This window comes from Sturnus vulgaris, chromosome 21, assembly GCF_052056855.1.
Source record: "Sturnus vulgaris isolate bStuVul1 chromosome 21, bStuVul1.hap1, whole genome shotgun sequence".
Classification (NCBI taxonomy): Eukaryota; Metazoa; Chordata; class Aves; order Passeriformes; family Sturnidae; genus Sturnus; species Sturnus vulgaris.
In genome coordinates, this window is record NC_142263.1 from 5350757 (window position 1) to 5485274 (window position 134518).

A 134518-nucleotide genomic window follows, 5' to 3' on the forward strand; every position below is an offset into this window, starting at 1 on the left:
AGCACCAAATTTCTCCTGCTAAGATTATTCTGCCCTTTATCCAGGCCAAGTGCATTTCTGAAGCACAAGAGACAAAGAGAAGAAATCAGGGCCCTTTGTAGCAAATCGCTTCCAGTAAAAAGTAACTGCAAGGGAAGCACACAAGACAAGAGTTCACAACTAAGGATCAGATTTGCAAGGTCGTGCACAAAGTGTGGCTGCAAATTCTCCCAGAGCCCAAACTCCAGCTCCTATGTGCACACAAACAAGGACTGCAGACAGCACTGCTGAAAATCTGGCCCTAAACATTTTTACTAAATAAACTGAATCAACAGACTATGCCCACACAAACAAGCACAAGACACAGTGAAGTTAAGTCAACACCAATACTTTCAGCTGATGGGGCTTTTTTTTCCTCTTTTCTTTTTTTTCCCCCAGAAATTGGACCAAGTGCTCATGGATTAGATTTGTCTCCATGGCTGCTTGCTCTGAGCTGGGCAGCACATGTTCACCTCCTCCTTGGGTGAAAAGAAGATGCCTTCAGTGTAGATCACAGGAATGCATCGAAATAAAATCTATACAACACATTAAACACTGCTACTGCCTCAAGGCTTGGCAGAGAACAAAGCCAAGCCTTGAGGGACCAATTCAACATCATTCATTCCCCTTAATATCAAAGTGGAAGGCATTTGAGAGACAGAACTAAACATCAAGACAAGCTTTAACTATACTCTGGTCAATACAAAACTCATTTAATGAATTGTTGGCTAAAACTGTCAGACGAGGGACAAGTCATTTAGTGTTACATGCAACAGATGTTACTCACACCACAGAACTCTGTACACAAAAGCAGTTTCCACCTCCACCCTTGGTACAAACCAGAATTACTTCAGTAATAATTTAAATATAAATTTTGTGAATTCAATCTCCCAAACTTGTTTTGCTCTATGGAAACACTGCTCGTTTCACAGTAGCTTATCCTTAGTGTTTAAAATTCACTTACAATGGAAGTGTCTCTCTGACATTCATGTTTGAGAATGAAAATGCTAAAAGGAATTAAATTAGTTCTTTAAATAAATGGTATGCAGTTGGAATTCTTCACATTTCGAACTGACAAGGGCAAAAAGCAGCACAGCACCAATTACAGAAAGTAGCTGAACCCACACATTTTGGTGTCACACAGTCTGAAACACAAGTATTTCACTTTTCCAAATCACATCAACCTTTGAAATTAAACTGAAAACAATACTGCTACCACTTCTCAGTCTAAAAACTAAAAACAGATCTCTTAATACTCTTCTATCCCCAGCAAGTTTGTTGGGAATTTTGTTTGTTCATTTTTAAAGCAAGGACACTTCTGCCTGCCAAGTTCAACACAAAGTATTTGGTTTAAGATTTGAAGACAGAAGGCACTTTTAACATTCAGCCTTAGAATACTGAGTGCAGAAACAACGTGTACAATTTTGTTCCTTTGTTTAAATCTGCAGTTTAATATTTTTTTCCCCAATTAGTTCTTAGAAAGAGCAATGATAGCACTATATCACATTTCATTTTCAGGAGCACATTGAACTTACTTATCCTATTAAACAGGCTGCCCTTCCAAGAGATCTTCTCTGTGTGTGTTTGTCAGGCCTAAAGTTCATTTCCCAATATAGCACAAACCAAAGATCCTGACCAAGATCAATTAAGGAACTGCTTTTTCAGTGCACTGCTTGGTTATCCTGCTCACTCAGTGGTTTCCACTGCAAATTGCAATTCTATACTGCAGCATTCATAGAACATCAAACATTAGTAACACTGGCTGGCTGAGCACAGCTTCCAATGAAACAGCTCTGCTTGGAAATGGAGTCCTTTCAAAGAACACTTCATCCAACCCCCAATCTGCAAATCAGCTTTTCATTGACCACATGAAGCTATTTTTGTTCTGTACAGAAATTAATGAGGTTGTCGTTTAATCAACATACTTCAGGTTTCAGCTTTAATTCCATTTTTGTTACTGGAGACAAAAAAAAAAAAAAAAAAGGAAAAAAAAAAAGAAAAAAATGGAACCAACCCCAAGCATCATTCTTGTGAAAGCACAACAGTGAGAGCAGCAACTCCATGTTCTTTAGAGGTCACTTCTTCCATCGTGTCAGTCGACTCTGAGCTGAACCCTCTGACAGCTCCTAACCAAACCCATGGGACAGTGAGTTCTCCAGGGATGAAACCAAGAGTTCTAATTTTATTTACAGTATAAGTCCTAGTCAAATCTAAGTCCATCAGCTAAAAAAAAAAAAAAAAAAGAAAAAAAAAGAAAAAAAGAAAAAAAATACACATACTGTAAACATGGCAACATTAAATATGGTGATGCTAGTCTAGAATATTTCATGTCATGATCACATCTTGTTATACCTGAATTTATATACAGGATATTTTATAGCAAGTGTTACCCACTTCACAAGTGGAGGGGGAAGAGAGAGAGTCTAGGTTTTGCTGTGGCTAAAACTCCATCAAAGTAAAGTTAAAGCTTGTCTTTGATTGTTATAGAGCTTTCTTTCATAACCACATTGGAACTGAAGATTAGCACAGAGAAATTATCTGGGGCCCCTTGAAATTTAGAACTCAAAATTTCCATTATGATTCTCGGGGAGGGAAGGGGCGGGGAAAAAAAGTGTCTGATATGGAGAATAAAAAAATTACTGCAAAATAAACTTAATGGAAGTTGGGTCTTCAGACTGTCAGTCAAAAGTTCCACCAGGGGTTATTCCTGTTTGGGTTGGAGTTGCCTCTTCCAGGCCTCGTTCAAATAAACTAGTCGTTTGTAGTTGATGATAAAGAGAATGAAGTTCAGCAAATATGTGAGCACGCAGACAATGCAAAATTCCTTCAGCACGAAGTACAGAATGTATGCCAAGTACAGGGAGCCTACTACAGACACTATGGAGGATGTCATGAGGATTAGAGCTGCTACTGCACTTGCTGTCATACCTGCAACAAGAGAGACAAAGTTACTCACCCTTCCCCACACGGAGCAAAAGTGAATTCAAGCTCAGCCACTCAGCAACAGTTACACAAAATTCTGGTTAAAATATCACCCTTGAGAAGTGGGTATTTGGAGGGGAGTATTTAAGGCTCTGTCTGACAGCCCTGTGGTAAGGAGTGTGAGTAGGATTAACCATCCTCATATTCCTGACTTAGAGGAAAATCAGTGGTCAAGTTATTTCTGTCAGGAGGAACAGCTTTATAGCAAACCACAGAGTTACCAAGAAATAGATACAATTATATTTTATGCACTTTTTTGCCTGCTCTCTCCATTACTCCTGCAAAACTTGCCCATTCCATTTTTATTTCCTCTCCTTTTCCACCATGCAATCCAATGCCAAGTATACTGGAGTGAAAATACCAGCACAGAAACTGTCTTCACACTTGGATTATTAATAGCATATCAGGAGAAAAATGCAATTACTCTTGTTATCAGTTGGGTTTTTAAGCCCTTTGGACAGATGTATCATTAGAGTGGTGCTAAAAAAACCCCAAGATACAAAAATCAGAAGCATTTATCTGGTTTCCTGCAGATAGTGCAATGGATATGGCTCTCCTCCTTCATCCCCACAGCCCTGCTTTATACTTGAGGCTCTGAAGTGAATAAATACTTACCAAGTAGCATTTGTAGTATATAAAACACCAGGCCAAAAACACTGTTTGACTGATTTATTGCACTGTCCTTTCCAAAGATGGAACCCAAGAGACCGAATCCTCGACCCCATCTGTAAAACAGGGAAACTAATTAACTCTTAATTGGCCACCTACTGCTTTCCAGCAGCATTTTCAGTTCAGGGCTGTTGGAGAAAGAAAAGGACACATATTCTGCCATGACTGATGTGGAATTCTCCTGGAAAACCAAGCAGCAACAGGGGGAGCACTGGGCACAGTTTTATCCCACACCTTGCTGATAAAAGCTGTTTGCCACAGCAGGAAGGGCTGAGCTCACCCAGCTCTAAGTTCCCTGGACACCACCTCTGCTTCCAGGGCTGCAGTTTGGAGCTGTGGTGTCACATCAACACTTCCTTCCCCCAGTGACAGCTCCAGCAGCTCTCTGCACCACAGTAAACTGGACACAAGGTCACCACAAAGCTGAGGCAAGGATTTGTTCCACTCACTTCTGTGCACCAGAGCAGCAGAATCAGGGCATAAATCTGCAGCTCAGCTGCTCCCCAGGCTAAGAGCTCAGGAGGAACCCAAATCTGTCAAGCACACGAGCTGAGGATGGCACCAGCACAAAATCCTCAGCCCTCCTTGGTTGGAGCTCTTGCACAGTGTGACACTTTGAAAAAACACCTGAAATCCCTACAGAGAGACTTCCAACTTCCCAGTGATAAGGCAGAAAGAAAGCAGCACAAGCCCTACAAAACTCCTCCCCCTTCCTGCAGCAGCAAAGATTAAATTAGCAAATGTGTTTGTGCCAGAAACCATTAATTCCATGCCCTAAGGCAGATCACACCATTATTTGTAAGAGCAAAGTGAGGACCCGATTTATTAGTGTCACTTGAAAATATGAAGTTATTTTGCTACTCCGAGGTAATCTAACTCACAAGAGCACATTGGGATATTTGCCAGAAGATTTTTGGAGCATCAAGCCAAAGCACTACACAAATGTAAGGTTTCCTTCACATTACCAGCTCAAGTGAGCAAGGTAAAAAGTGCCATTCCTCATCCTGCTGCAGCAGGAAGCTCCAAGGAAAATGCAGTTTTCAGGAAGTTCCTTGTCCTAGAGGCAATGGCCCTGCTGAACCAGGACACAGCTCAGATTTGTCCCTGCACAAAGCAGGAATGTCGTGATGTCACTCACCTGGGACCTGCCATCACCACATCACAAACAGTTCTCTCCCAGGAAGAGGCACCACAATAAGGATAATTTAAAAACATCTCCAAAACACTTTCTAGTCTCACAGCCATCTGTGCAAAACTCATTTAAACTCATCATTTTAATTGCAGACTAAGTTTGAATTCACTATTAATACTCTTGTGCTCTTCTTTCTGCCCAAGAAACCCAGCAGATCCCAATTCTTAGAAAGCAGATTTACTGTATAAACAGTCAAAAATTAAACACATTTTCAGCTAGTTTGGACTCAAATCTTTTAAAAGTGAAACTTGAGTGCCAATATTAAGCTCCAAGGCAGCACAGACAGTGCTTTTCCAGGGGACAGAGCCTCAGCATCTCAGAGGTGCCAGACATGGAGCTGCAGGGAAAAGCAGAGCAGAACTGCCTGGCTCTCTGCTCTCATCCCACGGCAACTCTGGGGCTGTGGAAATGACAAAGAATGACAAAGAATCTCGGTTATGGTGAGATTTCCTCCCTCACCTCAAATGTTATCTGGATTTTAAGTGAGAACTGCTAATTTTTTAGCCTTCATTTGATAAGATGATCACAGCACATGTAACAATTGTCTTGTGTTGTCCAAATTCCAAAGGCTGAATTAAAGAGCCAAGCAAATATATTAAAGGAATTATCATTTTTACATTTAAAAATTGATACTTATTTTTCTGTATCACCACATTTACAGATGCTTCAGCCTGCCATCCACAGGTTCAGTTTGTTGTTCTGGTCTCCAAGTGAGAATTCTTTGCAGGGTGACATTAAAATGATCTGAACACGCTCAGGTTTTCCTGCACAACCCAAAGTGGGCCAAGGTTCAGCATCAGCCTAACCCCAAATAACTGCAGGATGCTGAATCCATCCCTACCTGAGTGCCTGACAGCAAACTCCAGCTTAGAACATCAGAAATGTCATTTTATAGAACCTGACCCTGCAGTTGTTCTGCAAGAGAATAAAATGTTGCCAGTGGAAGGATAATGAGCTCCAGCCCTTCCTGAGAGTCACTCCTGCAGTGATCTGTGCAGAGCTGCAAGGTCAGAGCACAGGGAAAGCTTTTCCCACATGCAGGAGTTCATTAAGTGTCTTGTTGGCCTTGTAGCAGCTTTGAGGACATCAAGTATTACATTTCAGCCCATGGAGTCCAGGCCTAATCTCACATTTTATTCCAGCTCAGCAGCCTGGGCTTTAACACAGAACACTTTTCCCAGCCTTATAAGGTTTGGATTGGGAGCAAAGTGGTCTGCAGCAAACTGAAAACAAAGTATTTAGACTTTATATCTTTACTTTGTATACTCCATTTCCCATCTCATCTCCCTACTGAAAAGTCTAAACCGTCTCCTAATTTTATTAAGGTTGTAAAACCCACAATGAACCAGGAGCTTCTGCCAGAAAGTGGAGGAAGGATAAAAACTGAGCAGATAATGTTCCTTTTCACACCAAACTCAGGTGTGAATTTCCAGACTGATGATAACTTTGAAACTCGAAAAAAACAGGGCAAACAAATAGCAAGAAGAAAATGCTAATAGCAAGATAAGCTGCAAAAAATAAACTCAGAAGTCTTTCATGTAGCCTGCATTTTACAAAAAAATACAATTTAGAAGAAGTATTATTCATTTGCATCATTTTTTTTTGGATACAGAATGCCAAGCAAAATGACCTGCAGTAACCACAGAGCTGCTTGCACAACAAGATAAAAGCAGAGCCTGATTTCACCAAGTTTTTCCTGGTTGTGACTGGTGGCTCCCATCCCTGAGGATCAGGAGTTCCGTGCTGAGATCCAGGTCGCAGTCACCCGAGGTGACTCAGAGCACTCTGACAAACATGTGCCAAACCCATTTTCACCACACCCGAGTTTCAATGCCATTCAGAAATAAAAAGCAATGTGATCTAACTGCAAGGAGCAAACCTTTAAGACATCTTTGTAACTCGGTCTCCCTCCCTATCTGCATGTACCAGTCTGAATGTTCTTTACAAAGTAAGATAGTGGTTCAAGAAATCTAAATTAAAGTGATTCATCTACTGTCCCAACATCTACAATTGAACACTGCAGTGATTTTCAGTCCAATGTGCACTGTCTTTTATCAAAAGGACGTTTTGAAAGTTATTATTCACCCTCTAAACAATGTCCCTTTTGGTTTGAGGTACTTCACAAAGCTCAGCAATGTTGCATTTTCAGACGTTTAAAGCACTACTTGTGTGCAATTGTTACTTCTTCATAGGAAGACAAAAAGAACTGAGGTCACTGTGCTGCACAAGTGATGTACCTCCAATAAAATCTTACACTTTTAAATCACTAAAATCATTTAAATCTCTTTTGTACATATATGAACATCAACAGCGTATTAGGGAACACACTTGAAACTGTTTATCACAATTTAGCAGAGAAAATGCTAAAAGGGAACACAAGAACCTTATGCAGTCCATCAGTATCTCAAGTATTTTAGAGGACAAGCAAACAACCTTCCAGTTTAACAAGTTACAAGCTCTGAGTTATCAGCATTAACTCCAAAAGCAGCAGAATTCCAAGCCTGCCAAACACACCAAGTCAAACAAACCAACCAAAAAGTGTTTATTTAGCCAGGAGTTGGATTAGTGTCCCCTGCAGCCCCTGGAAGAAATGCTGGAGGTGTTTTCATAGCCAAGCCCCAGCTGTGACAGTGCCTGCAGTTGGTTTGAACAGTTTTGTCACAGATCATTCCCCAGGGTGCTTTCCTTGGCCTCCACCGTCCTTAAGGGTCAGCTGAAACTTCTGATCTGGGGTTTCACCTGCACCAACATTTCTCAGCCTCCCCTGAAGCCTCCCTGCATGTCCCAGATGCTTTCTGAGCACTTCTGAGCTCCACAACCAGCCCTGGTGATGAGCAGGATCACATCCTCTCCATTTCACCCCTTCATTTTTATGTGCAGAACTGAACCAACCCAAATATTTTCATTTTAACATGGAAAGAACCATACTGGGGGCAGGGCAGGTCCAGCAGCAGATGCCTTGAACAAAGCACACAATTCCCAGGTCACATCCCAGTGTCCCCAAGGACTGCTTGGAAATGCAATCAAATCCTTCAGGGGACCAGAATATTCAAAGGCATGTCTGATCCCAAATCTCTGCATTTGTGCAGCAGCAGCTCTGCCAACACCATTCTCTCTCAGTTGTTGGGTTTGGTGCAATAAAAAGGGCAAACAATAAAAAAGATCCTGTACTCACACTGCAAGAAAAGAACTCAAGTTTGGGTGGTTTTTGGGTAGTAGGAGTTTACTCAAAGCCTCTCATTTCAGGATTATTTATCATCCTATGAGCATTATTTTGTTATCAACAGCAAGTATCCCTTACCACTTCGTAACCCTGAGGAAACAAAAAAATCAGATTTTCTAAAAAAAAGAAAACAAAAAAGAAATTTAAAAAGGCTACACTTGATAAGTGATGTGAACATTTCCTTAATTTTTTGTCCAGAGTTTAAGTTCTCAGAGGGGAGCAGGGCTCACCCTCTGCCTTCAGGGAAAAGCTCATATAAAGGTCAAAGGATCTGCAGCATGTTAAGAAACTTTGGTAGCAACTTTTTTCCAGCTTCACCCAGAGGATTTTGGATTAAACCTAATTCATGGTTTCAAGGCCACTCTAACAGTTTTAATAAATTAAGTAAAAGCCTTCAATTAGAAGCCACAATAAAGGAGATTAAAAATTTCCATTTGTAAACTTGCCAGCAGTGCTCAAAAATGTCAATACATCTAATTTCACGTTTAAATCTATTAGCAGCAGTTAGCATAACCAAATGAAGTTTTCTTCTATATATCCTCCAGCTCTACTTCAGAAAGTCTGTAAAAACTCTCAGTTTCTAGATCAGCAAAATATATTAAGCAGACAGTGGATTATTATTTTATAGCAGCCTTTACAGAAGCACTGGCTATTCAAGATACAAGCCAACAGCAGTGATTCCTTCCACAAAATCTTTTATATTAAGATACCACAAATGAAGCCTAAGTCTGAATTATAAGCACTTTGTTAAATTTACTTTACACCAGGCAAAATAATTCTTAGCTCTATTACAAATTCCAGTCAAGCTGGAAATGATGTATTTATGAAAAGCAAAAATTAATGTGTTTGTGTGAGCACTGTAAGGATGGAAAATAAAAGATTCCCACAGCAGGGGTACAGCTGTGTTTTATAAAAGATGTGCCTCAGTCAATAAGTGTTGTACCAGTATTAAACCATCCATTTTCTACTAGAAAGATGGGGAAAAAAAACCCCAAAGCACTTGAGTAATCAGTTTCTGCAGTTTTAGAGCAACTTTACAACTCCAGGCTGGTTTCTACCAGCATTCCTGGAACACCTCCCCTGTCCAGCACATGGAACAAGCTCTGGATCCTCCCAGCTGAGCCCCCAGCACAGAGAACCCTGGCTCCCAGGGCAGGGGTTCCCTTCAGCAGGAGTGACTGTGGCTTTCCCTCCCTTCCCCTGTGTCACTGAATTTGGCTCCTCCAATTTCTCCCTGCCCAATTCCAAACCAGAGATTTTCCCTCAGGCAGCAAACCCAGTGAATCCCTGAAGAAGCTCTGTTACACCAATCTCTAACACTCACAGCTGAAAACCTCAAACATATCTGGATATTTGCTTGCAGGTACAGCAATGAAAAAATAAATTCCTGGAGTATCATTAATTTATTATTATAAATATGAATGATAATTATGCTACATAATGTTCTTCACTTAGAATTAAGCAAACTTGACAGACAAGTTTCCAGGAACTGCCCCACAACAGAGCTCAGTGGCTGTTTAAACATCAGCTTAGGGAGATCTGGGAAGTTTTCTCCACATTTCCTTGGACAATGGGGGGGTTGTTGTCACTTTGATCCCTGTAAAGATGCACGGGAACAGTTCTAGCAAGGTGTGCTCTGCTGAGGAACCAGCACGGGGCAGTTCCACCTGCAGTTCTTGGAACAATTCACACCCACTCTGCAGAGGAACAGCACAACCAACCAAACACAACAACACGGGTGGAAATTCAGTGTTTAAAGTCATTTATGAACCATACAATAATACTACAGCTGTCACAGGACTCCCTTCCACACACCCCAAATTTAAAGGCATTTTCAGGAGCTACCAGGTGGGTATTTTGGTGCACCCCTCCAGAAAACACAAGGTGGATGTGCAGCCTGCTCTGGAGGAAGGTGTTCCTGCCCATGGCACGGGGCTGGAACAGGATGAACCTGAAGGTCCCTTCCAACCCAAACCATTCTGCCGTGTCAGACTTTTTCAGAACTTTTCAAACTGCCTCAAACACAAGACACCAATCCAAGACTTTGCCCATGAACAGAATAGGGAATTGCTAAAATATCAATGCCACGAGATTCTCCAAATGCTATTTTGACTCTAGAACTCCTTCAGCAAGCAGGCAAAGATCAATATTGACTATTGCCAAACCTCTTGACTGACGCAGCTGCAAATATTGCTAAAGATATACACGACATGTGCCCTTTGCTCATCTGTGCTGCTGTCTTGAGGCTCTCCTACACAGGGTACAGCATTAATTCATGCATGCCAGGCTACAAAAGTCATTCAAAACCACTAATTTATCCTGCACGAATCTCCAATTTATCAAGACAAAAAGCAGAAATGTATTAGAAGACCCCAGAATCTCTCAGGGCGTGCAAGAGACAAAAGCCAAAGGCTCTGGGTCTCTGCATTACCACTTAAAGGTCACATTTTATTTCAAGCTGGAGCATGACCTGTATGACTTGAAAAGTGTTTTATTACTTTAATTCCCTCTGTGATACTACAGCAAGACCAAAAATATTTTTCAGGAACTGCTATTAGCCCGTTTCATTATAAACAAAGCCATTCTTGACACTTAATTATTTTCAGTTATAAGACAGCAATTAATTTAAAAGAAATTCAGCAATGCCAATGGAGATGTGAGGTATTGCTCTAATACCTGCCCTTATTAGCCACTCCTTAGCAGTTTTTATTTTTAAACTATTTCATGAACTTTCCCCTTGATAAAAACTTGAAATATGCTGACCATTCATGTTTTGGGTAAGGGATACTGGGAAGGGATCTCTCCAACATAATGTTCTGCATGAGTCAGGCTCTGATAGGAGATTTTCTGTGCTCCTCCCTCTGCATGCTGGCAGTCTTTACATTTCTGGTCTTGTTGTTGTGCCAATGCCAGATCTGGCTTAAAAGCAAGACTTGGAAATACCAACAGCTGGTGAAAAAAACTCTGCCCCAAATACCAGAAAGTCAGCTCAGGAAAGAATAAACTAATTTATTCTAGTTATTCTATGCATTTAAAGTGGATCCTAACAGCATTAAGTGCTTTTTAAAGTTCAGCCCACTCTTGGAGTCAAAACTCAAGATGTGAAGATTGCAACATTCCAAGTTCCATCAGCAAATCCAGCTTAAATAAAAAGTCCCATAACCCAATGAACCATCTAAAAGCCTAAGCAGGAACAGAAGTTTTTCATCCAGTTTACTCTGCAGAGTTAACTCTAATAATTAGCTAATCAATTAATTTCTGACTGTCAGTGTAACAGATTTATGAGAAAAGAAATGGGACAGTTAAATCTGAATTACCTGTGAAAAAGCTGGAATACAAAATTGAAACTCTACAACCCCAGCAAAATGTAAAGTGTGGTTAAAAATTCCTTTTAGAAATGAAGTTTCTGAGAAACTTTGGTGATGCAGGAACAAGGAACACTCAGCTGGAGAGAGTGAGAGACAGGGATGGATGGGGAGCTGTGGCAACACGGAAAATAAGATTAATTTCTTTCCAACTTTAATGCCCTGCCCTCCTTTACTTTTAAAGCAGAACTCCCCCTCTGTGTCCTGCACAGGCTGGAAAGCAAATTCTTCTCCAAATATGGTTGGAGTGAACAGAACTTGCACGTTCCTTTTGCACAAACTCCTTTTACCACCTGCTCCGACGATCACGAGCTCTCCTGGCATTTGCAATGCTTCACTCCATAGCAACTGCTGGGAGAGCTGAGTGCATTTTATCCCTAACTCTTCACATTATCATATAGAATTCCTACAGCAAAGGATTTCCAGGTCTTACTCAACGTGTCAGCTGCAGCATTGCTAATGAAAGCTGTAATTACCGAGCTTGATTCCATAATTAGAAATAATTCTGATTATATCTTCAGGTAATTTCCTTCACCCGAGTGTTCAGTAAACAGCATCAAAACTGTGACATCCAATTCCCTGTCACAACAGCAGCATTTGCTGCAACAACAAAAAGCTGTTGGAGGAGCAATTCTATTCAAGAAGAGGCTACTTAATGCTTAAATCTCTTGTTATTCTCTTTTTACCCCTGTATGTGTGATCAAAGTTAAATTACTGATGAGACTCACGTGGTTTAATCTCAGTAGCCTAAGAATAATTTAATTTATATTATTTGATTTTATCTGCTGAGTTTATTGAAGTGTCCTCCCTAGTTAGATCCAAACTTCTCATTTCAGGACACTTTCCAAGAAGAGACATGAACAAGCACCTTCACAAACTAAAGATGACCTGAGGCAGACAGAAAAGCAGAGTTAAAGCCTTCACTCAATGACAATATCAGGTGGCCAGAGATACAGATCTCTGTCACACAATCTCATTTCTGTCACCACAGAAGAGGTTTTAGGAAAAAGAGCTCCCTGGATGTTTTGCCTAAATAATCTCCCATCTTGACAGAGGATGGGAATATTCCCTCAAACTGGCTTGTTATGATGATACAGCAAGTACCTCTATAAAAACTGTGACAGCTTTTGCACAGGTTACTCTGAGAAGGGGAAAAGTAAATCTCAAGTACTCATTCAGCTGAAGGCATTAACACAATAATAACAAAATTCTCATTAAAATAAAGAGGAAAGATTTAATACACAGATTTGCTCAAGAAGCAGATTTATACAATGACTCTCCTAACAGATATAAGAGCCCTTGGCCTTAAGGAAACAACTGCTAAACTGGCTGGACGTCTGACAACCAGTCTGGATTTGGACTGGGTTTGTGCTGCAGAGGCATCCAAGTCTCCTTTGAATGAAGCATTTCTTCTGTGTCACCAAAGCATCTCCTGTGCTGCCAGGAGACGTCCCAATGAAAACGCAATACAGATACTGCAATTAAAACTAACAAAGCAAACCACCTGCAATTGTACTTGTTTATGCTCTCCTTAACCACTACTCACAGCTACAGCACTTCACTCTGACGAGCTTTTACCACTAAAACGCCTGTCACTCCACCTAATTGCCATTGATTACAACACAGCCATTGCGGGTGCCTCACCCTCCAGGCCGTACGATCCCGAAAATCCCCGCTCGCACAGCGGCCCTCCAGCGCTGGGGCTGCCCCACACCGGGATCGCTGACCCCTCCCGGGCTGCCCCGGCCCCTCCGTGTCCCCGTCCGGCCCGCAGCCCCTCCGAGCACCGCCCCGGCCCCTCAGCACCCCCCGAAGCACCGGAGGCAGCGCTCCGGGACCCGTCCCCAGCGCTCCCGCAGCCCTCAGCCCCTTCCCCCCGCGGGGGCGGCGGCGGGTCCCACCCGCGCCTCACCTGGAGGTGATGGCGGCGGAGCAGCGCACCCGCTCGCTGAGGTCGCACAGGGCCTGGTAGTGGCTGTCGTGGCCCTTCTCGCGCTCCAGGTGGCAGGCGTACAGGGACAGCAGGATGCCGGCGGCGCACACGGCGGACCGCGCCACCCGCTCCCAGCGCGGCACCGACACCCGCAGCAGGACGGGCGCCGCCATCTTGGCCCCGTCCCTCCGCCTCAGCCCGCGACGCGCGCCCAGCGCCGCCCCGCCCCGCGCACGCGCGCGCTCCTCATTGGCCCGCCGCGCACGCGCGCTCGCCTCTCATTGGCCGGGCGGGCGGGCTCGCCACAACCCCCTCCCCCCCTCCCGCGCTGGCCCCGCCCCTCTCCGCTCGCGCCGGACGTGGCGCCTCGCGACGACGTCACGTCAGGCCTGGGCGGGGAGGGGGGGGGGGGAAACGTGGCACAGCGCCCCCTGGCGGCCGCCGGGAGTCCGTGAGGGCAGAGTCCCCTGACGCCCCCGCCCCGGCTGATGGCAGAAGGAAAATCGGATTTTGCTCGCGTTTTCCAGGTCTGGGACGCGGGGGAAACTGGGAAGTTCTGAAAAACGCGAAAAAAGTCTTCACGGCTGACCTGACCCTCAGGGATGATGTGTCACTTCACCGGAGCTGAGGTGGCGTGAGCCTCAGCCCCGTTCTCCAGGTGTTTTTCCATGTTTTTGGGCAGAATGCGCCAAACCCCCGCATCCTGCAGGCGCACGGAGCCCATCTGGTGTGCAGAGGGCCTGTTACACTCCCAAAGTCCACCACGAGGTTGTCTGGGATGTGTAATTTGGACAGACGATAGAAGAAATCTATTAAAAGTTTGATTTTCCAAGTGCACACCACAGCCTTGTGCTCACTTGGCTCGGGAGCAGCTGCTGATGGATTCCCCCAGGGCTCGCTCAGCCTTGCACTGAAGCGATGGCATTTCATCACTTATTTCCCAAATCTGGGATCGCATTTTGCCAGACTGCCTCACAAACACACGGACACAACCCAAAATCAGGGCCGGATCTTCTTTCTTTCACACGTTTCTATCAAAAGCAGCATCAACACCTGGCTGGTGGTTAAAGAACCACTCAATCCCTGTGGTGTAGCCACACAAAAGTCACGGCAGCTGAAAATAAACAACCTTTGCTCGCCGTAAACATCACCAAAAACACCATTATTGCTGATTTTTGGGATGGCTACTCGTTCTCGTGCCCTTTTCCCAAATCCTTGCTCGCTGTGGGCATCAGCAGATGCGAGGGTGAGCTGGAACAAAAGGGAGCTCTGGAGTTTTCCCAAGGAAAGCAGGAGGACAAAGCACAATGGCAGCATTCATCCCGCCATCCTGCCCTCATTGTCCTGCAAAACAAAACAAATCCAAGAGGGACGCGGTCACAAAGTGACTTCAAGCGTCAAGAATCCCTCTGCCAGCAAAAAAAAAAAAAAAAAAAAAAAAAAGGAAAATTGAAAACTATTAATTAAAAAGCATTGAGAAACCACTCGTTAAGAAACTAATTGCTTGAAGTCTAGAAAAGCAAAATGATAACTCCTCCTGCTTTCTATGCAGTGATTTGCTCTCAGAGATGGAGAGAGGCCAAGAGCCAGGGAGAAGAAGCTCTCAGGGATGAGCTCTTGCAGCAATAACACCAGTGGTCTGAGCTTCTGCAGATGTCCCTGTTCTGAACGTGTTTTATCTTTTATATTTATCTCCTGATAATTCTCTAGTCGGCAACTGCTTTTCTCAACTGTACTTCTGCTCTATAAACTCACAATGTTAGCACTTCTTTCATCAGGCAACAGTTACATCCCCTGATGTAAAAGATGTTGAAATGCCTGGTATTTCACCTCCTTTATAAGTGAAGAAACTGAACTAGCAATTTTTTTGTCATGAATTATCATAACTGTTGACTGTGGTATCCCTTATCGTTGCTGCTGTGTACAGAAACAGCTTAATTAATACAACAGTTAATAAATTCATTTAAAAATTAATTTCTCCAAGTAGACAGTGTTTCTAAAGCAAAGACACTCAGCTCCTGGGTGGGGATGAGGAGGCAGGAGGGAGCCTCGCTTCTTTTTTGGGATGAAAATCACAGAATCACAGAATGGTTGGGGTTGGAAGGGGCTTCTGGAGATCATCCAAGGCAGGGTTACCTGGAGCAGGTGACACAGGAACACATCCAGGTGGGCTTGGAATGTCTCCAGAGAGGGACACTGCAGATTCAGAGCTCTGCCACCCTCAATGTAAAGAAATTCTTTCTGATTCTTGTTGTATTTTAGTTTAGGCTGTAGCTGGGCAACACCAAAAAGAATCTGGGATCATCCTCTGGCACCCCTTGGAGATGTTTCTATCGATGGATGGGATCTCCTCTCTGCTCCAGACTGAAATCCTAAATCTGGAACTCTACTGAAGGGCTGAATTCGGAGAGGCTTTTGGAGGCTCCTTTTCCACCGAGAACGATTCCCTGAAGGCTGGAACACTTTTCATCGTGATTTAGGTGTTTATTGTGACTGAAGGTGCCACGGGTGCAGGTTTATTGTAGTTTAGGTGTTTATTGTGACCGATGGTCCCGCACAGACGCGGATTTATCGCTATTTACGTGTTCATTGTGGCTGAGGATCCTACAAGAGCGGATTTATTGCTATTTAGGTGTTCATCGTGGCTGAAAGTCCCACAAAGACGGAGTTTTATCACTATTTAGGTGTTCATTGTGGCTGAGGGTCCTACAAAGGCGGGTTTATCACGATTTAGTTATTTATTGTGACCAAAGACCCTGCACGCACCTATTTACCAAAATTCAGGCGCCTATTTTGGCTGAAGGTCTCGCAGACGCAGGTTTATCGCTGTTTAAACCTTTATTGTGACTGACGCTCCGCAAGCACGGGTTTAACCGCATTATAGGTGTTCATTTATCTCCCGGGCCGGCCGCCCCGCCGTTATCCCGGCCGCTCCCGCGCGCCGCCTCAGGCGGGCGAAAGGGGCGTGGCCTCCACACAAGCCCCGCCCCGCCCCCGCGCGGCGTTCCGGAAGTGACGTAGCACGCGGTGACCTTCAGAGGCGGTGGAACGAGTGTCGGGTCGGGCCGTACCGTTCGGGCTTTCCTGCGCTTTCCTTCCTTCCGTGCCGCTCCGTTCCGCTCCCCGCCGCCATGCCCAGGGGCAGCCGCAGCCGCACGTCCCGTGTGGCGCCCCCCGCCAGGTGAGGGCTGCCGGGGACCCCTCTCCTTCTCTCCTCTCCCTCGTGCAGGCCGCAGTGGCCTGGCCGCCATTGTGAGGGCCGGTGACGCACCGGGGTGGTGGCAGCGCCCGGCTGGTTTGAGCTGGGCTGGCTCTGGGTTAGCGGAGCGCGCTTAGGCGCTTTGGGGGATGGAAATGGGTCTGCTCGGCCGCAGGGCCTGGACACCAGCACCGTGGTAGTCATCCGCTTTTGGGTCATATTGTATTTCTTCTCAAAACAGCACAGCTCTGTGATCTGGGGAATAACCAGGCAGAAAAAAACCTGCAATCCTGACCATGTCTTGCATAAGACGCTTACCCGAACACTGAGTTCATTCCTTCAGCGTGTAACAGGGGTTTGTGTAATCCCAGCGTGATCCTTGGCGCTCCTGTGCAGCGCCACGAGTCGCACTCGGCGGTCCCTGTGTGTCCCTTCCAGCTCGGGACATTCTCTGCCTCACAAGAGGAACGGTGCATTCCTGGCCCTGCAGCCACGCGGCCCGGCATGATTTGGGATGATGATGATGAAGTGACGTTTCTCTTTGTGTCCCTGCAGCCGGGCACCCCCGATGAGAGCCGCATCTCCCGCACCGGCTCCTCGGGCCTCTGTCCCCGCAGCGGCTCCGCCTTCCGCCGTGGCGACCCCAGCTCCGAAACAGCCAGGGCTGATGGCCCAGATGGCCACAACTGCTGCCGGGGTGGCCGTGGGCTCGGCTGTGGGACACACCATTGGCCACGCCATCACTGGAGGATTTAGTGGAGGGGGCAGCTCTGAGGCTGCCAGGCCTGATATCACTTACCAGGTGAGGGGAAGCACAGCTGGACACCGGCTATGGCAGCTCAGCCCCACGTGGGCTGAGGGAGTTGCTGGAGCCTTAAATACCACATGAGTCTATAGACTATATAAAACCACATACAGTCTGTAGCTACAGACTGAATCTCCAAGGTAACTCACCATGAGTCATCTTAAAAGGAGTTCAGAGGGATGCAGGAGTGATGTGTGGCAAGGTCTTGGTGTTATTTTCTCCTGTATTATTCCTCTGATTCAGGCAGGACTTCCATGTTCCAGGTCTGATTTGCTTAGGTGCCATCCAGAGTCACCTGAGTTGCCTCAAGTGTTTGTAATTTTAAAAACTCCTCTGAATGTGGCATTCCACTACTGGAAAAATTGTTTTGTACTTCAGCCCTTTATTTGTTTTCCATTAAAAAAAATTAGGATTTTGACTGAAATGCAGGGAGGAACACTCAGCAAGAAGTGTGAGGGTGGTTTGACTTCGTTGGAAGAGTCCTTACAGTGCTATTTGGTGTTTCAGGAGCCCCAGGCTGCTCAGGCTGCCCAGCAGCAGCAGTTTGGTCCTTGCCAGTATGAGATTAAACAATTCCTGGAGTGTGCCCAGAACCAGACTGACCTCAAGCTGTGCGAGGGCTTCAGTGAGGTGCTCAAGCAGTGCAGGGTTGCCAATGGTAAGTACACAGTGCTGGCAGGCAGCTGTTAAATGGGATAATGAGTAAAAGTATGGTGGGAATGATGTCCTGAGGGTTTGATCCAGCTGGTGGAGTGATGAAGGTGCTCTGAAATCAGGTAAAGCAGGTGTTGTTCTGTTGGGCTTCAAGCTTGGGTCCTGTACATGTAGCTGGGGTGGAGAGAGGTGAATTCCTGATGCTTTGTGCAGGTGCATGGATTGAAGATGACTGGAAATGTAGCAGCAGCACATTTGGGGAATTAGCAGAGCTCTAAAGATGGTAAAACCATCCTGTGCTGGCAGGAAGGAGGCAGCTGTGCACCAGAGCTGTATCTGCAGCTCAGCATATCCCAGCAAATGCATGAGGGAAGGGGGAGCACCCTGACAAATCTGCCTTAGGGCAAGGAAAACACCTTCTATTCAGGGATCCAAAACTCACTGCCATAACTCCTCCCTTTCAGGTTTGGCCTAAACCTGCACAAGGAAGCTGCTGAAGATCATCTTGCAAGAACTGACCTATGAATGAAAACAAAAAAAAGCTTCAGTAATAAAGTTTAAAGCTGTTTTGGTATCTTGTTATAGTCCATATATTCACACTTTCATCCCTGTGGCTTCTGCCGTAGCTGCCTCTGATGTGATCCAACTTCACAGCCGCAATTTAATTTAGCACAAAATGGAAGAGTGAATAATAAAGCAGAATGAGCTAACATGGGTTTAACTGGTTTTGCTGATTGTTGTGTTGAATGTATGTAATGTGGTCTATAAATAAACTTCTCTCTTTAGAAGTTTCTTGCTTTAGTTGAGTTTGAGTGCTGGAGTTGAAGGGTGAGCAGGTGAGAATTGATTTTTGGTAAGGTGTTCTGCAGGTGTTTCTTTCATGCTGTGGTAGGGCTGAACCATGAGAGGATGATTCTATGGCTTTCCCTCCTGCCTGGCTCAGGCAAGTGACAAAGCCACTGCTGCTACAGAAAATAATAGTAATTTTTAAAGTATTTACTGATGAGAAGTGCAAACCCTCCTTTATCCATCGGAGGGAGCAGCCACATCATGCCTTGCTCAAATCCTTGGGGCTGATAAAGTAAACACCTTCCTGTATATCACTGGATAAGCTGTGCTCCTACCAGGAAGTGTGGGGAATAACCCTGTTCTGAAAAGTGCAATTTTTGTTAAAAATACTTTCCCTGGCGTGACCGGTTTTCCCTGTTACACTGTTGGATGTTTGCCCGTTCCTAAAGCACTTCGCCTCTCACCTGCAATTCCTGGAAGCGAAAATAGATTAAATCAATGTTCAAAAGAGACAGGAGTCACCTCACACAGGGGGAATGGGGGCAGAACTGCCTGTCCTGGTGCCAGGAGCAGCTTCACCTCTGCTGATCAAAATCCCATCTCATTTATGGGTTGTTTCACCGACCTGGTGAAACCGAAATAAAACCAGTGAGTGGTGACAAGAGGAAATGGCCTTAAGCTGATACATAGGTTAGATATTAGGGGGGAAAAAACTTGTTGGGGTGGTCAGGCAGTGGAACAGTTTCCCGGAGAAGCTGCGCAGTCACCATCCGTGGAGGTGTGCGGGAGGCGCTGGGTGACGATGGAGCGGCTCACAGTCACGCTGGCAGTGCTGGGACCGGCCGCCCTTAAAGCTCCCTCCCACCTTCCCCTATCCCCCGGCCCCGCTCTCCCCGCCCGTCCCGCAGCCCGTCCCGGCCGAGCCTCCCCGCTCTCCGGGGACAGCCCCAGCTCCCGGCGGCCTCACGGCAACACCCCCGGGGAGGAGGAGCCGGGGCCGCGCCGGGGCTCGGCGGCGGAAGGGTTAAACCGGGGAAGTGCCGCAGCTCCGGGGCGGCCCCCGGCCCCCCCCTTGCCCCTTGCCCGGCCATGCCCGCCCGGCTCCCGCCGCTGCCAACTCGCGCTGCGCTTTCTCCGGGGCCGGGCGGCGGCGGCCGGCCCTGAGCTCTCGGCTCCCGGTGTTCCCGGTGTTCCCGGCGGCTCCCGGTGCTCCCGGCGCCAGGCCCGGGCCCAGCCCGGCGCTGCCCTCAGCGAGGTGAGGAGCCGGCGGCGCTGAGGGGAGGGTGTGTGTGTGAGGGGGGGTCCTGGCCCGGAAAACTCCCGTGCTCAGCGTTCTTTGTCTCCGGGGCTGAGGGAGAGGGGCCGCATTCCCCTGCTGGCCTAAAAGCTTGGTTTTATCTTGAGCTTTGCGGGTTTATCTTAATGGATATTTGTATATCTTTGTCCTCCTCAGAGACCTCCCTCCCCGTTTGGCGGCTGCGGGCGGGGGGCCATGCCCAGCGCCCCACCCTCAGTGTTTCTCCAGGCAGAAAATTCCCTCACGACCCCCCTTGCACTCCTGTAATAAACCCAGGGTGTTCCATTAGAGCCCTGCACCGGCTGCTTATATAATTCTTGGGTATTTTAAACAAACTCCCGGGTTCTTCCCCCCCGGCAGTGTCCGTGGATGTCCCCCAGCCTCCAGCCCTTCCCCACAACAGCAACACCCAGGACGTGGATTTTCACAAATAATCAGTTTTTTCGTTACACCCCCCCCCCCCTCCCCAACTCAGAGATATTTTATTTTCCCTACTTCCTGGTCCTGCCTCTCCTTTGTAATTTCAGCTTGGTTTGGGCATTACTCGCAGTATTTCCAACAGCTGAAGTTTTCTAAGTTAAACTCATGGCTGTTCAGAAATGCTCCAGCCCGTGTTAGGCATGCCTGGCAGCAGCAGCCAGACACCCAAAAGAGCACTTTGGTCCTTAAAACCAGGTCAGGACAGATACACGTTGCTAATGAGATTTAAATGTACTTAGAGCTGCCAGTGACCTGGCGGAGTTGTTGAGAGGAGAGCTCACAGAACTGGGGATCTCCTGCCCACCTCTGTCCCTTTTCCAGCAGCAAACTGTCATCTCAAAAGGACAGTTTTGCTGCCCATGCTTGTAAGAACTGCTTTCCACCCTAACTGCTTGGACTCCGTGTATGGGCACAGAAACAAGCTGTATAAGAACCCCTCCAAGCCTGAAATAGGAAAAAGAAGTGGGACAAGAGCCTTTCAGGAGTTGTGCCGGCTGCTGGCAGCTGCACAGGAGTGGCTCAGGGAGCTCTTTCAGCTGCTGTCCTCAGGCTGGCTCAGCTCCCACTGTCCCCAGAACCCCTGTCCCCACCTGCAGCCCTTTCCCACCCAGCCCCTCTCACTGCTTCACTGACCCTCACTGCCTCTTTTTCCTCCTCAGTCTCTTTCTCTTCCCTTTAAACGCTGTTTTCCCTCCTTATCCTCAGCCAGAATCACAGAATCATAATAATCTTAAAAATAATAAGGAAAAGAAAGAGAAAAGCAATAGGGGAAGATTCCAGCTTCCACCTGGGGTGGTTTTGGTGTGGGGTGGTGTTTCTGGAGGCTGCTGCCCTGTGGCACAGGGAAGGGATGAGGTTTTGGGGTGTGCAGCATTTCCCAAAGCCTTGGCCTCAGCCAGACTGGTTTTACCCTGGGGACAGCCAGGCTATGAGGGAATCCAGTGGTATTTCTATTCCCAGTGGGATTTCCACAGCATCCCAAGAGGAAAACTTGGCTTTTCCAAGCAGCAAAATACCCTCTTTGGTTGGTCCAGGATCTTCCTTCCCTTCCTTCTTCCTCGATGATTTTTCTTCCGTAAGGGATTGGTGATCCCAGCTCTGGGGGCAGTGAGTGCCCAACCTTGCTCTTTTTGCCTTGCAGCCCCTTTCTGCCCAGAGTGCTGCCTGACAGGAGCCAGAGATGACCAAGGAAGAAGATCTACCAGACTGGAACTCATCCAAGGAGTTTTATGAGAAGTATGAGCCGAAGGAAATTTTGGGCAGGTAAAGCTTTATTTTTGGCAAGCGGCTTGTTTTGGTTTCAGGTCCTCCAGTGCCAGATAGGAACAGTGTTCCCTGGGAATCTGATACAAACAGGGCCCACAGCAGCATGGGGCTAAAAATAGCATGGAACAGCACTTTCCATCAGCTCAAAACCTTCTGTCCCACCGAGACAGGGTGACAGAGTGAGACCCGCTGGTGCATGAAAATCCCAGCCGGCCCAGGTGCCGGTGGCTGGGCAGACAGGGATGGAACCCCCCTTTTGTCCCTGTTGTCCCTGGCAGGGGGGTGAGCAGCGTGGTCCGGAGGTGCATCCATAAAACCACGAGGCAGGAATATGCTGTGAAGATCATCGACATCACAGCAGGGAACATCTCCCCCAAGGAGGTGCAGGAGCTGCGGGAAGCCACCACCAAGGAGATCGACATCCTCCGCAAGGTCTCGGGACACCCCAACGTCAGTAAGTCAGGCCCTGAGCATCCAGGCAACGGGAATTTCTGCCCTGGTTGTTCCTCAGGGTGTCCCCAGGAAGGGTTTTTGGGGTGAAATCCCTGGATGATGCCAGGCACCTGCTCAGAGCATTGTTTGCTCTCCCTCCACACACACACACGCCCCTGCAGTGCCCTCCATGTTGTCTCCCAGCCACAACACCTGTGAAGATCAGCTCCTCATTAACTCAATTAGGTTAATCAGATTTTTAGTCCATTGATGGACAGGAACACTGTGCTCACAGCCCCTGTGCTTTATTGCAGTCCAGCTGAAGGACAGCTATGAATCCAGCACCTTCTTCTTCTTGGTATTTGACCTGTAAGTACCAGCTGGCTTAGCACCCCTGGGCCCACTCCCTCTCTGCAGATTGGTCCCAGCTTTCTATGGCCCAAAAATGGCAAAGTGGAGGGACAAGCAGCCCTTAAGGTAGAATCAAACCACAATTACTGCAAGCTCATTGCAGCCCTGCTGCCAGCACTGTTTCCCCTCTGTCAGCGGCTCCGTGCTGCTCGGGTTTCCCTGTAACCTTTGGTGGGAGCTGTCATGGATCCCTGAGGGTTATTTATATGCTCAGTGGGACCAGGGTGTCTGCAAAGCCACAATTCCCAATGCCAGGACAGTGCAGTGGATGTCAGAGGAGTGTGATGGCACTGGGAGAGCCCCATCCCTGCCCCATCTTTGATAGTTGGACTTGGTGATCCTAAAGGCCTTTTCAAACCTTAACAATTGTGTTTCTATCCAGAACCTGCCCTCTCCAGGCATAGCTTCTGCTCCTGCCTGATATTTTACTGAAATATATAAAGGCATTTTTACCCCTTTTTATGGAAGTTATTTTGGGCTGATTGATCCTCACCAGGGATTCAGGGCTGCTTTGCTGTTGCAGCTCAGCCTCTGCCTGACTCTGTTTCCCCTTCCTCATGCAGGATGAAGAGAGGGGAGCTCTTTGACTACCTCACTGAGAAAGTCACCTTGAGCGAGAAAGAAACCAGGTAAGGCCAGGTGCAGAGGGCTGAAAATCACCTTGCAAGAGCAGAGCGTGGGTTTGAGGGGAGACCTTGCTGCCAGCACAGCACCCTGGGCTGTGTCCTGTGCACTGTCCCTGTCCCCATCCCTGGGATGGTGGTGCCAGTGGATATTTGGGATAGGGAATGAGCTGTCCCCATCCCCAGGAAGATCATGCGAGCTCTGCTGGAGGTGATCCAATACCTGCACTCCATCAACATCGTCCACCGGGACCTGAAGCCAGAGAACATCCTGCTGGATGATGACATGAACATCAAGCTGACAGATTTTGGCTTCTCCTGCCAGCTGAATGAGAATGAGAAGCTCAAAGGTAGGGGGCTGGTGAGGTGGGGGGATGCTGGGCTGGTGAGTTTTTCCAGCCCCACTCTGTCCTTGTCACCAGTCTCACCCTGGGGGTGCACATTGGTGCTGTTTGGCTGCTTTTGCTGTCCTCACACACAATTCTGCCTGCACACAGCCTCCACACCTCTCTCCAGACTTTCTGCTATTTAGGAAAACCATCCTAATCTGTTCCACTTCTTTTTTCCTCCAGTTGATCCCCATTACCCACTTACTGCCCAGCATTATTTCCCCCAATTCCTACATTCAAAGAGCCAACAACTGCCATCCCCTCCCACAAGCATCCATATAATCTTCTTTGCTCACTTGTTAGCCACAATAATTCACCAAAAAAGTCACCAGTGAGATGCACACAGGTTGCAGTTCCTCAGTGAGCACCATTCCTGCAGAGATCCCACCAGGGGCTGCCAGAGGGTAAGTGGGAATGGCACCTAGGTTGATGCTCTGCCCTGTGTCCCTGTCCCCACAGAGATCTGTGGCACTCCTGGCTACCTGGCCCCCGAGATCCTGCAGTGCTCCATGGATGATGAGCACCAAGGCTATGGGAAGGAGGTGGATATGTGAGTGAGAAGCTGTTCCCTAAACACACACATATGGTTTGAGGCCAGAATTGTGGCAAACGGGGACCTGTGTGAGTGTTTGGAAAGAATGAAATGATGCACCAAAAGCCAATATTGGTGGCTGTCTGGGTCACCAGGGGCTCTGGCACAGAGCAGGGGGAGAAGCAGCCTGGGGACAAGCCCATCTCCCCACTTCACCCCATTGTGAGAGGGAAAGCAACACTTTCTGTTCATGGAAGTCAATGTAGGCTGAGCTTCAAGACATGAGGGTTTTAAATTCACCTTGTGCAGCCCCTGAGAGAGCAGCCAGCTCAGGGCAGCCCAGCAGAGCTCTGCAGGGACTTTGCCACCACCTCTGGTGTCTTCAGGCTGCAATGGTCAGAGTTGTGACAACACCAGGGCATTTCATCCCCTTTCCAGTTTGAGCCAGGACACCTGGCACTGCACAGCCTGAGCTGTGCCCGAGGGCATCCAGCCTGGCTGGCATCGCCAAGCCCCACTCCCTTCCCTAAAAAACTCTGCAAAGGTCAAATACTCCATCTCAAAGCATCTTCCTGCAGCATCCAGGGAGCAACTCCCCCTCAGCTTAGCCCAAAGCGAGCTCAGCCCCCCTCCCCAGGCACACACAGAGCAGTTCCCTGCTGGTTTTCCAGGGAGGCCAAGGCAGGTTGGGCCAGCCCTGGGGTGCAGAGCCAGCTGGGTGGCCCGGGGGTGGCACAGGGGTGGCACAGGGGTGCTGGAGGCTCGGTGTGGCTGCCCACAGGTGGAGCACAGGGGTGATCATGTACACCCTGCTGGCCGGCTCGCCGCCCTTCTGGCACCGCAAGCAGATGCTGATGCTGCGCATGATCATGAACGGCGATTACCAGTTCAGCTCCCCGGAGTGGGACGACCGCTCCGACACCGTCAAGGACCTGGTGGGTGCTTGGGCTGGGAAAACTTGGGAGTGGAGGGGGTGTTGCAGACCCCTGGGATACCCCAAAGTGAGCGGTGACCTGTGCAGATCTCGCGGTTCCTGGTGGTGGACCCGCGGCAGCGGTACACGGCGGGCGAGGCGCTGGCACATCCCTTCTTCCAGCAGTACGATGTGGAGGAGGTCCGGCACTTCAGCCCCTTCCGCAAATTCAAGGTGGGGATGAGCTGGGAGCTGCAGGAGCCAGCAGTGGGATGGGTTTTCCAGCTGGGGGTGGGGTTTGGGAGGGTGTAGCAGCCTGGGTGCAGAGCAGGCAGTCCCTCATGGGTGGGACTTAAAGGAGAAGGGAGAAACTGCCCGCTACCTCAAAAAACAACAATTGAAAGAACTGGAGAGTTCAGCCTGGAGAAGAGAAGGCTCCAGGGAGACCTTCGAGCCCCTTCCATTGCCTAAAGAGGCTCCAAGAGAGCTGGAGAGGGACTTGGGGCAAAGGATGGAGTGACAGGGCAAGGGGGAGCAGCTTCCCACTGCCAGAGGGCAGGGTAGATGGCATAGTGGGAAGAAATTCTTGGCTGTAAGGGTGGGGAGGCGCTGGCAGAGGTTTCCCAGAGAAGCTGTGGCTGCCCCATTCCTGGAGGTGTCCAAGGCCAGGTTTGGACTTGGAGCAACCTGGGATAGAGGAAGATGTCCCTGCCCATGACAGGGGGTGGAGAAAAATGGGCTTTAAGTTCCCTTTTAACTCAAACTATGGTGTGATTCTATGATTCCGTGGCATGAGCCCCTGCCCTTCACCAGCCCCACAGGAACTAAACTGTGCCAGGCACTGAGCTCCCTCCTGGTTCCCCCACAGGGAGGGGTGCACTGGGACCACCCCATTGTGGGGATTCCCCTGCATGCCAGGCTGTTGTAGGAGAATTCTCATGAATACCAGACTATTCCCTGTGCCCCAGGTGATCTGCCTGACCGTGCTGGCCTCGGTGAGGATTTATTACCAGTACAGGCTGGTGAAGTCAGTGACCAGGGAGCTGGTGGTCAGGGACCCGTACGCCCTCAAGCCCGTCCGCAAGCTCATCGACGCCTGTGCCTTCCGCACCTACCGCCACTGGGTGAAGAAGGGCGAGGCCCAGAACAGAGCTGCCCTCTTTGAGAACACCTGCAAGGCCATCCTGCTCACCCTGGCAGCCGAGGAGGGGCTGTTCTGATCACTGCCCCAGCCCCTGCTTTGGCTCACAGTAGGCGAGTAAAATCTTGGAAAACGAAATGCTGATTTCTGGGGGTTTTAAAATTTTCTTTCACTGGGCTCAGGACTGGTGCAAATACAGACATAGCAAATAATTTGTTCCTGGGGTGTGTAGCACTGGAGGAATGGGTTTGGAGAAAAGAAACCTCCTTTTAACAGAGCCAGAACCAGCTGCAGCTCCCCATGGGGAAGGCTCAGCCCTCAGGCACCTGCAGTGCCTGTTGTGGGACAGGTAAAGGCGGATGAGGGATCCCAGTGCCTGTTTTGGGACAGGTAAAGGTGGATGAGGCATCCCTGAGCAGTGTTCCTGCCCACTCTTGTGGTGAAGGCTCCTGGTCCCCTCAGGCTTGGCACAGAGCTCCTGCACAGAGAGTTTGTGCTGGTTGGAACTCCTGGGAGAGGTGGGGCACTGTTTTCATCTGTCACATCATTTTGTACTGCTCAAACGCCAATGAAGGTGCCTTGTTTTACTTCTGGGAAGGCTCAGCATTGCTCCAAAGCTGGGATTTCCCAAGGGAATGGGGAGTGATTATGACTCCCCCTTCCAGGGATGTGTCCCCATCACTTTTCCCCTGGCAGCCCCACACTGATGGTCACAGAGGGCTGTGGGTGAGCAGCTCTGGCCCAGTCCTACACATGCACCCCTCTGCTCTACATGGACGACAGGAGAGCTGGAGGATCTCCCACACCAAAAGGACCCTAAAGACAAACCCCCCCTTCCTGCCATCCCAATCACTGTTCCCACTCAGACATCCCAGCACTGAAAAGGTTGACATTATTTTTAATTTGAAAAATAACTGGGGTTTAATTGAAGTGACAGCTGGGGGTTACTGTTCATCTCCACAGGAGAAAATGTCTCAGTGTTCCCAGTGAGCCCTCAGAGCTCGGGTTTGCCCTCAGAGCTCAGGTTTGCACTCAGAGCTCAGGTTTGCTCTCAGAGCTCAGGCTTGTTCTCAGAGCTCAGGTTTGAGCTCAGGTTTAAGCTCAGGTTTGCACTCAGAGCTCAGGTTTAAGCTCAGGTTTGCTGTGGCTTTTCCAGGCTGGGACGGGCGGGATGTCGGCAGCGCAGCGGAAGCTGAGGTTGTCAGAGGCAGAGTCTGGTGTGTTCCCCATCCTGACAGGGAAAAAGAGATCCAAAATTAGGGATCCTTCCTAGTTACACATATCCCTAATATGTTACAACCCCAATGTGACCTGCTAGAACAGCCTAGAAACATCTTCCACTTCCCCTGAATTACTCAGAGAAAGGCATTTAATTATTAATACCTGCTGGAAGACACATGATTTGAGAAGCATTTAGGAATGGATTTATAGCAGGGGTGTTTTTAGCCATATTTGTAGTGTGCTCTGCCAACTGCTTCTCAAAAAAAAATGTGTAGGAACAAACAAACGTATTTTAAAATAAAACCAACCCAGAGAAAACCCTTGTGCAGCAGCAGCTGGGCTTTGGACAGACCTACCTGGTGGTGACACGAGCTCTGTGGTTTGCAGAGCCATCTGCAGTGTCAATCCACGAGGCTCCTCTCAGCACCTGCATGTTCTGAGCCCTGGATGCCCTTGCTGGAGTCAGGAATTCTGATGCTGTCCATTCCCAGGTGTTTCCCAGCAGGTCATAGAGCCCTGAGATGGTTTTGTGCCAGAATTAGGAGAGCAAGTGTGCAAGAGCTGTAAATTTGGTGTATGGGAGGGGGAACAACATTTAAAGCATTGTTCAAGAGTGTGGTTTCATGGTGAGGCTGAAGAAATTCCTCACTGTATTTCAAACTTCAGTGTGTCATCATTTCCCATGTGCATGAGAACATGGCAACCAAACAATATCCTGAGAATTTTTGTTACATCCCACTGAGCTGCAAAATAACCCAGTTTTAAAGGAGGTGGTTTGGTGCCTGAAGTGCAGCCAGGTGCACCTCAGCCAACTCCAGCACCAACCATGGATGCTTTTCCTGGGCTCACTTACTCTACTCCAGATCCCACTCATCTGGAACTCTTCCCTACTGCAGGATTTGCTAATTGACATTAATTTAGGAAGCAGATGGCATCCCCAAAGCAGGGTGAGGGTGCTGTGTACCGTAGCTGTTCTGGGCAGGGAAGGCTGTCACCGGGGAGACGCCGTGGTAGCCGTCCTCAGCTGTGTCCCCCCGAGGGAACTCACCCTGGGGGAACAGAGATCACTCCCAGCAAAGAACCACCCCACAAACACCCCCAAACCCTGCTCCTCACGGGGCTGTACACTTCAAATAGGCAAATAACTCTGGTGTCAGTTCATGCTGATCAAGAGAGATCAAGCACCTGAAGTTGTCCCAGGTTCCCTCTTCAAATTTTTAGAAGTGGGAAAATCCTGGTTTCCCAGGGAAGATGGGCTGAGCCTGCTCCCTCTGAGGGTATTTTTACAACCCCCCAGGGGCTCAGTTTCAGTACCCAGTGTTTCCCAGGACACCCTCACTCAGTGGCTGAGTGAAATCCCACCCTGAGGAGAGCCCAGTGTGCATGGGATGATTTTTAGGATCTTACCTGCCACAGGTTTGTACGGTTTGGCTGGAACTTGTTTCCCCAGGGATACATCCTTTCTGCCAGGGAGGAAAAGACACTTGTTAGCCCTGGGTCAGTCACTCCAACCAGGCTTTTAGGATTGTCCTTTTCTGCTCAGCTTGGGATACTGAGGTTTTATTCATTTATTTTATTAATTATTAATATTATTACACTCTCAGGCCAAAAGAGGTGGTTCAAAGCATCATCTGCAAACATCCCTGGAGGGAGGTTTGGATCTGGTGGAACTAAAACCACTCCATGCCTGGTTTGGGAAAAGCTCAGAGCTTGTGCTACCTACTCTCCAGTCCTCCCCTGGCAGCAAATTCCCACTCCTCCTCCGATGGGAGCCTCTTCCCCTTCCAGGCACAGAAGGCCTGAGCATCGTTCCAGCTCACGTGCAGCACTGGGTAATCCAGCCTGTCCTTGATGCTGGAGCCAGGGCCTGAGGGCTGGCAGGGATTTAAGCAGATTTGAATTAATGTTATACAATTTTCATTACAAAGGGAATAAGGGGTGGAAGAAATGAAAGGATGAAAAATGTTTTTTTCACCTGTTTTTGGTCAATAAGGTTCAGCACACACAACACACACGAGCTCTCAGCATGGGGAGGAGTCACCACATCAGGATTTTACACCAGGATTTTATTACACCAGGATTTTACTCACCTGTCTCCAAAATGCCTTCTCGATGGGCAGCCACCACGGGGCCGACTGGGGAAAGAAATGACACCAGTGAGAAGGTGAACTGGTGACACCTGGACTGGTGACATCGTCCCACAGCAGGGTGTGTTAGTCTGGGAAATGCTGCAGTTTGAGCTGGGTTATCACACACATTTGGATGCTGCTTTCCCACGGAGCAGAGGCATCTGCTTTTAAAAGTGAAAATAGATCAAGAGGCTTATGCTGTTCAGTTTTTCTACTTTAAAGTTGGATTACTGAAGTCCTTTGAAACACATTTTACTTCCTCCCAGCTCCCTGGAGTCCAGACTGACAGCTCACAGAGCAAGGAAACAGAGGAGCACATGAATCAACCCCAGCTCAATCCTGCTGAGGTTCAAAAGCAGAACAACCCCATACTAAAGAAAAACCTCAGAGAGCAGCCAGGCTCTGCAAAGAGGCAGCTGCTCCTCAATGGAAAAGCAACACCAAACCCATCACAGGATTCAGATTTACCTCCAGTTTTTGGGTGACTTTTTTTTTCAGCTCTTCAGATACGAAATCCTCAAAGACAAAGCTCCAGCCAAATGCTTCTGCTTCTGTTTTGTATTTCTTTTCTCTAACAAACTCCCTGGCATAAATACAACACGTTCTGGGTAAGAATTCTTCAAGCTCTGCCCCACAAATCTGCTCATGCAACGAGTTCAGAGCAAGACAAAAGGTACAAAACTTACAGATCCCCCAGCTCCAGATGATTTGATTTAGATTTAACACATAAAACAGTCCAGTGTGCATCTTTGCACAGATTTGATACTTTTTATGTTACCTGTGCAGGTAAACTCAGCCTGTACTCAGGTTTCCATAACTGCAGAGAGAAAAAATCCCTTAAAAGCCAATAAAACCTGTGGCTGCTGTTAGTGGAGAAGGAGAAGAAGGGAGAAAGAAAAGTGAAAGAAGAGAGGGAAAGAATAGGGAGACAAAAGGGAAAGGGGGAGGAGAAGAAAAAGAGAGGAAGAGGAGGAGAAGAAGAGGAGGAGAAAAAAAGGAGAAGTAGGAAGAGGAGGAGGAGATGAAAAAGAGAAGAAGAAAAAAGAGGAAAGAAAGTGGGGGGAGAAAGGACAAAAAGGGAAATAAAAGTATGTTTGCAAGCTATAGTGCCAAGATGGTTCAGCTTGCAGCTTTGGGGTGATTTCCTATGACAGACACATTTTTTTCCAACGAGCATCCCAAGCATTGGCTTCCAGCCCGCAGGAACCAGCAGAGAACACTCGCCTGTCCCCACAGGCACCGAGGCACGGCGGGCTCACCTGAAGTCCCTGTTTGTCACCGGGTGTTTGTCCAGAGCAAACGGCTTCACTGTCACCTCCCTGGCGGGCCCCTCCTCGCCCCTTCTCTGCACGGATCCCATCTGGAAGGTGCCCCCGGGCAGCTGCACCATGCTCCCATCCTCTCCGAGCGCTGGAAAAGGAGAAATTCAGTCAGGTTTCATTGTTAAACACGAGCGAGGCGCAGCTGCTGCCGGGATGTCCCTGCGTGTGCCGGAAGGGCTGGCAGCGACTGCTGTGAGTGCAGCCCAAAGTCCCGTTTTCGGGAAGGGAGCGAGCCCTGCCTGGGGGATTTTGGGGATGCCGGGGGGGATTTTGGGGGCTCTCACCCAGCACCCCGCAGCACAGCAGGACCAGCCCCGCCGCCGTCCCCATCCCGGAGGAGCCGCGGGCCTGACCCGGAGGTGCTGCGGGATCCGGGAGCGCTTCCGGGGCATCAGCTCTGTAGGAAAAGGGATTTGTGTCAGTCCCCGGCTCACACGGGGTCCAGACTGCCACGCACCGGGGCCAGCAGGGACGCGGATTGGGGTGGCTGAGGGGTTTGTGTAAGGTTTCGTTTATGGTCATTCAGCAGCGCCTGTGAGATGGGAGATTCCTCTTAACACAAAGCGCCGCTGGGTTTAGGGAAAACCATTCCAGAGGGCAGGAGCCTGTTCCCCTGCTAGGAACGCACTGAAAGCTCTGCCTTGACCTGTTCTGGCATTTGTTGTCCATAAATACTTTAATGCAGCAGAACCAGTGTTAAAAATCCACTCCCTAAGACAGCTCCTTCACCCCCGCTTCCAACCATTCTGCAGTCAGTGAACTCAGTTTTATTCACAAGCAAGTACAAAACTAAAGTGATTGCATTAATCCAGCTTTTTTTTTTTTTTTTTTAATTTTTACTAAACAAATTCCAGGCATGATCCCACCCTGTTCCCAGAGCAGACTCTTCAACAGTAATTTCACAAAATTCCCAGGAGTAGGACTCAGGAATGCAGCCCCCCACTGCAGAATGTTCTGGGAGGGGGTGAAGGTTAAAGAACTGACACTCAAAGCACAGAACAGAACAGTTTATTGGGTAAAAATGGAAAAAGCAACTGCAGCCACACACTTCAGTGAAATCAAAAATAAATAACTCCTTTTTAGAGCCAAATCTTTGATTAAGTTGCTGAGATTTTGAGTGGCCGTGTCACCAAAGGGGCTGCCCCTCATGGCAGAGTGGGACATTCACCACAGCCAAGGACAGAGGCCTGGCCTGGATTCCTTGGAGAAATTCCTCAGGGAGCAGCTCCAGCTCAGCCTTTCAGGGAGGACATCCCAGCTCTCATGATTTCATCCACCAGGAGAATGTTGCTGGCAATCACCGTGCTGGAAACAGAGAAACAGGAAACAAAGTTACAATTGCCAAACTCAGCTTCACTTTTGTGTTTCAAGACATCTTCCTGTACATGGGATCCCCAGTTTCACATCACTTAAAACACACACAGAATAATGTTACAAGTGGAATACTGCCAGCCTTACCATGAATGAAGCAGCTGCTTTTTGACATTGTAATTATCCCAGATTCCAGCTGCTGCAGCCACCATGGGCTCCCCTGCAAGAGAAGTGAGGCAGCCTTTAAATAACCAGTTCACACAGACACTTTCTGCTGGCTGATATCACTCACGGTATCCAACAGTTACCGTGTGCTTTATCCTCTAAAAACCTCAAATCAGAACACACTCGACTACAGCAGCTTGACTGCCAAGGTTTCTGTGCAGCTTTTGATCAATAAAGGTAAAACTTTCTGCATTCAGAGCACTTTGTTCTGAGCTGAGGTTCCTTCTGGAGCATGACCCTGAGGGAGTCCTTACCAGTGTTGAGATCAACCCCAGTGAGCTGCCCTGACTCCACGTGCTCTGCCTGGACCTTCACCAGCGTCTCCTGGGGATCATATCCCGAGTTCTGAGCAAGCACCTGGCACAGAACACAAGGATTGGCTTCATTTTGCTGATTACAGAAAAAGCAGTGAATCTGTGTGTGCTTTAAATCCACTTTATCACCCGAGAAATCCTTCTACCTTAGGAATAATGAGCAGAGCATCAGCAAAAGCCTGAACTCCGAGTTGAGCTCTTCCTTTCACGCTGGGTTTGTGTTTCACAAGAGCATTGGCTACTGCCACCTCCAGTGCCCCTGCTCCTGGCACCACACATCCTGCAAGGGAAAAGCACCTGTTTCAGCTTCAACACCTCATTTTTAGTGCAGTTTGATCTCTTCCCTCCATATCCTGTGCCTGAACAGGTGAGCAGTTACACAGATGTCACCATAGAACTATAAAATCACCTCACACAGGAACCAAAGGAGCTGATACATCATTCCCTAATTGTGGGACGAGTTTCTCCAGGTCCTTATCATGATGAACAGGGAGGGGACTCACCATCCTCAATGGCATTTTTCACAGCCCTCAGCCCATCCCTCACTGCATCCTTGATCTGGGTGAGCGTGTGTTTGTTGGGGCCCCTGATGAGCAGGGTCACGGAGCGGGGGTTCTCACACTTCTCAATGAAGGTGTACTTCTCCTCTCCCTGTGCAAAACAGAGCCATGTTTGCCTCTCAGCCACTTGCTTCAGCAATGTGTACATAAATTAATGAACTGGATGCTTTCAGGCTGAGTTCTGCACTGACAGCACTTCAAGAAGTGATGAGAAGCAGCAGAACTTTATTTCTGTTTTCTCTGTCTATGACAGGAGCAAACATCCAGGCAGATGTTCACATCCAAGTGGATTTGAAGTATTTGATTTCAATACTCCAGCTTTACTCTTCAAACACTCAGTCACTCACCAGGGTGTACTCATAGACAAGCCCTGCGTGTCCCAGGCAGTCAGGGGTGAGATCCTCCACAGAGTTCATGGCAGTGCCACCACAGGCCAGGGTCAGTCTGACAGAGAACAGGCACAGCTCAGCTTTATGTTCAACAAACCCCAAAGCCACTGATAATAAGTGCAGCATTTCAGCATGCAGATCCTAGGCTTGGAACAGTTTGGTTTTGTTCATGGAAGAGCTCTTTAAAAATCGAACTTGTAGAATTAAGGCTCCTCTGTAGGTGCCTGCATTTAAAGAATGCAGAAGAGCTGCACAGATTGAAGTGGCATTTTGAGTCAAATCTTTAAAGATGAATTTAAGCCACACTTGACTCACTGTCTCAGTTTGGAAAAGCAGGTTATTGTATCCTCTCCCCAAAACTGACCTTTCCATGTTCCTCCTTTTAGCTCTCCTCAAAGCAACTATTCCTTCTTTGGCAAGGGCATCCAAGGAAAATGGGTCAATTCCCTGGAAACACAAAGTGACCATGAGCATAAGGACAAAGCTAAAAACATCTCTCACTCTGACACTAAAAAGTTCTTCCTCAAGGCTCAAAGAAGTTCTCAAGTAGGAACTGTACATGATATTCAGAAGTATCAGCCTAAATTTAGCTAATTCTGGCTCAATAACTGTACCAGGTGAGTCACACAAGGAAGCCAGAATTTCAAATAATTTTAGTTACTCTCTTCATCTCACCTTCTGGTTGATCACAACAAATCCTTTGTCTGAGTCACCACAGACTTTTCTTTTCAACTCTATGATTTTGTTGACTCTGTCTTCAATGAACTTTCTTTCTGCTTTCACCAACTTCTCCCTCTCCTCAGCACTTTTGTAGAAGAATCCAGAGCTCACCTCTCTAAAGGGGAAAAAAACCCACAAAAAAGCAGTGAGAAAACTTCCTCTCTGCTGTAGAAATAAACTTGAGCATCAGGAATAAGCCTTTCAGTAACATTCTAAAGAAATCAATCCAAACCAAACCAGTCCCCTTAACCCACACTGCTGCTCCTGCTCTTTGTTCAGAGCTTTTCCACTTCAAAAAATAAGGCAGACATTGAAGCTGAGAGAACTCTGAAGTGCATTAATGTGTTTGCTCTAGAATATCAAATTATACCCAAAAGAGGAAGGACTTCCAGCCTGTGACCACACAACAAAATAAAAACCACTGTGAATTTCTGCCTCTCACAGAGATTTTTTCACCCACCACCTTTCCCAAAAGGGGTGCAGAAGGGGCATCACCTTTCACCTTCACAGTCTTGGTTGATATTTAAGCACACTTAAAGTAAAAGTCCTTAGGACACAAGCATTTGCTGTGCACTCACGTTTTCTCATACTCCAGAGACACATTGCAGGTAAGAACAAAAGCATCTTCCACTCTTTTCTTCATGTCAGGGTGGCGAGCTCCATGATCCAGAACCAGCCCCCTGATCAGCCTGCAAGATTAAAATCATTCTGAGTGTCAATGGACACAAAACCTGGATTTCATGGAGTGCAGAGAATTGAACTGGTCCAACCCAAACTGCCTCAAGTTGGCAGTGAACAAGGATGATGTATTCCCCTTCCAAGGGCATGCCCAATCCCATCAAAAAGCACACCAGGACAGTGGAAAAAAAGGAATTTGCTCTGGCATGGTGTCTGACTGCATCAGCTACTGAGGAAAGCTAGTGCAGAATTCATCCATGCACTGAGGGAAATGGAAATCCTATGGAATATCCAATCCACAACCCAGTTTCCATGTATCAAATGATGCTTTGCATTTAACAGATGCCAGACAACCTAAAGCATCATCAAGCCACAGACACTAAGAAAGAAGAGTATTTATCCAACATTATAAAGCCAGTGCTGCTCTTTGCTATTTGATAATTTCATCAAGAAATCAAGCTCAGTGACTGAGAAACTTCTGCCAAGGTATTTATGGTTGAAATCTGTATTTCAGCTCTTCCACTGGTAGCTTTAGGACATCCTAAAGAGCAACCCAACCCCCCGGGCTCCTCAAAGCTCAGGGCCCCACTGAACTGAAGGTCAAGGATCCTCCTGACTTACGTTGTGTCTGTTTCTGATTTGTGCTTCATCTCCATGATTTCCACCATGTACAGGTCAATGGGCTCACCTGGTTTTCTGACTGTCAGGACAGAATCTACCACAGCCTGCAACAGGGGAGGGAAACATCCCAAAATGACCATCACTCTTCCAGAGTGCAACTTCACATCTTTCACACTTCAAATTATAATGCCAGCACTTTCAAAGCTGGATCTTTTCACACCAAGAGGCAGAGGTGGCAGGGACACTCACCTCTGTCAGGATGTCAGCAAGCTCAGCGTGGACTTTAGTGCGGAGGGATGTCCTGGCAACATCGATGAGGGTCTCCCTGTCCATCTCCTTGGACACTTTGACCTGCTCCAAAACCTCAAGTGCTTTTTCCTTGGCAATCTCAAATCCTTCTGCTACTATTCTAGGGTGCAAACCCTAAGGCAAGGGAAGAGAAATCATTGGACAGTGGAAGACAAAATGGTCCTTTTTCCACAAACAGAATCCCTGCTTCCAACATTCCACGGAATGGCAAAGCACAGGGAACATGCTACACAGGCCACGTGTTCTGTCCTTCTGAATACATATAAAAGGAATGCAAATCCTTCCAATGCAGAGGAAAAGTACAGATTAATTTAGCACAGAACTGAAACCAAGGGAACTACAAAGCACACTTGGGTGTTCGCTGTGCAACATTCATGTTTACCTGGCTCCAGGGAGGAGCTCCTTTTTAACACTCAAGAAGTGTTTGGACTCACATAAAACTTAAATCTACAGTATCCACAATAAGTGGGTTTGATTCTGAACAAGTTTTAAGTCTTCTCCTCTAGCTTTTCCCCATTTTTAAAACTTTTCATTTTAAGCAGAACAATGTATTTATGTTCCACTGCTATTAAACATTTAAGTTAAAAAAACCAAAAAAACACTGAGGGATCTCAGCGAAGGTTTTGTCTTGCTCACCTACAAATGAAACACTGCATACAAACCTCAGAAATATAAAGATCTGCCTGCTTTAGGAGCTCTCCAATGATGAGGACGTTCGAGGTGGTGCCATCTCCAGTGATATCATCTTGTGCTGTCGCTACCTTTGCTATCAAGGAGGCCGTAGGGTGTTGGATTTGCTAGACAAAAATAAGAAGCTGAGCAGTTAAGTTTCACTGCAGTGGTACAGCAAACAAAAATCTGAGAACAGCTAAGAAAGCACTGAAGGTGATGTCCTAATGGTTTACCCTAATTGGTTTGCTAGTCCTTTGGTTGGTTATTTTACTCATTCTTATGATGCCGTTTATATTTTTAACATTATTTTCTTTACAGTACTGCCTTAACCTGCACTTACTTCTTTACCCTCCTCCCCAGGGGCATTCTGTTTTCAATGGATAAAGGCGGGTGGGGCAGCGGGGGATTCTCCCTCACCCAAAAGCTCTCGTAAATCCCTTCCTAAATCCCCCTGCGAGGAGCAGCCCCAGCTCACCATTTCCTGCAGCAGCACGTTGCCATCTTTGGTCAGCTTGATGTCCCCGGACCCCGACACGAGCCTGCGGACGGCACGGGGCGGGTGAGCAGCGCCCCGGCCTCAGCACACGTGTGAGGCTGCGCGCTCCTTCCCCACCCATTCATCCATCCGTCCATCCACTCATCCACTGATCCCCGGCCCCAAAACACGTGCGAGCCCGCGCCGCTCCCCCCCATCCCTCCATCCCTCAGCCGCTCACCCCTCCCGCCTCCGCTCCCCTCCGCACATCCCGGCCCCCGCCGCTTCCCCTCACGCCTCCCATCAGGCCGTGCTCTCCCCCAACCCCACCCGCGGCGAGAGGCGCGGGGGCTCCTCACATCTTCATGGTGCCCTTGGGCCCCAGGTTGGTCCTCAGCACATCCTGCAGCCCGCGGGCCGCGCTGATGTTGACGGCCAGCGCGGCCTGGGCACGGGCAACCTCGGCCTTCGGGTTGAGCGCCTTCACCGCCATGACTGCGCTCCGCTCTGGGCCGCGCCGGGCGGGGCACTGAGGCCCCACCTTCCGCCCGCCCCTTCTAGAACACTCCGGGCTCGTCTATTGGTCCCCCGGCACTTTCCGGCATTTCTATTGGTTATAGCGCCTGTCACTCATCTCCAGAGCTCCCGCCGCTGAGGCACCCCGGCTTCTCATTGGTTCATTGGCGCGCCAGCCGCGCTTCTATTGGCTGCGGCGCCTGTCGCTCCGCTCCGTCCCGCCCCCGCCGTGCCGCTGAGGCGCGGGCGTGGCGCCGCCCTCAGAGCGGGCTGTGAGGGGAGCGCGGGGCCGGTGCGGGGCTGTGAACGGGCCGGGATGGTCGGTGCTTAATTCCTCCCCCCCATGTCACAGACACACGCAGAACCGTGTGAATAAATAATTAAACATGATGATTTCACATTAGATGGATAGAATTCATAGTTAAGTGGACTGGATTAATAATTATTAGTTCTTGGTTCAATTCGGGGTTGAGGTTGATCAAAACTCGTCTTCTTATAACACACAAGTTGATGTGTGAGGCTCCAGGGCCTCCATAGCCCCCAGTGCACACTCTCTACCCGGGGCTTTCCTGCAATGAATCTCTCCCAGGGGTTCTAAGGATGGGGATGGTCCCTCCCAAGGCCATCCACAGGTTTTTGTGTAGAATAAAACCAGAAATATTGTCAAGACAACCTCGATGGGTGCTGAAATGTTTGCCCTACGTGGCCTGTCAGGGCTCATTCCTGACACCCACTGGAGCTCATGGCAACACCAGGTGTGACACAACCCTCTTCTTATTTTAGTGTTGCATGAGGCAGGTGCCCAGCCCCACAATAATCCCCAGAATAATCCCCAGAATAATCCCCAGAATAATCCCCGGTGTTCTGCAGCCCAGAGGGTGCTGCCCACAGAGACAACCAGCCCTGAGGGCAGGATTTTGTCAGTATTTGGTAGAGGGAAGGCAGAGACCCTTCCCCAGCACAAACCCACCTGGTGTGAAGATTCCCAGAGAAGCTGGAAGTGTCCAAATCTAGGTTGGACGGGGCTTGGAGCAACCTGGGATGGTGGCAAGTGTCCCTGCCAAGATGTTCTTTAAGTTCCCTTCCAACCAAACCTGTGAATTCGATAAAATCTCTCCCTCTCCATCCCACTTTTTGCAGCAGGGAGCTCTGGATGCAGCCCTGCATTACTTCAGCAATGCAACGAGCTGGATATATTTCCACACCACCTCCAGGAGTAAAGTCTGAGCCTGCTCTTGGGTGCAGTTTTGCTGCACAGGAGTTTTGGGGGAGCTTGGTGGGACAAGTCAGTGTCAAGTGTCAGGGCAGCCTGGCTGGGTTTGGCTGCAGGCTGTGGCACCTGCTTTGGGTGAGGATCTCAGGTTTCTGGGCAAAATGCCACGCTGTGCATGAGAGGACAACTCCCACATGTGGCCTGTCTGTCTCCCTGGAAGGGACAGCTGCTGATATCCTTGGGATTCTGGTTTTTTTCATGTTTTAGGTGGTGTTTGGACATCCTGCAAGTTTGGAGCCCTTTTGTTTAGCTGAGCAGTGTCTTGTGAAATATTTTGATGCTGACTCCAGCGGAGTGGCTGGGCTTTCTCCTCTGTGATTGCAATCATTAGGAATAAACATTAAATAAACATTGCAAAATGCAGGGATTCACACCTGCCATTTCGATATTGGCTCTGGAACGCTGTTAAAATGTTGCCTGCACTTTGTTGGGATGCTGAAACCATAACAAAACACCAAACCTGGCCTGAGAGGCTGCTGTGCAAACAGCAATGTCCAGTTAAAACACCTGGATCCCCAGCTCTGGCCTGGATTCTGGAATTCCCAAGTCAAATATTTTGTTGCTCTTGCTTCTCTGCTTTGTTGTTTTTTTGCCTGTTCCTCTCAGGGCTGTTCTCAGCAGAGGGCAGCCTTGTCAAACCCATCCCTGCAGGCTTGTTAAATATTTTATGTTTTCCTTGCTGATGCCTATGGAAAGGCAGGCATTGCCCATCCTAAAACACCTGTGTTGTGTGGGGCTGGCAGTGATGTGGGTCAGGTTCAGGTTTGTGAGAGGAATTATTTCTGCAGGAAAATAAAAGGAAAATTTAATTTTGAGATGGTTTTTTAGGAGAAGAGGGGAAAAAAGGAAAAGCTGCTTTCAAAGACATCCTAATCCTCCATGCAGGTGGTTTCTGCTTTTTTTTTTTTTTTTTGTACATATGGAAAGGTTTGATGTACAAGAGTTGGATGCTGTGTTTTTATCAAGTTTATATTTTCACTCCTAAGCATCCTCCTACAGCTCCCAGGCAGAGCTCTCTGTGTTTCTATGCTGGCTCACGTTCCTCAGGATAGTTATTTTGTGTTATAGTAACATTTCTCACGAGCATCTTCACATTAAATTCCCATTTTGCAGCATTTTTCAGCCATCAAGACAAGCTTTTTGTCCTTTTTTATTTTTCAGTCTTGGATGTAGAATTGTTCTGTGTATTTGTTTTTTATGTGTAATAAAAATAAAGGGTAAATGCCCACCACACTTAAATTGCCCTGTGAATTCAATGGATTACTCCAGGTTAGAATCAAAATATTTAACTAAATTAAAGCCTACATGTCCATTAAACTAAGCCAAATAAAGGCAATATCCTTCATGAAATATTCAGCAGCAATTCTCTCAGTCAAGCCAGGCACTGCTTATCTTGGCAAAAACCCCTCTGAGATTCTCAGTAAAAGCCATTTTCTTTCATCTTTATCAAGATGGGTTTTCCTTTAACCTTATTCACAGAAATGATTTCTAAATCTGCTTTAAACAACATCCTGTCCTGCCATGATAAAGCTGACAAACAGCACCAGGCTGCTGATCCCTGGCACCAGTTTGGCAGCACAGGGGCTTGGTCCCATCTCCTTCTGACTCAAGAACTTACTGAGAGATGATCCTGTCAACATCTGGTGGTGTACTGGGAAATTTTGAAAAAACATAAAGGGAGGAGGGGCACAAAAGTTGCTCGGTTTTAATGAATAAATGGAATTTTGAGGGGTAACAGTGCCAGGATGGCAGAGGAGGTCATGCATGGAGTGTGTCTGGAGCACCCAGCGGTGCAGAACAGACGGGCAGCAGTCACAGGACTCCTGGCACAAGTGAACAAAAGCAGCTAAATCAGCTAAATCAGCTTTTCTTGACCTTGAACCACACAACTCCTGGGCTGGCACTGTCCCATTTTCCAACCCGCAGCAGTGTGTGAGGGAAGCTCTTCCATGGGACACAAGAACGGGCAGCTTTGGCAATTTTTCCACAGCTTTTGACAACACTGCAGTTGGGGAAAAAACACAAAGCCTTTTCCCTTTGCTGCCGAGCTTTTGCTGGCTTGGGCTGTGATTTGTGTGTGTAACTTCACTCAGGGATGCACTGACAGCTCAGGCCAAGAGGAGATATTGCAATCTTAAATTCCTGAAAGGTGCTCGTGGTCAGGTGGGGGTCGGTCTCCTTCTCCAGGCAGCACTGACAGAACGAGAGGACTAAGATACACCAAGGGAAATCTAGGTTGGATGTTAGGAAGAAGTTTTTTACTGGAAGGGTGATCAAGTGCTGGAATGGTCTGCCTGGGGAGGTGGTGGAGTCACCATCCCTGGATGTGTTTAAAAAAAGCTTGGATGTGACACTCGGTGCCAGGGTTTAGTTGAGGTGTTGGGGCTGGGTTGGACTCGATCTTAAAGGTCTCTTCCAGCCTGGTGATTGTGGGATTGTGATTGTGTGATTCTGTCATTGTGTGATTGCGTGTGATTTTGTGTGTTTGTGATTGTATGATTGTGTGATTCTGCGATTCTGTCATTGTGTGATTGTGTGTGATTGTATGATTGTATGATTGTGTGATTCTGTGATTGTGTGATTCTGTGATTGTGTGATTCTGCGATTGTGTGATTATGCGATTCTATGATCTCAGCTCACAAATCCTTTCCTCTCTCCCGAAAACAGAGTCCCTGCCTCGCCTCTGACTTCTGATTTCTGCCAGGAGAAATCCCGATTGCTGCTTATCGGAGCCTTTCCCTGCCTCATCCCCGAGCTGGTCCCGATCTCCCCTTGTCCAGGGGTGCCTTGCTGGCCCCTCGCTGGCTCCCCTTGCCCAGGGGGGCCCTCGCTGGCCCCTCGCTGGCTCCCCTCGCCCGCCGCTCCCAGCCCGGCCCGCAGCGGCTCCTCCCCTGACGCGGGGCGGTCACAGCTCCGCTGCCTGCGCTGGCAGCGAACAGCTGCCCTGCTCCGCTCCCATGTGTGCAAGCACCTCAAACAAACCCCCCGGGCTGCCTGACTCAGCGCTTTATCAGCGCCTGAGCGGCAAAATGCGGCTCTCGTCCAGCGCAGCCCGTGCGTGGGGTTTGTGTCCCTGAAGGGCTCCGCTGGTCCCTCCCCGCCTGGCGCAGCCCGGAGCTTCCCAGCGGCAGCACGGCCAGCTCGGCTCTGTAAGTCACCGCACCGTGCTTCTCTCGCAGGTCGGAAGGGGTTGGCGTTTGGCTCGCAGATCCATAACACACCGGAGTTTTGTTTTTTGTTTTTTGTTTTTTGTTTTTTTTTTTTTTTTTCTCAGCAGGGAAAATGAGTAGGATCTTGTGCCTGTGCTGGCCGGCACTGTTTTATAACAGCAGCGTGAATGAATGATGCAATAGGGCACGGGGGGAGCAGCAGCATTTTGGCAGGACAGGCGAGAGGGGATTGGAGAGTTGGGAGGTGGATGTCAACATCCAACAGGTTCCTTCTGCCCTTTTTCACCTGCTTTTCACGAGGTGCTTAAATGAGTTCGCTGTGAGGCACTGCTGTGCAGATAATCGTGTGGAGCTGCAGGCAGTTAGTTCATCTCTTCACTCGCAGACAGCTTTGTGCCACTGCCTTTGCAAACTGAGCAGGAGGCTAAAGAAAAACCTAAAATGAAATAGAAAATCCGGGAGGTTTAACAGAAACCTGAAAAAAGAGAAGAAAACCCAGGAGATTAAGGACTGAATCTTCCTATTCTCACTCTGCAAACCACAGAAAGTTATGGGTGGAATGCTTGAACTTCTAAAACTTATATAAAACACAAACACAATTTGCTTAAATATAACTAATCTGCTTAAATGTATCAGCTTTCCTCTAAAGCTTTCAAAACGTTGCTAATTCTGAGGATGAAAGCTCAGTACAGAAAAGCTATGTCTCTCTATTATCCCCATTTCACAGACACAGGACTGGAAACAATGAGGATTAAGGGGTTTGTTTAAAATCATACCATGGAAACACTCCTGGGGAAGTTCTTAGAAGCTGTAGGAGGAACAGGTCCTGAAAAAAGTTTCAAGAACTGTTTTCTCCAAATCCTTTGCTCTGAGCAGCAGTTTCCCTTCAAGGCAAAAGAAAGAGTTTAATGTGGTTGAACTTCTCTTAATGTTCAATACAATATTAAATGGAGAAGTGAATCAGAAATTGTTTGCAAACAAGGATATTCCTGAGTGCTGGGTAATATTTCATTAAGAATCACTTAATCTTCATTTTTAACAGCAATAAATGTGATCATCATGCAAAGTAGCAGCGTGGCAGCACTTCTGAAAGCTGAAATATGACAACAAGGGAGGTCTAGTCACAATGAGGGGTTTGAGATCTCATCAAAACCTTGCAGCCCCAGAACACCTGCATTTCTGAGCACCACTTGCTGCTTCCATTTGCACTACATGTGGATACAGAGGATGGTGCAGGTTTTCCCTGTGAGGCAAGTGCCCTTCTTTGAAGGGACAGCAAACAGAGAGGATTTCAGTTGTTTTCCTTTCCCATGTGATCTTACATAATTCCCCTGTTCGTGACTCCACCCTGTCTATTATGAAAGAGAATTATTTCTTGTGAAAATGTCTCCTTTATTTTTGTTTTTGGAACAGCCTAATGAAACACTTCATAGTCTGGAGGCAAGGAGATCTCACAGGAATTCCCTTGTGATTTCTTTTTTTCTCCATCTTTATGTCAAGTTCCACCTTACCTCTCTCTCTGTGTCACTCTTTTATCTTCTTTAGCCACTTCTTTGCCCATTGCTCTTCTCTTCCCCATATTCTTCTTTCCAGCTGTTCCCCTTGATATTTCCTATCAGACCTGTTGAAATGTTTGCTGCTTGGATGCTTTTCAGGCTAGGCATGGATTACCTACTTGACATTCAGTGGTAGGAAGATCAGAGATTCCATATCAGCATTTTTCATATGGAAACAGAACCCATTATTTGTGAGAATTTAGTTCTTCTTCCCATCTCATTAAAAAATTTACACTTTTAAGCAATCACATGCTCTGTATTTTGGAATCATTAATCTCTGCCACTTACTCAGGCCTGGACCACTCTGGAATACAAAATTGCTTTTCCCTGACTGCAGCTGAGATTTATCCATAGAAGGGTTTTACACAACTCCAATTCTTCTTGCTCTGATGTGCTACTGATGATTTTTGCAATTTTTCCCTTCCAATTTGTCATTTTTAGACAACATAAGCCACAGTCTGAAACTATTTTCAAAGAGTTATTGCCTGGAATAGAGAGAGGACAGGGTTAATTCCAACTATGACTCCACAATAATTCTTCTTGATTTATCCATCAAAGTGCAAAGTCCAGCACAGCTTTCATGGCATCACTGTAAGAACCATCCAGCAGGGAAAGGAGCAGGGAAATGTGGGTATGAGAGAGAAGGAAACCTGAACATTTCGTCACTGCCTCCCCCAGCAGGCGCTCGCTGAGATAACGTTTTTGTGGGACAGATGAAAGCCGTGGATCCAGGCTGAAATCCCAGGTTGTCCCCGAGCAGTCACGTCACAGAGCAGTGTCCCCACATGGTGCCATTGCCTCACGCTGTGGCAGTGTTGCAGTGCAGCCCCAGGTGAGGCAATGGTGGCTTTGCACAAGCGGGGCTCGGTGCTGGAACACGGTGACGCCAGTGTCACACCTGCCCTGCAATCACAGCCCTGTGCTGGCATATGTCACTGCAAACACAGGCTCAGTGCTCTGCAGTCCAGGGCAAGTCAAGGCTGAAGCAAAGTAAATGTGAAATTCACGTGTCACCTGCCCAGCCAGTGCCAAGTCTGACCTCAGAACTGGCCCCTGGCCACCCAGCCTTACCTCAGAGCTGGGCTCTGGCAGAATGAAGTTTGGATGTCCATGGCCACTTTTCTTTGATATGCTGAGATGGCTTATAACTATTTTTCTTACATGTCCAGCACAGAAAAAGATAAAACCCCACATGGCCTGCAGAAAAGAATCCTTTAGTCATGATCCTAAGGCTAGACTGGAGTTTTTTGGTGTGCCCATGCACCAAGGGCAGAGTTCTGCCAAGCTGCAGTTGAGGGGCTCTGTAAAAGCTCTTTTCTGGGATATCTCCTCTAGTGCCACCCACTCCCCTCAAAGGTAGCAGAAAAAAACCCACAAAAAAGTCTGGCTGAGGGCTGCCTGTGCCTCTCATGTCACTTCTCGTCTGTCCCTTGCTCCTTGGCATCTCCCTGTTTGTCAGACACAGCTCCTGGCTGTTCACACCAGGTTTCACCACTCAGGCTGGCTGCTTTCCTTCAGACAGATTTCCACCTTCCAGCAATAGATTGGAGCATTCTCTTTGATTCCATGCACAAGAGCAGATAAGAGAGGTGTGTGTTCTACATTTGTAGTGGTGATGGGAATTTTTCATAAAGCCTTTAGTATCCTGATATTCACCACGTCCTGGGAATAAACTCAAAGGTTCTTGTTCCTGCTTTGACCATTAGTGAGAGGAAAACAAAAGATGAAAGGTTATAAAGACATCCATAATTCTTAAGAATGTGCTGTTTGATGGTGTTTTTCCCCTATCCCAGGAAAAGAACCTGCAACCCAGATCAATCGTACAAGACATGTCCTGAGAGATGTCTGAGAGATTAGAAGAAACAAAAACTTCTACAAAAATCTGAGAAGTAAGATAAATAGGAAGGTGTTGTCTGTGTCTAAATTATAGAGTAGTAAATAGTAAAATCCATGCTGAATTAATTCCCCAATGAAAGCACAAGGTGAATAGGGATGAGTAAGAAGATATTTAACTCCTGATTAACTCTGATCTGCAGAAGTGCTCAAAATATTGAAGTGGGCAGACCTAAAAAGGTAGAAAATCAACTTTTGTCAGGGATTGTTATAGAAAATGTGATGTCTTGATAGGTTGAGTGAAGTTCTCAAAGGCCAAGGATTTGATGGATCTATAAAAGACTAATCCCCAATGTTAATGATCTGATCTTTTATTAGTGAGGATGTAGAAAAGGATCTAAACCTTCCTGATTCAGGGACAACCACTCACTGATAGTTTTAGGATAGCTTGCAATCAATCCTTAGGGCCTGGGTGTCCTGCAGCAACTGTAACACCCCAGCCTGGGAGAGATGAGAAATCCAGACCCCCCTGGAATGAAACAGAGCCCTGCAATCCCACACAGCTCTTGGCAACCTGGTGCCTCAGCCAATGCCAAGGATTACAACCTTGAACCCACGAACATCAATGGGCTGAGGCAGCAGGGAACAAATCAGCAGCAGCCCAGGGCTCCACAGCCCACCTGGAGCACGAGGTGACCATCAGTAGGCAGCAACAGGCAGGAGCAAATCAGCAGCTGAGGCAGACCTCCACCACCATCGTGGCCGGGATAAAAGCTGTGAGCAGGCTCTGCTCGGCCCTTCCCACACGCACCAGAGCAGCAGCACTCATGGCTCAGGAAACGCTGCACTACTCTCACTCAGAGAAAGACTTCATCTTGTCCCCTCACAGTAAGAAGGCTCCCAAAAGGATGGCATCCCTGATGGAGCTGAAGGAGATCTTCCGCAGCGCCGACGCCGTGTGCTTCGACGTGGACAGCACGGTCATCAGGGAGGAGGGCATCGACGAGCTCGCCAAGTTCTGCGGGGTTGGGGACGCTGTGGCAGAGATGTACGTATGGCTGGGGCAGCTCACAGTGCCAGGCAGGATTAGCCGTGGATGAGGTGGATCTGGGATCGTGAATTTGTCCTTTACGGTCACTTGACTCTGCTGTAGGTTATTGCAGTTTATAAAGGGGTTGGGGTAACCAGTGGGGTTAATGCAGGATGAAGTGGCTTGGCTTGGGAATTGTGAGGCCACCCAACAAAACTATCCTGGCATAAATTCTCTAATGGTAATCTGGATAGACTAAGAGCAGCCCCCATGATTAAACTTGGCTAAGCACTACCAAACCCCGTCCTGAATGAGGAAACCTTCCCATGAGCTGGAGGGGACAGCACTCCCAGCCCATTGCTGAGGCTGGGGAAAGCACACACTGGAGATTTTAGCAGAAGCTTTGTTAGATTCAGCTCAGGAACGTGGTCCCAGTATGGCAGCACAGAGGGAATGGAGCCATTGTCCTTTGCTCCACTGGTTCTCCCATCCATGGAGACCTAGCAGTGGACACCCCCAACCTTTGCCTCCAGTACCACCTCTCTTACCTGGCTCCTTGTCATCCCCTGTTGATGCTGTGCTGTTGGGAGAAGCCTCAGCTGGTGCAGTGTCGCTGATGTGGCTTTTGGCTGTCCCTCAGGACCCGCAGAGCAATGGGTGGCACTGTGACATTCAAGGCAGCTCTCACAGCACGGTTAGGTCTCATCCGGCCCTCCTATGAACAAGTGCAGAAATTAATATCTGACAACCCACCTCAGCTAACTCCAGGAATAAGGTAAGAAAAATGGATTTTTTTTTTAAAGTATTCAGGAAGCAGATGGAATTCATAAACCAAATTCTGTGCCATCAGTGATGCTGTAAGGCCACAGAGCTGGTTTGTGTTGCCTTCCTGCTCCATCTCCATGCTGGGTGTGTGCAAAGCTTGGATCAGGAGCCTGACTCCATGGCAAGTGGTTAAGCATCCATGGAAAAAGAAAAGATTCTTAGATATTAACTGGCACCTTGGCTGCCAAGCTCAAATCCTGGCTTGAGGATTAAATGGGCATGAAAAAGAATCTGTTCAACCACTGTTTTCTCAGGGGTGGTGAGACTGGGAGGAGATTTAATACCTCCTGAAATCTGGTGTATTCTGCAGCTCTGTTACCTCCCTGTGACTCTGCTCAGTGCTGTCACAGCCCTGGCTCAGTTTAGGGGATCCATTGCTCAGAGCAACCCCTTCTGAAGTCTCTAAAAATTAAAATACTCATTAAGCAAACACACATAAACATGTGTATTCATTCATCCTGAGGTTTGGAATGAACATGAGCTATTTAAACTGAAAAGCTCTGGGGATTTTTTCCCTCTTCAAATAGTTTCTAACAATTGAAAAGAATTTCTTTACTACAAAATCTGACCAAAGTTTCAAGTCTAAAATATTTTTAGCATATAAAAGGAGTTTTAGATGATCCTGTGCTTGTATTTTATCTTTTTTTCTGTAGAAGACAGAGATAACTACAAAGAGATCATTGTTTCCTTGTTCAGGATCACATGATTTTTCTTTTCAGTCCTTCCTTTTCTTCCTCCTTTTCAGTCCTTCCCTTTCTTCCTTCTTTTCTGGATCCTGCTTTAAGCCTCTGCTTTGCTTTTCAGTCTGTAGTGTTTCTGCTGCTCCTGCTACCCCTTCCCCTGCTCCCCTTGCTGCAGGCTGATTTTCCTGCCTCCAAAACTTTTCACTGCCTTCAAGTCCTGCTGACATGAACTGGGCTCTCAAACTTCTTTTTTGATTCCTTTTCTGTAGCTGGTGCCCTCTTCTAAAGATGGCATCGATGTCCAGGATGTGGTGAACCAAATCTGAGCTAGAAAACATTTGCACTTTGCACTTTTCACCCCACTGAGCATTTTGGAGCAGTGGTTTAATCTCATTCCCTACTTTTTGCTGCATTCCAGATTCATTTTCTTGCCGTTGTTTCACTTACGAAAAAAAACCTGAACTGGATCTGCTCTCACTTGCTCAAGGGCATTAATGTGAAAGTGGAAAGAAAACAGTTTTAGGGAGTGCTTGTTTTTGAGGAATGGAATTATGGTTTTGTCCAGCTCTTCAGAGCCAGGTGTGTGCCCAAACAAAGGGAAAGCAGGAAAAGCTTTGGGCAGCAGAGATGGATGGAGCTGGAAAGCAGCACGCACCCAAACTAAGCTGGAAAAGCACAAAGCCTGGTTTAGGAAGGATTTACTTGACCTTTGTGCTGTCTCTTCCCAGGGAGCTGGTGAGCAGACTCCACCAACGAGGGGTTCAGGTGTTCTTGGTGTCTGGGGGGTTTCAGAGCATTGTGGAACACGTGGCCTTGCAGCTGAACATTCCCACAGCAAACGTCTTCGCCAACAGGCTCAAGTTTTACTTCAACGGTGAGAGCCCCCTCCCATCTCCCTTCTCTGCTAAGCCGTGGCACTTTTCTGCTTCCAGCTGGCAGATACTGAGCAGGCACTGTCCTGTTGCCAATCCAGCTAACTCCATGGAGGAAAATCACAAAACCTTACCAAAAACCAGCTCAGGGCATGCTCAATGTAAGAAATAGAGCTGCGGTTACTTTTTAATCGCAAGCTGTGCCAAAGGTAAAACTTGTTACAGCTGCTGAGAGCAGAGTTTCATTTTCTGCTGCTCCTTCAAGCTGAGGAGTTCATGACCTGAGCTGCTCTCCCAAACCTCCCTTTCAGGGGAGCAGAGCTGCTCTGGGTTTTAAGCTGGGGTGTCCCAGCAGAGCTGTAGGTGCTGAGGTTGTTCCTTACTCAGGGTTTCCTGGGATGTTCACACCAGAATAGCTGGGAATGGGTTGGTAGCACTGCCCACACAAAGTTCAAGGTTTTCTCTGAAAATGTCTCTATTTGTCTTTGGAAAATCCCCCCACTGAAGACTTGGGTGAAATCCCAGTCTTAAACTCACCTTGGAATGATTTATTTGGGATGCTGATGCTGTGAGTTTTACAGGACTGCATGCAATGAAGTCAAGACCACAGGCACAGATCTTCCTTCATTTACCAGAAAATATCTGTATTTCCAACTTGTCCTTTCCATTGTTTTCTAGGAGAATATGCAGGATTTGATGAAACACAACCAACAGCTGAATCAGGTGGGAAAGGAAAGGTTATCACCCATCTGAAAGAACAGTTCCATTTCAAGAAAGTAGTTATGATTGGAGATGGAGCTACAGACATGGAAGCCTGCCCCCCTGGAGTGAGTATTACAGAAATCCTGAACTCCTTCTGAGCAAATCCTTAGGGGAAAAAGAAGAGTGAAGTTTGGATTCTTTAATAAAAAAATTACCAGGAAGACAACTTTTATAAATGGTCATGTCCCAGGGAGAGATTTTAATTCCATCTCCCCTTCAGCTCCTTTCCTCACACAAAAATCCCTCAATACCCCAAAGCAGCTCAGGATTTGTTTAATGCTTCCCACCTCAAGGGAAAAAAAAAAAAAAAAAAAAAAAAGCTGCAGTGGAAATTTTAAACCCTGCACTTTCACTGCAGGGGGTTTTGTGAGATGTAGAAATGATGATTGCTCTGGTTAATGATTGAGGACAGGGTTAATGTTTGCTTTTGGTATCTCTGAGATGAGGTAAACAGAGGTAAGATCAACAAGAGAGGGGTAATTGTGGGATGCTCGTGCATGAGCCAATGTTTACTTGCTCTTGAATGGAATTGCATCACATTTACATCAGATTCCCAGTAAAATCTCACATCTGAACAAACTGGAAGCTACAAGGCACTGAATAAAACCTCAATAACCAGAATGCTCCAGAATTAACAGTTAATAAATCTGAAAAATGGACATGCAAAGGAAAACAGGGCAGGGAAGAATTCCATGATTTAAAAAGCAATCTCAAAACCAAACTTAATTACTGAGAGCTCAATTCCTTCCATGCAATAATCCATGTGCCCATTCCTTGTGTTTTTCCAGGATTGCTTCATTGGATTTGGAGGCAATGTAGTCAGAAATCAAGTAAAGGAGAAAGCAAAATGGTACATCACCCACTTTGATGAATTGCTAAAGGAGCTGGAAGAGCGATAAACCCTCGTGTAAAATAATCTATTTAACACCTGTAAATCCATTATACAATGCCATTAAACATTTATTTGTTTGCAAACTTGTGTGCTGGAGTTCTTAATGATTCTGGGAGTTGGGGACTTTCCACTCTGGCTCTTGTGGCAAATGGCACTGTTGTGTTCAAAAGGGTTGTAATGAAAATGGGTCAGATTTTTATAAAACTCCTATGGTGGAAGAGATGAATTGGTAATTTATTTCCAAGTGAAGACCAAACATAGGAAAGAATAAATTAAAAATACCTTAAGGGATTATCTCCTGGTCAGTATTGCACATCTGTTATTTCATCAGTAATGCCTCTACTTATTTTGGGTGACAAAAAAAGAACAAGGCAACAAACAAGAACTTTTCCTTATTATTATTATTAATAATAATAGTAATAGTAATGTAATTCAGGCTACAGTTTGGCAAGTACCTTTCACTGCACAGAATCTCAGCAGCAGAGAATCAGTGAACAGGTGCAAAGCATCACTAAATATCTCTGATTTCATTAAAATTTGGCTACAGAGAACCTGAGGTGTCATCTGTTACTCAACATCAGTTACTCAACCTGTCTGGGGCAGGAGCTGCATGGAAAACTGAGACACATCCAATGTTCATCCCTGACAAGAAACATTTTCAGGTGAGGGATAGATCCCATCCTTCATCAAAATACTGCAATCAAACTCCAAACTGCTGATTTTGGAAAGTGGTCCCAGTGTTTATGGAATTGTTTTATTCATTTACCAACCCACCCCCATCAGCTGTAATGGGATGAGAGTGAATTCATCAACCTTTAAAGGAAATTCTGGGAGCCTTCATTCCCTTCCTCTGCCTCCAACGTGGATTAACCATCCCTAAACTCTGCCAGAGTTAAGCCTGACCTGTTCTAAGAACTCCTCTGAGCTCCAGCTGATGGGTCCTGGTGTTTTAAGGAGTCCCTTTAATCCCCACAATACAGGAGAAAGATGGGTAAATATGATTTAGTATTAAAAAAATGTAATACCTGCAGAGGTTTTTATCTTCTAAGTTCTTGCAAAGAGCCCCAGTATTTTTCCAGAAAACTCTGGTAAAACTCTGGGTGGAACAGAAACAAGTGATGTCCCTACCCTCCAAAATGTCACATTTTCTCATAATAATCACTGCTTTTCACAATTAGTACTTGATTTCCTTAATTTATGATATAAAACCAAGGTGCCACGAGACAGCTGCTGTCCAATTGTTAAAGCATCACCAACAATTAAAGCAAATACTGTTTTTCACAGTTCATTCTGTGCCATCACTGAGGAGGAGATGGGGGACAGGGGAGTTAACACAGCCCAGAGTGAGGAGTGCAGCTCTCAGTGATGCTGTCAAATGTTTTTGGCTTGAAGTTACAACAGCATTTAAATAGTAGAGAAGGGTTAAAAGAAAACAAATCCAGAGCTAAACTTGTGGTGCCTTTTGGAGCAAGGCAGACACAAGAGCCCCAGATCTGCAGAGCCTTTAGCAAACCCCACAAAAACCAAGCAGACAATGGCTGGCAGCACTCCCCACAAATTCTGGGAGTGTTAAAGATGGGCTCTTTGAAATTCTTCCTGAGGAAAGTCCCAGCCAGCCCCCAAGACAATCCTGCTTTTGTTCAGGCAAGGCTGCACGAGCAGGGCACGTCTGAAGTGTTTCTGCTCCCACTGGTTCCCTGTGCAATGCCACAGTTAGGAAGTTCAGGAGTTTGTTTGCTGTTTTTTATGGAATTACAAGGCCACAAAGGAAATAAATCTGACGTGGAGCTGATCAGCTGGAGCTGCAGGCACTGGGACACGGCTCAGGGCTCTGCAATTCCCCCAGTGCCCCTGCCAGGAGCCCTGGAAGGGATGTTAACATTCACAGCAGGAGCTTCTGCCAGTCGGGGCACTATGGAAACTGTGGGGCTGTGCCAGGGATTTCACAACAGCTCTTTAGGTCAGACTGCCTTGGAAAAAAAAAAAAAAAAAAAAAAAGCCCCCCTCCCCTTCCACTGGGCAAATATCGAGGCTGACCTCTAGCCCAGGAGGCAGCAAGAGGATTGCTGAGCTCAGGGAGAGGCTCAGCTGTTTTTTCTGTGAAATAGTGGAAAATTCCCAGCAGGGAATAGGGCAGGGTGAGGAAAGTTTCAGTGTCACAGGTTTGCCTGGACACATCCCAGCACAGAGGGGCAAAGTCTGGGGAGCAGCACAGGTCACCCAGGGAGCACCTGGGCTCCAGGTGGGTCTTTGGTCCACCAGCCTTCATATAAAGCCTTTAAATGTGATTATTCATTGAGGCAGAATTGCTTTAAATTATGCATTTGAATGAGGGACAGTTTGCAGCCTTCTCCAGGACAATTAAACTGAGTTTTAATTGTGTCATTGCAGTGGAACAAGAGTTGAGAGTTGCCAGAGGCCTTTCCAGGCACTGTCCCTCACTTTTCAACCTTTGAGAAGTGACTTCAGTTCTGAACTCCAGCAGTTCTGCTCTAAGAAGTGCTGAGGGATTGCTCCTCTAAGGAAAACTTGAACTCAGCCATGGAATTAAGAGGGGAAATCCCAGCAGTGTTCACAGAACCAGGGAAAAATAAGCTCAGGAAAAGGGAAGCCAGGAAAGATTGGCATTACCCATTTACATTGTCATCTGTAAGGAAAATAACAGAACTGTTTTATCTGCAGGTAAAGTGACAGGAATGAACCTGTCCCAGAGGGCAGCCAGAGCAGGAAGCTCAGAATGAGGGGAGGCACATCCATAACACATCAGGGGAGGGGGAATTCAGAATTCCAGGGGGGATTCAGATCCTGGCAGTGGGTAAGGGACCTGCACTCTGTGATGTCACCCCACAGAACACTCAGCTTCTCCTCTGATTCCTATTCAGGCAAAACTTTGTGGCCTTTGAACAGCAAGAGCTGTGCCAGGCAGAATTTAACTCCTGATGAAGGTAAAAAAAAACATGGATTGCATCAGAACACAAAAAATCCTGTAGCTCCAAAAATGGTTTTTGCTGAGATTGCTGGGTAAGAGTTACAAGGACAATTCTCCAGGGAAAAGAAATCTGGGAGGATGCTGGGAGAGATGAAAAGGACTGGAAGGTGATACTGGCACCCCTTTTTTCCTTCTGCAGCTGAAGAGCAGCCCCAAAAGTCTGGAAAAATGGCAGCCCCAGGTGATATCACTGCTCAGGGCTGATTTACAAGGAGGATCAGCTCAAATGACATCCTTGGTCCACTGAGCAATTTAAAGCTGATACAGCACAGAATTTGATCAGCAAAATCCCATCTCACTTGACAAAAGGAGGAAAATAAAAAACCAGACAAGAACCAGATCAAATACTGACTTTGTTCAAGAGGAAATTCAAGGGGAGGAACGAGTGCAGTGTATTTCATGAAAGCAGAAGCCACACCTGAAAAATGAAGCATAATTTGTGGAGAAAAATCAAAAGGAAAAGTGTTCTGTATTTATCAGAACCTCTAGAACAGTCAGCAAAATGGGATGTGATGGAGAGATTGTAAATTCCCTTTGGAGAAGGAAAGCAGAACATGGGAAATGCTGTCCCCGACCCAGAGAAGTGATATTGGTTAATTGAGCTGAAATATTTTGAATTTTCGATACTAAACACTGCAAGAGGAGAGAAAACACAAGTGGTACAACACATAGGAGATGCCAGCAAGAAGTGAAAATTAAAAGGATTTTATTGATTGATATGTTCTTCCTGAAAACTTCTTGAAATGTACAAACTGGACATTCAGAAGTGCTTTGTACATTCAGTATGTTACACTGATTCTTGGAGCCACTTGAGAGAGAGAGAGAGAATATTATTGTCACTTACAGGATGTTCACATCGTTGCAGACACCAAAAAGTGTGGATACATTCTAGTCTAAAAGTGAAACCAAAACAGAACTGGACACCATGGTACACGGAAATGCCAACCCCAGCCTCACACACCAACCCAGCCACGGGGACTGCAGCCCCCTGTGAGTCTGAACCAGCACTGCTTATGAAATTCAACCCCTTTTCCCAGATTTTGGAGCAGTTTGGGGAGGGAAATGCTTTGGGGTGGATTGATTCCCTGCAGGGTGTTCAGGCAGTGTCTGTGGGGGAAGCATGGCTCACCCTGCGTGGGATTCATTCCAGGGGGAGGCTGCACACAAAGCTGTGCTCAGAGACCCTGCAACGGCCCTTGCTGCCCATAACCCATCCCCTGCCACACAGGATTATCCCAAATTAATGACTGCCCGCTTGGAAATGGAGATTTGCTCATTTCAGGCCTGCTCCACCAGCCAGGGGCGATTCCACAGCAACCCCAGAGCTGCTCCTTTCACAATGTGACATGAAATCCTCGTTTCTCCAGAGCTTCTCTCACTTCACTCCCACGTTTGTTTTGGAAAGCTGCAGTAAATGAACTGCTCAGAGCAAGGCTGTTACTGAGCCCTGGGCAGTGCCTGTGGAGCAGGAGATTTCAAATCCTGGAGGTCACACATTACCTGGGGACCTGGCCCACAGCTTTGGACTTGTTTTCAATTCACCAACCTTTGAACCACAGTCCTGTCGTTTTTTTTCTCCCCCCCTAAGAGCAGAAGGTTGTGGGTTCTGAAGAAAAGAGGTCTCTTTTATAAGCTCAATACAGTACTTTTATATTTCAGACTATGATATACAGTGTATACCATAAATTAAGACAAATACTTGTCACTTCATCTATTAGGCACAAGAAAATCAGTGACTTTACTGAAGTGGAGAAATCTTCAAGGGTATCATGATTCTGGACTCCATCTCCTGAATAAGGGGCACTGGAAAAAAAGGAGAAAGGTTTTAATTTCACTGACAAGAGTTCAGCACATTCAGTAATCATCCCTCTACCACAGTGGTTTTGGGAAAAAATTATTTTAATATAATCTCTCTCGTTTGAAGACAAATATTTCCATTCTTTTCACCAAAATGGAAGTGATCCTACATTTTTCTGCTGTAACTTCCTTTGAAATGTGCCCTGTGGACCCCAAATCTGACATGCTTGGCACACTTCTGGGAGTTTTGTTGTGACAGCTTTCTTTGATCTCAAAGATCTCCTGGCTTTTCGTTCCAAAGTCTAAATTCCCTTTTCCCAGCAATGCATTTAACAAGGCTCCTGTATTCCATGAAATACTCCAAGTAATCATTTAATATAAAGGTAAATTTCACTCCTGGCTCCCTAAATCTTTGGACAAGCATTTACATAAATATGTTCTTCCACAGAAGTGCTGCAATAAAAATTCAGTATTAATACAGCAATTTTTAGGCAACTTTTCCATGTACAACCAGCTGCAAAATTTTTACAGCTCAATGTCCCTCTGCTCTTTTTACAGACTAAAAACTGACACACAGACACACATTTCTCCCTGAGACAGCAAAGTTTTTCTCCCAGTGGGATGAGCTGAGGAGCAGAGAGGGTGGCACAGCCCAAAGTCTGCCCCCAGCATTCCAGAGAAGTTAATGGGTTACCTGTGTAATAAACCAGTTCATCCCAGCCAGGTTTATGCCACGCTGCATTCCTTATATCTTCCCTGGTTTGCAGGTCTTTGTAAGCTGGGAAAACAAGCACAAAGTGATTCCTTTCCCTTCTGCACAGGAAGAGATCCCTTGAAAGAATTCCAAGGAGGAATTAGGAGGCTAGGAACAGCGGGAAGGAATAAAAAAAAAATCAGGAGTTCTCTGCCAGAAGGAAAAGCTCCCAGAGCAGCACAAGGAACTGGGGAAGACAGAGAATGCCTGGGCACAGGTAAGATAATGCAGGGGCACAGCTCTGCATGAGGGCTGCCAGATTGCTGAAATATAAAATTCTGGATTGTTGGGATATGAAGAAAAAACTGAGTCATTTCTAACAAATTATTATTTTTCAAGTTGAAACACTCCTAAGGTGTTTATGAATATGAATGCACAGAGAAAGCCAAAACACCTCCATGCAGGAATGGAAATAAATGCCTGACTTTCCTTTCTGCAGGTGTGGTGAATGTGAGGCTTGAAATGAAACTAAAAAAGTGATTTCAGCACGAGCTGGGATGGCAGGGTCATGGTTGTGGGAGAGTAAACATTGAGCTCCAAACGAAAAAGGGACAGCAGAAATTGTGGGAGAAACAGCACAAAACAGCAAATGTTCATTTCTTGTTTGGTGAAGAATAAATTTGCCTAGACAAAAATTAAAAAAAACCCCAACTAATTAATAAATTAAAAAAAATAGGAAAATAACAGATCTTGAAACCCCAACTTTTAAGACATTTCCTTTGCCTTTTGTAAAAATATTTCCTCCTGGGCAATGTGACTGGACTGACTAAGTGAGAGGAAAAAAAAAGAAAAAGCAGAGAAGAGGAGGAATTGATTTACCCCAAAGGTGATGGACCATGTAGAGCTGTCCAATCTGGGAGAAAAATCCCCCAACTGCTTCATTGCTGTCCTGTCGGAACCGAATTGCACGAGCCCTGCAGGGGAGCACAGAGACATCAGAGGCTGCACAAGAGGGCAGGAAATCAGGGAAAATGGGAAAAAACAGAGTGCAAGGGAAGCTGGAATGTTAAACTGCATCTGCAGCAATTTCAAAGTGAGAAAAAATCTGCACCGTGCTTGTTTTCAGCACTAAGTAATTAACATTTACCTCTGTGTCTTGTTAGGATGCTTTTTAAAATTGGAGGCTACATTTTCACTAAACTTGGCATTAATCATTTTTCAACCAAATTCAGGATAAAGGTAATTGCTGGGATAGTGTAAAGTGGCCTTTTAATAGCAAGTTTTATAACGAAATCCTTAAGTTTTAGTCATGTCAGCTTTGCCACATCAATTTTGCACAGATTTTGTGGTAGTGGAATACAACTTTTTATTCACATGGATCATTAAGATAAATATTTCTCTTGTTGTATCTTATAGAACAGGTTTTCAGCAGAGATGTGCCTATTTTATAAAAAAAAATTCTAAATTCAATTTGTTCAAATGACTGTAATTGAAAAAATGATATCAATGACAAGTCTGAAGATCTAAGTCCTCACCTTTGTCCAAATAATTGAAAATACTCCAAATTGTTTAACTATCAATCACTAGAATTGCAAGGACAGTGAGTGTAAATTGAAATAAGCTTACAGTGGTTAAAAATAAAACAAAAGCAGAAGCACATAATCAATAGGAAACTATCTGAAATACTTCTAACCTATAGATTAAAATACAAATGTGCTGCTCAGCAGCTTTTCAAGAAGCAACTTGACTTTGAAAGCTTAAAGAGCCAAGATTTAAGCTGCAACGGTTTTGGGAAAGATGAACCAGGTCTCCCAGAAGAAGTGCCACTCTTCCCAAGCAGCCTTCTGCTGAAAATAAAAGGTTTTTTGCAGCAAACTGAAAGGGTTCTGGGAAGCAAAGCCAAACCACAAAATTCCTTTTTTTTTCCTCAGGGGGTCACAGGACTGTCTGAGCAAGGGGGCAAGTGCAGCAGCAGCTCCTTAAGTGGGAGTTTGGTGGCTCTGGTGCCACCCTGGCACCTCCTGTCCTGCTCTTTCTACTCCTGCACCTCTGAAGCAGGAGCACCCCAGGGCTGAAGGCAACACTCACCAGTAATTGCCCCATTCAATCATTGTTCCAGGCTGCAGGAATAAAACACACTGTTAAAGCTGCAGTTTAAAAAAATCAAATTATACAATTTTCAGACCGTTTCTGTCTGGAAACCACCCTGTATGAACACACTGCCTCCCTCTGAGTGATAAGAATATTAAAATCATCTCTAATTGCTCTGTTTACCACCTCTTAGTCATCTCTGAAGCATCCCTCAAAGCAACCACAGAGTTTCAGCCCTGCAGACAGCAGATCTTGTTGGAGCCTGCCTTCACCTCAGACCCCACATCTGAGAGCAGCCCTGACTCAGAAATCAGCTTGGATAAAAAGCAGATTTTTCAGACAAGCTCTGCTTGCCATAAAAAAAAAAATTCTCCAAAGGTTTTAGGAAAGCACAGAGCTTCAAAAATCAGAAAGAAATAAAATTGTGACTTACTCTGAGTTGGTAGGATCTCAGTTCATAAATATTGGGGCCATCTCTGGGAACAGGTTCATTCCAGAAGCTGAACTCCAGCAGGAGCTGGTTCTTACGGGAGAGGAGCATGTTACCCCTCTCCTTACGGAATTCTGTGAATTCCTAAAAAACCACGTGGGAAATGGGTCAAATTCTGTAACAACAAACAGCAGGACACCACAGGCTGGCTTAGGTTGGGGTTTTTTAATGTTGTCAGGGTTGTGGGACAGTGAAATCCTGAAAGGAATCTGAATTCTCCCTGGTGAATCTGAGAATTCCAAGGATTTACACGTGAAATATTCAGGAATTAAATGTGAATGTGACAATAAATCCTCTCTCAAAGAGGTTTCTGGGCTTGTACAGGAAGGGATGAGACACTTTGGTATCTAAATTTGCATTTTTTTAATTTGCTCTGCCTGTTCTTTTTAACAAAATCAGTATTTTTTTACCTTATTTTGGCGAAGTTTGCTCATGACCTCATTGAGAGCTGGGTAACCTCCCTCATATCTCCACAAATGAACTGAAACAGAGAAAATTTTCAGTTTTTTCAGGGATGTCCCAGACCAGTGGTAAATCTTAAGGAAAAATCACACTATAATCACTCTTCACACTACAAATTACACAAAAAATGGCAACCAGGCAGCAGGTTTGAGAACAGATTTTCATTAATGAAAGCACTATACATTGGAATATTTTAGGGATAATGGAATCATCTGTTTTTTGAAAGGGCTTCTCTTGGAAAATTTTGCAATTTTTTCTGAGGGTAACAGGGGAATTTTTGAAAGGACTTTTTGTGCCATGCTAGTAAGATGTGAGGACTTGTCATGACATGTTATTGAAATTAAGATTCAGCTGAAGTGGATGACTTAATTCCAAAAATGTGCTTTGTACCAATTTCATTAATAGCAGTAGAGGGGCAGATTTTCAGTAATTACTCCAGCACAAAAGCAAGACACTTTCTGTAGGACATGAAAAACAATGCAAATGTTATTTCTGAGCTCAACATTAATAAAAGCAGAAGAAAACAGAACATTTGCTGGGATTTCCCCCATAAAACCAATTCCAGTATCTATGTTTTTATCTAATTTTTTTTCCCAAAGCATTCCCTCTTTAATAAATCAGAAGAAACCCCTTTAATAAATGACAGAAAGATGTATTTACAAGCATTTAGAATAGCAAGGCAATCATTTCACCTCACAGAAAAATAAAATCTCTTTTCTCCCCTCTTAAGCTGCTCTGTGCCTTTTCCAGGAGCAGAGGAGGCTGATGGGAGGCCCTTCCCTGTGAGAGCAGATTTCTGCTCCTGCTGCCTCACCCCCAGGGCAGATTTGATGGATCCACCTGATATGAACAAGTCAAACCCCACAATCTGCTTTATTCCAGTGTTGCAAGAACATTTCCAAGGCAGGCTGGGGATGCAGTGGCAGATCCAGCCTGTGTTAATCTGTTCCAAAAGCTGCCACTGGGACTTGCCTGAGAATTCTCATTTCAATTGTCCTCATTCCCCAATTCCCCTTCAACTTCCAGGGTTGGCTCTCAGACATTGTTTGGTTCATCTGCTGTTAATTCTCTGCATTTGTTCAGTGTCAATATTGCAATATGCTGGCAGTGCAGGGAGAATTGATGTGTGCAGGAGTTTATTTTTTAATTAGGAAGCAACAGCACCAATCCTGGCACAGCTCTCACAGAACCTCTATGGATTTGGATCTGTGGCTTCCCATTCCTTCCAATTCCCAGGGCATTTTTCAGGTTTTCTCTCTACACTGGGCTCTTTGGAGTTACCTCTGTAGCAGCTCTTCAGTCATGTCTAGTTCCAGTTTGTTTTCATAGTTAGGCAGTATCCTTGTATGAACATGAACAGAAAGATTTTTATTTTCCCCCAGTAAAGTTGAATGTTAAGTTTACAATGCAGATGGATTGGAATGATTTGCAATTCATTATCACACAGCAATTACAGCCTGAAAGGCTGAGCAAAGCTTTTCTATTGCCCAAGGAGGGACAAACTCTGGCTTTGCAGGAGTTACCCATAAATATTCAGGAGCTGTGCCCACAGGACTGAACTTTACAAATATATCCCCAAAACCTGTGAATTTTAACAACCTGGAAAACATGAAAATACATCAACAACGAGACAAAACCGAAGGGATGAAGGCTCTGCTGTCCAACCCAGCACGACAAAAAGCAAGCAGTGCACATTTAAGACAGCTCAGAAGTGATGAACACAACCCCCTCACTGGATACATTTCCCCAGGGGGTTTGGGTGTCAACAGAAGTGATTTAAAAAGAAGAAACCTGCCAAGCACACGGGTTTACATTGGGTTGTACTTCTATCTCCTACCAGCCTGATCCTGCTCTCCGTACCACGTGTTCCAAGTCCCCACCAGAGCACAAGGGTAGTGTTTTTCTTCATGAATCTTTGGCAGCACCTCTTGACTTGAAAACAAGGAACACACAGACACTGGGTTGCATTGCCTTCAGGGAGGCCACAGTTGATAAATGTATAACACAGCATCATGCTAGGAACATTCACAACTTTATTCTGCAGAGGAGAAAGCTGAAATAATCAAATTCTGCTATGCAGGGAGAAGGTGGCTACACCTCCATGAAGAACTGAGGTGAGTGTTACCATTTTTTCAGAAATCTTTAATAAAGGATTCTTTGGATGCAGTAAATTAGGTGTATCTAAATAATTCTGTCTATCTAAAAGGTTATCCAACACATCAGGGAAAAAATATCAGGATAGCTCACTGAAAATTCAGCCTACATGGGGGATTTGCTTGAGGAAAAGCTTTTCTTTGCTTGAGAAAAGTTTTTTTTTTTTTGCTTGAGGAAAAGCTCCCCTCGAGGAAGAGAGAATGTACAGAAATGTGAAAGCACACTCTTCTAAACCAGTTACAATTGCTGAGCTGAATGAATAAAATAATTTGATAAATGAAATAATGGCTGTACCTCAGAGTATTGTTTTTTGATTTCAGAAAGTGATCTTCCCTTGAGGCAACTCACTCACTAATGAACAGTGGGACTGTCTTAAAATTACCTTCACAAAATTTCTGCCTGACTCTTCCCAGGATTTCTAACACTCTTTCAAACTTTAGAAGTGGCCCATATTAGCAGGAGGAAATTAAGTTTTGCTGATTGCCAAGACAGCTTTCCCTGCACTGTGCCTTCATGAGTAAGACAATTAGTCTGGTTGAACTCTGCCTTTTCTATTTTTCCCTGAATAATTCCCCTTCTTTCTCAGTTTGGCTCACAGGCAATGAGTCTCTGCACAGTATCAAGGAATAAAAAGCAGGCTGGGCTGGGAGTCATTAGAAATGAGTTTTCCTCTGGATTCTGCCACTGACTTTCCAGACAACCTTGAGCAAACCTCATTACTAATTTGTACCTCGACATTTTCTCACTAGCCAGAGTAAATAATATGATAAAATGACTCTCCAAGGACATTCCCAAGGATGTTTCACCACCAGTTCATTTTTGCAAAGCAGAATGAGATCCTAGAAAGGCAGCTTTGAAGAGGAATGGGAAATTATTGCATAATTCTGCCATATATTGTTGCAAATTAGAGAAAAAATGCTCACAGAATACCTTTTAAAAAAACCTCTCCCTAATTCCTCAGAAGGGCTCCTTAACCCCAGTGATTCATTAAATATCCTTGTAATTGTCTTCATTATATTATTTATTAATACCTGATGACTAATCCTCATTTTGATTTGATACAGAATTAACCTGTTCTTTTTCTTTCTTCTTTAGGGAGAGGCAGGAGGGAAGTTCAGAGAGGCATAATTTTGTTTATTACTTTATTCAAGTTGTCTCCTTGCCTGAAATACTTCAATTTGCTTTGGAAAGAATCAATCTAACCACAGATATTTCATCTGACTGCTGTCAGCATTTTCTTTCTTTGCTGTTTGTCTCTTTCCTTGAAAACAGAAATCTCTGCTCTCACTCAACATTCAGGCAGCTCATGAAATATTGCAGAGAAGTGATTCCCTGTCTTGCATAATTGGACATGTTTATATTCAACTTTTAAACAGCAAGCTGGCTGAATGCTAATTGTCCTTTAGTGTGCATCTATTTTTTTTAAACAAAGAAAAGCTAAAAATACCTCGATTGAATGTTATTCTAGTGGCTTTTAATGCTTCTATAGCAGGGAAAACAGTTCTGGGTTATCCAGCTCAACACAGAGGTGACAGATGAGCTGTGAGGCCACCCAGTAACAGCTGAGGACATGAACTGGGAGCTGGGACTTGCTCCCCTCCCTCCAGCCCAGCTGCTGTGGGCACTTCACACTTCAAAGCTGGTTGTGGAAAAGTGTCATTGTGCTGAGAATAGTTTTTTTATTGTCAGTTGGAAAAGCACTGCTGGCTGTGAGGCTCACTCCATCCCCAAATTTAAACACACAATTCTTTCAGGGCTCCAGAAGGGGGATTATGGAGGAGAAAAGAAGCAATATTTCTGCAATTTTACCCTTGAAGCAGTCCATTTCAAATGGGGGTAATTCCTACATGGTGTAAAGCTGTAACTTTTTGGGAAAGCTGTCCCAGTACTGCTCCCTTTGGAGGGAATCACCCCAATGCACAGACCCCACCAAGGGTTGGTGTAACTCCTGGGAGCAGCTCAGCAACAGGACTCGTGCAGAGGGAGATCGATGAGCTGAGAGGAAATCAACCCCTGGGTTTTTAACAGCTCTGAGTTCTACCTGAGGTGAACCCTGGTGTAGTTTTATTTACCAGTGATTTCTCTTTCCTTACAGTGTGCACACAAACCCATCTTCAATCTGGCAGCTGCAGTGGGAATGCCAACATTCCACTTTTTCCTGCAAGGATCAGGAATTTTAAGACCACTCAGGGAATTGGGAGAGCTGCTCCAGCAAATGTCACCAAAGCTCTCAGGACAGGAATCATCCTCAACTGCAGCTTAGGAAATGACAATGCCAAGAGGGAAGTGGGATGAACTGAGTACAGGAGTTTTTGCTCTTTCATAGGATTTAATACCAAATCCTAAACCAGCAGATTTTTGTCACCTCCCCTCTACATAACTATAATATCTGCCAATTTTCACATCCAATCAAATGTCTTAAAGGTGAAGAGAACTCACACACTTACCAGAGCTTGTTGTAGGCCTCTAGACATTCAGGTTTGACATTGTGAACTGCAACAACAACAACAAGAGGGTGAGGTGGGCAGGGACGGGGGAGGGAAGGGTGCTGCTGACACACAGCCATCACTCACACTGCAGTTTGTACAGGCTGCTGGTCTCTCTTTTGGCCAGGAGGTTGGAGTGGGCGTCTTTCCTGGGATCCACCTTACGCACGAACAGCGATTTTAGCCAGCTGTCCTCACGGGCACTGCGGGCCGAGGAGCCCAGCCCCCTGCAGGAACCAGCACACAACAACCACTGAGCCCCTGCAATGCCCGCCAGGCAGGCAAGGCAAATCATGTCAATGACAGGAGCACAACCCTAAAACTTCCCACCCAGCCTCTCCCAGCAAGGCAAAGGCAGCTCCATCACTGAGATTGATCATTTCACCAGATACAATTATCCACGTTATCCATGGTTATTCCCAGCTTCTGCCGCCTTTTTATTCTCTTTTTAACCCACTGTCTTTGCCCAGGGCTGGGTCTGGCATGGTGTAAACAGTCAGGAGTGAATAAGAGTAAAAAACGTGCAGTAGGAAAAGTGTAAAATTGGAAGGGAATTGCCATATGCTCCTGTGCTGCTTAAAAACAGCTCGACAAAAGGGAAAGGGAAATGTCTTTCAAGAGGAAAAATAGCATGAAAGGCTAATTTGGGAAAAAGAGATGAGTGGTAGGAAATAACCAGCCAGGAAATATTTCAACTGCAGATTCTGGCAAGTGCATCACGTAGGGACACAGAGCCAGGCTCTCTGTACAACATCCACGTTTCCCTTGCCTCAAAACACAAGGTTTGCACTGTCCTTTCTTATCTCATCTTTATTCAGCTTTTCCACTTTCAAAATAGTGTCACCTCCCTTTACATCACAGCACACAGACCAAGTGATAACTGTGGTTTTTAAAGTGATGTGTTAAAGGAATTATTCCTCTTTTTCAGCTGATCAGGACAAGGAATCTGATGCATTTAACTGATCCTCTACAATGTCTGACAAGCTTAAACGTTTTTGCTTCTTTCTCTTCCTTCAATTTGCATTTTTTTGACAGCCCAATAGTAGCCACAGTGAAGAAAATGAATTCTGTTACAATCTTCTCCTGAAATACTAAAATATTAAATGTGGTTATTTATACCACATATATTTAATTCTAAGCTGGAAATTTCAGCCTTTTTCTGCCTCAGATGTTAACTCTTCACCCTTAGTACTGACTTGAGAAGACAGCTGGATTTCCAGCTAAAAGCTTTCTTCCAGGAAAAAAAAAAAAACAGGGGAAAAAAATCTCAATTTCCTTTGAGAAAACAGCCCCCTAGACACACCTGTATTACACAAAAGCAGTTTTTTACAGCAATCCACCTTTTAATCCCAGTGTCAGAAAAGAACATAACGACCTGGTTCTGCCCATGGGAGCAGGATGGAGGAGAGGGAAAGTATTGCACAGCAGAGAAACAACGACCACAGCTGAGATGACCTTCAGCACCAAGAAATAACATATAAATCTTGGTGTGTTTATTGAAAACGGTGCCTTCCTTGCCCTGGGCACACACACAAACATGTGGCTGTGCTGGAAGCCAAGCAGCTATTCCTGAGGGCAGCCATTTGAAGGGCATTCCATGATAAGGCAGCTGCTGGAGTGGAGCTTTGTCCAAGCTCAGAGCACGGGAGTGAACCCCACCCCAGAAACTCAACTTTTGTTTTAAAAACTTCCCTCAATGAAGCCCTCTCTGGCTCCAGGAGGCAGAAGTCAAGCCCACTCCCAGACCTGTAAACTCACACCATTCCCTCTCCTTTATTAAACAAAGTCAGCAAAGCAATATTTAGAAAACTCATCTACAAGGATCATTGTTTGCAGCAAACTTGGAAGAAGAAAGAGAAAAATAATCCTGATGCTTTTTTTGTGAACTTCATCAGCAGCAGGAGTAAGCTAGAGCTACAGGGATAACTCTGAAAAGCAAATTTCTTTGCTCTTAGGAGAATCTCATGATTTGGATGTTAAAGTGCACCTAAAACTGGAGGTATGGTTAATTTTCAGAACAATGAAAAGAGTAATACTTTACATTTATGGAAAATCTTTTCCCCAGCAGCTGTAAAGCTCCTCATGAGCACTAACTAACAAATCACAACTAAATACATACCTCATATAGAATAAAGGTAAAAGGCTAAGTTTATTAAAGCAGATGTTCACTGCAACCAAACTAAGATTCAAAAGTCTGATTTTTAAGCAATATCCTAAAATACCAATGCCACCCCAGACTCCCATGAACCAAGAAGCCCTGAACTAATCACTGGAGCTCTGCAGGAGCAGGGACTGAATTCAGGTCTTTAACAGCTGTGAGCATCAACTCGTCATTGGTGTCAAGTTCTCAACACGCAAATATTAACTGTGGGCTTTGCTTTCTTTCTTACAAAGGTTGGGCTCTGAACACAAAAGGCTAACACTGAATAGCTTCCTTAGATTAGATTAAAAATATCAGGGAAAACACTTCTTTACACTTAGCTCCCAGTTTAGCACAAAATATAACCTGAGTGGAACATATCAGGTCAAGTATTTAGATTTTGTAGTAACCCAAATCTGCCTGGAAGAGCAAGAAAAACAACTTGTCTATAGTTTAACAGATTTTGATATGTGATCTAAACAAAGTTTATTTGAAACTAAAATAACCCCAAAACATGCATGTAAAACCTCACAACATATTCCCTGAACAGCCAGGGATGCTTTTAGTCCTGCCTATTCTGAAGCTTGTGGCAGCAGCTTTCCGTTTCAAAGAAAGGGAGGAAAAACCGTGTAGATCCATCCCAGCTTAGGAATTCCTGCGTTTCCATCACCATGTGCCTGCTTCCTACACCTGAGAGGTGCCCAGGAGCTCTGTGTGTGTGGGAATTGCAGCCCTGCACACAGAAATGCAAAAACCTTGAGGGATGTGCCCGTCTGTGTGCCCTGGCACCGGGAGAGGGGGACACATCCCAGCCCCCGTGGGAAGGAATGGACACATCAGCCCTGACTGCCAAGGGGATTCCACGAATGAATGCTGAAGGCAGGAAGATATCGGGAAGTGCAGCCCAGCCCTGTGGAAACACGGATTTTGGGCTGTGCACCCTGTTGCTCGGAAGAGTTGGGATCCGGAGCAGCTGCACGCCCTGATCCCGGAGGGAGCATCCAGCTATTTAAACCCCGGAACACACGTGTGCAGGGCACCCCAAAAGCCGTGTTTGTGGGCTGCCCTGCTCTACCTGTTCCGTGCGGCGGTGTCCATGCAGGGCGGGGGCCGTGAGGGACGAGGGCTCGGTGCAGGGAAGGGCTCTCGGTGCCCCCTCAGCCAGGCACCGGCGGCCGCCCGCTCCCGGCGGCGCGGCCATGCTCCCACCCAGGGGCGGACTCGGCAAGGAAGGGGCCGGCCTTGCGGCCCGTGACCTTGAGGGCCACCCCGCCGCCTCACACTCCCCGCCCCAGGCCCGGCCGCTGCCCCGTGAGCGGGGCGGCCATTTCCAGCCTGGGAAGGGGACGCTCTGCGCGCCGGGGCGCCGGGTGGCTCGGGCGGCGCCGGCTCCGCTTGCAGCCTCCCCTCGGCGGCCCCGTCCCGCCCGCCTCGCCCCCTCAGGGCTCACCTGAGGGCCAGCCCGGCGCCGGGCTGCAGGCGCGGCACGGCGGGCGCTCCCGCCAGGCTCCCCCGCAGCAGCACTCGCGCCGCCATCTTGCTCCCGCCGCCTCCCTCCTGGGCCGGGGGCTGCGGCCACGCCCCCTGGCGGGCAGGGCCGCCTGCGCATGCGCGGCTGTGGCGGCGCCGGGACCCCCTCACGGCCCCTGAGCTGAGGGGAGACCCCAGCCCCGTGTGGGGACACCGAGCAGGATTGAGGGGAGACCCCAGCCCCGTGTGGGGACACCGAGCAGGACTGAGGGGAGACCCCAACCCCCGTTTGGGGACGCCTACTGAGACCTAGGGGACCCCAGCTCTAGTTTTGGAGATCCCCAGCCCCAGTTTGGGGGGACTCTGTCAAATTCAGCCTGGTTTGGGGGAGATCTAGCTGCATTTGGGGTGACCCTAGCCCTAGTTTTGGGGGATTCCCAGCCTGGTTTAGGGGTACCCAAGCCGTGGTTTGGGGAGGGACCCACTTGGATTTAGCGAGACCTCAAACCCCATTTTTGAGAACCTCCAGCCCCCATTTGGGGGGACCCTGGGCCCAGTTTGGAGTCACCCAGTGACATTTAGGGGAAGTGTAGCCCCAATTTTGGGAATCCCATCCCTGGTTTTAGGAGACCCAGTCGGATTTAGGGGACCCCCAGCCCCGGTTTGTTGTTCTCTCAGTACATTTTTCACTCCTTGGCACTGAAGGGTTTTTCCCTCACACTCTGCTCCGCTGTATTCTAAGGGATTTTGGCTGAGGAGGAGGTGTGTGCTGGCATCGAATCCTTAAACCTCTTCAAAATTAAGGATAAAGTGATAATGAGTATAATAATTAAAGGGCAGCTCTAAAAGCAACCAGCCAATAAACACATAAAGCAGTTAGTGACTAATCCTTATCATTCCACATAACACCTATAATGATTTTATCTTGGCCCTATAAACTTTCCCTTCCCATTTGATGATTTTTTCTATCAGCACTCTCTGAGACTAATCCAGAAGATAACACATATGATGTGCTTTAACATCACAAAAGTACAATCTTTGTGCTTTAAAACAATTTAACCTACAATTGCCATTACTCTATTAAATAACACAGTCTGGTAAGTAATTTGGTTTTAGTCACATTTTCATCTGACAGTGTGGCAAGTTCTTGAGCAACCCTCCCAGTGCCTACACTGGAAAAATTATAACCTCCTGTGATGAATCAATCTTATAGGAAAAAAATATAGCATTTTCACAACTACTCAAGGGAAATCACAAAGACAAGAAAATATTCACTCCCCTAATTAGATGTAGATGCACTCTATTAAGCAAACAGGAAACATTTTCTTATTTTTCATAATTATCTAGTTATTAAAACACTCATATCCTATATTGAGGGGCAAGTTCTGCTTGGATACAACTTCAGTGCATTTCCTACAGCCCAGGGCCAAGTTCTACCCCATATCCAAGTTCTCTCACTCTCTGCTTGGATGAAGTTTCACATTTTACATTCACCTGGGCAGGAGTCAGAGCTCAGGTTTTTCCTTTGCTTTAATCAGCCAGCTCCAGTTCCTGAGGACTTTACATAAACCTAAATCTCTGCCACAAAGAACAAGAAAAACCCTACAGCCACACGCTTAAGGCACTTGCTCAACCTCAGAGCCTGTGCCCACACTATTTTACACAGAGACATTTCAGTGAAGGTTTCTTGACATCCCACATGAACACTGGCATTCAGTGAGCAGCATTTTTTGCTTTGAAGTACCAGAGGAATTTTAGTTTTCTCATTTCTTGTATCCCAAATAATTTTCTGGGTTCAGTCAGGCTTTTTAGGCAGCCAGAAGTGAATTTGTGCAGGAAGTTATAGGGTAAATGATCTTTAATAATCTGACAACAGCAGAGAACACAACTGGAAGCTCCTCAGTTACTTAAAGTAAGATATTTTAGGTGAGAGGGTAAGATTTTAGGTCTGATACACCTTGTTTTGCTTCTGATCCTAAAGAGCAACAGACACTTTGGAAAGGATTTCTCACAGCTCTCATATCCCACTCTCCCCTCCCACACTGCCAAATTTTGAGGCAGATGCCCTTTTAGATCCAAAGTCAGGAACATGAAGCTGCTGCAACAGCTGCAGGCTCTCAGCTTGCTGCATGCCCCGGAGGAGAGGACATGAGATCCCCAGAGCTGTACCAGGATAAAGTCATCTTTCATCATTAACTGCTCTGGCCTTTAGCTCCACATTAAATCATGCAGCAAAACAGCGCCTCTATCTCCCCAAAATGTGTTATTTTAATTAGTTTTTCTGATAAGATTAAATCTAATCACCTTTACTTTCACTTTTTGGCTCTGTATTCTCATCAGCTGCCCTGTCCTGCTGGCAGCTCAAAGAGATCCAGCTCTCCCAGAAGGAAATCCTGCCTTTGGACAGGTGACAGAGCCACACTAAGCTGCCCAAAGCTTTGATTCTCACCTCTCTGCCACTATAAAGGCAAAGGGCTGTGCTTTTGTTAGAGTTTGGAAGTCAGAAGGCACTGAAAGAGGAAATAAGGACACAAGCATGCAGCGGTTTTAAAATTCTACACTTCCTTTCAAAAGCTTTAATAGCATCTCCAGTAACCCTACAAACCACAAAAGACTGCCTGAAATACAGAACAATCAAAAAATATAATGACCCTCCCACCAAAATTAAACATCAAACAGTTGTAGTCTTGTCTTAACACAGAGGGGTCATTCCAGGAGGGCAGCTGCCTTTGGGAACTGTCACTGGGGCAAAACTACAGACAACAAAATGAAGTGTGAACACTAAACTTGCATTTTTCTCTGTATTTTCATTCCAAGCTCCAGGTACCCATGAATCTGCAACACCTCTTTGCATAAGCAACTACATTTACTATTTATTTTAACTACAGATTTCACTGAAACATTTAACATATCACAGCAGGGCCCCAAATATCCCTGACAGAGAGAGACAAAAGCTGGAAGCCCTCTGCTTAAAGTATTTCCCCCACTATTTATCTGTTGAACAAACTTTAAGTTCCTGAAGTTTCTCACTTAGATAAGTAGTATCTGCCTCGGTCAGGCTTTCAGAATCTGACAGGTTTTCCAGGAATCTGGTTCCTGCACAGGGCTTTCCTGTGATGGGATCTATGACATTGCCAACCTTGAACACAATTTCAGCCAGTTCGTGTTTCACGTGTTTGCTCCTTCGCTCGGGCAGAGCTTTCAGAAGAACAATGTCTCCAACAACACACTGCTGCAGTGGGTCATGGGCAAAATAGGTTTTTCTTTTGTTAAAGAACTGTAAAAGGAACAAAAAAAGAATAATAATAAAAAAGAGAAACCTTGGCATTATATTTCAAAATTATGCAATGGGTAAATATAGAATTAATAACAAATAAATTTCACTGAAGTGTTATGTAACTTTTAAAGCGAGATTCAGTTTGGATCATGAAGAGTAATGCAACTGTGCACTCTACAGGTTCTCCACAGAAAGCACAGCACTGCCCTTCCCAATCTCTTGTCAGGATAGTGTTGCCAACTGAGCCTGGAGGAAAGGAGATAGGGAAGAAAAAGCTCTGAAATCTGTATTTTGAAGTTTTTATGTGAGAATTTGCTTGCTGAATTTTTTTTTCACATAAAAAGTCTTGTTTTTTCTTATTGGAACAGCAGAATTCAGAATCCTTTAAGAAATAAATTAGGTTAAGAAATAAAGATTCTTCTACTGCATAAAATATTGAAATGGACTCCACAAGACCCATTTTCCAATCTTGACTCTATCCTTAACCTCCTGATCACCAAAAGCAACTTTTTCTACCTCCACGTACCACTGTTTCCCTATTTAAAATGGAGAAAATACAGTTTTTAACCTTCCTGTCTGAAGTGCATAGACAAGGGATAAATTCAAGATCACAGTAATGTTACAATTATGCATACAGAAAAAAACAGCTATAAAATTTATTGTACAAGTGACTAATAAACTGTCGAGTCCCCAAAGCATGCTCCACATCGACATGAAAAATTACATCTAAGTGTGAAACAACAAAAGCTTACCTTCCCAAAAAGATCAAATGAAGTGCATTAACAAGGCACTTCAAAGAAATACATTTAGCAGGTAATTTGTAAGTCCTCAGCACTCACTGCTTTTCATCCTTTGCACTCATCCCCACAACCAGATCCTTAGGGAGTTTGATTTGTAAAGAGTCATCAAAACTTTTCAGAGTCAAATCAGCAGAACATTTCTGTACAAAATACAAAACCCAGCAGGCAAGAGAAGTTGTTCACTGGTGTTACCTTTAGCAAGTAGGGATCCAGCACGAGCCTTGTCACTCTCACTTTGGCAGTTTTCTGCATTTTGGTCCCAATTACTTTCCCCACTATCCATTTTGCATGGACAGCTCCACGTGGGACAGACATTGTTCAGTTATGGTCATGCAGTGCCTGGCAGCGAGAAAAGCAGATGTGTTATTGCAACAAAGTAAAAAACATAACTGCTTTCTGCTCAATACCGAGTTTTTCCTTATTTTTAGACTAACAGCTTCATTAGGTCGTTTTGTTAGAAGAACAGAACTCTAAACAAAAATTTATTGCACCAGCTCAGCATTTTTGACAATATAGAAGGGATGCCACCATGTCCCTGCTATCAGTAAAAGTGGACAGAACAGCGTGAGGATGAGACCTTACCCCACCAAAATCCCTGGAATCACCCCAGTTGTCACAGACACAATAGAGAAAAAGTGTAGCTGTGGAAATTATTCACTTAACTCACATTCCAGCAGCTGTTTTGGCTGGAAACCTGCTCAGCAGAACAGGGTGCAACCAAACAAGGGAGCAGCCTGCAGCTTTTGTTCAAAGTCATCTGTTTCTGTGCCTCTCATTATCAGCTGAGCTGATGAAACCTAAGGAAGGTAATGAGCTTCTAAAGCCATGGATGACACATCAAAGAGCTGTCTGATCTACAGCACATGGACTTGCTTTTTGCAAGTAAATTATACTCCATTACCTTACTTGGTCTACTTAGGGAGAGCTTTCTGTACCACTCTTGGAAGAGTCAGGGGAAAAAAAACCAACAGAAGAATCAATATTAAAATTGATAGAGATTAATGACCATTTTCTCTCCCATTCAGACGTTGTTAAGCACAACTAAGACGTGCGAATTCTCCATGCCCCTCAATTTGTAAGACGCTTGCTTTGATATCGCAACACACCAAAAGAAGAGTTTAGGGATACAGGGACACAGCCATAGCACGAAACACTTCAGCAAATACTCGGGGGCTGCTTTTCCCTCGCCTGACTGCGCTGTGTGGGCTCAGGGCTGGAAGGACTCAGTGTGGGGGGGCCCTCCTGCACCCCAGGGCTAAACATTCCACACAGACACGGCTGTGCAGCAAGGGCAACACGCACTAAGCACGGGCAGAAAGAGATAAAAGAAGAAATGGAAACTGAGAGGAGCCCTCAGCCCCCCCCACCGCGGCTCCCCACAAGGCCCTGCCCCGGAGCCGCCACATCAGCAGGGCCGCGCAGGCGACGGGGCTCAGCCGGGCGGTTCATGCAGTACCCAGGGCACAGCCCCGGCACAGGGGACCCCCACAGGCCAGCCCCGGGAGCCCCGGCCCCTCTCACCGCCGCTGCCGCCGCCGAGCCTCGGGGGCCTTAAAGACACGGGCCCGGAACGGGCGGTGCCGAGCACGGAAACGCCGCGCGGAGGGAAGGGGCGGGGCCAGGGGCGGGCCCAAAGGGGCGGGGCTTACCGACCTTATTTAAAGGGGCCGCCCTCCTCCGCCCCCTCAGAGGCGGTGAGGGAGGAGCCAGTGCGGGGGTGTGGGTAAAGCGCTGTTAAAGTTGGAAGAGATTCCCTAAAAGCGCTTTAAAGATCCTTTAAGGATGGTGGAGGGTCTGTAAGGGAGGCCTTAAGAGGAACAGCTGAGGTCACTTGGTTTGTTTAGCTTGGAGAAGATGGGATTGAGGTTAGACCTCGTTGTGGTCTTCAATATTCTCATGAGGGGAAGGGGTGAGGCAGGTACTGATCTCTTCTGTCTCATGTGTGACAGCAAATGGCTGGAGCTGAGTCAGGAGAAATTTATGTTAGATATCAGGGAAAGTTTATCACCCGGAGCATGGTGGAGTACTGGAAAAGGCTCCTTGGGGCAGTGGTTATGGCTCCAAACCTGGCAGAGGTCAAGAACTCAGATACACGATGGGGTTCCTGGGATGTTCTGTGCACTGTCAGCAGTTGGGCTCGATGTTCCTGATGGATCTCTTGTAGCTCAGGATATTCTGTGATTATTTGCATCTCAAGTCCAACTGTGTACCCAGCACAGCTACTATAACCCCAAACCACATCATCCAGCACAATCCAGACATTTATCCAGGGATGCCAACCCCACCACCTCCCTGGGCAACCTATTCCTGTGCCTGACCACCCAAACAGCAAAAACTTTTTTTCTAACATCTAATCTGGATCTCCCGTCTCAGTTTAAGGTTGTTTTTTTCTTGTTTTCTCACACAAGAACAGCAGAAGAGTGACTTTACCTGACTGCAGCCTCCTCTCAGGTCATTGTGGAGAGTGAAGAGATTCCTCCCTGAGCCTCCTCTTCCAAACAAATGCAGGCGTGGGTGTTGAGGGACCCCTTGACATGGAATTTTGGAGATGCACCTACTCTCAGTGCAGCCTCTTGGAGGTTTTTGCACATCAACAAGTGTTGTACTCTTCCCCCTGCTGTTAAGTGATCAAATCTTGAAAGTTTTCCATATAAATCTGGAATAATTATAGTAGAGATAGAGTCAGAGCTGGCCTGTCCTTGCTATCCGTAACCTGGCTGATAACCAGTGTCTGTAAATCTGTATATAAAATGGAGGGTTAACAAAAAAAACCAAAAACTCAAACCACTTAGAAACTGAGTAATACCAAACTTATTGGACTTTGAGGTAAAGTGCTCCTGGTTGTTCCCTGTGACTTCAGGCTGAGGCCATCTGTGTTTTTATTTAAATATACTCACTCACCACTTTCTGCTGGTATTTTGGCTGCTGCCCAATTTTGAGCCTTGTTCTCTTTTTTGTGTGGGTGTCCCACAGGACAGGAAGAGGACAGGTAGGGAATCATATTTAATTAACAGCACAACTCCAGGCAGTTTCCTTTCTTAAGGTGGCTGATATGGGGAGACCAGGAGACACTGCTGAAATAATTTGATCAGATTCCATCCAAGGAGTTATTCGGAAGTTCCTTATCAATTTTTTACAGCTATCCAAGCCAAAACTCGTGGGTTTCTCTTATTTTAGTGCCTGGTTATTGAATTCCAGAGCAGGGAATTTGGGAGGAGCTCTAGTGCAGGCAGGAAATGGTTAAGAGCCGTTCCTATCACCTGGGAAAGCAATCCTTTGATTTTTCAGAGGGCGCTAACATGCTGCAGTTCATGGAAACAAAGGGAAAGGGATCAAGTAGAAAAGTTGTTCTTGGATTTTATTCTCAGTGGCAGAACTTGTGAGGGCTGGATATTGATGTCTGCGGGGAAAATACTGAGTTTTTGAATTAAAAGGGAATTTTTTCCCCCCTTCTTATCGTCATTCAAAAAAAGATCAGTGAGGTAAGTCTCGATTCCAGCTGCTGACTTTAGATAACTTCTTTTTTAGAGTGAGGGGTAAGAAAACCCTTTATCTTGCTGACCCATTTTCAAGCAGTGAATTCTTTGCTTAAATTGTTCCTCGGGCAGGGAGCACAGGCAGGAGCGTGAGTCAACAACTGCACAAAGCCCACGACGCTCGCCTGTGTTGTCTGCATTCAAATCGCTTGCATTAATTTCTGAGCTGGAGTATGGAAATTCAGGAGCTGGGAGAAACATAATGAGTCAGGGGAATTTGCCATTCGGAGTTGCAGTAAATATTTCAGTGATGACACTCTTTCAAACTGTAGTAGTGGCTGTGTTAATGTGCTTTTGCAGTGCATGCTTCAAGCATCTTCTGCTGGTGGCTCTGAAAGAAATTCCCAAGCCTTGTCTCTTGAATGCTCATTGCTTTCCCAAAGGTTTTATATTTGCAGCTCCTGTAAAAGGATGATGCTGATCCGTAAGAACAGATAAATTTGGGGGGTGTAAGAGAGAGCTCTCGATTGCCATTAATTCTTTGCTCGTCTGCGCTTGAGTTCTCACCTTAGAAAGTGCTGCTGGATTTTGTGTGTGTGTGAAAACAGATGATTTTTCACTCGAGTGTGGCTGCCCCAAGTGTGATGGATGGGGATAGCTGTCACTGAGAGCCAGCGCCACGTGAAGGGAAGTTTTTACTCCCCGTGGAGAACCCTGCAGAGCCCCGTCCATTCACCTTGGAAAAGCTAAACCGAGCATAAATTACACTCTCGCTCTTGGGCAGCTTGAGATATTTGTGTACAAGGTGCTGAGTTGTGGTGGATTTATTGAGCTCGGTGAGCGTGTGCTGACGCTGATTTCACTTTTCTCTCTCTCTCTCTGTGAGTGAGCGCTGTGTGCTGGGTGGGTTCCTCCCCGCGTGGATCAAAGCACAGAGCTGTGCTGTGACCCAGATCAGCATCGCTGCTGCAACGCTCACCTGGCCAGTTCTTCCTGCTCTCCCCAGTTCCCATTGCACCCCCACGCTTTGCTCCTGCTTTCTCATTGTCCAGGAGGGAGAACACTCAAATCCGGAGCTGCTGGATGCTCCTCCTTTCATCCTGGCCATGAAGAGAATTGGGGCTGTGTTGTTCTTTCACGTTTAATTCCCCCTCGCTGCCTTTCTGTTCCCCTCCCCACCCCAAGCTTTTATCACCTCCCTGTGCTCCTGCCCAGCTCCTGAACTCTCTGTTCCCAGGTTCTGGCTGGGCAGGAATCTTTTATCACTCTGCCCTATTTTGCATTCACGCTCTGGTCCATCACGTTTTGCTCCTTCTGGGTCCCTGTGGCACCTGCAGGAATAAATCACTGGAGCTGGGTGTCAGGAACTCTGCCTTGGAGCATTGATTCCCACTTAAAGGCTGTTGGTAGCCGGGATCTAGGGAAGGGATTCCTTTTGTATTTACAAAAAATTGCAATCCAGATTGTCTTTTTTTTTTTCAGCAAGATTTCTCTTATTTGAAAAGATTATTTTTCTAAAATCTTGTCTTTCTAAATGCTCTTGCTTCTGTTGTCAGGATCTGACATTCATTTCAGCTATTCAGTGTGAAAATCCTTTCCAATTTCTTTACCAGTGCTATTGATTAAAATGCAGTTTACTTTTCTGGGGAAAATTTGATATTCAAAAATGTCTTTTTGCTGTGAGTCAGAATGTACTTTTCCATGGAATAAAAATTATGGAAAGAACAAAAAAAATGCTATTGGAAATGTTGAACAAATTATATTGTCGTTTCAACCTGGTTATATAAGAAAAAAGAAATAACTTCAAAGTCCAAATGAAAAGCTCTGGTATTTTTCTCATATTTTGAGAAAATTAGTACATTTTTCTCCAGCTGCTCAATTTTATCTGTTCAGAATTTTCCATATGAAACTCTGAGAATGTTCTGTACTGGCCCTAACTCCAAGTTCCTGTTTAACTCAGCTGGCTGCTTCAGGTTACATATTAAAAATGAATTATGAAGCTTTTTTCTCCTTGGTTTTCAGCCATTGATGTTTCTTCTAGAAACTATTAATAAAACTATTTCCAATTTTGTGTAGAAGTCTCAGTAGTTCTCAGGCTAGAAATGCTATATCCAATGGTACAATTATTTAGAATTTTGAAGAAAATTGATGGAAAAGAGCTTTGGAATGCAACAGGTTAAAATTTAATTTAGCAGATTAGAGATCAACAAATGCCTGTGGTAATTTACTGCTGGTTTGGATGCCCTCACATGATGCTCTCCCTGTCATATATTGCTGTGGTCATTTTGGAGGTTTTCAATATTCCCTTTTTCCTTAATTAAAAACTCCTTGTTGTGCTAAATAGAAAGAACCTGAGCTCTGCTCAGTTGGGTGCATTGAGCTGCCTAAATTATAGAGGAAAGTTTATGGCAAGATCTGCTTTTCACTGTAAAATAGAATCCCTGAGGAGCAGGGTACCCTGGGGGTGATGGGGTTTGGGCTCTGGCTGTGCTGTTCCTTGGGTTTCACTGTTTTTTGGGGCTGGGCACTGCTTGGGGGGCAGTTTTGAGGGTTTAGGTCCCTCCTGTCTCAAGGATAATTCTGTCACTTGTTTTGGGGGGAAGTTCAGAAAGACAAATTCCATCCTGTGCTTTTCCAGCACTTTAATATCCTGATTATTCTTGAATTTTCCTCAGTCTGCCACTTCATGAAGCCCATTATTCCATGTCCTGAGGAGCAGCCATTCCAATGTCTCAGCACTTGTCTTTCCTCTGTTCTAACCAGTGCTTTTATCCTACCACAGATGATTTTGTAGCCCTTGGACCTCTCCTTTGGACTCTCTCTTCCCAGAATTTCCAAAAGTGGTGCCCAAACCCAAACAGGACTTCAGCAGAAGCTCCACCAGAGCCAACTGGAGGGAGAGGATTCCCCAACTGGTCCCAGTGGTGTCAGAAGGATGAATTTCCTCCTGAGCTCATCTTCCCCTCTCTGAGTTGTCTCAATCATTTGTTCTCAGCTCTGTCCCTATGATTTGGTAAATATTTTATCTCTTTCCTGCCTCAACTTCCCTAGAATCTGTAAAAAAAACCTTCCATATCTGTTTCAGCTCCTAAACCATTCAAAACTTGTGGGTGAAGGGCACAAACAAAATAAGTGGAAAATCAATATATTTGCAAGGCAATTTAGAGCTCAGCAGAAAAAGAGCAAAATATTTTATAAAATCCTGGAAGGTGCAGGCAAATGGAAATTTTCAGTTGAAACTAGGGCTTTATTTTGGAATTCCTCAAGGAGAGATTGGAATTGTGCCACACTGTAATAGTCTTATATTGCAGGAAACCAGGAATGCCTCAGTCTCTTGCCCTGTACAGTTCATAGATTCTCACTACATTATACAAGTCTGACCTGTTAATTTTATAAAGTAAAAAGAAGCAGAAACCTTTACAGGCTGATTTCCTGTGCTCAGAAAGAAATGCCTGAGAACTGTCTGGAGCAGATCCACACCATTCTTTAACTCCAGCTTTCAATATTTGATTTCCACAAAACCCCCTTGTGCCTCTGGAAGCAGCATCTCCTCAATTTTTTGGTGGCATGGAGGTGATTACGTTTAAAATAGAAGATTTCTGATGGAATTTTCTGACAGCTTCTGCAAAATTAAATTAATTTCACAAGAACTTCACTGGGAAAATTCCTGTCCTAAATAACTTTTATCATCATGAGTGAGTAGCACAAGAGAATGTGGTGAATTCAGCTGAATTTCAATGCACATATTCTTGCCATTTGTATAATTTCAGGGAATTAAAATCTCATGTTATAAAGAAATCCAATAGTTTAGTTGCTGAAGGAGCCATAACTGATGGAAAAGGATTGTGTTGGATTTGACATCATAAAGTTTAGCTGCATTTTCTGGTGTTCTACTGAGTGGAGATGCTGCAGAGACCCTTGAGAAAGAGAATTTTATTTGTGATACCTAAAAAATGCGAGAAAAAACAGCAATAACATTTTCTGACTAACTTTAAGGAGCAACCTAATTTTCAAGGTTTTTTCTCTCAACATCCTCATTAGACACAAAAAATGCATCTCTAAAGGTGATTTATTCTGCACGTTTGGACTCATCCTTCTTTGGAATCAAACCAAGAAAATGCTGCTGAATTTCCATCCCTCAATGTTTGATTTCAGGTGTGGCTGCCCTCATCAGCTGAAAAATATGTCCATCAGAGGCTTGAAGAAGAAACAACCAAAAACTTTTAAAGTCAGGGTTATAACAGTGGATGCTGAGATGGAGTTCAGCTGTGAGGTGAGAGTGTCAGCAAATGCTGGGGGGTTGGGGAGTGCCCTTTGTATTAGCAAGAAATTTGAAAAATTCAGATTATCAGCTCATGGATGGTCTTAAAACTGATCTGTTATTTTTATAAATAATGGATTATTGAATCTCAGGTGTGTTTTTCTCTTAACTCTGTTCAGAATTGAAAGCTGTTTGCATGAAATCCATTTGACTGACACAGCTAAATGAACACTAAACCTGCTTTCTTCATAAGCATTCCATTTGTTTGTACTTCTCCATGATTTTTAAAATTTTTTTTTCTTGGAACTGACACAACTCTTTAAGACACTTCTAGCTTGGATAAACTGGTCAGAGCTGGTGCTAATATGTTGCTTATAAAATAAACTGGTGCTTTTGTTGATCTGGGACATTCTCTTCTAATTAACTATTTATAAACTCCATTTTTTTTACCTGTAATGGGTGTTTGGATCTCTGGGCAGAAGAGAAAAAAGGATTGATGAAAAAGCTGGCAGTTCTATTAATAAAGGCTATCTGATAAATTGATTAGGGAAATCATGACTGGAGAAAAAAAATAAATGATCAATTGCTAAATGAATATGGGCTGCACTTTTGAAGGGACAGAACTGTCCCTGATTAATTAACTCCTAATCATCCAGCAAAAGCAAAGCCAGACACACAGGTATTTTGGGGAGTTAGAAAACTCAGTTCCAATGGGACTGACAGTTTTAGTGAGACCTGACTGTTCTGTGAGCCATTTAATATCATTTATTAGGTCCTTCAGAAACAGAATAGATTAATCTTGTATGACTTCTCTGGAGTACTTGCAGGCAGAGTTGTGAAAATAAAGGATTTGGAAAATTTGATTTAGAGATCAGAGTCCTTGTTAACAAATTGTGTATTCCTTCCTTTGCTACCTCTCCTTTCTCCCCAGACACTGATCTTTTGCTGAGATGATTTCCAGCTTTCCACTCAAATACTGCCTGAAAGTTCACTTTTTTTTTTTTTTTTTTGCCATTCAGTTTTTAATTTTAGCAATTAGATAAAATCATCCTTCTGAACTGTGGTCAAATAGAAGAGAGAGATGAGCAGCCTCTTTGGTGGAAGAAACAAGTCATCAGATGTGTGTGAATTTGGGACCTTGAATCAAAGCTTGCCCTCTGTGGCTGCTAAATTGAAATGAAAACGTTTAAGACTCATTTAAATCAGAGTAGGATAAAGGCTTGGCCTGGTGCCACTGAAATACCTGAGGGGTGTGAAAGGTGGATCTGCTCTCATTGTTCAGCATTCCTACCCCGTGGCCTGATTTGATTTCCCCTGGCTTCTACTCTGTCTCTCCAATTTGGATAAGCCATTGAGTCAAAATTTTGGACAAATATTAATAAAGACTTGCCACATCCCAGGAAATCAATGGTACAATCCTCATTCCCTCAAGTGCTTGGTGCTTAAATGACTCCAGCTGCTCTCTGGCTGTGTCTGGAGGAGGAGAGGAGGTGGAACACAGCAACTCTGACACAGCAGCAAGAATATTTCATTAAAAACTTAAAGATGAAATAAGATTTCATAGGAGAAAGGGCTAAAATGGAGCAAATTCATTTAGGATATACTTTTTTTTTCTTCCCCCCTTGATTTTCCTCTCTTTCAGATGAAGTGGAAGGGAAAGGATTTGTTTGACCTGGTGTGCCGAGCCCTTGGTTTGAGGGAGACTTGGTTCTTTGGCTTGCAGTACACAATTAAAGGGATGTGCACGTGGTTAAAGATGGACAAAAAGGTACAGGAGCCAAAATGGGTGGGAATTAATTATTTACTTTTATAAATATTGACTTTGTGGAGCAGGGGAGCTAAAGGGATGTGCTCCATGACAACTCAGAATTTGACATGGTAGCTTTCTTTAAAGCAAAAATAGGATTATTTGCTCTGATTGCTTCTATCCCATTTGACCTGGAGCATCCCACACTAATCACCACTGATTGCTGTGAGATTAAAGCTCAGAATTACCCTTCCCTCTAAAATATGGGAAGGCTGCTTTAAGTGGATTATTGGGTACTTTCTGATTTTCCTCGGGAATATTACCTTGAGACACTCATGTATCCTTTTTGCTGCTGATTTGATTTTATCTCCAAACAGGTTTTAGATCAAGAAATTCCCAAAGAAGATCCCATTAGCTTTCATTTTTTGGCCAAATTCTACCCAGAGAAGGTAGAAGAGGAACTCTTACAGGAAATTACCCAGCATTTATTCTTCCTTCAGGTCAGGAACAGTTTTGAACCATGAATTCCTTCTGTATTTCCCCCAGTCCTTTTGCATTGTCTTTGATCTTGTTGGCAGCTCAGGATAATTTTGCTTGCTTCAGCTGTAGCAAGAACTTTGTAGACATTATTTTTATGAAATACAAACATCTCTGCTGCCTGCTGTGGGTTTGTGTCTAGGTAAGCTGAATGTTTCATCTTCTACACCCAGCACTTAGGGGATAATTCCAAACCTGAATATTCCAGGCTTCTTTTGCTCCTTAATATGTGTTTAAAAAATAAAAATTCATGCAAAGCTGGAGCTGCTGGATGAACTGTGAGGCTTTTGGGGAGATCTTATGCTGGAGAGCAAAACTTCTAGAAAACAAGGACTCCCTAAACCTTCATTTTGGATTGTAGGGATGAAAGATCATGGAATTTGATAGGCATTCTGAAATCCAGGTTTGTTCACCTGATGAGGTTTAAGAGGAGCAGAGCAGCAGACACCATTTGAGCTCTATCAAAAAGCAGATGAAGGAGCAAATTCTTGGAGCTTTATCAAAAATAAAGATGGATCAACCAGGAAAAGTTCCATAGCTGAGTTTGGGATGGTCACTTCCAATGTCTGGGACATCCAGCTTCTGTCCTGACTCCTGTGGAGTCCCTCTGGAAGTTTCAGTGTCTGGAGTGTTGCTTTATTCCAGCAGGATGTGTCTGTGCAGGTAGCTGAGATAAATTCAGTCTGCAGCTGGAAATAAACCCAGTCAATTCCCTTGTGCCCTGAGGAGGATGTGCTAATGAAATAATGGGGAAATGCTGCAGCTCTGAGGGTCAGAAACCCCCCAGAACTTCATCCAGAACCTTTAACCACTGGGAAATTTATTTCTTCAACTAATTTTGGAAAGGAATGAGAACAACAGAAATCTTCCTACTCTTTTAATCCTGATTTTTCCACTTTTTTTTTCCTTTTCTCCTTGAACCTGCCTTAACTAGCAGATATGCAATTAGCAAATTCTTCTCATTCCAAAGTAGGAAAACAAGGCTGAAACAAATTGGAACTTGCAAAGTTTCCTGACTGTAAGAACTTCAGCTCACACCTGGATGCTAATAGGAAAAACATGTACAGACATCTGGATGCCTGAAGATTTCAGCTCTCCTGACTCTTCAGACCTTTGCAAATTAATGTGGCATAAATGCCTGAATAAATGTCAGTGACTAAAGCTAAATATTGTCTGCTTAAAGATAAGGTAATTTATTGCTTCTTCATGAAGTTTAACAAAAAGTCCTTGTAAAAACTGATCAGAGAAAAAAACCAAAACAAAACAAAAACCAAAACAACCCAGACACTTATGGGGGATTTATCCACATTGTTCTAAATTCTGGAGCATGATTTTCACTGTGGAGAATGAAAGCTGGAGCTTTCCAAATTGGAAGAAAAATCTTTTCATTCTTTCCATTTTAACAGCTTAGAAAGAATGTTCCCTGCACTGTAACTCAGCTTCACAGATTGTGCTCACCAGGGACTAAATTTAAAAGCAAAAACTTTCTTGGTGGTTCATTTCAGTCCCCACCACCTACAGAGGTGTTTGTAAACAGAACTTGTGCTAGCTCAAGTTATTTTTCTATTTGGAAATGTTTAAGACTGTGAGCTATGCAAAATTTTGTTGTCTTGTGCTTGTTCCTAAGCTAAATACACCTGAGAGGAGGATTTGGGAAGATTAATTTCCCCTTCTCTCTTTAGGTTTTCAAACAGAAATTGCACAAGTGATTTAAAATCAAACAACACCTTACAAACTATTACACCTCTGCTCTTGGTAGCACCATGGGTTATTAAAATGAAAAGAATGTAGAAAGACTCTTTAGCTTTGTCTGATTGTACTTAGACCATTGAAAATGAATAAATTAAGTGCTTTATTATTCAGCTTCTCTTTTGAGGGTCTCTTTTATTCTCTCATTCTGGAAAGCTGGAGAACATCTCTTATGGTTTTCATATGGCAGCTGCACAACCCTGAGTCTGCTCTGCTTGGACCTGACCTCCAGAGCTTCCTCCCCACCTGAAATTTGATGTCTGACGTGATGCAAAGCTGACTTTTCCAAAGCAGGCAGAAAAAAAAAAAAAGGGATTGTTAAAAGAAATGAAGCACAGACAATAAAATTGATGTTTTATAGGATATTCTTTTATAGGACTCCTTATGTAAGTGTGTGCAGAGAGCTGACTGGCACTTTTGGTCTCATTAAATGCAATGTTAACTAAAGGCTTCCTGTGATCCTGAATGCCAATTTCTTGTTGCTGTTATTAACTCCTAAAGGTGATATTTGGTGCCAAGTTATAGCCTGGGCATGCCTGCTTCCATTTCAAGCCTGACTTAAGTCCTCACTTGGGGCTTCTTGAACTTGCTCCCTGTTTTCTGTTGGTTTAGGTTAAGAAGCAGATCCTGGATGAGGAAATCTATTGCTCACCAGAAGCTACAGTTTTACTGGCTTCTTATGCTGTTCAGGCCAAGGTTTGTGCATAGAAAATCTCTTTTTAAATTGACTTTCTCTAGCTTAACCAACACATCTACATGGTGGTGTGTAAAACACAACAGGGTTAAAATTTCCTGGTAAAGTTGGTCATCCTGAGAGGTACAAGTACAGCTAGAAAAAAACCAAAACATTGAATGCCACTGCAAGGATTTTTTTTACTATGCTTCTGCAATTTAGGGGATTTATTTGGGCCTAGCATTTTAGTGTAATCTTTCTCCAGGCTAGAATGATTTCCTTTGTTTTAAAAATTACTATGGATGCAGAATGTGCTCAAAACAGAGCTCACAGTGGGAGGACATGAAGATTTTTTTTGTGCCTCTCAGAGCTCTGTTCCCTTCTTTCCACCAGGAACCCGATTTACACAGTGGCAGGAGGTGAACACAATTTATTTAGCAGGGCTGTCCTTGTGTGCAGCTCCCATTCCTCTGCTTCAGAGGGTGAATTCCTGGGAGATTCCTTCAGAGCTGCAGTTTCCAGGATGGCATTGAAGGTTTTCCAGGCTGAGAGGGATTGAAGGTTTCCATGTTGGGGTGAAGGTTTTTCCAGGCTGGCATTGAGGTTTCCAGGCTGGCATTGAGGTTTCCAGGTTGGCATTGAGGTTTCCAGGTTGGGAATGATGTGTGAGTGGCTCAGTGGCTCTATTGGAGCCTCCTGCATGGCACAGGGGCCTGCTCAGATGAGGGGATGTGTGCAGGGGACCCAAAATAAAATCTGCCTCAAGCTTTCACTTCAAACACCCTCAACATTCTGCCTCTAACAAACTGCAATAACTTTTCTTTTTTGGGACAGTATGGTGACTATGACCCAAATTTCCACGAGCCAGGCTTTCTAGCCCATGATGAGCTGTTGCCTAAAAGGGTGAGTTAATTTTATACCAAACCAAATCTTTCAATCTCCCCTTTGCTGGGGATTAATCAGAGCATTAAAAACTCTGTAAAATGCCCAAGCTGTGAACTGCACCTCTGCATTCACTTTGCTTGGGAGAGGCAGAAGTTGGATTTGGATTTTCACAGGGATCCAACCTCCTTCCTTGCCCTGCAGGTGCTCAGGCAGTACCAGCTGACAGCAGAGATGTGGGAAGAGAAGATCACTGCCTGGTATGCTGAGCACAGGGGCATTGCCAGGTAGGAAACCTTTGCATTTCTTGCAAACCCCATACATTTATTTGTGGGATTTGTTGTTTTCAGTGTAATTCAGCTCATCTGGAAATCCAATTAAACAATAAATAGGATCTGTTAGCACCCAGAGGCAGCTTTTCCTAATACATGGGTTCTGTTTCTCTCTGTTCTGGAGGCTTCTTAGGATTATTTTTATTGAATATTTTCCTCAAGATTTACTGATTTACCTTGAAGAGTAAAGAAGGGAGAAGAAAAGTGAGTGGAAGATTCTCACTTTTCTTTGGCCTTGGCCAAAAGCTGTGTCCCAGACTCACTTCTCAATGAACTCTATTTCCTGAAGGAAATATATTCATGGAAAACAATGGAAGGATGGTTTTCCAAGACATGGAGTGGCAAAACTAACACAAGAATAAGACTTTTAATGAATTTTAATGAAGATTACACTATGCATGAGTCACTTTTTGAAATAGGTGCAACTTTACTGCCTTTATTCTGTCCAGATGCTGTTTTTATTATCCTTTTTTTTTTCTATTATTAAGAGGAAGATGGCAAAACTGAAGTAAGATTGCATAAAGGGCCAGATTGTCTGTTCTTTTCTAAGTGGGAAATGGAGAGTCAGCCAGGAGAGAAAGGCTGGAGAGGCATTTCATAATCAGGGCTTTATTCTCCAGGGATGAGGCTGAGATGAACTACCTGAAAATTGCCCAAGACTTGGAAATGTACGGTGTCAATTATTTCCCAATTGCTGTAAGTGCCTTATTTTAGCAGTTTTCACTTGCTGCAGATAATGGTGCTGTTCTTTTAAAATCCTCCAGGGAGTTTGGAATTGGGACTCCTGACTTCTGCTTTTCCCTGCTGCTGGTTTTTCTTCTGACTTGGTTTTCTTGCCTGCTAAATGAGCAGGTGAATAAAACAGTTTAGATTAATATTTTAAGACCTGACAAAAGTTTTGAGTAACTCCAGGTATGGAATAGGAAGGATAAATATTTTGAGCTGCTATAAGCAGCATAGAGGACTGAGCTTATTATTACCATGACAGCATTCATAGTATTTTATATAAACACCAATTTCCTCAAATACAAATATCAATATATTAAAATACATGCTTCTTGTCCGTGGTTGTTTAATGTCACCAAAAATGCCATTTACTGATCTCTCTTGATTTTTAGCAAAATAAAAACCACACAGATCTCCTGCTTGGAGTTGATGCCAAAGGTATTCATATCTACAGCATTAATAATAGGTTCTCACCCAATAAATCCTTTGAGTGGAGCTCGATCAGAAACATTTCCTGTAGTGAGAAAGAGGTAGGATGGCTTTGATGTATTATTCTTTTTCCATGGGCATGGGTGTGGACTGGGATTCTTGGAACGGGCTGAATGCTTCCTCTGTTGAAATAATTTTGGGGGAGAAGGGGAAAATCCTGGGGATCTTTGTTACAAAACTAAAAATAACATCTCTGCCTTGCAGATGAGCTCCAAACCTCGGTTCCCCGAGGCTGCTCTGAGCTCTGACTCTGTTCTGGCTCCTTCCCTGCTGCTTGGCCTTTGCAAAACAAATGTGTTGATCTCTGAAAAAGACAGATATTATGAATGCCACCATGCCTGGCTTCCTCAGTTATCCCAGCAGGAATCCCATGATCCATAAAACCTTAATGCTGTTTGCACACGCAGAGGCTGAGGCTTGGAGCCCAGTGGCAAGAGGAGACATGCAGGGAGATATTAATGGTTTTCTGCCTCACTTCTCACTTTGTTGGGACATGATTTCACTCCCCACCACTGCAATTTCACTGTGAAGCTCAGCTTTTGCTTCTAGAAAGTGAAGGAGTGGGGAAGATTTATTCTCAGTCCAAATCTTAAGAAGGCTATAATCAGAAAAAACAAACCAGGAAAACTACAGTGGTACTGGAATACCTGGAATTTGTCAGCCAAAGGGCAGCACAGGCTGTTCCATTTTCTGTGGGCTTTTTGGAAAACAGCCCACAGAAAACTGAGATCTAGAATTGAGATGAAATTTTAGATTCATGTCCATTAAATCAGAGAGGACTACAGGTTTGCTGTTGGGCAGCCCTGTGTTTAAGCTTCACTTGATTCAGTGACACATCACAGCCTTGCTCCTCAAGAGGCTGCCAGTCATTACCTGTAGGGTGAAAGGAGCTCTAGGATTTTATGATCCTGGTGACTCAGATGCCCTGGAATTACACAGGAATTACCTTGCAAACAAATTAGAGGATAGAGTGCCAAGGGACCTGTGAGGCACAGAAAACAGGGCCCTAAAAAAAAAAAGGGGGGCCTTATTTTGTTCTTCAGCTAAACAGAGCACAAGGTATGGAGTGAGGCACTGAGCTGGCAGCAGGAAAACCCTGCCTGGCCTCTGGGAACAGCTTGGGACTGGAAAAGTGAGGAAATCCGCAGGACTTCCACCTGCTGCTCTGAAGAACAAGTCCTTAGGCCCTTGGCACATTTGTTTATCCCTTCAATTGTTGCTTTTCTGAGAGGTGTTTGACATTTCCCTGGCTTTAAGGCAGGATTGCTGCTGTCTCCTGTTCTGATAACCAGGGCTTGTTGCAGAGCTCTGGGGACAGTGGCAATGCACAGGTGGAATCAGGACAACCCCCATCCACACTGGCACTGGGGTTGGCCTGGGGGTTTATCCTCCAACACACCTGATTCTGTGGAGAAAAACAGTTTTACATCACTCTGCCCCTATTTGTGACATAAATCACTGCTTCCTCAGAAGTGGAGATGAGCTCAAGTTTGCTTTGATTTTAATAGTTTCTACTTAACTTTCCTCCTCACTGTGCTTTCTTATTTTTTTTTTCTTTTGCCTGTGTAGTTAACTATTAAACCCCTTGACAAAAAAGCAGAAGTCTTCAAGTTCTTTTCCTCCCAGCTCAAAGTGAACAAACTGGTGAGTGAACTGATGAGCCTGACTGAGAAATATTGTTTGTAAACAAAATTGTGATCTTGGGGTCTCAGCCTAGATCAGCCTGTGTAATTCAGGACAATGGGATCAGGGGGAGATGAAGGACAGGAGCAACCTCTGATCATGTTCACTTACCTGAACTGTTGTGTGGAGCTGCCAGCATTTGTGCTGAAGTCAGAATTGTCCTGGTAGACCAGTGTGGGCTTCTTTGTTCCTCTGGCAGGGGCACAAATCCATCAAAACCTCATTTGCTTTGCCTTTCCTCTCCAGATTTTCCAGTTGTGCATTGGAAACCACGACCTGTTTATGAGGAGGAGAAAAGTGGACTCCATAGAGATCCAGCAAATGAAAGCACAAGCCAGGGAAGAAAAAGCTAGAAAAAAGGTAGATTCTTCCTGCTCCTTTTGCAGAAGACAGTGATGATTATTGCAGCTGGTGCCCTTGCTGCTCCTGTATCCCATCAGTGTGTGTGGGAGGGGAGGAAGTGCAGCAGGACTGGATGTGGGAACAGCTCTGTGGCATCTGAGGAGGCCACAGGTGTTTGTGTGGAGAGGTGATCCCAAAGATTTGAGGCACAAAACAGATCAATCCAAGGGCTCTCCCAGCAGCCTGAAATAACCAGGAGTGCCTGCCTGAGGAGTTCAGTGCTGCAAAGTTCAGGCAGCTTCAGCATTTCTGCTGAGCATCCCAGCTGGAGAGCAGCCCCTTCTTCTTTTGATGCATTTCACTCAGGCCCAGGTGAGATTCTGCTGCAATCCCACCAACTCTTGCTCATCCTGCTTTCAGATGGAGAACCAGAGGCTGGCCAGGGAGAAGCAGCTCCGAGAAGAAGCTGAGAGAGCCAAGGAAGAGCTGGAGAGGCGCCTTTTCCAGCTGGAGGATGAAGCCAGGCAGGCCAACGAGGCCCTGGTGAGTTAGACTGAAGATTCTTGTGCTTGATGGGCTTCCTTGGTTTGGAAACAGGATTTTTTTGATACCAGGAATTGTAGCTCAGACAAGGCTGGAGAGTTTCTGATCACTGGTGGAAAGGGCATGCAGGAATCCCTGGGAAAACCCTGATCTGCCATAATCTGTGAGCCATTCCCTCCCTGAATTTGGCTCACAGTGCTCTCTTCAGGCTGAGAGGGAGGGAAAGGAAACAATCTTGGAGCTGAAATTGGGAGAAAGAGGCAATTGAAGGGGCTGACTTCAGCTTTGTCCAGCTCTAAGATTTTTCTCCTTGCTTTGTGGAAGTGAGACACAGGAAATTCTGGAGCAGAGGAGGAACATTAGACCCTGAAATTGCGTCTGGTTTTTATTTAAGAAATAATATTTTATCACTTGATCTCTTGGTAAAAGCTGTCTCCTGCCTGCCTGCCTGCCTGCCAGCAGGGGTGATTTTGCAGGTTCTAGACAATGAACTCGGAAAAATTCTTTCTCCCCAGCTCCGATCCCAGGAAGCAGCAGAGCTGCTGGCTGAGAAAGCCCAGATTGCAGAAGAAGAGGCCAAGCTGCTGGCCCAGAATGCTGCAGAGGCTGAGCAGGAGCGCCAGAGGTTGGAGATCACAGCCCTGAAAAGCAAGGAGGAGAAGCGGCTGATGGAGCAGAAGATGCGGGAGGCGGAGCTGATCGCGGTGAAGCTGGTGAAGGAGTCTGACAGGAGGTGGGCTTTGCTTCCCCGGCCCCGTGAGCTCTCGGCTGGGCTGCAGAGAGCGCTGCCGTCCTCAGAGCCGAGCCCAGGAGGGGGAAGTTATTCCTGAAGTGACACTTCAGAGGGATTAAGCCTCCTTGTGCCTGCTTTGTTCCACCTGGGTGCTGCTGTTGTATTGCAGGTCAAGTTTACAGAGGATCAGGTGCAAAGCTGTAGAGATGTTTAGCAAGAAAGATCCAGAATGCAGAAGCATCTTCTGTTTATTGTTATCACACGAGCACTGGCTTCCTATCTAAATTTACTCTTTATACCCTGCGAGATATGAGGCTGTTTTCACTCATTAGTGCCAAGGGAATGGTCTCTTGTTTCCCTTTCAGATCTTTAAGAAGTGTAAAACCAGGTAAACTCATGTGCAATAGAAACCACTCTGAGTGTTTGCATGTTCCCTGAACACGCAGAGCAGGCCAGTGTTGACAGAGGATTTTTAATCCTGTTAAGAAATCCTTCTACTTGTTTTAGGATATTGCCAAGAAGCTTGCCAAAATAAAGAGCAACCTCTCCCCACCTCAGGGAGGATCTCTGATGGCCTGGAGAGAATCTGTATCAGCAAGTTGTAACTGAGCCCATGGAAATGAGGAGTAGGGAAATCATGTTAATTCAGCCACTTTGTGCAGGAGTGTCTGTCCTGCTGTGCCCACTCACTTCTCCATGTGAGCATCCTCCCACGAGTGCCTTGGTGTAAAGATAGCACAGTACTGGACTTGTTCTCTGGACGTTGGTGAGCTCTGAGATCCTTGTGCTGGTTGGAACCATCAGCCATTCCCCTCGGGGTATTTGTCTTGCAGAGCCAAGGAAGCAGAGCATCTGAAACAAGACCTGCACGAAGCCCGGGAGGCCGAGCGCAAAGCCAAGCAGAAGCTCTTAGACATAACCAGGCTTAATTATCCTGTAAGTTCTGCTCCACTGGGCACCTCTTCATCCTCAAGGACAGTCAGGTGTTGATGACATTTTTATAGCCCCTATCAAGCTGAGGAGTGGCATGGCTGCATCCAGCTGGGCACAAACTGGTGTGGAAAAGCAGTGTAGTGAGGATGGAAGTTGGGTTTGTTCAGCATGGCAAGAAAGGTGAGGCAAAAGTTAAAACCAGAACTGGTGATGGACTTAGTAAACAGAGGCTGCCTTGCCTTCATGCCTGAGTCATGGTGCCATTTCAGCCAGGCAGTTTTTGTGGACATGGTTGAGCTGAGCCAGCTGTGTCATCCTGGCACATCCATCTGGCTTCAGGCAAAGCAGGTGAAGTTGTCCCCAGCAAGAAATCACTGCTGAAGTTCTGTGCCCCAACTCTCTCTTCTGCTCCAGCCCTGCTGAGGCTGGGTTTCCATTCTCTGCTGAAATAGAAACACTGCAGCCAGAATAAATCCCTGCTCTTGGATCTGTGGGTTGTGGACTTCAGCTTGGTGCAGGGGAAGGGCTGCAGGAGCATCTGTGTGTCTCAGAAACTTAGGAAATGGCTCAACATGGCATTCTGGCAGAACTGAGGAGATAAATCCCAAATCAGACCATCAGATCTGACAGTGCTTGTGTTGCCTCTTGCAGCACATGGCCAAGTACCCCCAGTACTCCCCAGGTGACAGCAGAGATGCCACCTTTGACAAGGGATCCATCAAGCTGGATTTGAAGGACATCGACCTCAAGAGACTCTCCTTTGAGATTGAGAGAGAGAGGTATCAGCATGCTTGTGGTGCAGAGGAATGAGAAAGGCAATGACATTTTTGGGAATCTCAGTTCATCTTTTAATAATTTGGGATGTGCATATGGCTGGAGGCCTTTTACTGAGCTGGTGTGGGTGATGTCTGTGTCAGACTGGCTTTTCACACAGGGGAAGGGTTGCTTGGTGGCATCAAGCCATGATTAATCCAGAACCTTCTGTCTTGGGGAGGAACAAAGCACTTTGCTGAACTAACAGCACAGAAGTTTCCCTCTAGTGCTAAAGTGTGGAATTGCTGGGAGCTGATCCATCAGACATCCCTTAGTCTGGAAGGAAATGCTTGGTAAAAAGTTAGGAAGCAAAAGTGAAAGAAGTGAACTCCCTTATCGTTGGGTCAGGGGAGCCAGGCTGGCATTGCCAGAGTTCATTTTACTTGTCAAACATAAAAGGAAACAAAAAACAATTCTCCTCCTTCCACAAACACCTGTTCTTGAGTTAAACTGTGCCACCCTAAACTTTTTGTCTCCAATGTGTGGATCCAGGCTGGACTACTTAGAAAAGAGCAGGAAATTTGAAGATCGACTGAAAGAATTGAAGTCTGAAATTCATGCTCTGAAACTGGAGGAAAAACAGGCTGGGCTTTGCAGTCATTGGAATGAAGTCCTGGGCTCCTTGGATCGCTCCTTAGGAAGTGTAAGAACCTGAAATCCCTGCCCCTTTCTCCAGCATGAACCCTAAAATGGAACAGTGTGGGTGTGCCAAAGGCAGCTGCTGTATTCCAGTCCAAGCCTTTAGCACCCTTGATAAAATATTAAAAGCATGAACACTTTTAGAGGAAAATTCATGTCAAAACAAAATCTTAAGGCCTTTTCCCTGCACTGAATACCAGGACCATCAACAAAAAAATAATCATCTTATTTTATGATTATGAAATCACAGTCAGGGTTTAAGGTCTTGGAGCAAATGAAATTGTTGTGACTAACACATTTAAATGTGGTTTCTTACAGTTTGCATCACATTTGCATTCATGTGCTTTGTGGTTGCTGAAAGTCATAAAATCCTTGGTGTATTTTTTGTTTTTTGAAGGCAATGAGGAACTGGACCCAGATTTTTGTCATAAGTTGCTTGTTATTCCAATAAACTCTTCAGCTTCTTCCTGAAGCAGGGCAGGAATAGGGCTGGCTTTGTCTGCAGGTTGTCCCTCTTGTAGCAAAAATGGCTCTGAGTCAATGATTTTTTTAGAGACAGAAGGGAGGCTTGAAAAATGATGAGGAAATGATGGCCTTTATTTTCTGACTACTCATCTGATGTTCTTTTTGGCTTAATGAGTGTTGATATAGAAAGGGCATTAAATTTCCATGTGCTTTTTTCTTTTAAAGGCCCCATCATGGATGAAAATCTTCGAAACTGGAGATTCATTGGATGTAAATCTTCAAAGACCTTTCCCTGCTTACTTGTTAAACACTGCAAGCAGCTGGCCCTGCACCAACAAAATTCAGCACATGGTGCCAGTGGAAAAGTCATCTTCCCAAGCCAATTCCATGGCTGCCAACAGTGTGGGCACAGGAACCAGAAAACAGATTATAAAGGTGATCAGATTCCTAAGTAAATTCCTAAATGTTGCCTAAAAGTTGAGAGTTTAGAGAGGGTGGCTGCCTGCAGGGACCTGGTTTGTCCTGCTCTGTCCCAGCCTCACAGCTGACAAGGCTTTTGCAGGGTTTTGGAGCCCCTGGTGCTGGCACATCATTTGGGAATGTTTATAACTCGAGGCTGCCTGTTTTTTCTCACTTCTGATCTAAGCTGGAGTGCAAAGCTGTAAGCCTTGGTAAATGAAGCAGAGATGTCTGTACACAGTAGGAGGATCTGTGTTAAATTTTATTTGTACCAGCCAGACTTGGAAATGAGAAATGTGCTCCCAGGTATAGAGAGCTTAAAACATACTGTGCCTGTCTTCTGCTTTTAAAAGGCAGGGAGGAAGAGACCAATAAATACCCAGGCTCCCAACAGCTCAGTTCTCTTCCATGTGCTCCCTGTCAAAGAGGCCTGAAGAGCAATGAGCTGGGTGTCAGGAGAAAACCACCTGCTTTGAGATGTCACTGGGCTGGAGAATGAAGAAGAGCTGTGAGGAGATGTGGCCTGGAACAGTGGGAAGGAAATCAGCTGTCTGTAGGCAATGCTAATTGGGCAAGGTATTGGGAATGGGGAAAGCCTGATGGATTTGCTGTGGTTTATCTGAACAAAACTGGAGGGGTTTAGGATCAATTAAAAGCTCCTGAATATAACATTCAGTGCCTCCTTCAGGGCTGGTGTGCTTAGAGCTAAAGGACACAGCTGAGGGAGCAGCTCTTTCTGAGGAAACAGAAACAACTTTTAAGACTAAACTCAGGGGTGAGGCAAATACATTCGTTTAAAGAAGGAAGAAAAAGCTATTGCAGAGCGTCTTGCAAAGGGCTCCAGAGTTGGAGGAAGGAAGACCCAGACCAAAGGGAGTTACTTTAAGCCAGCACTGATTCCTCCTCTTTGATTTACCTGCAGGTTCAGCAGCATGACTCAGATGTGATCTACATTTGAAGCCTCTCTTTTCCTTGCCAGCCTGGTGGGACTGGTGGCCTTTTTACCTCTGTGGGGACACTTGGGCAGCTCTGGCTGCTGCCAGGTGTGAGAGAAAGGCACTGTGGATCCCGAGCTGCCATCCAGCTCCCAGGCAGGTGACATCAGCTGGGAATGCCACAGGTGGCCCCAGTGTGGCTGGGAGCAGTGCAAACCCAGAGGAAATGTTGTTTACCACTTGTGCACTTTGGAAGGAACACTTCACACTCTGCTGAAGCCCTTCCTCCCCCCACCCCGGTGTTTCACACACCTGGAGCTCTGCTGCTGGGGGAAGGATGTGAGGCTGCAAGTGCCCAGGAGGCGTTTGGGATGAGAAAACAGAACACAAGCTTGGTGTTTATCTCCACAACAGACTAATTATGTTTTTGGTCCAGTCCCTGGGACATGACTCCCACAGAGCTGCTCGACGTTTTAGTGTTTGCCTGCCAAATATTTTCCTTCTCCTCCCCAAACATTTCTTGGTTCACTTAATTGATTTGCATTTCTCTGTGAGAAATCTCAGCTTTTAATTCCAGATGCAGAAGTGGACATCTTCAAATACCTCCCATTCCTGGGGGAATCTTTTGTTTGGAATGCAAAGCTTCTGTTCTTCCAGTCCCTGACCAGATCAAGCATTTTCTGCTCGAGCAAACTTTGCATACATTAACTGCCTTCCCACTTCTGTGCAACACAGCTCTCAAGTTAGACAAAGACAAAAGCTGCTGTTGGTGTCTGCTAAAGTAGGGCTTGTTTCTGGTGAAGAGGTGCATGCAGCTCAGAGCCTGCTTCATTAGTAAAACCCAATTGCATTTCTGGTTTTGTGTGTGTTTAAGTGTCTGCTTCTCCATAAATCTTCACTCTGAGGACTTCTGGGGAAGCAGACAACATTCAGCTGCAGCTAAAGCTGCAGGAGCCCAGCTGAACTTGTGACATGTGATGTGAAAATGAACGGTCATGTTGTTAAATGTCTTGTTCTAAAAGCTAAGATGAAAGAAAAAACCAGGTTCAATAAAAAGCTTCAATTTCCATTTGCTTTGAAGGGAATGTTGTGTCAATATTCCTCCAGCATTAACAAGGCAGGCTTGGAGAACAAACACCCAAATCTCCTCTGTACACATCTGTGCAGGCTGAGCACAGAGGGATGGCAGCTGCCTGTGGAGAGGACAGGAGTGCTCTGCAGGGCTGCCCTGCCTGCTCCCAGCCCTGGGAGCACTTGGCTGGGTGGCTTGGGCTGTGTTAGCTCTCTCCCAGCTCAATCTGGCACGAGATGTTTGCAGAGTATTGGCTGTTACACACAATTTCTGAGCTGTCTGCAGAAGCCTGGTGTGTGAGAGGGAGAAGCTGTCAGAGATGCCAGAATGATGAGGCAGATGCTGTCATGGTCCCACGGCTGGCCAGGGGGCACTGGCCAGGGTTTGGGACAGTGAACCATCTCCTGTATTAGCCAGGAAATGCTGCAGCAGCTTTGAATGTGGCATTCTCGGATTTGGGGGTGAGGAGAAACACTGGGATTCCCCTGGTTCTTCTTTTCCTGTTCCCTCTTTTCTTCTGGCATGTGTCTTACCACAGCCAGCTGAGCTTGTACCCTCATCCTTCACACGTGCTGGGCCTTCTGCTGCTTGTGTGTCTGAGCTGCACCATGGAGTAGAGCCCAGAGGAGCCCTGCTCCATGGGCACCTTTGATTTATTTCTTTGGACTTAGGCCTGTAAATCCCAGTGAAGAAAAGGACAAGGTCACACTCCTGCCAGCTCAAATGCAAAACCTGCCTTTACAAGCTGTTCTCAGCCTGCTGTGTCCTTGCTGTGCATTGCTCCTGTGCAGCACCACCTTCCTGCAGGCTGGGATGGCTGCTGGAAGCTCTGAGATGGGGCAGGAGGGTCTGGGATCTGCTGTGAGCCTTTCAGATGGAGAAAAAGGAGCTAGGGTCTGGTGTGAGCATTTTAGATGGAGAAAAGGGAGCTGGGGTCTGCTGTGAGCCTTTCAGGTGGAGAAAAGGGAGCTGGGGTCTGCTGTGAGCCTTTTAGATGGAGAAAAGGGAGCTGGGATCTCCTGTCAACCTTTCAGGTGGGTCAGGAGGAGCTGGGATCACCTTGAGAAATGCACAACCCCACATGGAGTCAGATGTGCTGTGCCCTTGCAGGGAGGCCACTGCAAAGAGAAATGCCAGGAGGGCGTTAATTTGCTTAAACCCTGAATAAATATTTGCAGCAATTAAATTTTGTAGGTTGGTGCTTCTGCTGTTCACATTCTCCTGCAGTATTGACCACAGGATGAGGCTGTGGGAAGCCTGAGGAGCCTGACCCCTGATTTCCCCCAAGAAGAGAAGACAGATCCGCTTTCCAATGGGTGGCTGCAGGGTTTGTCACCCTGGAGGGTGAGGCATTTCTCAGCTGCCTGGGGAGGAGCTGGGGAGCAGCAGGCAGCAGATGGTGCTGCAGTGCTGCTCTGCACCAGCTCGGGAAGACCTGGCTGGGAAATCCTTGGGAATCTCTGCCAAGTCCTGTGTTCCCACACTAGCTCCTGTTCTTCTCCTGGAGTTTAACCTGACATCATTTTTGACAAGGATTCAAAATCTCTGAGCAATGTGCTCTGGGAAGGGATTATTGCATGAGCAGCTCGGTCCCGTGGGGATGAGCCAGCTCCCCAAATTGCTAAAAAATCCCCTAATCCTTCTGACACCTCATTGTCATTGTCATGGCCTGGGTGGATTTCACCCCTGACTGCCAGGAGTGTGTGGGACCCCACAGCTCTGGTGCTATGTGATATTTTTATTAATGCTGCTTGAAACAAGCACGGATTTGTTAAATTTGCAGAGCGTGGAAGAATCGTGGTGTGCAGTGCAAAGAGGGTGAGGGAGCCCTGAGAACAGGTCACAGGGGCCACTGAACAATTTCATCCTTTGTTTTCCTGCTGGAAGGGACACCATGTTCTGATCTCAAACAGCGAAAAAATGGGAGAAAAAAATCCTGCAGCAGTGAGGATGTGCTGGGAGATCACCTGGAGAAGGGGGAAGTCTGTTCCTAGAGTGACACAGGGAGTGGAAGTTGAGTCTCCCCAGCCCTGCTTTCTCTGTTTCTCTGAGAAACCACGTGCTCTAACCCCAAGAGCCTCTCCCTTCCCTCCCAAACCCTGAAATGGGAACTGTGCAGATGAGAAACTCCTCAGGCTGCTCCTGAGCCACGGAAAGCAGCAAGTGCTGCTCAGTCCTTGGAGACAGCACATCCTCTGCTGGGACCTATCTCACAAAACCCAGATTATTTTCACCTCTTGGATGATCCAGGGTTGACCTGGCCCTGGAATTTGGGCACCACCACACCTGTGGCTGAGCCCTGAGTCATCCTGACCCTTTCCTGCCCGTGCTGCTGCTCTGGGGTCCATTTACCAGCAGCAGGGTGAGCTCACATCTTGCCTGTTGCAGAATCACACTCAGAACAAACTCCTTCCTCTTCCTCCTTGCAGACATCCCTGGGGCTGGGCTGCTCCTCTGCTTCTCCCCAGCCTTGTGCCCTCTGAGCCACCAAGGTATTTGCTGGAGGCTCTGTCCTTCCCAGAGCATCCCTGGCACTCGTGCCCCAGCCTCAGGAATGTGCATGGAGCTCCAGGCTGGCACCTGTAACTTGTCATTGTCACCTGAGCTCCCAGCCTGCTGCTCTTGGTGATGGGGACACAGTCCTGGTGTGGGGACAGCTGTCACGAGTCCTTGCTTGCAAAATCAGTTTTTTCACTCGGCTCTATGGGCAAAAGGCAAGCCCAGACACGAAACCTGACTGTGTTTTGTTATTTCTGGTTCTCTGCACTGGCTGGACTCTTTCCCACCTTCCTGCAAGGCATTTTTGGGGGTAGCAGGGTCAGCTCTTTGGAAGGGTTGTGGGCACACAGGGGAGCCCACCCTGGCACTGCACTGAGGCATTTAGCCCGGGGTAAAAAGCAGTTTTCACACCAAAAAGCACTTTGATTCAGGAGTGATGCCTCTCCTGGGAGGAAGAGGCTTTGTCATGCTGAATTACACCCAGCAGGGTCCAGGCATGGAGGCTGCAGGGAAAAAAGTGGCTCTGAAAAGGATGGGAAAGGGCTGATGGTTGCCATTACTCCTGGCTTGGTCCTAAAAGCAAAGCAAAGGTTTGACAGCCTGTCCTGCTGGGGAATTCACAGAAGGAAAATTCAGGAGAAAAGCAGGAGAGAGTGTCCAGAGAGACACCTTTGGCTGGGATTTGGGAGTGGGGGGATGCTGCAGGTGCTGGGATTCGCAGAGCAGGGGAAATAGAAATAATTCTCCCTAAAACGTGAGTCACTCCCACATCCTGTGGTTGCAAAGGAAAGGGATCAAGCAGACCCCAGGATTAGTCTTGTCCCAGTAAATTCGAAAGAGAAATTCCAGAGAAAGAGGAAGTCGATAGAAAAAGCCTGAAAATTTAAAATAGTGCTATAAAAATCTTTCAGCTCATCAGTGAGGTAGCCCAGGAAGCTCTGAGGGACTTGATCAGAGATGAGGATGTGGAGGAAACCAAAAGGAGAGAAAGAAATAGAAACCCCCGATGATCCCAAAGGAGATTTGGTGTGCTAAAGGACTGCAGTGATGGTGACACTTCTCTGGGGATGTGGCAGCAAGGCCAGCGAGCTGGGATGGGCACACACAGGGAATGTGGAGAGAAAAAGGTTGGAACCACAAAATTAATTCAGCCCTGAGGAGCTGAAACAGCAAGGGGTCAGCTTAGGAAATGGGGGTGTCTGCACCACCAGAGGCTGCCTCAGCTCTGCTCCTTCAGGGCACAGAAAGAGAGGTGTTAGAGGCAGGAGTGTCCAAAAAGGATATTCTGGAGGAAATTCGGCAGAAGTGCTGTTATTCTGTGGTTCCAGACTGCAGGGTTGAGATGAATCAGTTTCAGGGTGAGGCAGCTCATACCAAAACCAGGCCTGGAGGGGAATGAATAAATGAATGAATGAACGAATGAATGAATGTGGTTTTTGTTTGCTGGGAAGGAGAGCAGTTTGCTGGGCAGCCTTGGGGAAGGATGGATTGCACAGCAATGCTGTTTTGAGGGACACCTTGGAAAGCAGGGCTCTGGGAAGAGACCCTTGTAAAGACAAGGCAGTCCACCCTGGAAGGAATCTCAGCTCCAGTCTGGATGGTTTGTGGAAGGTGCTGGTGGGACTGGTGTCCATGAGAGCAGTGCTTGGTTTTTATCTTGGGTCAGAAACTTGCATGAGAACCTTACAACGTCCCTGTGCAAACCTGATTTCCCCTCTGTTGCTATTCCCAGCAGTTTCCAGCCTGTCCTCACACCCTGCACCTCCTTCCAACCTCTGGTGCCTTCACATGGGTCAGTCCCTCATTTTTCAACCCAAACCTTTTGCATTTAACTCTTTTCATGTTGTTTAATGTCAATCCTGAACCTCTGATGCCTTCATATAGGTCAATCCCTCATATTTTTAACCCAAGCCTTTAGCATTTAACTCTTTTCATGTCGTTTAACATCAGTGTTGTGATGTGTGCCACGGGATTTTCTCTGCCCCAGACATTCCCAGCTCCCAAACTGGAGTGGCTGTTCCTGTTATCCCTGTCTCCACCAGCAGGATCCCACTCAGCAGTGCTGCCTTGGATCCCTCCTCCATCCCTCAAGGTCATTAGAAATCTTCTGTGTGATGTCCTGGCCTGCTCTAGATTGATGATCCCATCTCGTTTTGCCTCATCAGCACATTTCCTCTGCCTTCTCCAGCTTTGTGTGCCAAGGTCATTAATGCAAATGTCAAGCAGGATATTTTTTGAGGCAGAAACTCAAGGAACTGTGTGGGTAAGCCCCTCTCAGTGTGGCACAGCCCCTTTCAGCTGAAGCAATTACCATGCCCCTTTCAGGCAGCTCTTGACCAAATTTACTTTTCATATGCCAGTCACATCTTCTCTGCCTTTGCTCTTAATTTACTATCTGGCCTTAATCCAAGTGTCTTCCTGAAGCCCAGATGAGTGAAATCTACTGCATTTCCTTCACCACAAATATCTCTGAACTTACAAAAGGCAGCTATTAGGTGTGGTATTTCAAATATGTCAGGATAACAAGTTCAAACAAGAATGCTCTCAATTATATCAACGTACGTGTTGACAAAGAGTTGGGTGGCACAGGAATTTGTGTCTGCTGTCCCCATGTCCTGTGTCCTGGATGGGTGCCCTGTTTGCTGGGTGACAAACTGGCTGGAGGTGCCACCAGTGCTGTGGGACAACGGAGCTGGGGAAGGATCTGCAGCTCAATTTTATTTTTTTTTTTAGATATTTACTGATGCATTCAGCATGAGAATCATGTTGATTGCACACTGGTGTTTCAGCTGTTCCTGAGTGGTGTTTGCCTTCATGGAGGACTCAGGGGCTGCTGTGAGGGGGCAGAGTCAGGACAGGTGATCCATGCTGAGCAAAGGATGTTCCATCCTATAGAACATCATACCCCAGCTCTCCTGTGGCACCACGGGTCCCAGGACATTCCCCAAACAAGAGCCACCACTGGCAGCCCCAGGTGAGACACTGGTGTCACCTGTGGGGACAAACTGGCTGGCACTGGAGCTGGACCCAGGCTGGACCAGCAAACCCAGGGGTCCCTGTGGTCCCTTCTCCCACCTTAGTGCAAGGAGACATCAACACTGACCCTTCATTAACAGACACATGGATACAATTGAAATTATCTTTATTTTAGTGTATTATTCTGACATAGTTTAAATAATTGTTGTGCTTAGAAAAAGAATATTTAGTTTAACTTAAATAAGTTAAATAAAATAATTTTTCTCGTTGAAGAAGGCTGGGGGGGTCAAATCCTCTCTGTTGTGCCCTGGAAGCTGTGCAGGGGTTGGGTTGTGGCTGTCAGCAGGGGAGGCTCAGTGTCTCAGGATCTGGAAGTGCTTCAGGAGCTCCTGCACCCATGGTGCCCGTGGATCTGCACACACCTGCTTCTCCTTCCTGGTGATCACACTGCAGGAAAAAAACTGGCATTGAGCTGCTGGGCTGGGTGAGGCCGTGGGATCTGAGTCCCACCAGCAGCACCCCGAGTGTCCCAGCGTGTCCCCAGCTCCCCTGGCACCGCTGGCAGTGCTGGGTACTCACATCACGCCCGGCTGGGTGCAGGAGCTGCTGGTTTCGAAGACGGAGCTGACACGGCGCCGAGGGATGGGCTGCTTCTGGTAGCTGAAGCAGCAGGCGCTGGGGACGCCATCTGTGAGGGCAGGGGACAGACACACAGCCCTGGTGAGTCCCCAGCTGCAGCACAGCCTCTGCCCCCTCCAGGGATTTACCCCCCACTCCAAACCCGCATCCCCCGGTGTGACACAGACCCACCCCCCCAATCCTCCCCACAGCCACCAGGGTCCCCCTGGCAGGGCTGGGGCTCTCCAGGGAGGACACAGCAATGCTGGACTCACCGAGGTGACCCTCAGATGGCGAGCAGGTGGCCAGGAGGAGCAGAGTGACCAGGGTGGCTGCCAGGACCTTCATGGTGCTGTGAGCTGGGAGAGGAGCTGGAGCAGAAGCAGGAGCAGGAGGAGCTGAGGAGGCTGCAGAGCTCTCTGTGGCCCTTGGGGCTGTGCTCCCCTTTTATCCCCATCCGAGGGGTGGGTGCAGGGTTTCAAAGAAAGAAAGTCAGGGATGGAAATTATGTCAGGATCACCCAGTTCCGCTGAGCTGGAAAAGGCGAGGAAACCGCAAAGGGGAAGCGCCGGCCACGAGGCTGCGGCTTTCCAGAGGCTCTCGGGGTGCCTGGTGCTCCCAAACTCTGTCAGGACTGTGGAGCAGCTCTGGGGGTGGAATAATCCAGCTCAGGTGCCCTGGCAAGGACAGCCCCAGCCACTGCTGCTGGCAGAAAACCACTGCCAGGAGACAGATGGCAACTTCTCCCTGGGTGAGGTCCACAACCACTGCACACACACTCATCTCCACTGATAACACCAGCTCCTGCTTGGACAGGGCAAATCATCGGGGAATGAGGTTGTGTTGAGCTGGAAGTCACTGTGGGTCTCACATTTTTGCTGGTGGATGGCCAAAAGAATGATTTCCTTACTGGAAAGTAAGACACGGAGTCCCTGCAGGTGCAGGTGCAGGGTCTGGATTCTGGTGCCCTGATCCAGGCCAGCAGCCTGCCCTGCCACCCTCCCTGTGCCCTGCCTGAATTTACACCTCTCTAAGGATTTCATTTTTGGCTGCAGCCTGCCCTGCCCCCTTCCCTCACCCCTGGCTGAATTCACACCCGAGACTTTCAGTTTTGGCTGCACCCTCTCAACGCTCAAATTGTTGCAATAACTGCTTGCCCACTTCTTCCCAAGCAGGATCATTTAATCCAATTTAATCTCTCCTGATTTAGCCCCAAAAAGCAGAGATTCCCATGTCAGGACACAGTGTTAATGGTTGGAGCCAGAGGGTGGAGAGGATCCTGCTGGTGCCTACTGGGATCAGCTCATTGCAGACAAAATCTCCAGGAAAACAGAGAGTGACTGAAAAAGGGCAGGATTTACAATTCCAGAGAGTAATTCCCAAACACCCCTCACTCTGCTGCACACCCAGACAGAGTGAGCTGCCAAAATCACCCCTTCCTCCAATTTTTTTTTGCTTTTTCCAGCCCTTTCCTGATGCTGCCACAGACAGTTTGCAGTTACCATGCAAACCCCAGCTTCTCCTGGCCTTGCTGCTGACCCTGCCTCGGCTATGACTAATTCCTGACTGATTCAAGGGAAAAGTCCAACTGCCCAAAACGCTGAGCCATGGAAGGGCCTGTGGCAGCCTCATCTCTGGTCCAGCAAAGCTTCCCCAGCCACCAGGTCCTGCCTGGTGTGAGCATCTCTGGGACAGAGGTGGGAATGGGAAATCATCTCCTGGGGTGGGTCAGGAGGAGCTGGCAGTGCTGATCTGCCCTTGGGGTGCTGGAAGAGCAGGTCCAGCTGTTCCAGCTGTTCCAACTCTTTCTCCAACTCCCAATTTTTAGCTCTTTCTGTTTCAGCTGCTCTGTGCATGGAGCCACAAAGGAATAAACAAACAAACAAGCAAATAAATAAATAAATTAATAAATGAAAAAATGAATAAATCCTTTGGATTTAACAATAGCCGGGGTCTCCATCTGTGGTGGTTCAGGAAGGCTTGGAAAATTCACCTGCTGCAAATGCTCCTGCTTGTCACACGTCCCTGGATCCACAAAGGCAGAAGGAAAGGATTCAATTCCCCAGAGCAATGCAGATCTGCATGAATTTATTCTGTTTTTCTGCTCTGCTGATTGCAGAGGTTTCTCCAGAGCTCAAAGCACCTTCCGTGTGCAGAGGAATCTCAAGTTCAGGGCCCGCCAGTGGAAGTTTTTTGTGTTTTCCTGACCCTCTCTGCCTATAAATCCCACAGAGATTTCCCCACACCCCTGGAATTCTGGCTCCTCTCCTGCCCTCACCAGGACCAGCTTTGCTTGTGCATGGAGGAGAAGTGGCAGTGGGCACAGACAGGATGAAGGAAACCAGGAATTGCTGTCTGGGTCAACCACAGGAATGAGATCCTGAGCTATCCAAACCCTGGGCTGGGATTTTTTATGGAGAGAGCAGCCCCGAGCCAGGAGTGAGCTGAGCTTGGCTTTGTGGGTGACAAACAGAGGGAAAAGGGGCAGGGTGGGCAAGAGAGCAGCACTGGGGGACAACAAACACCAGGAATATCCCACAGCCAGAAAAACCTGGAAACTGAGATCAGGACACTGAACTCTGCAGTTTCCAGAGGATGACTTGTCATCCGAGAGGAAGCACAGAATATCTCACAATTAATAGACTATTTCTGACAAAAAAGGCAAAAAGATTTCCTCTTTGCTGCAGAGGTGACTGGCCAAGCTTTCAGTTCTCCATTCAGCTGAGGGCCGGAAGGGACTTCTTACTGGATGCTGATGAAACACTTTCCATTGTGACTGGAATCGAGGATATTACAGTGAATTGCATAAAAGTGCAGCTCAGCAAAAGCAGGGAGTATGTGTTTAATTCTGTTTAAGGAATTAGATAAAAGGAACTGATATAAACAGAGAGTAAAGCAATGACTTGTGGTTTTATTTCTCCTGCCGTGGAAGATCTCTGTGAGCAAGTGGCATTTGAATCCAGGAGAGGAACACAAATTTGGCAGGGAGGAAACACAGGGAAAGAGAAATTGCAGCTTTACAAATGTAAATTTGAAAAAAACTAAATAAAGAAAAAGCACCTTGGTTAGGGAGGGGAGTAAAGAGCCAAAGGTGCCACTTCCTTTTGGCTTGTCTGGTTATGGTGGAGTGCTCAATACAACCAAAATTATGTGCACCCAGCAGAGAAAGGGAAGAGAGAACAAACACAGAAGGAAGAGGCAGCTGAGGCAGGTGCAGCCAAAACAAAAAGGCCACAAAGATTCCCATAAATTCCTCCTGAGCCAGGCTGTGGCCACCTCATCAGCAGGACAAACTCACACGGAGTGGGAGAGCAAACATGGCATTGGTCATGCATAATCTGATGATTTTGGCCTTGCCTTGCATAAGCATCCCAAAGAAAAGGAGGGAATTAAGTCTAAAACCCCCTCACCCCCTGGGGCTGTGCAGAGGGACCATCCCTGACTGAGGACAGGACAAGGAGGAGCAGCCAGGAGCAGCAGGGACAGTGTGGGGCCAGGGCAGACCCCAAATTTGCTCAGCTCTGGGGTGAGGAACATCTCCCTTAGGGCTCTTATCCCAGAAACAAGGGCTAAGAGGAGAATCACTGAATATTCTTGAGCTGGCAGGGATCCACAAGGACAATCCAGTCCAGCTGCTGACCCTGAGGCAGAGGGATGCTCTGGGCACCCCTTTCAGGAGAGGGACCCCACACTTTGCAGCACCAAAGGGATCAAAGCAACCTCTGCCTTCCCCGGGCTGCAGGAACCCACAGCAGGAAGAAATGAAAGCCACTTCCAGCACCTCGACCCCGTGCAAGTGCAGAGGAAGCCACTGGGGTTATGTAACACTCCTCTGGGAAGTGACACTCATTGATAAAAATGATTCAAAGGGGGCCTGAGGTTCCAAGGAGAACACAGGGCAGCTCATGAGCTGTCCCTGACCCTGCTGTGTGTGCTTTTCTGGGAGTAATTCTGCATTCAAAGCAGAGCTCCTACACTGATGGATTTGTAACTCTGATTTCCAAATGTTGCTTCCCTCCCTGAGGACCCCGTGGTAAAATCCCCCCAACCCAGCCCAGGTTTTCTGTGGTCCTGCATCAAAGGCAGAGTGGCTTTTGCACCAGGCTGAGAGGAAGAATGGTAAGGAAAAGAGCAACCTCTCCCAGGTAGGAGGCTGCAGCACACCTGGAATTCCAGAGAATCCCAAAGGGATTAGTGGGGGGATGATGTCCAGCAACAGGGGGGTGATTTGGCACTGCCTGCCACCCTCCTGCCACCCAGAGCCACAGGGACACTGAGCTGGTGGCCCTCAGCCCCACCCTTGGCAATCTTTCATCTCCAAGTCGTGCAAAGCTTTCATCATCTGGCACCTCTGCGTGGGCTCCATCTCTGAGTCAGAATTCTCGGGGTGAGCGTGGCCTTTGGAGTGGGATCCCCACCCCTGGAGGTGTTCCAAAAATGTGGTTTGCTGCTGGCTTAATGGTTGGATTTGACCTTCAAGGTCTTAAAGGTCTTCCTTAACACTTCTATGATTTAGGGAACCAATTCCTGCCCTATCCTTCACACATCCCAGTATTCTGCTGGATCCTGGGATTTCCAGCACCAAAGAGCAACTGGAAAAGTTTTGTTAACTCTCATTTTCTCTGCAAAAATTTCTCTGCTTTTGATTGAGAATCACAGTCCTAGGCAAGAATATTCCTTCCAGTTCCAGGTGATGTAGTCCTGTGGGTATTGTGGTAGATTCATTGGCCCAAGGTCATTGATTTGTACAAAAAATGCCCTAAATGGGGGAAGATAAATGGCAACAAATCTGGCAGTGTGTATAAAGGTGTCTTTAAGAGTGGGGCATGTTCTAACTCATCAAAAAGATGATTCAGTTGAGTCACAAACTAACAGGGAATGCATAATGCATTTTCTGAATAAACGGGCTGCCCATGGCTTGGATGGGTGCCCAGTTTGGTTGACAAACTGGCCAATGGCCCAGGGAGTGGTGGGAAGGAGTGACACCCAGCTGGGGCTGTCACCAGTGGTGTTCCCAAAGGACAGAGCCAACCCCTAAACCCCCTCAAACATCCCAAAGGAATCTTTTTCCCATTGCCTTGCCTCCACCCCCATCCATCCTTAAACCCCACAGCTGGGCAGGGGCTGCTTCACCTTGGAGGGAGCTGGGCCCTTTGGGTTTCCCTGTGCTCCCAGGGGCTCCTGGACTATTCCTGGTGACAGGAAAATTAATCCACAAACACCAGAGGTTTATGTCCAAAAAGGAGGCAGAGGAGTCCTGTAACTTTACTGGAATAAAGGGAGAGGCCATGGGGCATTTCCCTGGGATCTCTCTGATTTTTGGAGGATGCAGCCTCCTTTCAATCCTCATTTCCCAGCTGCATTTCCCTCTCTCTTTCCCCATTGCTGAGGTACTTGAGAGGCTCAGACTTCCCAGAACACCTGATACCTGAGATTATCCTCTAATGTACAACCCTTCCTTTTAATTTTTAATTCTTACAGAATTCATGGTTTTCCCCATAGTTTCTTTCATCTTTCAATATCCAATTTCATTTATCAGCAAACCTACAGTTTGTTTGTAAAGGCAAATATCTTTTTTTCCATTCATCAATCAGTGGAATCCTTCCCATTGTTTTTTCTCTCTCAGTGCTGGTTTTATCTCCCAGCAGACCCACAGCTTGTTTGTAAAGACAAATCCATCATTCCTCGCACTGGGAAGGCTGAGCCTGGATGGGCCCCGTTTTGTCCCCGGGATTAAATCTCACTCCAGGTGACCACAAGAGGGTTTATTGAGTTCATGTGTGGGGCAGGGGAGGGGATGGAGCCAGCTCCGTACATTAATGAGTGACAGGAAAACACACAGAGAATTCGGGATAAAATAAATAGAGTTTGGGGAGGAAGGCAGCTTCACATGGAGGTGCTGTTTGGCTTCTTCTGCTTCTCCTGCTTCCTTAGGTACTTCTGGAACCATTTCTCCTCTGGGTTCACACAGATGCTCCCCTTCATCAGCTCCACACTTTGGGGTAAAGAATATCCCGAGTCAGCCCTGGAGTGAGGATCCCACAGGGATTCCTGCAGCCTCCTGCCCCCCCTTTCCCTGCAAGTGCTGGCAGCAGAACTGGATTTGGGGCTGTTGGGTTAAGCAGGGAAGGAGGTGAGAGTGAGCAGCCAGGTGAGGACAGCCCCACCCACAGCACCCTGGGCAGGAGGACTCGTTTTTGGGGACTCCCCAAAAGCAGAGCAGCTGGTGGGGAAGGAGGGTGAGCGAGGTGAGGATGGGGTGGGGGGAGGAAGGCTGGGTGGGAGCTGGGGTTACTCACAGAACAGCCTTGTGGGTGCAGCTGGAAGGCGTGTACCGATAGCCCTGGATCATGGACTCGTGGATTCTCTTGCGTGTGAACATCTCCGCGGAGCAGCAGTCAGATTTGGAGCTGCGGACTGAGAGCAGGAGGAAGCTCAGTGCTCCCCCACTCCTGGCACCAGGGCTGTGGGTTCTGCTCCTGCTCCCTCATCCCACAAAGGGAACATCTTGCAGCCCCAGGGTGATGTTCTGCCCCAGGGTAGGAGCCCATGGAGCTCCCCAGCTGCGACTCTGGGGCTGAACCAACCCTGTTTTTACTCATTCTGAACAAATCCAAGGCAGCCCCATGCTCAGGCAGGTGATGCCCCATAACCCCATCAGGAGCTGCACCCTCCTCTCCTTCCCCAGCCCCAAATCCCATCAGAGGAGGAGCTGGGACAGCTCAGGGGGGAAAATCTCCCTGTTGGTACTTACAGGACTTGCCCTGGCTTCCAGTCCAGGCAGCAGCCAGCAGCAGGAGGAGCAGGACTGAGATCTTCATGTCCACACCGAGGCTCTGCAGCACCAGCAGCTCTGATTCCACTGAGGCCACCAAGAGCTGTGTGCCCTCCTGTGCAGCCCTGTGTGATTTATAACAACCCTTGCCAGGCTTTCCATGACAGCTCTGGACCCTCCCCCTGGAAAGAACCGCTTGGATCTCCCCCTGAGGGGTGAGCGGTGAAGGGAAATTCCTCCTGGCAGCCCCTTGGGCTACCGTGACACCTGAGGGCTGCTGGAAAGTGTGGGAGCAGTGGTGATGCTGGGGCTGGGAGTCTATTTTGGGCTGGGTTGTGGCCACCAGCAGACAGCACAGGATGATGCTCACACTTGCCAGTTCCTGTGCAAAGATCAGCCCTCGCCATTGGCTGTGAGGCCTCTCCTTGCTCTGGGGTGTGTGGCTCGGTGGTGGCCGGGCTTGTCCCCGGGTGTTTCTCCATCACCCATTGCTGGCTGCTCATCGTGGTGGCTCTGCCGCTGTCACAGCGCCCATCACGTTTTCTGGTGGCACCCTGGGATTTTGGGCTGTCTCAGGCATCCCTGATAGGATTTGGGATGTTAATTAGGATGGTGGGTGAGGAGCACAGGAAGCCTCTCCTCCCAGGCTCGTTGTCCCTCTGGTGCTTCCCCAAAGCCCTCGTGGGTTTGGTCTGGCCCCATTCACCCCTGGACATCCTCACAGAGACCTGGCTGAGGCTCCAGCTCTTCCTGGCTCCTTGCTGATCCCAGCACCTGGGCAGGAAAGCCGGCAGCAGGATCTGCCCAGCCCCAAGAGACTCGCACAGACAGATGTTTGCATGTGGGAACCACGTTTAATTCTGCTCAGTGTCTACAGAAAACAACGGTGGAGCTGCTCCCCCCTCACCCCCCGCCTGCTGCAGCCTCTCCATGGACCACAGAGGGTCTGGGCACTCCATCCTGCTGGGCTCCCTTTGCCTTCAGGGAGGTGGTGAGGGTCACCATGATGGGGAGGATGTCCCTTGTGAGCTGCTCCATCCAGAAGTGTCCCCTGTGCCTTGGCGTCCCCGCTGTCCCCGGCCACCCCAGGGGTGGAGATGGAGCTAGCCCCTGGCTAGCTGGGGATGGAGAAGGAGCTGACTTGGAAGCTCTGCTGGTACCTCTTGACCCACGGCCTGCTGGCCTGGGTGCAGATCTCCTTCCCATTCCTCACCCTGAAGCTGGGCACAGAGAAGCTGGGGTCAGTGGGGACCCCAGCACTGAGTTTCTGGGGGGCTCAGGGGCACAGGGGACGGGGATTGCACCCGCCAAAGCAAGGCAAGGGGTGTGGCAGGATGCAGGGGGGGATTTTGGGTACTCACATCACAGCCTGGTGTGGGCACTCGGGGCTGGTGGGGTAACAGGCCACCACGTTGTCCCTCTTGATCCTTCTCGTCTGGAAGTTGAAGCAGCACTTGTCTGGCATGGCTGGAGCTCCTGGGGGACAGCACGAGCCTGGCTGAGCCTGGACACCCCCAGAACCCCCTCAGCCCTCCTGCCATGGCAATGGCAGCTCTTTGGGGGATCCCCCTGCACCCTGTGCATAAGAAAACCCAACCCCACAGCCCTGAGTTCTGTCCCCATTCCCCAGCCCTGAGTTCTGTCCCTGTCCCTAGTCCTGAGTTCTGTCCCCATTCCCCAACCCTGGATTCTGTCTCTGTCCCCACTCCCAGCCCTCGGTTCTGTCCCTGTCCCCAGCCCTGAGTTCTGTCCCCATTCCCAGCCCTCGGTTCTGTCCCTGTCCCCAGCCCTGAGTTCTGTCCCTGTCTCCAGCCTTGGGTCCTGTCCCCATTCCCAGCCCTGAGTTCTGTCCCCATTCCCAGCCCCTGGGGTCGGGGCAATGCTCACTCTGAGCCAGGCTGTGCCAGCACAGCGTGGAGAGGATGAGGAGGGCACAGACCACCCTGGCTGCTGTCCTCATGCTGGGCTGTGGCAGTGGCAGAGCCGCCTGTGCTGGGGCCAGCCTGCCCCGGCTGCTTTTATGGGGGAGGTTCCCCCAGGGCCAGGGGGAGGGCCTGGTCCCCTGCCACGTCCCAAAGCACAGAGGGTAAGTGATACTCATCCCCTCATCCCCTCCCCAGCCCTGGGAAACAAAAAATGTGCTCCCAGGCCGTGCTTCTGGCACCGACTTGGGCTTGGGATTTTTCCTGAGCTCCGGCCTCCAGTGTTAGGGCTGATGGACAGGCTGTTCCCAAAATTTGGCTTTGCACCCTGATCCCCTGGGCAGGCTGTGTCCAGGCCTCCTGGAAGGAGCCCCAGAGTAGGTGAGAGGGTTTGGGATGTCCTTTGGATGGGTCAAGGGACAGCCACAGCATTCTGCAGTGTCTGCCATGGTCCATATCCTCCCCCTGCCCTGCAGTTTTGTATCCTGGCCCTGGGGACCACCAGCCAAAACCCCCTTTACCCCACCCCAAAAAAGAGCCACCCATAGAGAAAATAAAGCCATAGAGAAAACCCTCAGAACATCGACAAACAGCTCCTGCTTGGTTGCATCATAAACCCCTCTGTGCAGGTTTTTGGGGGTGTTTGGGGCCCAAGGGGCTGGGCGGGGGTGGGCAGGTGGCTCCACTTCCCAGCGCTCGGTGCCAAAGCAGCAGCTCATGTTCTGTGCTGGGCTGGGAAAGGCAGGGGCCAGCGAGGGGCTTCCCTGGTGGATTTTGCCTGGCTGCAGCTGTTTACAAAGCCCCCTCTCCCCCCGGCCCCTGCGAATCCCAGGGCGCTCCCCAGCTGCAGGCAGCTGGCGGCTGGTGGGAAGCAGCGGGAGAGGCAGAGGCTGTGCTGGAGCCGTGTCCCAGCGCGGGGCTGGGGATGCCGAGGGCACCCCGGGACATGTGGGACACTGCCCTGCCTTGGGGTGCTGCTCCTGCCCTGCTGGGCACGGAGAGCGCCTCCCCAAAGCTCTTCCCCAAAGGCATTTCCCAGAAACCAACCTCAGTTTGTTTGGGATGACGGAGAGGTGAGGGTGATGCCCCAGGGGTGGCGGGGGTGGATAACGGGGTTTGTGTTTGTCTGGCAGAGCTGAGCACCTTTTGTCATCACCCAAATTTCCGATTTATCCTCCTCGGGGAGCAGAGATGTCTCTGGCTCTGCTCTGCCTCAGCCCCTGGCTCGCCTTTCGCTGTCTGGATCCATCTTTTCCCTCATCCCTTTTGCTATCCCCACGCACCACGGTGCTCCTGCTGCAGCTGGGGCAAGCACAGCCCTCTAAGGGTAGAAAATATTCCCTGGAAAACAGGAAGGAAAACAAAACAGCGTTTATCGGTCTGGGAAAACCCATTTTAAAGACTCCGAGGTAAATACTGGGATGCTGCCGGCAAAGAGGGCCAGGAATGACATTCCCAGCTCATCAACCCAGCGTGGTGGATGCAGAGAAGGGAACGGGACGTGGGCAGAGTCTCTGCTCTGGGGTGGCCCCACAACTCCTCTGATCCCACAGATTATCTGGGATAGAAAACACCTTTTTCCTCCCTTTCCCCCGCTGTTTCATGAGGAGTTCCGTGCCTGCACACCCAGCTCTGGCTCCAGGCTTGGATAAATGGGGCAGATCCCGCTCCTGCACAGGGGGAGGTGACAAACCTGGGCACTGCCGGAGCCCATCGGGGCCACCCTCCAAAATATTTACTGTGCCCGCTTCAAAATATTTACAGGCGCTCCCAACATCCCAAACCTCCCAAACCTCGGAACCTCTGGTGGGATTGGGATGTCCCCAATGGGGGACTCTGCAGCCCCTGCCAGGCATTCCTGAGAGAGAGCGGAGCATTCCTGGGGAAATCCCGACCGGGAATGGTGGTGCTGAATCCGGCACTGCGCTCCGAACCAGCCCGGGACAAACAGGGACAAACCGGGACACACCGGGACAGCCCGGGACAGCCCGGGACATCCTGGGATACACCAAGACAGCCCGGGACAGCTCGGGACAAACTGGGACACACAGGGACACACCGGGACAGTCTGGGACACACCGGGACAGCCCCGAAATGCCGCTTGCCCCCGGGGCAGAGCTGCTTTTCCAGCCGATGCTTTATCGATGCTGCGGCATTTGCCTCTCAGGATCAATAAATGCCGCGGGGCGGCCAAAGGCACACCCGGCACTGGAGCAGCTCTGCCGGGTCAGGGCTGTTTCTAACAAGGATTTGTTCGATTTCTTCTTCTCCCTTTGTTTGATTTCTTCTTCTCCGCTTTCAAGCATGGTCGGTTCAGCTTTTCCATCTCCACGCCGGCGCTGACGCTGAGGTAACCACTCAATTCACACCTCGTTCGTGCTGTTTCCTTTTTTTAAAGTCCTTGTCCGGCCTCAGCCACCCAGGACTTCCCCATTTGCTGCAGAGATGATTTCTATCAGGGTGGGTCACCAAAAAAGGTCCCCAAAAAAAGGGTGGCTCATAGTGTCCCCTTTGCCACCCACATCCCTGCAAGCCCAGCTGGATTCTGCCTACAAAAAGCAGTGGAGATGTGTTGGGTTATTTTTGTCCAAGTCATTGCCTGGTACCCAGCTGCCCTGAGACTCCTTCCTCCTATGGAATGAAGATGGATTGAGTGCTGCCATCCTTTTCCAGGGGAGATATCGCCAGGAAAACGATGGCTAAATCCAATTTCAGACATGTCGATCCTGTGGGAGGAATGCTGAGTGTGCCACAGGTGTTGCTGGAAGAAGCTGGTCCAGGCTTGGACCAGCCCATGTCGCCCTCACCTTCCTAATTCAGGCTCAGGGGAAGGTTGGGAGCGGGGTTCCCACCTGGGGGAGGTGGAAACATCGTGAAAAACACGGCACTGTGTGGCTTTGGTGTCAATCTCTGGGGGTTTGGGCTCCTCTCTTGATTTTGGAGCTGTGTCCCCACACCCCGCTGGCCCCGAGGGAGAGCAGCCCCAAAGGGAAGGGGTTTGAGCCTAGAGCAGTGGTGGGGAGCTCAGAGAGGTGAAAAGTTCCCATCTGGGATGACAATCCCTGTCCCCATCTCCCGAGGGCAGGAGTTTTGTGGTTATCCCGTTGTCCCTGGGCACAGGGAATGGGTTTTGTGGTTGTCCCTGGGTACAGGGAAGGGGTTTTGTGGTTGTCCCGTTGTCCCTGGACATTCCATCCTCTCTCGGCTGTCCCGAGCTGAACTCTCCCCCTTCCTCCACGTCTTCGAGCTCTCACTGACTCATTTCCCGTGTCCTTTGGCCCTCGGCATCTTGGCTGCCCCCGCACGGGGACGGCCCCGGCTCAAACGCTGATTTCACACCGAGCTCCTCTGCCTGGGATTGCGATCCGGGCTGGGCTGCCCGAGCCGAGAGAGCTCTTCCCAACCCTGGCTTTAAAAACCCCGAGTTTAGAACTCAAATAGACCTAAAGCCTGCTCTGATTCCTGATCTGCATCCCCATTCCTGATCTGCACCCCCATTTCTGCAGCTTCCACTTTCCTCATGATTTCCCAGCAAGCCGAAAGGCACAAAACAAAGAAGAGAAGGATAAATCCCAAAACCAACAAGGAAGATGCCCAGGTGCTGGGATCAAAACTAATTTAAAAAATCCACACCGGGGACTTGTTGGGCTCTCTGGATTTTCTCCAGGCTCCAGCCCCAAGGCTGGACAGTGCCCATGGGGTGCAGGGAGGTGCTGATGGGTAACAGGGATCAGCACCACCAGGATTTGGGGAATTCTGTTTCACCTCACCTCAACCCCCCTCCCCGAGCTGGCCCTGGGTTCTCTCGGTGTTTCCCCAGCTATCAGCAGCTCCGATCTGTCTTTGTGGCCTCGGTGACCTTTTCCACACGTATTTTCTGCCACCGCCTGACCAGGGAGGAAAAGACACCCCAGGGGAGATGAATTCATTTCCTCCAGTCCCACCTCGGGGTGTTTTCCTTGACAATCCTTCCCTTGACATCACTCGGAGCAGGTGGAGCCCTTGCAGAGTCCCGGTGTGGATTCTCCTTCCCCCATTTTGGAAATTCCCCTAAATCCTTTCTCAAATATTTCCTGGGCTGGCTGTGGGAAGGACCTTCCTGGTGTCCTCAGGAGCTCGCTGCAGGGAAAATTCCGAGTGGGAAGTGTTGGAATGGGCCAGCTCAAAGGGGATCAGGGGAGATGATGGGGGTGAAGATGAGGATGAAACTGGGGATGATGAAGGGGATGAAACTGGGGATGATGAAGGGGATGAAGACGGGATGAAGATGAAGATGGGGATGATGATGGGAATGATGGGGATGAAGATGGGATAAAGATGAGGATGAAGGGGATGAAGATGGGGATGAAGATGGAGATGATGAAGAGGATGAAGGTGACGATGAAGATGATGGGGATGAAGATAGGGATGATGATAGGGATGATGAAGGTGAAGATGGGGATCATGATGAGGATGAGAGGCATGAAGCTGGGGATGATGAAGGGGATGATGAAGAGGATGAAGGTGGGGATGATGATGGGGATGAAGACGAGGGTGATGGGGATGAAAATGGGGATGATGAAGGGGTGATGAAGGGGATGAAGATCGGGATGATTATGGGGATGAGCACAGGCTGTGCAGGGCTGGGATGAAGCCCGGGTCCCTCTGTCAATTTTGGGACCTCGGGGTTCATGGCAGTGGCCAAACCCTGAGCGGGGTGAGGTGCCCCAGGCCGGGCACGGCGCTTGGGGCGCAGCAGTTTCCGCATCCCCGCAATCCTTGGATGTTGTTTTCCCCGGCTTGGCACAAGGTGTCAGTGCTGCCTCACGAACGGCTCCCGGTGCTGCTCCACCGCACGGCCTGGCCGGCCCGCCGTGCTCCTTGGGGGTCCCCAAACCGGGGCGCAGCACCCCGGGGTCCGGGCGTGCCCCCCGTACCCGCGGGGACCCCACCGGGGACTCTCCCCGCTGATGGAGACGCCCCGAGAGCAGCGGGTGATGCTCGAGCTCCCCTCTGGAGGCACCGCGAGGCTCCCAGAGCCTCCAGAACCACGGCAAGGATCTGGGGAGAGATCCACGGGAAAAGAGGATACAGAGGGAAAAGAAGACGAGAATGAAAGAACCCAAACCCTCTCCAGCACCGCGTGGCGAAGAGGGGGAAAAAACCAACCCTCAAAAGAGTGTTGACAAGTCTGGAGGCTTCTGGGACCTTGGGTGACCAGGAAAATAACACATCAAAGACCCCACGGCCGCCTGAAGAGGGATAAAAACTCCGAGCCAAATGTTCTATGAATATTTAACTACCATCAATATTTAATTAGCAGATAGAGGGAGATTAAGAGCAGAGGGATCCATTCTCTGTGTTTGCTCCAGCCCTGCTCTCTGGGTGCTGGGGGGGGGGGCTCTTGGTGCTCGTGGGGGGCCTGGAGCCACACTCGGTGCCAGAATCAGGGTGCAGGGACCCCAAAGGAAGGGAAGGAGCCCCCTAAAAAGGAAGGTTTTATTTTCCAAGCCCCACTCAGGGAGAGGGCAGAGAACTCTTGCATGACCTGAGTGTCACAAATCCAAAGCAGCCATCCCAGGAAATGACTAAAAGTCTTTTTGGAGATTCAGGATGCTCCAAAAAAGCAGCTGTGCCCACCAGCACCACGGGGTCCCCCATGTTTCAATGAATTGGCTGCTGAGGGCAGCAAACGGAGCTGGAGGGTAGCTCAGGGTCTGAGCTCCAGCTTTTCCAGGGGCAGGGAAAACTTTGTGGGATCAAGGTGCTGCTGGAAGTGCTCAGTTTGGGATGCTCTGTGGGGCTGACCTCGGTGGGGGTGAGCTGGAGGTGACTTCTCCTCTTGCTCTGGATCCATCCAGATCCATGGATCCATCCAGGTCCATCATGGATCCATCCAGGTCTGTGTTTGTCCCTTTTTGGGCTACAAATCCTGCCCTGGAGTCTGAGAACCCTTCTGGGCCACAGCCAGCAGGACATGGAGGTGCCTGCCTGTCCCCAAGTGTCCCCCAGTGGGACAGGAGGTGCCTGCCTGTCCCCAAGTGTCCCCCAGCTGCCCCCAGCCCGTCCCTCCCCCGGGAGCTCCCCGCTAATGCTTGGCCCGCGGTGTTTAAGCCATATGGGGCTGAGTGTCTAATCCACCATTAATCCCTAATGACTAATCCTTTTAGGTGGCTGCGGGGTGGCGGCAGGGGAGGGGACAGACACTCCGTGTGCCGCTGTGGGCTCTTCTGGGCTGTGTCCTCATTGTCCCCTGTGGTGGGGGGACATCCCTGCGACCCCCAGCCCTCTGTGCTGGGAGCTCACCCCGGGGTGGAGGATCAAGGATGGAGGGATTTCATCTCTGACCCGCTCAGCCCGGGTTTAGAGCCTCCCTCTCCCATATTTTTAGAGGATTTCCCTCTCTGAGAGCTGGAGGGGGGCTGCAGAGGACACTGGAAGCTGAGCTGGGATGGGTTTTCCCTGTTTTGGGGCCAGGACATGAGGGATGAGGGACAGGAATGTCACAACACATCTGCAAAAAGCTCTTCCCAAACCCCATCCCGACCAAGCCACTGCTCGTGGAAGAGAAACATTTTGAGGATGCGACCATGAGGGTGTCGGGCCCAGGTTTGGAGATGAGGATGTGGGGCTGGGATGGTCCTGGGGACCCCCTGCGCTGTCCCCTCCTTCCCCCCCAGCCCGTGCCCGTGTCACCTGCTCCTGGAGCTGGGGACATCCCGGGGCCTTTCCCCTCCTGACCTGCTCCTCCAGCATCTCCCGAGCTGTGGATGCAGCCAGAAAGGGAAATCCCAACCCTGCTGCACTGTCTGCTCTGCCACCAGCCCAGGCTGGGCTTTATTTCCCCTTCTTGGGAATGATTTTGATGAAAATGGGATTTATTTTTTCCTCCACATCACTCAGAGCAGAACCAGACCTCTCAACGAGCCTGGAGGACCCCCCACCTTTCACAGGGGTACCCAGGGAAATCAAACCAGCCCCAAATCTCCTTGAAGCATCGATCCCAGCCCCCGGGGCAGGGGGGGGAACGGGCATTTCTGGCGCTCACTGGGGTATAAAATCGCTCCTGGTCCGGGGAGGGGGAGCCGGGCTGGGCGTGCGGGACCTGCCGATCCCTGCCGCTCCCAGATCTGGGCCATTCCCCACCACTCGAGACTTTTAGCGCCCCGAGCAACGGCGTGTTCTGCTGATGAGTTCTTTCTGCTCCAGTAATTACAGTGAGGAATTTGTCAGAACGAGCTTTCGAAAGCCTTCTTGTCTTGTTCTGATTTTACCTGGAGTGTAAAAAGTCATTAGTACAGTAAAACAGAGGCTGGGCTCAGGCAGCGAGCCGGCCAGAGAGCGTGGCACACTCAATATGCACCAAAAATAATTAAAAAAAAAAAATAAATTACTGTTTTTCTCTTTTCCCCAGGTGGAGTTTTCCTTGATTGGAATTAGGAGGATGAGGAGGCGAGCGTGAAAGATGGGCTGGGCACGGCGGGATGTGCAGGATCTTTTTTTTTTCTCTGTCCCCGCTATTGGGGACAATTCGGGTTTCACCCTCTTCCAGCAGCTTCTCTGGAGAACAAATCCAGTGGAAAACTCAGCAGGTTGAAGTCCTGGATCGCCCGGGGCTGCCAGCGAGCCCAGGATGGGGAAAACCCCTCCTGATCCCAGCACGGCCTGAAAATAGCAGCAGTCGTGGTTTCAAACCCTTCGGGCTCGAGTTTCAGGGATATTAACAGATGTCAGAGAGAGTCTGGGGAGCTCAGGCTTGAAATGAGCCAGGAGAAAAAAAAAAATCATATCAATAGCACAAAAAAAAATGGAATTGAGGACGGGAGGAGTGGAGTGGGTGTCAGCACCCTCCCTATTTTCGGCAGGGAGCTGCAGCCCTCCTGAAAGGTGTTAAAAACAGGGTTTTAAAAAAACTTTCCAGCCGAAAAATAATCAAAATTTAGCAAAATATAAATGGGGTAAAGAGGATTTCTCATTCTCTCTTCCATCTGCCTCCGTGGCACCACATCCATTCCTGATGCTGCTTCGTCCCTGCTCTGCCTCCAAACTGACGGGAACTTCCACCCCCACGGCTTTGGGGGTTTTTATTTTTTTGTTAATTGCTTTGAAAAAAGAGACATTTCTGTCTTGGGCCCTAATCAAAGCATTTTGGGTTGTATTTAATTAAATGATAACTGAAAGGAAGGGATTTGAGGGGGCTGCTTGGGTTTCAGGGTATTTCCAGCATCCCTGAAGGCAACAGGGAAGTGGAGAAGGGATTTCAGGACAAAGCCTCTCCCTCTGCCAGTGTGAAACCCGAACTGTCAAATTTCCTCTCCCCTCATTTCATGAACAACTCAAATCTAGCTTGGAAGTGGTTTTGGTGTCCCTAAATCTGGTTTTAGGGCCCAGAAATCCTGAGGACTGGAAGAACTGGAGACTCCCAGGTGCCAGGCTGGTGTTTCGGGTGCTTAGCTGGATAACTGGAGAATTATTTTAATTTTTGATTAATGTGATTAATCCACACGCAGAATAAACCCAAATTTCTGCTTTTCCATTTCCTTTCTTGAGGAATTTTGGAGCACCAGGACCCGTTTTTCCCTTTGCTGCACCCCAACTCCACACAGCAAGAATTGCCCTGCTCTGCAATTTGCAGCACCCCCGGTAAATATTGATTATTCCTTCTCATAAGCAACGCGATCCCATCGGTAAATATCGATAATTCCCTCTAATTAGCAACGTGATCCCCCAGTTCTGTGCATCCTGGGAAGGCAAGGCTCTGCTCCCGGGGTAAATGGCAGGTGAATGAGATTAGGGGCTGGGAGTGAGCCCTGCCTAAGAGCCTTAACTGGCAATTCCCAGAAAAAGGCAGGGAAATAATTCAATATCCTTCATGCGATGCCGCCGTGTCGGAGTCAGGCTCGGACCGTGGCTCCCTGTGGGGCAAGGAGCCTCCAGAGGGATCCTTGATTCCATCAGCACCGTGATTAGGCTGCGAACGGGGAATTAGGAGCATTCATTGGGAGATTTGGGAAGGGGCTGCTCGCTTCCCACTGCTGCTGGGTGTCCCCAAATTCACCTGCAATCCCCCCCCAGCCTGTCGGTCACCCTGAGGTTATTTAGGATATTTGGGGTGCCAGCCAAGCCCCCTGGATCCCGGGCTGCACAGGAACAGCTCTCAGCCAGCTCCCGGTTTTATTTTGCTGAGAATTCGGCAGTTCGGGGTTGGCAGGAGGGAACCAGACACTGGTTCAAGGTCAAGTTCCAGCAGCTTTGGCCAAAAAGCAGGAAAATGACCCCATTTGGGCGATTCAGAGCATCCGACCCCGCAGTCCCAGAGGGGGAATTTTCTTTCCTGCTTTGCCCAAAGGCAGGGACAGAATCCAGCTGCAGTCACGGAGGAGCTGGCACCCCTCTCTCCCTGCTTCCCACAGCTCTGTCTCAGCCCTCTCCTGGATTTCCCGACCCTTTTTCCCAGAATTTTGGCCATTTCCCCACTCTCGATGCTCCCTTCTCCCTCCATCACCAGGATGAGGAGGGGCTGAGGATATCTCGGGAATTTCCTGCAGTTTACTCCTGAAAAGAGGGACAAATATCCCCTGTCAGGCACAGAAACAGGAATTCGGGGATTGTTTTCGGGATAATCCCTGCCCCTGTAGGATCCCATCCCAATCCCAGAGGCAGAGACCTCAAAGGCTGCTGGATTTTCCAAATGCTAATCCCAGACTGCAGAAATGCAGATATGGAGACCCTCTGCTCTCCCAGCTCCTGGGGAGGAAGATGAGGCTGAGGAAGGATGGGATAACCCAGCAGATGCTCCCAGAGGGTCTAAAAGGGCTGAAGACATCAGAAATTCCCTCCCCACAGCCAGCCCCATTAGCAGGTCGATGTAAAGGATCAATCAGACACTCACCAGAGGCACTGGGGCCTTTAATTGAGCTGTGCCCACCTGTAGCCAAACCCCGAACCATTTTTGGCCAGACACCACCAAGGGCAGGGGAGTTTTGTTGAAAAACCTCTGAGCTCTGAGAGAAATCACTGCTAGGCACCTTCAACAGCAGATTTGCCCAGAAAATCCTGATTTTTTTTTTCCCGAGACATCCCAGCCATTATCCCACTGGAGAATCCTCCCTCTCTCCTGGCTGTTCTCCACCTTTCCCTTGCTTGGACTTTCTGGGGGCTTTTTTTTGTTTTATTTTAAACAGCTGCTGCCTATTGAGCAGGGAAACGATGTTGCAGGAGGCTCTTTTGACCCCGCTGCTATAATTATTGCAGTCTCCAGCACTGGCTGTGTTTCAAATGCAATTTCCCCCGACGCCTCCCTGTCCTGCTGGTGGCTCCTTCCCGTCGGATCCGGGCTCGCCTGCGATCCCAGAGGCTGCGAGCCGGTGATGGGGATGCAGGCAAAGCTCTCTGCGTGCATTTCCCTGCAGGTTTTTGCCTCCCAAGTGCACCGTGAGGGGTTTTCCTCTGCTTGTTTCAGGGATATTTTGTGTGACACCCGATTCCTGCTGCCATTCCCTGCCCTCGGAGAGGAAAACGAGAAGCCAAACCCATCCCTTGCTCCTAATTGTGTTTTTTCCAGCCCCAAATCCCAGCAGCCCCGTTCGCACTGGGGATCTGCTCCTTCCATCCCCACCCCAAGGGGTTAATCCGCCTTGCCCACAACCAGCCGGGGAACTGCTCGCTGCTAAACGAGCTCCTGAAAAATTCATGTTCCTAAATGGTCCTTCCAGAGGGGTCCTGGCCCTCCAGGAGGGATGGGAAGAGCCCAAATCCCAGCTGGGATTGCTAATGGCAGGAAGGGAAGGGTTTTACTGCATCCTGCTCCAGCTGGGATCCCGCAGCCCCAGGACCCCCTGGCCATTATGGGATGGCCATTATGGGATGGCCATTAGGCTGCCCCAGCTGGTCTGGCAGCTGCTCCATTGTTATCCCGCTGGACACGGCAGCCGGGCGGGCGCTGGGATGGAGCTCCGAGCTCCGGGATCAAAGCCAGGCTCTGTTTTTGTCCCTCCCAGCCTGGTGGGCACCGGGGTGGGCAGTGCCCCCCTGCCCAGCAGAGATCCGGGGGGATTTGGGGTGAGTTTGATCCCTCCTTGTCCGCTTTGTCAGCTCTGGGGGGAGAGATTCCCTCGGGAAGTGTCAGTGGGAAAATCCATAGGGAAGAGGCACGGAGGGAGAATGGGAATCCCTCGCCTGCTGGTGGTGTTGGGGTTTGGGGTTTTGGAGGTGCTTAGGTGGGGTTTGGGGTGCAGCAGAGTGCCCAGTGCATGTCCTGTAGGTGACATCCTGTAGGGACCCTGTGGCCAGGAGAAACTGATCCCAAGGCACCCTAAAACCAAATCAGGCTGTGGGATGGAGCAAACTGATCCCAGGGCACCCCAAAACCAAATCAGGCTGTGGGATGGAGCAAACTGATCCTAGGGCACCCCAAAACCCAAATCAGGCTGTGGGATGGAGCAAACTGATCCCAAAGCACCCCAAAACCCAAATCAGGCTGTGGGATGCTCAACTGTCTCTGTCCCAGAGGGAAAACCCCAGCTGGGAAAGGTCCAGGGAAGGGGAAGAGGAGGCCCCTGGGAATGGACTCAGACCCAGCCAGGAGGTGCCAGGACAGGGAAAAGAGGCTCTGGAACCCCTGGAATGGTGACAATGGCCATGGGACAGAGGGGACAGGAGAGGGGTGGGAGGGATGGATGGATGGATGGATGGATGGATGGATGGATGGATGGATGGATGGATGGATGGATGGATGGAGTGAACACAGAATTTTTGATGCAATTCCCAGCTGAATCCACCCTGGAGATGCCCAGCCCTTTCCTGGGAAGGAGTTCCAGGCTGCTGAGCTTGGTGCAAACCCCTGAGCACACCTTGCCAGGACATTCCTGTGTCTTTCCCCTTGCCCTCCAAATCTCCAGCTCCACCTCTCCCCTGCCCAGAATTCCCTGGAATCTGCTCCAGCCTGGAGCTGAGCTGGAGAGGGGTGGAGAAAGCGGCTTAGAGCTCTCACTGGGAGGGGCTGGCCAGGAGCTTTCTGGTGTCCCGAGGGGCCACCAGGGCTGTGCCCTGTGCTGATCTCATCCCCAAAGCACCATTAAAGCCCCTTGTTCCTAAAAACCTCTGGAAAAGCTGCCTGGAAAAGCCAAGTGAGGGAACAGCTGGGAAACCAAAGCAAACGGAGGCTCCTCTGAAGTGCTTTTCCCTCTCTGTGCTCCCATCTGGGCCAGAGGGGCAGGGGAGGGGTGGGGATGGAGTGGGGACAGTCAGGGTGTCCCTTGGTGCTGCTGGGGACACCTCCAGGTGCTCTCCTGCTCCCAACCTGCACAGGGTGTGGAGCAGGGCTGGAAAAGAAGGGATTCCCCCATTTTTATCTGTTTATATATTTGGGATCCTGCCCTCACAAAAACTCAGGGTGAGGAGGCAAAAAGGGTTTTGTTTAAGGCAGGACCTGCTGCTTTTGGGTTTTATCAGCATCTGCTGAGACCTTGCTCACTTCGAGAATCTGATTTAGGTGCTGCAAATGCCCTCAACCCCTTCAAAATGAGGATAAATGATGTTCTGGTCCTCACCCCATTGCTCCCAACCCCAAATACTCATGGCCAGCCCAGCCCTAATTTCAGAGAAGCTGCTTTTGAACTCATCCAGTGCCTAAATCCAACTCCAAACCTCCACAATTTTTTTTAAACCAAAACAAACATCAAGCCAAGAAAATAAACTCTCTTGTTGGCCTCTCTGGCTGCCAAGATAACCAAGCCTCCTAACGAGCTGCTGTAATTAGGTGCTTTGATTCCCTGGTGCTGGAGGAAGGGGATGTTCATCAATTCCCTGGATTTCCAGGATGTTGGGATGCTCTGTTTCCATCAGGGAGTTCTGGATGCACACAAAACCCAGCCCAGCCCCTGGACACAGCGATTGAAACATTGGAAAACCCATCCTGGGTGGTTTTTTCCTCTCAAAAGTACAGGTAAAAGTGGAAATTTCCCCATGGGATAAAAATTTTGGGAAGGAAAAGGGAAATAATATCACTGCTGGTCTATGGAGATGCTCTCCTCTGAGACCTCCCCAACACCCCAACTTTGATAATATTGACTTGTTAAATCAGCTAAAATATTAAATTCCTACGTTCTATGCCGAAATTAATATTTTAATAGAATGTAAAAGTCGAGGCAGAGACGAATCCGAGCAGTAAAACTGAAATGAAACATTTTTATCTCGCAGGAAGGAGAGGCTTTGGCGCCACTGCTTTGCTTCTTCCTTCCGCTCCTTTTATGGGGCTATTAAAATATTCATTTTAATATTATAAATATTGCATTCTATACCTAATGTGCCTTTTGCACTCTTTGGGGCACCCAAAAGTCAGACCAATTTGCTGGGGTGTGCTCGGGACCTGCAGCAGCTCAGGAGTGAAATATTTCAATGCTTTTTTTTTTTTTTGCTTTTCCCACCCGTTTTCCTGGGAGGATGGAGAACCTTGGGATGGCCTCTGGGGCCAGTGACAGAGCCATGGATCCACAGAACAAACCGTGAATCCAGCTGGACAATTAATTCCAATAAAAGCTTTTTTTTTTTCTCCCCCATCTCTTTAGAAATAATCCCATAAAATGAATTTATGGCAATTACGGGATTTCTCTATTTCTGCCATTATCAGAACTATAGAAGGAAGGGCTGAGGATACGAATGGATTTTGGGCAGTGCTCTGAGATGTATTTTTAATCACGTTTCAGGATCAGCCACTCAGCTCCCACCCAGGATTAGCTGTGGGGCTGGGCTGGGATGCTCCAGCCACTACCAGGGAACTTCCCTGCCCGCATGATTGGAAAAATAATGGGAAAACCAGAGGCTTGGAGCGAGGCTTTCACTCTCCTGGCGTGTCCCCAGGGCTGGTTTGCATTAATTCTTTCAGGTTTATTGGGGATTTATCCTTTTGGAAGAGTCCTGGGGGTGGAAAACAACAACTCCAGGTGCAAAACTCTGGGCTTTTTGGTGAAGCTCTTGGCTTTTTGGTGAAGCTCCCCAAAAATGGGGTTTGGGATGTGTTTTCATGCATCCACAGGAGGGGTTTGCACACCAGGAGCTCTCTCTGCTCTTCACGGATCCATCTGATCATCCCAGCAAAGCCTTGGGAGCAGCAGAGCCGGAGATGGGCTGGGGGTGCGTGCCTCAGTTTCCCCAGGAAAAGGGGAAGTGGCTCCGTCCCGGTGTCACCTCCTTGGGTCCCCCTGGCAGCAGCGACAGTTCCAGAGCGGCTCCCACAGGGATTAGGGCTGCCTTGGGTGATTAGAGCCCTGTTATCCCAGGAATTAGTGCTGGCCCGGGATTAGGGCAGGTGAAACGGCGGCCAGGGATTAGCGGAGCTGCCGGCGCTGCTCTGTGCCCGACCTGGCACCCAACCTGCGGGATCGGCTCCCACAGCCGGGATTTATCCACGTGGGAATTGCGGCCAGCCCGAAACACCCCACTCTGTGCAGGGCCTGTCCCCGAGGGCTGTTTGTGGTGTTTTGGGGACTGAAGCCAATGGGAAGTGAAATGAATGGGACGGAGCTGCTGTCCCCGAGGTGCCCAGTGGTGATTTGGGACATCCCCCAGTGCTTTATTTTGGGATAACTCCTTGGAAAATCCATCCAGAAGTTGCTCAGGTGGGTCCCCATAAAGACACGTGGGATCTTGTTCTGGGGTGAAATTTTGTCCTTCGCTGCCTCAGCTCCTGCTGAAATTAATGGGATTTATCTCCAGCATCTCTCCTGGCTTTGCTCCTCGCTCGGGAATGAGAGATCCCAGCGCAGCTCCTGCCCACTCCAGCGCCGGAGTCATAAATAAAATCCAGCTGGGGTAAAAATACTCCTTTTCTGGAACGGCTGAAAAATCTCCCGGCGGTGCTGCCAAGAACCTGCCAGAGGCGCCGCGGGATCGCAGGAGGGATTGCACCCAAACATCCCCTTTAAAAGCCTTCATCCATCAGTGGGAAAAGGATCCCAAGGAGGGGAAGGACGGGGTGTGGTCCTGCCATCATCCCCCGTTCCCCAATGCCGGGGCTCATTCTGGGGTGGGGAAACTGAGGCTTGGTCCCACCTGGGCAGGCTGGGGAGGAGGAAATCGTGGGCCGGGCACTGCCCAGCTCCATCGGACTCGGTGCCAGCCCTGGGGATTCAGGCCGGCATTCAGCCCTCCCCTCCCGGAGCAATTGGGAGATGGGCTTATAAATCATGGGATTTTTATGGAAACAAGCAGCGAGCGCCTGGGAAGTGGTGGGGCGGCTCCTAAACAATGCCCAGCCATTCCTGCAGAATTCCAGGTGGCGGGGTTTGGGGCACATCCCATCTCCCTCCTCTTCCTCACCCTGCCCCTGCCGTTCCTCGGCGTTGTTTCCAAAGGCCTCGCAGCAGCACCCAAAGGTGCTGGGGACCCTCGGGGAGATCCATCCTCCCCCCCAGCACTGCGGAGCCGCCTCCTCCTGGGGGAATCTTCAGCTCCTGTCACCGCTCAAGGTCAATCCATTAATTGCCGTGAATTATTTTGGCGTTAATGGAGATGTCTTGTTCACTTCCACTGCGAATGAGGCTGCCAGGAGGAACGTGCTGGCCGAGGTTTCCTGGGAAAGGAGGATGGGGAATGGATGGAAGCAGAGCAGGGCGAGGGGAGAAACCCAGGATTGGTGTGGGCAGGAAAACCCAGCCAGCCGTGGTGGGAATGGCTGGGAATGGGGTCGCAGCCCCCAAATATGTTCTCACATTCCCGTTGGGCAGTTAAGGGGAGTGTGGCATTCCCAGGAGCTCTGCTGCCCCAAAACCCAACTCTCCCATGGCTCCAGCAAGCCGGGATAAGGGAATCCCTCCCCAGCCGTGCTGGAAGCATCTCCAGGCCGTGTAGGAGAAATCCCGGGATGTGTCGAGGTGTGTAGGGGACCAGGAAGGGAAGGGGTGACTGATCCCCCACCCCAGGGGTGCACAGGGGGTACCCAATACCCCCAGCCCGTGCTGGGAGGGGGTGACAAGGCTGATCCCCGCAGGTGGCACAGAGGGGACACAGGGGACACCCCTAGGGTGGCCAGGAGTGACCAAACCCTGCTCTCTCCGCACCCACCCTTGCCCAGGAGGGCTCCGGACCCCCCAATTTTCATCACTCCTTTGCTTTACCCCAGGGCAGCCCCCGCCGCAGCCGGGGGTGTTGGGGTGGGGGCAGCCGGGAATTCTCCGTGGGGTCGGGAAGCGGGAGGTGGGGGCTGCGAGGAGGAGGAGGAGGAGGAGGAGGAGGAGGAGGAGGAGGAGGAGGAGGAAGAAGAGGAGGAGGAGGAGGAGGAGGAGGAGGAGGAAGGCGCCTCCCCCTGCCGCCCTCCTCTCGCTGGCACCCAGCGGAGCCCGATGCGGCTCGGGCCGGGCGAGCGGGCACCGGAGCGCCCAGCCCGGCCCGGCACAGGCGGGGGGCCCGCGGCAGAGCCCCCCTCGAGTGCCCGAGCTTCCGGCACCCCCCGTGTCCATCCATCAGCCAGCAGGAGGGGGGGCGCCCCCTCTTTAACGCGGAGGAGGCGGGGACCCCCCTCCTTGGACCGCTCCTGGCGGGGTCCCCCCGCTGCCAGCGCTGAGCCCGGGGTGTCCCCCCCCCCAAACTTTGCCTTCGGATGCGGGGACTCCGCCGCCGAGCTGCTCCTGCCGCCGATTAATCGCATCTGCCTGGGATTAATTATTCACCCGGCTCTGGGTTGTGGTTTTTTTTGTTACGTTCTTGTTGTTTTCTTTTTTTTTTTTTTTCCGCCTGTTTATCTTTTTCCTCGGAGGAGCGTGTTAATTCTGCTTTTTCCTGTTTTATTTCTTTTTTTTTGCTTCTCGCCCACCCCCCATTTTTATTTTTTTTTTTTCTCTTCCCTTTGGAAGAACAGCGCTTGGAATTCTGATTTTTCTTCTCGTGCAGGGGGGGGGGGGCTGGCGACCCGCACCCTGCAGCATCATCCTCCATCGGCACATCGGGGCTGCTTTTGCCTCCGGGAGGGGGTTCCACGTGCTCTGCTCCCCCCGCCCGCGGCTCCTGAGGAGGAAGAGGAGGAGGAGGAAGAGGAGGGGGACCCTCCCCCGCCGGCTGGGCGCTCCCCCGGCCGCCCTGCAGGCACTGGGGGGGGTTGCGGCAGCTTTGGGGTGCGGGGTGGGGAGGGGTGGGGGACCGGACATGGGGTGCTCTGCTCGCTGAGCTGGGGGGGGCAAAGCCGAGCCCCCCCCTAACCTGACCCGGTTCCCCCCCCTCCCCAAATTCCGCCGTTGGCTGCTGCTCCCGCCTCGCACGTGGTTGGATTTAGGGGGATTTCTGCGGTGTGGTTTTTTTTTTTTTTTTTTTTTGGTGCTTGGTTCGGATTCCTTTTATTATTATTATTTATTATTTTTTATTTTTTTAATTTTTTTTTTTTTCGCCGCGGGGGTGCCTCGGGTTTTTTTTCCTTCCTCCCCCCCCGGGTTTTTCTGGCTGTCCCCCACCTTGCAATGGCCTCTCTGGAGAAGATGCTGCCCGGACCGGCCGCGCTGCTCTGCTGCCTCTGCTCCCTGCTGCTCCCCGGTAAGTGCTGGAGATGGGGGGGGGGGGGCAGTATTTATAAATACATATCTATATTATATATACACCTGCAATACGGGGCTTTGCACCATCTGCCCCCCTCCCTGTGCCCGCCTGGGACCCCCCTCCCACGGCCATCCCCTCCCCGGTTCCCTGCGTGCACCCCCCCCCAAAGCCAAATGGGTGAAGATTAGAGTTTATTCCTGGCTTAATAAAATGACAGCTTGTGCTTGTGAGCGCTGGCGGCGGGCTGGGCTGAGCCTGGGCTGCGAGCAGGGTGGCAGGGGGACACACGGAGCGAGGGGGTGTCCCCCGACCCCCCCCCCGACTCTTGTCTCCTTAATGCAGAGCTGCTTTAGCGGCAGGATCAGGGCTTTATCCGCTATTATCCACTCGCTGATCCCCCACACCCGCACCCAGACACTTTCCCGGGCTGTGCCGAGTTGCTGGGCAGGCTCTGCCCAGGTGGCAGCGTTTTGGGATGGGGGTGCAGCCCCTGCCATCCCTCTGTCCCTGCTTCTCGCACCCGCCGTGTTTGGGGGGCCTGAGCCGCATCCCGATGGCCTCGGTGACATCCCGGCCTGGCCCGGTGACAGCCCCGGGGCCAGCAGCACCTGCTGCTGGGGGCTGCTATTGGCCAGCGAGGCCAGAGAGGGGTCACGCAGCCTGAGGGACACGGGAATGGTTTCCATGAATGATTTTTGTGGATGTTTTCCATTTAAAATCAAGCCCCGGCTGAAGCCGCTGTCCCTGGCCCGGCCAAGCAGAAAGCGGGGGCTGTTTGCAGTCTGGGGGGGCCACCCGGCTCTGGCCTCGGGCTCGGGGTGTCCTGGGGACACTGCCCGGCTCAGATGATCCCTCCAGGAGCTGGAAGGATCCCTGGATTGTGCCCGACTCTGTGTCACACCAACAACCCACAGCCAAGGCACTTTGGGCTCTCTCAGCATCTGCAGCACCCGAGGGGCTTGGAGGAGCTTGAGGAGGGGTGGAATAAAGAGGAGGGGCGACACTGGGAGAACTGAAGGCTTTTCCTCTGGAAATTCAGACCCCAGCGGAGGAGCAGGGATGCTCCAGGCTGTGGAGGCACAACTTTGTGTGGCACCCTTAGGGGTGGCAGAGGTGCCCCTGTTGTACCCCCAGACTGTTTCCTGGGGTGCTCCATGGGCAGGATTTGCTGGCAGAGCCCTTTGGGATCAGCAGCTCGGGGCTCTGGCAGCCTGGAGGGCAGCAGGATCTCCCAGTGCCCGATTTCCCTGGATCACATCCAACTGTCTGGCTCGGCTGTGCTGCCGGGGGCGGCTGGCGGCGGTGGGAACGAGCATCCACCGGCAACAGCCTCTGCTGCAGGGGCTGGATGTGCCCCTCTTGAGGGTTTCCGAGACCCCCCCCCCCCATTGCTGCTGGCACCCCAAAAACCCGGTGGGTCAGGCCTGGGCTTTAGGATCTGTGCCCTGGGCTGGGGGATGCGATGTCACCGTGACTGGGGGGGGTCCCGGTGCCACCGGGAGGTGGGCGAGGGTGGCGAGTGCCAGGGCTGTGCCAGGGCTGTGCCAGGGCTGTGCCAGGGCTGTGCCGTGCCCAGGGGAACGGGAACCTCTGCCAGGAGTTTTTAGCCTCCTTTCAGGATGCGCAGCTGCCCTCGCTGGCCTTTCGTGGACAAATAAAGGTCTCAGAGCGAGCCGGAAAAAGCCGCGGAGAGCTCCAGATTCTCCAGCGCTCCTCACAAATGGCTCGGGCTGGCGGCGGGGTCAGCCCGTGGTGAAGCAGTGCCCTGCTCTCCTGCTTGGATTATTTCAGATTTCATTCCCTTTTCCCTTGTTTTTTATAGAAGAGCAGCCCTCCGTGCCAGCCTTGCTCCTGCTGTGCTCCCCGGGAGCCGCTTGGCCGAGGCCCCAGATCAGCTGCTTCCAGAAATGGGTTTTATTTTATTTTATTTTATTTTATTTTATTTTATTTTATTTTATTTTATTTTATTTTATTTTATTTTCTATTTTTATTTTGGCATCTCCGGGGTGGGATGGCCCCAGGGTGGCCCCGAGGGCTCTCAGGATGGACACATGGACAGACGGACACACGGACATGTGGAGGGTGGGGGATGCTGGTGGTGTCTGCTCGGCACAGTTGTGTTGAGACCTGTTGGGATGCAGCACGGGGGGATTTATGGGATGTTTGGAGCTGTCTGTAGGGTTGAACCTGGACTCTGCAGCTTCCCTGAGCTCCCTGCAGCGTGCCTCAGTTTCCCTGCTGGCAGAGGAGTGTGGAGGCTCTGCAGCGCTCCAGATCTGCTGGAGTTATCCTGTCCCTGCATTCCGGGCAGGTTTGGGGTCCTGTGCTGGATCCCAAACCCCATCCCACTGCTGGGATCCCATCTCCCCCTGCATCCCATCCCTCCACACCCCAGTCAATAGGACTGGGGGTGGAAGATGATGATCCAGGGCTCCATCCCTGCTGGAGTCTCCAGCCTGGACACCCCAAAAGCAGCGGGGGTCACACCCCAGCCCCCTGCCCAGCGTCCCCCAGCTCCGGGCTGCTCAGACCAGCAGGTGGAGATGTGCCATAACTTGCCGGGAATGGGAACCTGCAGCCGGAACAGCGGGAATGAGCCCTGGGATCGCTGCCGGTGTGGGCTGAGTTTACAGCCCCGGTTATTGGGATGGGGTCAGAGCAGCTCAGCGTTCCCAGGAGCAGGGAAGGGCCAGGAGGATTTTGGGCAGGCAGGTGATGGGACGGGACCCGGCCTCGGAGCTGGGTTAAACCTGGCACAAGTTTTACCTTTGGTGCCACAGAAAAGGGGGGATGTGCAGGGATATTCCATTTGGATTTTGACTCTGGAATACTCTTGTGTGGCTCCAAGGCCCGCTCCACCTCCCCCAAACCCCAAAACCTTAAGTCCCAGCCTGATGTTGGTGTGTGAGTGTGAAATTGGGCACCGTGCCAGGAAATTGTCTTTTCTTCTACCCCTTTTGCCCTCTTGCTCTTTTTGAGGGAAGGGAAAAGGCTGAGGGAGATCCTCTGAGTGATGATTTCGGGGAGCACCAGCCACAGGGTTTGGTCCTCACCCAAACCTGTCCTTTTGGGGGAAACTGAGGCAGAGGATGGGGTGGCAGCACCCCCTGGCTGGGGATTGCTCAGGAATTTTTGGAAATCTGGCACTTTCCTTGAGATTTTTTTTTTAAAGTGCTACTATTTACACCACTCCAGCTGCTGAGGTCCTTCTCCCAGTTCCTCTGCATCTTATAAAAGACAAAAATAGGAAAAACTGGGGATCCCAGCAGAGCATCCCCAACGTTCCATCAGCACATCCCGGTTCCAGTGGCTCTTGTGGAGGGGGTCAGGGGGATGTGGCACCATCCTGGGGTACGGTGGGTGAGGGAAGGGCTGCTTAGACAGCACAGCCTGATTTATTTGGCCAAAAAACTGTTGGGTGGCAGTGTGGGAGCTGCTGGGTGTCCCCTCCTGCTTGGCGCCTGTCACTGCCACAACAGGAGTGTCCCATCCATCTGGAAAAGGTCACTCTGGCTAATCTAATCAGAATCTTTTATTATTAAATACGTGTCCCTGCTAACGAGCAGCCCCCTGGGCAGGCAGGCAGGGAAGTGGCTGCTCCTGGGGTGGGACAAGCTGGGATGGGGTTGGGGACCCCAGTGGTGGCTGTGGGGGTGAGATGTCCCCTGGAAGTTGTGGTGGCAGAATGAGGAAAGGCTCCGTGGGGTGGAGTGCTGCCCATTTCCCAGGGAAAAGGAGGCTGGAGCTCACCTGACTGGAAATTGGGAATTCTGGGCTCCTCCAGCCATCCCCACCCTGGGGAGGCACCAGCTGGGCTGGGGGATTTCTGGGCTGTCACCTGTGCCAGCAGCACCACAGGGCCGGGATGCAGAGGTTGTTCCTCAGGATGTGCCTCTCCTTTCCTCTTCCTTGAGCTGTTCCCTGACCTGTTGCTGCTCCTGGCCTGTCCCATGTCCCTCACCCCCCTCTGCCCTGGCCTTGGGGAGGACACCAACACCAAGGCCAATCCAATCTTCTGATGAAGCCACTGTCACCTTCTGGTGAGCATTTCCCACCACCTGGATAATTTTTATCCCCCTGGATTTTCCCTAAAGGCCCAAGCAGGTGTTGCTGGGGTGGCTTTGCCACCTCACGTGGTGCTGTCACCTCCTGTCCCCTGCAGGAGTTTGGGTTTGCCCTGAGCTCTTTCCCAGGACTGGCAAAACTTGAGAATGAATTCATTTTTCATTTATTTTCCTTTAAGGAAAAGCTGTGTTTTTGCTCTGGAAGATAAATCAGGTTGCAAATGCAATCCCTGCTGCTGCCAGCTCCGTGTGGCTGCGGGATCAGCTCCTCTCCAGGAGCCGGGGAAGGGGATGAATCCCTGCCCTGTTTGAGCTGGTACCAGTTCCCAGCCCTGCTTTTAGGGGTCTGGGGATGATGTTGGACCCCAAACCTGAGATCTGGGGCTGGATTTCCCTCGGGTGCCTCCGGAATGGAATCCAGCTCCACCACGCGTCACCAGAGGGAAAGGAATTCATTGGCACCGAGTCATTTTGGAAGGTGCTGCTGGGCACAGCCTGGAGGTGTTGGGGAGGGGAGCCTGGGGGGAAAATTCAGTGTTCAGAGGGTGCTGGGAGGATGTTCCTGCTCCTGGCCGTGCTGGGAGGGGATGGGGTGATCTGAGTGGCTTTGGGGGTGTCCCTGCATTGCCTCTGTCCCCACACTGGGCTGCTGGGGGCTCGTCCCTGTCCCTGATTCCCATTTCTGGCTCCCCAGGGTGGTTTTTAGGAGGACCCACCCGGGCTGCTCCCAGTGTGGGGCTCCCCCAGCCCAGCAGCCCCCACAGAACATTCTGGGGCTGCCCCGTTTATCCCAGGGTCTCTCCCCTCCCATCGCTTTTTGGACATCCATAATCAGCCACTTCCCTGCCCTTTTTCTATCCCCCCTTTTTAATTAATTTCTTCATTTCTCTCCCTCCTCTGGAAAGGCCTTCTCCTCCCTGTCCCCCGGCCTGTCCCTTGCTGTGATTTGTGGAAATTGCTCTAAAGTAGCTGCTGTGTAAAAGCCTTGCTGGCTCCAGGAATTTATGGCAGGCTTTGCCTCTGCACGGCACATCCCATTTAGGCCATATTTATTTATTCCTTTAGGTCCCTGGCTTTTTTTTCCCCCTCCCTGTTTTGTTTATTCCCTCTTATTAATTTCCTGAGGGAAGCACAGCCCTCAGTACTGCTGGGATAGTTCCCTTGTGCTTCTCCCCCTAAAAATCCCAGGATATTTCCCACCAGTGTTACTGGATTTTATTGCTCCTGCTGATGATGGAAAAGCCAAGCTGGACTTTTGGAAGAGGGAGAAATCTCAGGGACCTACAAGAAAGGAGCCCACCTTGTGTTAGAGGATCCCTTCTTGCTGCTCCCAGGACTCCAAATCCCATCCAGCTCCCACTCAATTCCTACCCCAGGCTGATTTTGGGAAGCTTGGAGCAGTTTAACCTCAGTGCCATGGGAATTCCCAGCTCATCCCTGCCGTGGCCATGGACAGATGCAGGAGCATCCCTGTATCCCTGCACCCCTCCATCCCTGTACCCCTGCACCCTTGCATCCCTCTATCCCTGCATCCCCTGCATCCCTGTATCCCTGCATCCCTGCATCCCTGTATCCCTGTATCCCTGCATCCCTGCACCCCTGTACCCCTGTATCCCTGCATCCCTGCATCCCTGCATCCCTGCATCCCTGCATCCCTGTATCCCTGTATCCCTGCATCCCTGTATCCCTGCACCCCTGCATCCCTGCATCCCTGTATCCCTGCATCCCTGCACCCCTGTACCCCTGTATCCCTGCATCCCTGTATCCCTGCACCCCTGCACCCCTGCACCCTTGTATCCCTGTATCCCTGCACCCCTGCATCCCTGAATCCCTGCACCCCTGCACCCCTCCATCCCTGTATCCTGCTCTTCCCACGCTCTCCCAGCTGCACGCCAGAGGAAGGTGATTCCACATTTGTAACAATTATTCACTTAATTGAGTTCCAATTAGCTGGGACTGGTGATGGAGGCTCTGGATGCATCAGAGGGAAGGGGGAGCTTGTTGTCATTTATGTCACCAAAACCAATTTCCAAGGCTCTGCCTGCAGGGAACATTTTGGAGGTTTCCATGAGGGGTCTCCCTGTATTTTCTACTTTTGGTTTGTATTTAATTCCTGGATTTTTTTTTATTTTTTTTTTTTACCCTGGGAGTGTGGAGAGGGGCCCATGTTGGGGCTGGCTGAGTTTTGGGTGGAGGCCTGGAGGATTCTTTGCTCCCTTTTGGTTGGTTTTTAGGGTGTTTGGAGGTGCTGACCCCACTGGGGTGGGAGTGTTGGGTGGCAGGGGTTGGTGCTGTGGGATGAGGAGGGAAGAGATTCCCAGGAGAGGGAGATTCTGAGCCTGACCATTCCCTAGGACCACCTCCAGCTGTGGGAACATCCAGATGTGGGAGCTCCAGCTGTGGCACATCCAGGTGTTTGGGGCCACTGCCACCCCCGTTTCCCCTTTGTGCTTGGTCCCGATGGATGGGGTGGCAAAGCCTGAACCAGGAAATTTTGGGGCTTGGCCTGGGATCCCCAGGATGCTCAGGGGAATGGGGTGGAAGCAGAGAGAAGTGAGAGATCCATGCTGGTGTGCAGTGGGGAATAGCCAGGCTGGATGTCCTCTTCGGGGTCCCCTTGGGGTTTTGGGGGGGATCCATCCCCCCACTGACACCTCTGGGCATGTCCTGTCATCATCACCCTAAAATCATCACCTTGTCACCCTGGATTGGCACTGGATCTGGGGATGAGGGAGAACTGGTGGTCCTGGTGGGCACCAAAAGCCCTCCAGAGGAGCCCTGAGTTGGGCTGGAGCCCTCTGGGAGGGACAGTGACACCCCCTCCATCCCTCCCCGGGTGTTTGGGGTGGGTTTATCACTGTGGCAGCTCAAGTCACTGCTTTAGGGACAACTGTCCTGCCTTGTTCCCAGCTGGGACTGTCATGGAAGCATGGCAGGGGCTGTGGGTGCTGGAACAGATGTCCCACATTCCTCGGAGCTGTGTTCAATCCACGGATCCACCGAGCCTCCAGTGCCACCCATTAACATCCAGAGAGCTTTGAACCCTCCTCAAACTTCCCCTCCCCCTCTCCCTGTGTTCTTTTCCCCCATAAGTGGGGCTATAGCCCCGGGAGCCCCCGCTGTGTCCCAGGGATAAGCCAGGATAAAGCTCC

At 48.4% G+C, this 134518-nt stretch overlaps 12 protein-coding genes, 1 long non-coding RNA gene and 2 other non-coding genes across 20 annotated transcripts; 4 read left to right on the forward strand and 11 right to left on the reverse strand.

Annotated features, from left to right (window-relative positions):
- Positions 1-2576: 2576 nt before the first annotated feature.
- VKORC1L1 (vitamin K epoxide reductase complex subunit 1L1) lies at positions 2577-14819 on the reverse strand. Its single transcript, XM_014876529.2, has 3 exons — positions 13362-14819; positions 3616-3725; positions 2577-2946 (listed from the first exon to the last, which is right to left on the reverse strand). Exons 1-3 carry the CDS (start codon positions 13553-13555, stop codon positions 2720-2722), a joined length of 531 nt encoding a protein of 176 aa, XP_014732015.1. The 5' UTR covers positions 13556-14819; the 3' UTR covers positions 2577-2719.
- Positions 14820-16429: 1610 nt separating this feature from the next.
- CHCHD2 (coiled-coil-helix-coiled-coil-helix domain containing 2) lies at positions 16430-18828 on the forward strand. Its single transcript, XM_014876661.2, has 4 exons — positions 16430-16563; positions 17137-17383; positions 17894-18044; positions 18505-18828. The coding sequence occupies exons 1-4, from the start codon at positions 16514-16516 to the stop codon at positions 18513-18515; spliced, it is 459 nt and encodes a 152-aa protein (XP_014732147.1). The 5' UTR covers positions 16430-16513; the 3' UTR covers positions 18516-18828.
- A 938-nt stretch (positions 18829-19766) lies between these two features.
- On the forward strand, positions 19767-26451 carry PHKG1 (phosphorylase kinase catalytic subunit gamma 1). The gene is made up of 10 exons (XM_014876643.2): positions 19767-20084; positions 21748-21869; positions 22151-22326; positions 22619-22673; positions 23279-23344; positions 23525-23688; positions 24187-24277; positions 25041-25194; positions 25281-25406; positions 26141-26451. Exons 2-10 carry the CDS (start codon positions 21787-21789, stop codon positions 26390-26392), a joined length of 1167 nt encoding a protein of 388 aa, XP_014732129.1. The 5' UTR covers positions 19767-20084; positions 21748-21786; the 3' UTR covers positions 26393-26451.
- Positions 26452-27191: 740 nt separating this feature from the next.
- SUMF2 (sulfatase modifying factor 2) lies at positions 27192-31646 on the reverse strand. 3 transcript variants are annotated; one of them, XM_088177161.1, is made up of 10 exons: positions 31270-31426; positions 30923-31073; positions 30132-30246; positions 29625-29669; positions 29258-29408; positions 28942-28997; positions 28499-28583; positions 27891-28050; positions 27419-27544; positions 27192-27356 (listed from the first exon to the last, which is right to left on the reverse strand). In XM_088177161.1, exons 1-9 carry the CDS (start codon positions 31313-31315, stop codon positions 27427-27429), a joined length of 927 nt encoding a protein of 308 aa, XP_088033287.1. In that variant the 5' UTR covers positions 31316-31426; the 3' UTR covers positions 27192-27356; positions 27419-27426. The 3 variants fall into 3 exon arrangements, 2 of the variants coding, with proteins under 2 accessions (XP_088033287.1, XP_014732134.2); XM_014876648.2 differs by having other exon boundaries at positions 27192-27544; positions 31270-31425; XR_015807948.1 differs by lacking the exon at positions 28499-28583 and having other exon boundaries at positions 27192-27544; positions 31270-31646.
- A 331-nt stretch (positions 31647-31977) lies between these two features.
- Positions 31978-37795, reverse strand: LOC106853430 (T-complex protein 1 subunit zeta). The gene is made up of 14 exons (XM_014876659.2): positions 37619-37795; positions 37260-37323; positions 36775-36909; positions 36053-36226; positions 35804-35907; positions 35083-35193; positions 34460-34619; positions 34149-34231; positions 33743-33839; positions 33339-33486; positions 32982-33115; positions 32776-32878; positions 32444-32516; positions 31978-32290 (listed from the first exon to the last, which is right to left on the reverse strand). The coding sequence occupies exons 1-14, from the start codon at positions 37750-37752 to the stop codon at positions 32218-32220; spliced, it is 1593 nt and encodes a 530-aa protein (XP_014732145.1). The 5' UTR covers positions 37753-37795; the 3' UTR covers positions 31978-32217.
- Positions 35307-35443, reverse strand: LOC148221506 (small nucleolar RNA SNORA15). The gene has a single exon (XR_015808009.1). It is a non-coding gene; the product is annotated as a small nucleolar RNA SNORA15 (small nucleolar RNA).
- Positions 36350-36481, reverse strand: LOC148221507 (small nucleolar RNA SNORA22). The gene has a single exon (XR_015808008.1). It is a non-coding gene; the product is annotated as a small nucleolar RNA SNORA22 (small nucleolar RNA).
- Positions 37796-41926: 4131 nt separating the features above from the next.
- Positions 41927-50754, forward strand: PSPH (phosphoserine phosphatase). Of its 3 annotated transcripts, XM_088177163.1 has the most exons (7): positions 41958-42197; positions 45568-45663; positions 46497-46655; positions 47278-47412; positions 48874-49019; positions 49696-49844; positions 50568-50754. In XM_088177163.1, the coding sequence occupies exons 3-7, from the start codon at positions 46516-46518 to the stop codon at positions 50676-50678; spliced, it is 681 nt and encodes a 226-aa protein (XP_088033289.1). In that variant the 5' UTR covers positions 41958-42197; positions 45568-45663; positions 46497-46515; the 3' UTR covers positions 50679-50754. The 3 variants fall into 3 exon arrangements, with proteins under 3 accessions (XP_088033288.1, XP_088033289.1, XP_014732106.2); XM_088177162.1 differs by lacking the exon at positions 45568-45663 and having other exon boundaries at positions 41927-42197; XM_014876620.2 differs by lacking the exons at positions 41958-42197; positions 45568-45663 and having other exon boundaries at positions 46284-46655.
- Positions 42555-43852, reverse strand: LOC148221508 (uncharacterized). The gene is made up of 3 exons (XR_015807949.1): positions 43730-43852; positions 42995-43102; positions 42555-42693 (listed from the first exon to the last, which is right to left on the reverse strand). It is a non-coding gene; the product is annotated as an uncharacterized LOC148221508 (long non-coding RNA).
- Positions 50755-54349: 3595 nt separating the features above from the next.
- Positions 54350-67552, reverse strand: NIPSNAP2 (nipsnap homolog 2). The gene is made up of 10 exons (XM_014876545.2): positions 67425-67552; positions 63922-64061; positions 63796-63841; positions 61032-61126; positions 59143-59213; positions 58676-58816; positions 58240-58271; positions 57031-57125; positions 56152-56235; positions 54350-55463 (listed from the first exon to the last, which is right to left on the reverse strand). Exons 1-10 carry the CDS (start codon positions 67508-67510, stop codon positions 55399-55401), a joined length of 855 nt encoding a protein of 284 aa, XP_014732031.2. The 5' UTR covers positions 67511-67552; the 3' UTR covers positions 54350-55398.
- A 2437-nt stretch (positions 67553-69989) lies between these two features.
- On the reverse strand, positions 69990-73144 carry MRPS17 (mitochondrial ribosomal protein S17). Of its 2 annotated transcripts, none has more exons than XM_014876544.2 (3): positions 73043-73144; positions 71714-71860; positions 69990-70721 (listed from the first exon to the last, which is right to left on the reverse strand). In XM_014876544.2, the coding sequence occupies exons 2-3, from the start codon at positions 71834-71836 to the stop codon at positions 70431-70433; spliced, it is 414 nt and encodes a 137-aa protein (XP_014732030.1). In that variant the 5' UTR covers positions 71837-71860; positions 73043-73144; the 3' UTR covers positions 69990-70430. The 2 variants fall into 2 exon arrangements, with proteins under 2 accessions (XP_014732030.1, XP_088033290.1); XM_088177164.1 differs by lacking the exon at positions 73043-73144 and adding an exon at positions 72189-72691.
- Positions 73145-74827: 1683 nt separating this feature from the next.
- LOC106853294 (merlin-like) lies at positions 74828-95018 on the forward strand. The gene is made up of 19 exons (XM_014876427.2): positions 74828-75003; positions 77780-78010; positions 79153-79270; positions 80901-81026; positions 81383-81505; positions 83904-83987; positions 84799-84867; positions 85051-85133; positions 85799-85874; positions 86297-86434; positions 87963-88037; positions 88323-88436; positions 88839-88961; positions 89477-89694; positions 90528-90630; positions 91279-91406; positions 91933-92083; positions 92770-92979; positions 93926-95018. The coding sequence occupies exons 2-19, from the start codon at positions 78003-78005 to the stop codon at positions 93959-93961; spliced, it is 1983 nt and encodes a 660-aa protein (XP_014731913.1). The 5' UTR covers positions 74828-75003; positions 77780-78002; the 3' UTR covers positions 93962-95018.
- A 5616-nt stretch (positions 95019-100634) lies between these two features.
- Positions 100635-101580, reverse strand: LOC106853298 (C-C motif chemokine 4-like). Its single transcript, XM_014876432.2, has 3 exons — positions 101379-101580; positions 101065-101173; positions 100635-100932 (listed from the first exon to the last, which is right to left on the reverse strand). Exons 1-3 carry the CDS (start codon positions 101449-101451, stop codon positions 100839-100841), a joined length of 276 nt encoding a protein of 91 aa, XP_014731918.1. The 5' UTR covers positions 101452-101580; the 3' UTR covers positions 100635-100838.
- Positions 101581-106853: 5273 nt separating this feature from the next.
- Positions 106854-107993, reverse strand: LOC106853254 (C-C motif chemokine 13-like). The gene is made up of 3 exons (XM_014876389.2): positions 107858-107993; positions 107403-107520; positions 106854-107098 (listed from the first exon to the last, which is right to left on the reverse strand). The coding sequence occupies exons 1-3, from the start codon at positions 107922-107924 to the stop codon at positions 106990-106992; spliced, it is 294 nt and encodes a 97-aa protein (XP_014731875.2). The 5' UTR covers positions 107925-107993; the 3' UTR covers positions 106854-106989.
- Positions 107994-108712: 719 nt separating this feature from the next.
- LOC148221509 (C-C motif chemokine 4-like) lies at positions 108713-109855 on the reverse strand. The gene is made up of 3 exons (XM_088177112.1): positions 109766-109855; positions 109240-109354; positions 108713-109098 (listed from the first exon to the last, which is right to left on the reverse strand). Exons 1-3 carry the CDS (start codon positions 109836-109838, stop codon positions 108993-108995), a joined length of 294 nt encoding a protein of 97 aa, XP_088033238.1. The 5' UTR covers positions 109839-109855; the 3' UTR covers positions 108713-108992.
- Between the last annotated feature and the right edge of the window lie 24663 nt (positions 109856-134518).

Bases quoted from the DNA above. Each gene is read 5' to 3' on its own strand.
- VKORC1L1 (XM_014876529.2), bottom strand. From the start codon at position 13,555: ATGGCGGCGCCCGTCCTGCTGCGGGTGTCGGTGCCGCGCTGGGAGCGG. The intron at 3,726-13,361 runs GTGAGGCGCGGG...CCTGTTTTACAG, and splicing joins TCCGCCGCCATCACCTCCAG to ATGGGGTCGAGGATTCGGTC. The intron at 2,947-3,615 runs GTAAGTATTTAT...CTCTTGTTGCAG, and splicing joins TATACTACAAATGCTACTTG to GTATGACAGCAAGTGCAGTA.
- CHCHD2 (XM_014876661.2), top strand. From the start codon at position 16,514: ATGCCCAGGGGCAGCCGCAGCCGCACGTCCCGTGTGGCGCCCCCCGCC. The intron at 16,564-17,136 runs GTGAGGGCTGCC...GTGTCCCTGCAG, and splicing joins CGTGTGGCGCCCCCCGCCAG to CCGGGCACCCCCGATGAGAG. The intron at 17,384-17,893 runs GTGAGGGGAAGC...TTGGTGTTTCAG, and splicing joins GGCCTGATATCACTTACCAG to GAGCCCCAGGCTGCTCAGGC.
- PHKG1 (XM_014876643.2), top strand. From the start codon at position 21,787: ATGACCAAGGAAGAAGATCTACCAGACTGGAACTCATCCAAGGAGTTT. The intron at 25,195-25,280 runs GTGGGTGCTTGG...TGACCTGTGCAG, and splicing joins CCGACACCGTCAAGGACCTG to ATCTCGCGGTTCCTGGTGGT. The intron at 25,407-26,140 runs GTGGGGATGAGC...CCTGTGCCCCAG, and splicing joins GCCCCTTCCGCAAATTCAAG to GTGATCTGCCTGACCGTGCT.
- SUMF2 (XM_088177161.1), bottom strand. From the start codon at position 31,315: ATGGGGACGGCGGCGGGGCTGGTCCTGCTGTGCTGCGGGGTGCTGG. The intron at 28,051-28,498 runs GTACACAGCACC...AAACCATCTCAG, and splicing joins CCCTGCCCAGAACAGCTACG to GGCTCTATGACCTGCTGGGA. The intron at 27,545-27,890 runs GTAGGTCTGTCC...TTTCCCTGTCAG, and splicing joins AGAGCTCGTGTCACCACCAG to GATGGGGAACACACCAGACT.
- LOC106853430 (XM_014876659.2), bottom strand. From the start codon at position 37,752: ATGGCGGTGAAGGCGCTCAACCCGAAGGCCGAGGTTGCCCGTGCCCAG. The intron at 33,116-33,338 runs GTGAGTCCCCTC...TTTCCCTTGCAG, and splicing joins GAAAAATGCCATTGAGGATG to GATGTGTGGTGCCAGGAGCA. The intron at 32,879-32,981 runs GTAGAAGGATTT...GTTCTGTGCCAG, and splicing joins CTCTGCTCATTATTCCTAAG to GTGCTTGCTCAGAACTCGGG.
- PSPH (XM_014876620.2), top strand. From the start codon at position 46,435: ATGGCTCAGGAAACGCTGCACTACTCTCACTCAGAGAAAGACTTCATC. The intron at 49,020-49,695 runs GTGAGAGCCCCC...ATTGTTTTCTAG, and splicing joins GCTCAAGTTTTACTTCAACG to GAGAATATGCAGGATTTGAT. The intron at 49,845-50,567 runs GTGAGTATTACA...GTGTTTTTCCAG, and splicing joins TGGAAGCCTGCCCCCCTGGA to GATTGCTTCATTGGATTTGG.
- NIPSNAP2 (XM_014876545.2), bottom strand. From the start codon at position 67,510: ATGGCGGCGCGAGTGCTGCTGCGGGGGAGCCTGGCGGGAGCGCCCGCC. The intron at 59,214-61,031 runs GTAGGAGATAGA...TCTCTGTTTCAG, and splicing joins CGGAGAGCAGGATCAGGCTG to TTCATTTGTGGAGATATGAG. The intron at 57,126-58,239 runs GTGAGTGTTGCC...GCTCCCCTGCAG, and splicing joins ATTGAATGGGGCAATTACTG to GGCTCGTGCAATTCGGTTCC.
- MRPS17 (XM_014876544.2), bottom strand. From the start codon at position 71,836: ATGTCTGTCCCACGTGGAGCTGTCCATGCAAAATGGATAGTGGGGAAA. The intron at 70,722-71,713 runs GTAACACCAGTG...TTCCTTTTACAG, and splicing joins TGGATCCCTACTTGCTAAAG to TTCTTTAACAAAAGAAAAAC.
- LOC106853294 (XM_014876427.2), top strand. The intron at 84,868-85,050 runs GTGAGTTAATTT...CTTGCCCTGCAG, and splicing joins ATGAGCTGTTGCCTAAAAGG to GTGCTCAGGCAGTACCAGCT. The intron at 88,437-88,838 runs GTAGATTCTTCC...TCCTGCTTTCAG, and splicing joins AAGAAAAAGCTAGAAAAAAG to ATGGAGAACCAGAGGCTGGC.
- LOC106853298 (XM_014876432.2), bottom strand. From the start codon at position 101,451: ATGAAGGTCCTGGCAGCCACCCTGGTCACTCTGCTCCTCCTGGCCACC. The intron at 101,174-101,378 runs GTGAGTCCAGCA...CTGCCCTCACAG, and splicing joins GCCATCTGAGGGTCACCTCG to ATGGCGTCCCCAGCGCCTGC. The intron at 100,933-101,064 runs GTGAGTACCCAG...TTTTTCCTGCAG, and splicing joins TGCACCCAGCCGGGCGTGAT to TGTGATCACCAGGAAGGAGA.
- LOC106853254 (XM_014876389.2), bottom strand. From the start codon at position 107,924: ATGAAGATCTCAGTCCTGCTCCTCCTGCTGCTGGCTGCTGCCTGGACT. The intron at 107,521-107,857 runs GTAAGTACCAAC...TCCTGCTCTCAG, and splicing joins TGGAAGCCAGGGCAAGTCCT to TCCGCAGCTCCAAATCTGAC. The intron at 107,099-107,402 runs GTGAGTAACCCC...TTTACCCCAAAG, and splicing joins TGCACCCACAAGGCTGTTCT to TGTGGAGCTGATGAAGGGGA.
- LOC148221509 (XM_088177112.1), bottom strand. From the start codon at position 109,838: ATGAGGACAGCAGCCAGGGTGGTCTGTGCCCTCCTCATCCTCTCCACG. The intron at 109,355-109,765 runs GTGAGCATTGCC...GCTGTCCCCCAG, and splicing joins CTGGCACAGCCTGGCTCAGA to GAGCTCCAGCCATGCCAGAC. The intron at 109,099-109,239 runs GTGAGTACCCAA...CTCTGTGCCCAG, and splicing joins TGCCCACACCAGGCTGTGAT to CTTCAGGGTGAGGAATGGGA.